Raw genomic sequence first — 137,923 nt, 5'->3', positions numbered from 1 at the left:
GCTTGATCGAGGGGCTCTTGTCTCTGGGACTCATGAGCTGCAAGTCCTGGTCATTGAGTGGCCTGAGAGGGAGGCCCTAGTCACTATGGGGCTTGAGTGAGGGATTCTGGGCATTGAATCTCAAGTGAAGGTTTCTGGTCATTATGGGGCCTGAGAAAGAGGCCCTGGTCTCTGGGGGAGGGGATTGGGGGCTGAGTGAGGGGCCTGATCCCTGAGGACCTGTCCTGGGGACCATGGCCACTAAAGGGCTTGAGCAGGGGGCCTTTGAACACTGAAGTCTGAGTGAGGGGCCCTGGTCACTGGGAGCTTAAGGGGGAGGACACTCTATTAATCCTGGGCTGAGGTGTATGGGGGAGGCTTCCCAGGGCCCCCAGTCTGTTCAGCATGTTCCCGGACTGACCAGCATGGCCCATGAGAACCAGCAGATGGCACTGTGGCCTCACACATTGCCTGAACTCAGACTGGGGGTCCGTCCTTGGGGTGGAGAAGCTCAGCTGAGATGGGCTCAGGCGCAGCCTCCTCCACCAGATTCAGGAGCTGCAGGGGTGGGTCAGAGGGGAGGTGGGGAGTTAGGTGGACTCTGGCCAAACTCCTTGGGATGATGGCCCAAGGTAGATCCCCTGGAAGCAGAGAATTCCGTGCTGTGGGTTAGGAGTCCTGAGTATGTTTCATACAGCAGGAGCCAGGACAGGCTTGATCAATAGCTCCGGAGCCTAGAACAAACTCTACTCCAAATCTGGCCACACATACCCAGATGTATTATCCCCTCTGGATTGGTTCAGATGCCCCCGTCCATAAATCCCAGACAAACTAGGATCCATCCTGAACATTAGAGAGGTTGTTTCCCAGAGCATGTGGTGTCCTGTAAAACCCAGACAGAATTAGAGACTGTACCTTGTCATGGTCAGAACTTGTCAGAGCCCAGAACTTGTTGATACCACACATCCCAGGGCCTGGTCATGTTCCAGAACTGTGTCACGTTCCAGGGCCTTGTCATACCCCAGATACAGTTACAGAGCAGTGCTGTGTCATCCCGTGGATAAAAGCACCCTGCAGGGCCCTGTCACCCTTCATACACAGAACAACCCGGGGCCTGAACTGTCAGTCTTTATATACAGACACTTCCCAGGGTGCTGTCACAGCCCATGCTTGGCCCTGAGCTGTGATAGTATCTGCGATGTGATAGCTGAGCTGTGACATATTGAGTACATGACCAAACACTGAAATGTGCCTGGATTTGAGTGATGACAGGGGCCTGGGCTGTGACTTTATTCAGAGAGTGCAATAGGTCTCAGAACCTGTACTTGTGAGTCTGGCCGTCATCAACAAGAATTCATGATTAACATCTATAATGATCATGGTGACAAGTGCTGAGGAGGGTACAGTATATAAAGCAGTGCTTTGCCAACTATTTGTGGTGGAAGACCAGTTTCATTTTTTTAAATTTCCATTTTGGATCTACTACAGACTGACACTTTTGTAAAGTGCAATTAAATTGCTAGAAAAATGAAATTGAAAAGAGCCATACAAGGTGAGTTACATCATGCCTTCCCACTGTATTTCTAACATCACAATATTTGTATGATACTGGAACCTGTACTCATATGTTATGTAAATAATATGAAACTGTATATTTTTCATAGGATTTTTTAAACTTTGGGGAATCTTGTTAAGGTGTTAAAGGAATAAAAGAGCTGAAAAAAAAAGAAAAATGCCATATAAAGTATAAGCCCATATTTTAAAAAATAGAGGTTTTATTTTGGAATTACTGTAAATTTATAGAAAAGTTGCAAAGAGAGTAGAACGAGTTGCTGTATAGTCCTCACCCAACTTCCCCAATGCTAACATCTTGGATAACTGAAGTATATTTGTGAAAACTAGCAAATTAACATCGTACCATTAACTAAACTATGGACTCTCTTTGGAGTTCGGCAGTTTTCCTGCTAATGTCCTCTTTCTGTTTCAGGACCCAATCTGGGATACCACACTGCATTTAGTGCACTTTTTATTATTAGGTTCCAATGACATATAATTATTCTGTCAAATTGATATAAAAGTTTCTAAGCACTTAATCTCTGAACTGTCTCTTCATGGACTGGTAACAATCTGTGGCCTGGCCCTGGGGTGTTGGCCACACCTTGAGTAGCACTGGAATAAGGAATAGTTGCCATATTTATTGTGACACATCAGGGGCATGAGAAGGGTGGACGTGGCCGGCATGAACAACTAAGGCACAGGGTACAGAGGAAGGAAAGATGGTAGCCAGATGGGTGGGCCTTGGGCATGGCCTGTGTGGAACAAATAGGAATGGGAAACTTTAGGGAAAGAAGTCCCAAAGGATACCCAGCGAGGCTGTAAGCCTGCATTTGTGTGCACTGTTTTGAACTTCGGTGTGATGTCAGCAACAACCCTCAGGTCCTGATGAGTATTTATGAGCTCACTGAGCTATGCAGGTGTCTGGGTGGTGAACTTAGGACTTGAAAAGACAACGTTGTGTATGGGCTCGGAGATTCCAAAGTCTGACCCGGGTCCCTGCCAGTCTGAGGACTCTGGTGAGTCAGCATAGTCTTAGGATGACCTAGGTCTAGGATTGCACCACAGGACACCAGGAAGCACAAAGGTTCAGGGACAGCGAAGTTCCCCTGGGGAAGGAGAAGGAGACCAGGAGAAGGACACGTGCACTCCAGGGCCTCCCTTCATCCTGACCATGTTGTGACCCGGGCCCCCAGCAAGTGGGTAGCATAAAAATTCCAGGCCTTAGTCTCCCATGTATGCAGTGGGGTAAATAATTCATAACCTCAAGGAGGAGTCTGAGAATGAAGGAAGAATCATATGGAAGTATCACCATGACACCCGGCACAGAGCAGGAGCTCTCCTTTCCTGCTCACTGCAGCCCAGCTAGAATCTTCAGTTTCTTCACCTTCATCTCTTTCTTTTCCTCTAGGAAGCTGGAATCAAGGTTCTAGTAGGGGTTGTCTGGCCCATGTCCCATCACACCCCAGATTCTCCAGCCTCCTCCTCTTTACACTCATCCCTCTGGTGTCAAAAGGAAGCCTCTGGGCCCTTCCCTCCATCACCTCCAAGATGCACAGCTTGCTGCTCAACACTTTCCATTCTTGATCATCATTACTTATTTGATCACAAGTAAGTAATGGTGGAAACTGAGCCTGTCTTATTGCCAACACCAACAAGTGCCTGGCCCATAGTTGATATTTCATAAGTATTTGTTGAATGAATTATTGGGAGGAAAATATGTGATTTTTTTCCTTTAAACAATTTTGAGTATAGTTAACACAGGGTAATACAGAATGTACAGTCAAGTGTCAAAATAATCGTTGCTTGGAACTGAAGAGGTTGCCTGGAAAAAAAGATGGCCCTGATGGACATGAATTCGATATACCATAAAGTTGGAATCAGAAATTTATTGATAAAGGAAGAAATTTATTCCATACATGGGCTGGGAAAACTGGCTAGCATAAAAGAAAAATAATCTGTCTTTTCCTCACATTGTATACCAAGAACATTCCAGATGGGCTAAAGAGCTTTAAAAACCTCAGAAACACTTACCTATTTATCAAATATCTGGAAGGAAGGAATTTTCCATCTTAGAAGCAACAGAAGCAGTCACAAAGGAAAAGGTTAACTGATGACTATGTAAGTATTTTAAATGTTTGCATGTTAAAAAAAAAAAAAGAAAGGTAACCCAAATAAAAAAGCAAACAAACTGGGGAAATATTGCAGTCAGCTGCAGCAAGAACTTTCATAAACTGATTTTAAAAGAATACACGGAGGCCCCAGTGAATAAATAGAATATGTGACCAGATGTTTTCCCAAAAAGGAAAGACGTGGAATGGTGTTTAATCATGATAATGAAAGATAACTCCAGGAGGGAGAGGTCCATTGTGGCCTGAAGAGTCAGGGGAGATTTCACAGGTGAGGTGGAGTGTCAGCTTATGTGAAGATAGGCACTTTATGGAGATGGAGGGAGGAGATGTCACACACTTGGGTGGCATTTCCTGCTCACTAGCCTCTCCTGGCTCCCCTCTGACTTTGCAGGGCTTTTGAGGCCGAGAGCTGGACACTGGCCTTAGTGTCTCTTTGGCCACCGTTATCCATCAGTAAGGGAAAGGACTGTATCCACGGAAACAAACCACCACAGAACTTCAAGCAGGCCTTACAGAGGGATGTTCTGAAGTGAGAATTCTGTGGCTGTAGGTTTTGGGAGCTGGCTGAAGACCCTGACTTTCCCTATCTCACCTATCCCAGCAATCTTGGAGTTTTCTGACTTAAAATCCAGCTGCCAGCCCACCTTTGCCCCCAACGCCTAATCTGAGTTAAACTGTTCCTTTTTCACAACGCTCTTGGGAATGCGAACAAAACTGTCATTCATTTCTCTGAAACACAGCTCAAACTGGCATTTTCACTTTAAAGTCTTTTCTTTTTATGACTTAATAGCAACATTCCATAAAAAAATTAAGCAAGCAATACATATTCATCAGAGGAAATACACACATAGCTGGCAATTCTGAAAGTTTTTCTGAAGAACTGAGAGGAAGAAAAAAATAGAAAATATAAATAGTTCACCAACAGTCACATTTCCAAGCAGAGCATGAAGATACCACGATAAGGAGACCCTGCCCTACCGCTAGACTTTCTGAGCCTGTGGGCTGGCTTCCTCTCCAAGTTCCCGACCTGACTAGGTCTGGGCACCTGGATTCCTTCCCCACTGCAGAGGTCTCCTGACAGCCTTGTTGCCTCCAGGCTGCAAAAGCCAGACTCGTACTTGCAGCTCCCTCCCGCTCGGCCTCCCACTCAGCTCTCTTTCTGGTCTAGGAATGTGACTCACACTCAGCCACATGCAACAGCCATCCTCAGTCGTTTCTCCGCCCACCGTGTGGGATGGATGACATCCATATTCAGACAAAGGTTAAACCCAATTTTATCTAAACCCGGGAAGGATTTGGGCAGGAAGTGAAAGCCAATGGTAAAAATAACCATTACGTCTCAGTGCAGTATGATGATTTGAAATTGGCACGGCCGTTGGTGTGTTAGCAGTCTGCCCACTCTAGTCTGCTGCACACATACGTAGCACAGGCTTTGGAGATGTGATTCCTGGGTACTGGCTGTGATGCTTACCTTTTCCTCTCCCAAATTAGTGAGGGTGACATCATTATAGGGATAACCTCAATACTGGGTCACCACTAAGTCTCACGCATATATTTTTAGAGCAATTATTGCATTTAGTTGTATGTCTATTTTCCCAACTAAACTTATGTGTTAGTGGCTGTATCCCTAGTGCCCAGCACAGTGCCTGATGTTAACCAGTGGACAAGGATTGAATGAATGACTGAATGAACCAATTTTACTGTAAAGCCTGTCTGCATCTTGCTCTGATTCTAAGAAATCCCACTCTCCTTCTAGTCCTGTCTCCCAGGTCGGTGCCACCTGCAGCCCTTTGCTGCTACATTTTCTAAACTGTTTGCTTTCTCGGTGGTCTGTTTATGTTTGTCTAGCCTCCCAGTCCTGACATCTTGGCCTGTTTCCTGGGCTCCTTTTTTTTTTTCTTATAGATTTATTTATTTTTATTTATTTATTTTTGGCTGCGTTGAGTCTTTGTTTCTGCCTGCAGGCTTTCCCTAGTTGTGGCAAGCGGGGGCTACTCTTCATTGTGATGGTTTCTCTTGTTGCGGAGCATGGGCTCTAGGTGTGCAGGCTTCAGTAGTTGTGGCTTGCGGGCTCCAGAGCGCAGGCTCAGTAGCTGTGGTGCACGGGCTTAGTTGCTCCATGGCATGTGGGATCTTCCCAGACCACGAATTGAACCCGTGTCCCCTGCATTGGCAGGCGGATTCTTAACCACTGCACCACCAGGGAAGTCCCTCCTGGGCTCCTTTATCTGAGTCTCACCTTTTCCAGTCATTAAGAGTCTTAGAGATACTCTTGAGAGCTTTATTTATTTATTTTTATAAATTTATTTGTTTATTTTTGGCTGTGTTGGGTCTTTGTTGCTGCACGTGGCTTTCTCTAGTTGAGGCGAGTGGGAGCTACTCTTTGTTGCAGTGCGCGGGCTTCTCATTGCTGTGGCTTCTCCTGTTGCAGAGGACTGGCTCCAGGCGTGCGGGCTTCAGTAGTTGTGGCTCGTGGGCTCAGTAGTTGTGGCTCACGGGCTCTAGAGTGCAGGCTCAGTAGTTGTGGCGCACGGGCTTAGTTGCTCCGCGGCATGTGGGATCTTCCAAGACCAGGGCTCGAACCCATGTCCCCTACATTGGCAGGCAGATTCTTAACCACTGGGCCACCAGGGAAGTCCCTTGAGAGCTTTATTTAGAGTGAGAGATTTCTCCATCTTTCTCCTCCCCTCAGCAGGAGTTCTAAGTTGGCTCTTTATCTAGATTTTGACTCTTTGACAGTATATTTTTGTCTTATCCACTTTTATGTCATTCAGAACATGAAGTACAGGCCTAGGTACATGTTAGGCCCACCTCCTTTGCAGCATGTACTACGATTTTTATTAAATAAGTAACCATGCAGTTTGTCTAACATCTGTATCTCCCATTTGGAGGTACATTCCACAAGGTCAGGGACTCTATTTAATTCACTTCTGAATCCCCAGCATGTAGCATAGGACCCAATACATAGTACATCTCAATAAAGATAAAAATGGTAAGAATGAATGAATGAATGAATGAATGAATGAATACAGGAGTTAGTAGACTGAATGAATGACCAATTATGAGTTTGATAAATAGAAGATGGTTTTGTTTCTCTGGAAGGAAGCCTTAGACGCTGAAGGCTCTATTTGTGAAAGGGAAAAACAGGCCTTGGGGCAACTGGAGGCCAAAAGCAGTGTTTAATGCTTAAAGCGACCTATGGGCAACCTGTTTAAGTGCAGGGTAGCCCAGCTTGGGCCAAAATAGAGGGAACAAATGGCTCGGGGAGGGCTGAAAATGGGAGTGGGAATTTGGGTCACAATTTCCTACACCCTACCCACCAATTTCTCCCATAATTGTATTTACTTTGGACCTTGAACCACGTTCTCAGAGGATTTGGGGTAAAGGTGGAAGTCGGTTTGTTTGTCTGTTATACCATTCATGTGGGTTAGTGTGTGGCAGCAACATTTCAAAGATGATTATTGCTAATCACTCCCAGTGCAGGTGGGCTGGGGCGGAGGTGGCCAAAGCTGACCTTTTGGGGGACAATCCCTGGGACTGCACCAATTAGCCCAGCAGGCTCACACTTCCTCCTGAGATCTGGGCTCAGCTGTGGCCGCTGTCTGGACAAGGGGCCCAGGGACAAGGCAGGAGGCAGACGTCCTGGAGGCAAGAGGCTTTGGTAGCTTCTCTGGGGACCAGAGGAAGTAGAAGGTGGACGGGTGACCTGAAGGGGCCCACTGAGCTCTTGTTATGTCACTAGACCTCAATTAAAGCCCTTTGGTCACGAAGCCCTGAGCAGTGGGCACTGGGCCCCCAGGGGAGTGGGGCTGGATCCAGAATGTTAAAGGTGTAAACATATTAAAGATTATGATTGGTCTCCATATGTCATTCAAAGTAAAAACAGTTAAACCACAAAATAAGTGCAAAGAAAGTCAATACAGTTCAGGTTTATCTCATGAAGGTCACATTGATGCTTTTCTGCAAATGTTGAATTCTTTAAAAGAAACTTTTTTCCCATTTTGTTTTGGTGTTTCCACTTTAGTAATGCTGTAAGGTCTTTCTTGTCGGCCTCTTGAGGAATCTGTCCCTGACAATGTGTCTGAGGGAGGGGCCCTGGCTCACTGAGGGGCTGAGTGAGGGGCCCTGGCTGCTAAGGGAATGGAGGCAAGATCTCTGTTAACTGAGGTATCTCTATGAGGATCCTGGTCACTGAGGACCTGAGGAAAGGTCCCCATCACTGAAGTGTCTGAGTCAGTGGCCCTGTTTACTGAGGGGTTTGGGGGAGGCATCTGGTCACCAAAGCCTGAAGAAGAGGCTCTGGTCGCAAATTCTTGAGTGTGGTCAATCGTTCCCAAGTGGAAAGCTCTACTTGAGGAGACCAAGGAGGGTGTTTGGATTCCAGAGTTAGGGTCACTGAGTGTGGAGTTCCTAGCTTTGAGGTTTGAAGAGAGGGCTAACCACCAAGACATGCCTGAGGGTTTTTGGTCAATGGAAAATATAAATAAGAGGCTCCCTCCATCAAGTCTGGGCTCACAAACTTCCCTAGTGGCGCAGTGGTTAAGAATCCGCCTTCCGGGCTTCCCTGGTGGCGCAGTGGTTGAGAGTCCGCCTGCCGATGCAGGGGGCACGGGTTTGTGCCCTGGTCCGGGAAGATCCCAAACGCCGCGGAGTAACTAAGCCCGTGCACCACAACTAGTGAGCCTGTGAGCCACAACTACTGGAGCCTGCACGCCTAGAGCCCATGCTCCGCAACAAGAGAAGCCACCGCAGTGAGACGCCCACGCACCTCAACGAAGAGTAGTTCCCACTCGCAGCAACTAGAGAAAAGCCTGCGTGCAGCAACGAAGACCCAACGCAGCCAAAGATAAATAAATAAAATTTAAAAAAAAAGAAAAAAAAAAGAAAATAAATAGTCTGGGCTCACATAGGTGGGAAAAACTGCCCAGTGTGGGGTGCAATAGCTGAGATTCCACAGCCAGATTAAACCGCAGTGGCCTTTAATTCCTTCTCCTTCCTCTTTCAGCATGACCTGCAGATCTTCCAGTCACCAGTAGATGGCACTGCAGCTTCACACGAAGAGGGGGCTGCTGGCTTGGATCCCGAGGTGGGGTCCAGGTGCAAGCAGGTGACACATGGGAGATAGAAGAAATTAGTTGCCCCTCCCCACCCAGACTCCCTGGAGGAAGGGAGGAACTAGGCTTTGATGGACAAGGGAGAGCCCCTAAACACAGGCCACCTAGAGGCTGAGTCCTGTTAGCACCAGACCAACTAGTTCCAAATGCGGAGTGACTTCTTCTTCTTTTTTTTTTTTTTTTTTTTTTTTTGCGGTATGTGGGCCTCTCACTGTTGTGGCCTCTCCCCTTGCGGAGCACAGGCTCCGGACGCGCAGGCTCAGCGGCCATGGCTCATGGGCCCAGACACTCCGCGGCATGTGGGATCTTCCCAGACCGGGGCATGAACCCGTGTCCCCTGCATCGGCAGGCGGACTCTCAACCACTGCGCCACCAGGGAAGCCCCCGGAGTGACTTCTTAATGTTCATTTGCTAAGCAAGTGCAGGTCCAATACATAAAGAATTTGTGCTAGGCACTGAGGGTACAAGGGTGATTAAACAAGGGCACTGTTGTTGAGAAGTCCATAGTCTTGGAGGTGAAAAATTAATATAAACATATTAAATTAATTTAAATGTGATAAGGACTGTAACATAGGGATGTAGACAATGCTGTGGGAGTCCAGGGGAGGAATGAATATAGAACTTGGGGAAGAAAGAGGTGGCATTGAGCAGAGTCTCAAAATAGGGACTGGGATTTTGTTTGTGTCACAAATGAGGGAAGGTGTCTGGGGTGGAAACAAAAGTATGAGTAAAGGGCTTCCCTGGTGGCGCAGTCGTTGAGAGTCTGCCTGCCGATGCAGGGGACATGGGTTCGTGCCCCGGTCCGGGAAGATCCCACATGCTGCGGAGCGGCTGGGCCCGTGAGCCATGGCCGCTGAGCCTGCACGTCCAGAGCCTGTGCTCCGCAACGGGAGAGGCCACAACAGTGAGAGGCCCGCGTACCGCACAAAAAAAAAAAAAAAAAAAAAAAAAAAAAAGTATGAGTAAAGATATGGGGTAAGTGAAAGAGGCCGGGTGTTGAGGGACCTTCGTGCAGCCCCAGATGTCTAGGGCATAGGGAAGAGGGTGGGAGTGGGCTGGCAGGACGGTGAGGAGTAGGAATGGCAGGTACCTGTGGGGAAGATCACTAGGAACCTTGTACCCCATATCTAGGGATTTGTTCATGGTCCTTTAATGGATGAAGAATCAGGAGGGTTTTCAAGTAGGCAGGTGACATATTCAGGTTTCTGTTTAATTACTCTGGTAACCAAGGTATGGGGTGGATTAGGGGAGGAACAGACTGTATGCAGGAACCCAGTTTGGCAACCAAATTAGAATTTATGAGAGTTCAATTAAGAAGGGATATAGGGAGAAGAAAACAGATTTGAGGGGTATTTTAGGAGGGAAGGTAAATAGGATTTTGTGCCAAAGTAGATGTGAAACATAAAGAGAATAAAGAATTTAGGGAAATAATAAATGTTGACATTTACTAAGAATTTAACATTTATGGTAGTGTATCTCGCTAATCATAACAGAATTCTATAAGGTCAGAATTATTACCCCCATTTTCAGATGAAGAAACTGGAGCTCAGGGAGGCTATGTGACATGACAAAGGCCACACAGCTAGTTCTGTTCCCCAACTGGTTTTCCTATCTTCACTCTTATCCCCCCCAGGTCACCCTCCACACAGCCACCAGATTGAGCTTCAGAAAATCCTTCCTTAAAAACTTCCAATGGCTCTCTAATATGTATAAGATAAAACAGGGCTTCCCTGGTGGTGCAGTGGTTGGGAGTCTGCCTGCTGATGCAGGGGACACGGGTTCATGCCCCGGTCCGGGAGGATCCCACGTGCTGCAGAGCGGCTGGGCCCGTGGGCCCTGGCCGCTGAGCCTGCGCGTCTGGAGCCTGTGCTCCGCAGCGGGAGAGGCTGCGGCAGTGAGAGGCCTGAGTACTGCAAAAAAAAAAAAAAAAAAAAAAAAAAGAAAAAGATAAAACAAAGCCCAAGCATTTCACAGCTGTGCCCAAAGTTCTCGGCCATCCAGTCCCTGCTGCCATCAGCCTTTCTCTCCAGCGCTTTCTAAAGATGAGAGAGACAGGGCTGCTGGCAGCTCCCTAAAGGGCATCCCTTTCTTGCCCATATGCACTTGTGTATGTGGTGCGCTGCTGCTGTACACCCCACCCGGAGACCTTCACACGCACTGCACCTATCACATGGACTATCTGACCAACTCTACTCATCCTTCAAGTCTCAGCCTAAATGTCACTTCCTTAGGGCGACACTTTGTGACTCACCCTCAACCCCAGGAGCTAAGGTCTTCATATCATGTATTGTCACAGCATCTAGTACTTTTGTTTCACAGCATTTATCACAATTATAATTAATTATTTTCATAATTAGTGACAATATCAGTCTCTTCCACTGGACTACAAGCTCCTTGACAGGAGGGCCCTACCTAAGGATATTCATCACAGCTTTTTTGTAATAACAAAAATACCAGGAATGGAGGATTGGTTCAAGAAAATGTGATGGAATAGTCCTTATAATGGAATATTATGCAGTCATTAAAATGAAGAAAATTCATGCCACCCTCCCTCAAGTCCCACCCAGGACCTGTTGACAGAGGATGAGAAGACTCAAGGCTGATTTGCAGAAAACTCTGCACAGGACGCAGCCACCAGGCGGCAGTGGGCAGGAGGAAGGAAAAGCATCCTTCCCACTGCCTGGAAGATGGGAATGTCATTACTCATCATTATGCTTTAATAATCATTCCCCAAATGTTGGCTTCCTGACACCAAGATTCTTTTTTTTTTTTTTTTTTTTTTTTGCGGTATGCGGGCCTCTCACTGTTGTGGCCTCCCCCGTTGCGGAGCACAGGCTCCGGACGCGCAGGCTCCGGACGCGCAGGCTCAGCGGCCATGGCTCACGGGCCCAGCCGCTCTGCGGCATATGGGATCCTCCCAGACCGGGGCACGAACCCGCATCCCCTGCATCGGCAGGCGGACTCTCAACCACTTGCGCCACCAGGGAGGCCCCAAGATTCTTTTACTACCCAGGTCAAGGCCATTTTCACTAGATTGGAAAACGGTCATTTCACATTTCTCATAACACACAGCAGAAAGGAGACAAAAATGTGTCCTGGTGTCATCTAGGATGATTAATCATGACTGCTATTGAAGAAAAGTGCTTTCCCACCACTCTCTACAGTTTATTTATATGGCAGGAGCTTCTCCAGAGTAATACCCTTGGCCTCTCTCCCCAGAAGAGGAGTTAATAACTTAGTGGGATGACAAATTTGAGAAGAAAAAAACTGAGCATATTAGTTCAGCACCTCCATTTCTCTTTTTGGGAGTCAGGCCGACCACAGAAGCATGCATACTGTAGGATGTTTTAAACGGACTTGCCCCAACAGGGAGACCTCCATTTTCTAGAATGATCTATGACCGGGTAAGACTCTATTTCTGGGGTTCACTATTGGAAAGCTCATTTATCCAATGATACGAGCCACCTTCTCCAATATTAACTTTATCAAAGTAATAAAAGTAATATATTGACTTCAACTTTTTAATTGGTTTTGAACTCAGGAGAGGGAAAGAGGGACCTATTTATTGAGGATCCACAGAACGTCAACATCTGATTCACTGGACCAGGAGCCTTAAGAAATAAACAGGGAGTAGAATTTGGGGGCCCAACTAATATGTGAAGAGGCTTTTGGTGAGGCCGGGGTCTGTAGCTTTAGGTCTGGACTTTAGTAAGCATGTGCTTGTGGCTGCAATGGTCTGTGGAAGTTTACACTGAGCCATGTGGAGAGATTTTTTTTTGGATGGAGTTGTTTTTTTTTTGTTTTTTTGTTTTTTTTTTAGTTTTATTATTTGGCTGCGTTGGGTCTTAGTTGCGGAATGTGGGATCTTCACTGTGGCATGCAGGGTCTTTCATTGCGGTGCATGGGCTTCTCTAGTTGTGGTGCACAGGTTTTTCTCTCGTTGCGGTGCACAGGCTCCAGAGTGCCCAGGCTCAGTAGTTGTGACACGCGGGCTTAGTTGCCCTGCGGCATGTGGGAATCTTAGTTCCCCGACCAGGGATCGAACCCACGTGCCCTGCATTGGAAGGTGGATTCTTAACCACTGGACCACCAGGGAAGTCCCTGGATGGGATTGGTTTTTATCCACTGTAACTGGGCAGGCAAATCCAGGTTTTCAGTGCCAGATATGTGGGATCTTATCCTTATCACAACTCTCAGGGCTTTATCCACAGGTGAGGATCTTTTTTTATAGGGGCAGGACCGTGGATTGGCCTTAGGGGTACAGGGGGTGGGTCTTTCCTGCCTTCAGCCAAAATTCCTCTGTCAAAGGACATGTAGGTGACCTCAACATTCACAAGGACAGGGCTTAGCCAGACACGACTCTGGATGGTAGGGAGGTTAGGGGGAGTGGCTCAGTTGACACTGGCCTCAGCATATGCCTGCTACACAGGATCTAGCCAGCACGTGCTGGTCGCACTTCTCTCAGAAGAGACACAACCATAGCAAAAGTGGGAGTCTTGGGTGTACTGTGCTACAGTTCATCCTTGAACTACTCAGGTATTAGACTTAACATATGTGCATGGGCCATGTGGGGTCCACAGTGATGCTGGTGGGCTGCGGTGACTTAATAAATAGGAGCAGCTGCAGCAAGCCTTTAATCATGGAAAAAAGAGAGTCTCTGTGTATATGAGCCTTTTAGACATGGGTGGGGGGTTGCAGAACAATTAGTTATCAGATGTATTATTCATCAGTGCAGTCAGGCTGCTCCATATATGATCCAAAATATGTTGTTTTGAAATGACTTCATCTAAGAAAGGGAGCCATGGAGGGACTAACCTCCTCTTACCACATGTTGAGAAGATTGAAATGGGTTAATAAAAAAGGTAAAAGGAGATGCATCTAGCTCTAATTGCTCTTTTTTTTTTTTCCTTGGCCGCACCATGGGGCATGCAGGATCTTATTTGCCTGACCAGGGATCGAAACCATGCTCCCTGCAGTGGAAGAGCAGAGCCCTAACCACTGGACCACGCTAATTGTTCTTAAAGAGGGTACCAGAACATGGTGAGATGTCTGAGTTATTATTAGCTCAGAAACAATAATTAGATCTTAAATAAATTTAACAAGGTAAAAAAGTCTAGATTTCAGAGCTGACTGGAATGACTTCTTCTAAAGGAGTCTAAACTTAGGAAACTATTAAGAGGCAGCTTCTCAAAACTAGAGAGAAAGAGAAATCATAGTATGAGCAAATTAAAGATAAAGTTGTAATTTACCTTTTTTGTGTGCCAGAAATATTTTTTTGACTTTATCAGTTTATCTGCTGAGATCAGTAGCCAAGAACATTCTGATTCACCTCTACCAGGTTTTGACTACAGTACCTTCAGCTGTATGAGAATTAAAGACACTTGGAAAAACACAATCACATAATACCATTGTGACACTCAAAACTTATTTCCTTAATATTTTTAATATTCAATTAGTATTCAAATTTCCTAAGTTATTGTATAATTTTTTCAGCTTGTTTTTGGAATCAGAATCCAAATAAGACCCAATCATTAATATTAGTTTATAGGTTTCTTAGATGTTTTTTAATCTATATATTTCCCTTCCATCATTTTTTTCTTTGAAACTTATTGGTTGAGGAACGTAGGTTATTTGTCCTGTAGAATGTCCCACAGTACACATGAATTGCTATGTTATCATTGAAGATGTTTCTCTGTCTCTGTCTCATATTGCTGGTGAATTGGTAGTTATATCTAGAGACTTGATCAGATTCAGATTTGATTTCTGATTTGGCCCCTCTGGGCCAAAGGGGTCACTTCTCTGGTAAATTTGGGACAAATGAGTCGGGCATGCTCAACACTCTGACTCTCTTTAGCCAGGTACCCCAGGATACACACACTCTGCTTTCCTCTTCCATGAAGTAAAATTGAAAATCCTGTTCCCTGGCTTTTAGATGCACAAAATTCCCTTCTCCATGGGCCTCCTTTTAACATTTTCTCCATTTGAAATCATCAACTTCCACACCTATCACAGGAAGGGATCTCGCTTCTTGTGTTACCAACTCGGGTCCTTGGATTCTTTAATCAATAGAAATTGATAAGAGGCCAGACAAGGAACACAAGCAAGGCATTATCGGGCTTGTGCTGCAGCACGAAGGAGTGAAAACAAATAACACGTGCCCTTGCTCACTCGCTGAGTGGGGGCTGGTTCCTTACATGGGGTGAGGGTAGGGTGGATCGGTAGGTTTGGCCTCAGGGTTGGCTTAGGTGGTCTGCTCACCCTTGGTGGTGCTGTGTGCAGGGATCATGGACAGTACCCTGCTTCTGCTCCCAGCACTTCAGAAGTGGCAGTTGGGTTTTGGCCTTTTTGTATTTCCTTATTCATAATTTGCTCCTACTGCACATGCATGCAGTTATTTTTAGTCCCTTATGATTCGTTGTATTTTGTTGTTGGAGGAGACATTTGTCCAGGTGCAAGCACTGCAGCAAAGGGTCCCAGGTCCCAGGTCCCAGGCTGTCTCACTTGGATCTCTCTGTCTCCAAATTCACCACTCTTATCCTACCCCAAAGTCCCAAATCTGAGTATGCCATTTGGAGGCAGGTCCCCAGAACTTTAGCCCGTTCAAAATGACACCTATTGTCACCCAAGTCTTGCAGAATTGTGTGTATAGGGTGGAGTTGGGAGTCGGAGAGGAAGATGAAGAGCCTCCGGGTCTGTGTTAGTTGTGGATTTAGCTCTTCCTGGCCAGATTTCCTTTTCAATATTCTTACACATGTGAGTGGGAATCACATCAGTTCATTTGATTAGTAGAATTGTTATACAAGCTCATCCACTGCTCCCAGGAACACATTAATTTTTATAGAGTACAATCTAAACCCATATTGAAAAAGGATATATTTCCTCAATTAGAAGGGCATCTCGCCTTTTTCCCAGAGATAGTGGGCCCCATTATTGTGCACAAAAGAGGTCTGGTTTCTTTCCTGCTTCGCCTGAGAAGCTATTGAAATAATAAATAAGCTATATTATCCTTTAATGGCTCCTCCCTTTTGTTAATCCAGGAAGGGCTCCAGACAATAAATTATTTCAACAGTCTGCTTTGGGGGCTGGGGTAGCTGCCAATTCTTTTACAACAAACCCACCTTCACTTAAGTTAACCGAGATACTTTCTGTTCCGTGTAACCAACTGATCCTTGTCTAGAAGAGAAATGGATGCTGGCGGGTAGGTTTGCAAGCAATAGAGCCTTAGACGAATGTGGATGCTGTTTCTAGTATTGCTGCATGATGCTGAGTGGTAAAGATTTTCTCATCCTGGGAAAGCAGCTTGGTGAGGCCTAGCCAGCTTGAGAGGGCTTCTGTTTGTTGCAAAAAAGTGATGCCTGAGTAGGATCCACTATAACCGAGGCCTGGAGAAATATGGGTAGAATGTGAGGAACCCCTGGCAAGACTCCTTATTCTGTCATGTCTGGTGGTAAAGTTAATGAACATATTGGCACAATTCTAGGCTAATTCACCATGGGTTCAGACTCTTCTGGTATGAAAGTTTGGGTCAGCTCACCAGGTAAATCCTGACCAGGGTAGGTATTGGTTAAAAGCATGGGCAACATGACATGCATTACAGAGGACAGAAAAAATAAAGAGCAGCTTTACTTCTTAGACTCAACTGTCAGTTTCTTATCCATTTGGCATCGGATTTTTATTTGAATTTAAACTTAGCTTAATTTTATTTTATTTTGCATATGTTTAATGCAATCTGTTTTCTGTGATTTCACCTCTAGTCTTAATTTACTTCTCTCTCCCTGTCTCCCTCCCTGCCTCTCTCTCTCTCTCTCTCTCTCTCTCTCCTTTTCCTCTTTCTCATAATATTTGCCATTTAAAATCTTCTCCATTTATTTTCCCCTCTCATTCTAATGGTCCAAGATTGACAAAAAGAATGGGAGGAGTCCCTGACTTGGAGAACACAAGGACTAGGTAGCAGGGGCTACTTTCTGAGAGACAGCCCACGTGAGATAGTCAAGAGGTCCTTCTGCACGTCTCTTCCCCAAGATCCAGGTCCAGCAAGGTTTGTGCACTATGTAGGTAAGCCGCCGCAGACTTTCCCTATAGCAATTGCTTTCAGTTTCAACCAAGACACTATGGCTTCAGACTCACTCTTGGGGCATCTTATAGAGGCGTAAGTCCTAGATCTAGCCTAAGATTACAGGCAGGCTTAAATAGTTAAGCAATAGAAAAAGCTTATTTTTGCCTCCCCTTACTCACTTGTATAGATAAAACAAATCAAGGCCTGTGAGGAAACTTAACATTGGGTTATCTACAGAAGATGAAATAGACACAAAGCAAAGCTGCCCATTCATTCCTGTCATTTCTCAACCTTTGTTGCCGGGATATCCCCATGGTCTAAAGACTCCTTAAGGGTGGGTACGTCTGGCAGTGAATGTGATGGTGACTTCTGTTGGACCCGTTGTGCTGGCTTCACGGAAAGCCAAGGAGCATCAATTAAACAAGCCCAGCAGGGTTCAGCACTCCAAGCACTGTAGCCCTGGCCTGTGACCAGGCTCAGTACACTTAGCATGTTTCCCCCACTCCTGCCCTTGATTCTCACTGGTCTCTCTCTCCCCAGGTTGCTACCTCAGAAGCAGAGTCTTAACCCTTACTAACGTGTTTACTCCTAAGGCTATCATTGCAAACGTGATCCACTTCTTACTGGTGTTCTACTTTGCTTAGCAAAGTAAACTTTATTTTTTTTCAATCAACAAATTTGTATTGGGCCCTTTCATGTTTCTAGGCTCTTCTGTATGGGACACCTGTTATTAAAACTAAGAACTGGTCTTCCCTGGTGGCGCAGTGGTTGGGAGTCTGCCTGCCGATGCAGGGGACACGGGTTCGTGCCCCAGTCCGGGAAGATCCCACATGCCGTGGAGTGGCTGGGCCTGTGAGCCATGGCCGCTGAGCCTGAGCGTCCAGAGCCTGTGCTCCGCAGCGAGAGAGGCCACAGCAAACAAACAAAAAAACAACAAAAAAACTAAGAACTAAGATATTTATTGAAGGTAGGTGCAAGGTTATGTTTACTTTTTTATTCAAGATTGCATGTTACAAAGTAAACACCCTCATCTTTCTCACAGCCTATACATCCTCTTTCCAGGATGAGGCAGGCTTACAGTGAAAATCCTGATCATTTTCACCACACAGACAGAAGGAAATCTTGTTACTTTGGCAGACACAATTGTTGCAATACTTCCCCGCAAAGGATAAAATCAATAACCATAATTACCATAATCAAGGTAAACCATGTTGGAAGGTATATATTTTTGAGAGTGCTGGTCCACGACCTGAAGCATGGGCCCATTTCAGAAGTTACCTCCTGTATCCTTATCTACCAATTTTAATGGTCCCAGTGCTATTGGAAGAAATCACTTCTCCATGAATTGCTCTGTAATTTCATTCGTACTGATAATTTCTTGTTCAAGATGTGCCTTTAAGGTGAAATGGGAGATTTCTTTGTCTCATCTCTCAGATAAACCTGTGGGATTGTTAGTGGTAACATTTGGGGCGGCATGCTCACCCCATGGGCTAATATTAACTTAGAGGCATGGAGTCCAATGTGGTAGCCACTTGCTAATAGTGGCTGTTAAGCTCTTGAAATGTGGGTTGTGTGACTGAGGGCTGAATTTTTAATTTTATTTAATTTTAATTAATTAAACTTAACATTTAAACAGTCATATATGGCTAGTGGCTATCATGCTGTACAGTGCAGGGCTAGAGACATCCTTAGACAAATTTAGGAAATTGGGTTTTCGGTCACACTGCTTGTGCCAGGCTTTCTCAGGTGATGCTCTAATCTGATTTCCTGAGGATGCTTCACTTCCTAACTTCAGTGTGAAGAACAGTTTCCATTCTTCCTTTGAGGATTCACCTTGTAATTTTACAACCTTCATAAGTACAGCAGCCATCTGCAAATTACATTTTCTGTCCTCATAAATGTTCCCATTCTACTTGGAACCATGTAAGATATGGTCTCTTTAATATCTTGTACATATTTTCCAGCGGTGGAAGTATAAATATATAAATATCTACCTTTATTCTCTTTCTTCTTTTTTTTTTTGACATAAATCTTTGGCCTGCATCAATAGAATGGCTCTGGCCCCCTCTTATATTCCCCTCTCCTTAGCTTCCTAAGCAAACTGACTTTGACAGAATCTACTTTGTAGGGGACATGATTCCAAGATCAACTCCTCTTCCTCCTTCCTGGTCTCTTTCCCCTGGTGCAGACCCTGAAGCAATCCTCTCATTTTTATGGGGCAGCAGTGCCTTGCTCATTGCTCTCTGGCCCAGTGCATGGCTTAGACACAACTTGGTGATAGAAAAAAATATCTAAACCGTATACTCTGCCTATGTGAATTAATATTTCCTCCATCCAGCTCCCCACAAGAAGGAGGAGTCATGGTTAAGCTGCAGCTCTGTCAAACCAGCAAGTTGAATAGCTGGTAGTAGATTGATTTTGCATCGTATATTACCTCCAGAGGACTCAGTGGGTTACTGTGATACCATCACACTTAACTTGATGGGATTTGATACCAAAAAGCTGGGGTACCAGCATCAAGGACCATTCTACCAGTCTCAGGGATCGTACTACCTCTCGGATTAAATGGGTAAGCTTGCAGACCTATTAAACATTTTTTTTTCCTTTTCAAAGCCTCTCAATTGTCATACCAGCCTGGCTTAGTGAATGGATTATTTATACATATGGTCTGGTTCTGAGAGCCTTCTCTTCTGCTTCTAAGATCCAATGAATCCAAATAAGATAAAAAACATTCAGTAGGGTACTTTGTGTTGTGCAACATTCCAAAACCATGCCATTTGCCTTCAAGTGGAACGAGATGGTTGAACCAATGCTCTTCTTTGCCCAGGGTAGGCTCGCTTCTTCCACTTCCGTAGTTGAATTGATTAGCAACTGTCTCTCTTTTTTTTTGTTTTTTGTGGTTTGTGGGATCTTAATTCCCCGACCAGAGATTGAACCCCAGGCCCCTGGACTGCCAGGGAATTCCTAACTATCTCTCCTTTCGACACCATACAAATGATAGTTATTCTTCAAACAAAATCTCATAAGTGGGCTTCCCTGGTGGCGCAGTGGTTGAGAGTCCGCCTGCTGATGCAGGGGACATGGGTTTGTGCCCCGGTCCGGGAGGATCCCACGTGCCGCGGAGCGGCTGGGCCTGTGAGCCATGGCTGCTGGGCCTGCGCATCCGGAGCCTGTGCTCTGCAACGGGAGAGGCCACAACAGTGAGAGGCCCGTGTACAGCAAAAAAAAAAAAATCTCATAAGTAAAACACCATTCAACTAATGCAATGTTAAATTTTATGAGTCAAATTATTTCCTAGTTGTGGTAGATACTGAGTGGCTCCTAATTACTTCTCCTTCCTTGGACCCAGCCTCAGAGACACAGGGGAATGCTGGTATGAAGATGAAAATAGTTGCAGGACTCCAGCTGTATACAATTTTCTGTAAGTCACCACCAGTCCGGATTTGCTGCCCATGGCATCTCGGTCAAACCCGTCTTCAATGTCTCATTCTACCTCTCACTCCACGAGCCTGCCTATAAGAGGTAGGGCACACCAGTCCCTAATGATCTGCCCTGTCCTTTATTATGTGGGTGGTAAAATAAGTTCCAGGGTCAGAGGAATGCCATATTAGCTCAAGATAGAGGCCTTCGGGGGCTTTGATGGTGGCTTCTGAGTGATTTGCCAAGGAATGCAAGCTCAAATCCAGGCCAGGCCTCCCCGTGTCAGGGCCCACTGAATTCCTCAGATTACAGAAAGGGGTTCAATAGAGTCTATTCAGTCACTTCCAGGCTTTTTTCCTTTTGAATATTCCAGGACATTTTTGCAGGAGGAGCTCAACTCCCACACCCTGACAACTGGCTCCAGCAGCAATGACATATTCCACAGTTCTGGGCTTCTCGGCCTCATCTCAGGTGCAGGATGCTCTGATTCCATTCATGGAATATTGACTGATTTACTTGGTTGTTAAAAATGCTTTTTGTGGGCTTCCCTGGTGGCGCAGTGGTTGAGAGTCCGCCTGCCGATGCAGGGGACATGGGTTCGTGCCCCGGTCCGGGAAGATCCCACATGCTGCGAAGCGGCTGGGCCCGTGAGCCATGGCCGCTGATCCTGCACGTCCAGAGCTTGTGCTCCGCAAGGGAGAGGCCACAACAGTGAGAGGCCCGTGTACTGCAAAAAACAAAACAAAAAACTGCTTTTTGTGTCCCTAATCCTTCTGGTGGGTGTTCATATGTGTAATAATTTCCTAGGGCTGCTGTAACAAATTACCACAAATTTAGTGGCTTAAAACAACAGAAATATACTCCCTCACAGTTCTGGCGGGCAAAAGTACAAAATCAGTGTTGCTAGGGTCACGCACCCTCAGGAGATTCTGAGGGAGAATCTATTCCATGCCTCTCTCCTACCTTCTGGCGGCTGCTAGGTTTGGGGTTGCCCTCCAATTTCTGTCTCGATCTTCCCATGGCCTTCTTTTCTGTGTCTCTGTTTTCTCCTCTTCTTATAAGGGCTCTAGTCACTGGATTTAGGGCCCACCCCAAACCTAGGATGATCTCATTTCAATATCCTTAATTACATCTGCAAAGACCCTATTTCTAAATAATACATTCATAGGTACTGGGGTTAGGACTTGGACATACCTTTTTAGGGACACTACTCAACCTTCTAAAATATGAGATACAAAAAATAGTGGTTTGAGGGAATAATACGCCTGATTCTTGTCACAAAAGCCATCCCCAAACCTCTTGGCCATAATGTACAATTCCAGGATCTTCCGTCTATTTGGTTATTTTGATTTCTGGAGTTCGAACCGATTCTCACTTCCTGTTGCTCCAAACTTATAGCTCTTTTCACTGCCAGAGGCACAGAGCTCCCTCACTGTGTGGAATGGCCTTCCGCCTTCCGTAGGCAGGATGTCTGTGACAAAGGGTGGAAGGTAGTGCCTGTCCACGGAGGCTCGTAACCTGTTGAATGGGTGGTTCTGCTTGTGCTGCACGTTGTTACTTTTTTTTTTTTTTTTTTTTTTTTGCGGTACGCGGGCCTCTTACTGTTGTGGCGTCTCCCCTTGCAGAGCACAGGCTCCAGATGCGCAGGCTCAGCGGCCATGGCTCAGGGGCCCAGCCGCTCCGCGGCATGTGGGATCTTCCCAGACTGGGGCACAAACCTGCGTCCCCTGCATCAGAAGGCAGACTCTCAACCACTGCGCCACCAGGGAAGCCCAATTACTTTATATTTTAATTGAAGTATAGTTGATTTACAACATTGTGTTAGTTTCAGGTATACAGCAAAGCAATTCAGTTATATATATATATATTCAGATTATTTTCCATTATAGGTTATTATAAGATATTGAGTATAATTCCCTGTGCTATACAGTAATTACTTGTTGCTTATCAGATACAAACTACTATGCATGCTGCTACTTTTAATTCAAAGCTTAAGTCCTTGGAAGATGTCCCTGTTTGTCTGGCAGCTGAAAGTGAGGCTCAGGGTCAAGGGTGTTTCTTGTACAATTAATTCACACAGCCATTTCTCATCCTTTTTTAGATTTTTTTCCATTGCATAATCAAAGACTGTCAGGCTGCATTACTATGTGAGACAATGAACAAAACAATCCAGCAAGCTCTGGTGAATCTCTCCATTAGCATCTACTAGTAAGCCAGCAATTATCTTTCAAAAGCAGTATAATTCTCAGATGCTGGAAGCATTGCCTAAATGTTTCTGTTACATTTTTCCTTTTAGGTCCTACCATCTCTCCCCATCTCCCCAAATCGTCTTGGTGGGAGAGGCAGAAATCACACACAGACTTCAAGTCTCATCTTTCTTATGGGGCCCAAGGAGTAGGAGCTGACTTGTAACTTGGCCAGGGTCAATCACTGAGGTGCCTCTGAACCCTATTCAAAGTATGTGGCCTTTTGGATAACCCAAGATGTGGAGTGTATAAGAATTCCAAGGTGGAGCAAATTTGGACACTAAAGCCCAAACACTCCCATTAGTTGATGTTCTTTGTTGCAGTGGGAGATATCACACACGTTTCACTACCTGTCATGGGCTTAAGTACTACTACTCCAGGAGGCCCCCATCTGCTGCATCCCTCATGGCTGGTCCCCGGACCTGACTGAACATCCTCTTCCCCTCAGGTATGATGTTAAGAACTGCAGTGCCTCTGTCACTTTCGTTTCAGGGCATCTTTGCAAAATCATACAGTGGGGCACCTGACCACTGAGGAAAAGAAAGAAAACAAGGATGCTGAATGATATCATCTAACCTGATCTGTCTCTTTCAGAGGTTTCCTTGAGCTTCCTCTCACTTAAAGTAACCAGAGCAGATACAGGCAGAGGCAGGGGGCCACCGCTGAGTCCATCTTTGTTAGGCAGATATATTCCAGGCAGGTCCAGCCCTCAGGAAAGCTGTAGTGATTTCTTTTAAAATAAAGACAACTCTTCCTCATAGTATGTATGTTCTGGGAAGGGGACAGGCCAATGTATGAAAAGAAGCCTTGAGAAGCAGGGCGGGCAATACCTTTGTTTCAATTTTTTTAAAGAATTTTGTAGGGCCACGCTCCCTCCAAAGCTTCTAGGGGAGGATCCTTCCTTACCTCTTTCAGCTCCTGTACACTTCAGGCTTTCCTGGGCTTGTGGCAGCATGATTCCACTCTCTGTCTCCATTGTCACATGGTGTTCTCCCTGTGTGATTCTTTTCTTCTTGTAAGGTCACCGGTCATATAGGATTAAGGGCCCACCCTACTCCAGCATGATCTCATCTAACTTGTTTACATCTATGAAGATCCTATTTCCAAATAAGAACGTATTCACAGGTATCAAAGGTTAGGATTTTAACATATATTTTTGGGGTGACATGATAAACCCACACCAGTTGGTTTCCATTTTTCAAACCCATACCAAGGAGTTTGAGGGGGTGGGTCCCAGTCACATCCCTGATGGAGAAAATAAAATCTTTAAACAAGATCAGGTTGCACTGCCTTAGAGGGTATCATTCTGCATCTTTGCTCTCTTTTCTTTTTTCCATCCTTATTGGAAACTGTAATATGGCTTTTTCTTGGATACTTTGTGATCAAGGTCATACTACTATAATTTCCACCAATCTGGGCTTTTTTGACTCAGGGCATTCTTCTGGGTTGCCCCAAGTTATTTTTATGCAGCTCATGGGCTTCTATTTTCCAATATCTGCTCGTTTCTATGGCTTTTATAGTTCAAGTTTTGGGAAGATCAGTGGAATCATCTGTGGCTTTGTTGCTAAGTTTTAAGGTCATCCTTGTTCTGCATATTGAGAGAGGAATTCAGCAGGTCTTTGAAAAATATCTATCCATATAGTTCTTGTTTCCAAATGCTTTGGGCTTCTTTAGTACCAATTCTCAAGGCTAGTGATTCTTTCATAGGCTTCCTGTAGCAGATATTTTTGATTGACTATCTATCCTTAGCAGTACTCAGATTTTATGCATAGATAACCACTGTTCCGCCCAAACCACCCATGTGTACCTAGGCAAGCTGACCCCACCCTGCTCAAGAAGTGGGCCTACTTTGTCAAAAGGTAATTATCAGCTCTCTTGTCAGTGATGGGTTAAGGAGCTCACGCTTAAGCCCACCAATACAGAGCCATAGAATTTGATTCTGGCATGGCCATTGAATTCAGTGGAAGGCAACTGGAAAAATTCTTGGGGGCCTCTGGGAAATAAATGTTCTAAAATTTAAGATGGTCCCCTCTTTTCTCTTGATCTTGTGCAGAGATGTGAGGCCTGGAACTGCTGTAACCACCCTGTTCCCCATCTGGAAATGAAGCTGACAACTGTAGAGGGCATAGTTGAGAGAGCTGTGACTGACCCACACTTAAGCATCACTCTACCATGGTCTTTTTCAATTATGTTTGAATTGGATTTCCTGTGTTTAAGAACTGTTTAAATTGGGTTCTCTGTTCCTTTAGTTTGAAAGCATTTTACTGGCACATCCTGATGGGTCTCTCTGAGCAAATATAGACCCACTGGAGGAGATGGTGATTCCCATTAGGCTCCCAAGGGGCACAGGGGGTCAGGCTACATGAACTTGTATTTGTAGAATTTGGTCATTAACTTAGCATCACCAGATTTCTGGCAATAACTGCTTATCCTCTGCTGTACTTCTGTGTAAATCGGACCTCAGGTCTTTTCAGGCCCACGTAACTATCCCCTGGATGACAGTTTCTTCCATAGTCATCAAGTGGCCCTCAGAGATTGGGTGAGGAGAAGCAGAAGGAGAGACATCATCATGATCAATAGAGTGCTTGGATTTCTGTGCCTACCATCAGTTTACCAAGTACTGCTAGAAACAAGGAGTGGGGTTTTCCAAACTGATGACATAATGAATCCATGACCCACATCATTAACTGGATCCTCTATGTTCACTCTCTCCCCCTCCAGGCAGCAATTTTAAATCTTCTTCACTCTCAGTAGATATTCTCACCTATTTCCAAAGAAAATTTAAAAAACATCAGGTGGGAGCCACAACTAGCCTCCAGGAGAAAAAAGACATACCAGAACCTACTCTAACACTTTTAAAGGTTTCACAGGAAGAGGTGTCCTGCCTGCCCTCCAAGCTTGGGGTGCAGGACCTAGGTTCTGGCGGGCTTAAAGAAAGAGAGGGAAAGAACTAGAAGAAAGAAAACAGGGTAATGCTACGCAACAGTAGGAACTAGAGAAGCAGGAAATGAGGCCTGTGGCCAAACCCTGGTGATGACTATTAGGAAAATACCAGAGGATGCCTCCTTACTCCCTCCGCCCCTCCTCTGTCCACACTGCGGGGCCTGCTGGGTCCCAAAGCGAGGCCTCAGGCTTAAACAGTCTTTGGTTGCTGGCGGAACACCCAAGAACCTCTCAGTCTACAGCGCCCAGTGTGGGGCGTAAATGCAACCCTTTGAAGCATGGGAAGCCAGGGCAGAAGGCTGCGGAGGCCCTTTGGTTACCCCTTTGCTTTGCTAACATAGTTTGTCTGCCCACTCGATGCAAACAGCAAAATTTTCCATGGCTCGCCCTCTGCAGTGGGGAGAGTACTTTCCAGACAGAGGCACACCAGGGAATTGGAGTGGGGGAGGGAACTCACACTCAGAGCGAGAGAGTTTGCCGGGCGGGGTGGGGCGGATCCCGGGCCAACCTGCTTCCCCGCGGGTCTCCGGGGCGGGCGGCGGAAAGGGGGAGCGCTTCCGAAGGACCCCACCACCAACATCCCGCCCTCCGCCTTCCCTCCCGCCGCCCGGGAAGGCCAACTCCGCCTGCCTGAGTCACGGCCGGAGCTGGGGAGGAGCCGGGGAAGGCGGCTCCAGCCCAGGGCGCAGCCGGCGGCTTCAGGGAGAGCCAGGCAGGGCAGTCGGGGAGCATGGGGGAGAGCGCGCTGGAGCCGGGGCCTGTTCCCGGAGCGCCGGCTGGGGGCCCGGTGCACGCCGTCACGGTGGTGACCCTGCTGGAGAAGCTGGCCACCATGCTGGAGGCGCTGCGCGAGCGGCAGGGGGGCCTGGCTCAGAGGCAGGGCGGCCTGGCGGGCTCCGTGCGTCGCATCCAGAGCCGCCTGAGCGCGCTGAGTCGCAGCCACGACACCACGAGCAACGCGCTGGCGCAGTTGCTGGCCAAGGCGGAGCGCGTGGGCTCGCACGCCGATGCCGCCCAGGAGCGCGCCGTGCGCCGAGCCGCCCAGGTGCAGCGGCTGGAGGCCAACCACGGGCTGCTGGTGGCGCGCGGGAAGCTCCACGTTCTGCTCTTCAAGGTCAGTGACCTCAGGCGTCCCCTGATCGAGGCCTTTCCCGCGGGCCACCCCCTGGGGGCTCCCCCTCCCATCCGCCTACCACACCCACATTCCTGACCCTACCCTCCTCCCGTCTCGTGGAACCCACTTCCAGGCCCTCGCGCGCTTCCCACCACCGAGCCCCAGCCTTCCCTCACACCCCTGAACCCAGCCAATCAAAGCCCGCCCAGGCCACGCCCAGGCCACGTCCACAGCAGTTGCTCCAAGTCCCAGCCCATCCCCAGATGAAAAGAACGGTGGCGGAAGTGCATTCCGAGACAGTTCGCCCCCTCCTCCTGTTCTTGCCCCTGCGGCTACCATCCTGTCTCATGTCCCTCACCGGGTTCCACAAACTTCTGCAGTTCCCTGCCCTAGCTCTCCCCACCTCCCTCCAACCCACGCCCTCCTTTCCCACGCCTGCCTTTTCTTTCCCATCCGGGCTGCGGAGGCTAAGGGTGGGGTGGGTTCCCCTGGTGTCATTGAGGAGGGAGGCTCAGGCTGGTGCGGGGTACGGGGCTGCCAGGGCCAGTGCTGTGTCCATCACTTGCAGGAGGAGGCTGAAATCCCGGCCAAGGCCTTCCAGAAGGCGCCGGAGCCCTTAGGCCCGGCGGACCAGGCCGAACCTGGCGCACAGCAGCCAGAGGGCGAAGGTGGGGAGAGCTCAGATGAGGAGGAGCCCGCGCGGCGCGCCGGGTTGGTGTATAGCTTGCGAAGGGCCTTTTCGGGCCGGAAAGGGCCTGCAGCGCCAACCCCCACGCCTGTTAAGCCTCCTCGCCTTGGGCCTGGCCGGAGCACTGAGGGCCAGCCGGAAGCTCAGCCTGAGTCGGAGTCTAAGCAGGAGCCAGAACCTCCGCAGGATACCGAGGAAGATCCCGGGAGACCTGGGGCTGCCGAAGCAGCAGCGGCTGTGCTCCAAGTAGAGAGTGCGGCCTGATGGCTGGTGCTGCCTGCCTCTCCCGCGCCAATGCCTAGCCCCGAAATAAATCTTCCTCTCAGAATGCAGCGTTCCCGCCCAAATAAGGAGTGAATCCTGCATCCACAGCCCAGCGCTGGCCCTCCCTTCCTGGCTTCTTAAGCCCAGCACCCTGTGTCCTTTAAAAGAGCAGCCACCCACACCTGCTTACACTCACCGTCAATAAAAGTCATGGCACCTAATCCGGACTCCGTGTGAAGGGGTGGGGGGAAAGGCGATGTAAGGAATAAGACAGACGTTGGAACCTGGAGTGTGGCTTCCATTTCAAACAGATCATTGTGTGATTTCTCCAGTTTCCACTGAATCCTGGGCTCTCCCCCAGTGGCACATACACATATCTATCCCCCAGTGGCACATAGACATATCCTTCTGGCTACTTGCTCCTTTGGCACTTTCCTCCTCGAGACATACAATCATAATTTTTTCCCAGCATCTAGTACAGTCCCTTGCTGTAGGTGCTCAATAAATGTCAACTTGTGGTTTTTCCCTTAGTCTCTTCTTCCTCTACCACCTCTTAAAAGTTGGGTTTTCCGAGATTCTGTTCTTAGCCCTCTTCTCATTCTGAGTATTCTTCCATTAACTCCCACTGCTGAGGCTCTCCTATGGGCCACATACCCCCTAGACCACTGTCTTGAGGTGTATTTGAAAAGGAATCCAAACCCCAAATGCATCCAAAAGAAGCAGTGTGTCTTCTACCTTTTAATTAAGTTCAATTCAACAGCTATTTATTGAGCACTTACTATGTATCATTCAAAACTGCTCCTCCTCCTGTGTTTTCTTTACCGGTGAATGGCACCATCATCCATCCAGAAACCTGGGAGTCTTCACTGGCTCCTCCTCTCTCTCCTTCCCCTACCGCATGGAAACAGTTATCCTGCTGATAACTGATCTGTTCTCTTTTCTTAATACCCATTGCTGCTGCTCTATTTCAGCCTTCATCTTTCATCTGACCGTTATTTGAACTGCCAATCTGATCACATCACCTTCCTGATCCAGACCCTTCAGTAGTTCCCCATCACCTTCAGAATAAAGTCCAAGTTCTTGAATGTTACCTTCAAGGCCCTTCATGAGCTGGTACCTGCCCATTTTTGTAGCCTCACCTCTTGCCACTTCCCCTCATTCAACTACTGAATCACGATGAGCTGTGTGCTCCCACTCTCATCTCTACTGTCCTGCAAAAGTCAACAAGGTACCCCTGTTTTAGGGCCAGATGCTTCTCTTCCTTGCTCCCAAAGCACCACTTGCATGCTTCAGCGCTAACTGCACTAATGGTGATTGTTTGCCATTACTCTCCCGCCACCACCCCAGCTCCACTAGACTGTGGCTCCTTTGCAGTAGAGACTGTTTTATTCATTTCTGTATTTCCCATACCTAATACTATGCCTGGGGCACGGTAGGCCCTCGCGAGCATCACAGAAAAAAGGAGAAGTGGGAGGGGGTTGGCTCGGGATAGGAGTGTGGTCATCCACCCATTCCTTCAGTCATTGTTGTATAAAAATAGTTTGAGGGCTTCCCTGGTGGCGCAGTGGTTGGGAGTCCGCCTGCCGATGCAGCGGACGCGGGTTCGTGCCCCCGGTCCGGGAGGGTCCCGCGTGCCGTGGAGTGGCTGGGCCCGTGAGCCATGGCCGCTGAGCCTGCGCGTCCGGAGCCTGTGCTCCGCAGCGGGAGAGGCCGCGGCGGTGAGAGGCCTGCGTACCGCAAAAAACAAAACAAAACAAAACAAAAAACACAAAACTTTTGAGTACCTATCGTGTTCCATCCAGGCCCTATAGTAGCTCTCGTGAACACCAAGATGACAATCCCTTCTGAGGCACTCAAGGACCTCAGAGTGTAGGGAGATACAAATATATAATGACTGATATAAGTGCAGTGATAGTTATACATAGGTTATTTTGAGAGGAAAGGGGAAAGGGACACAACCTAACATGAAGGAGGAAAGGGAGGGGATGTTCTTGGAAAAGGTAAATAGAAGGATGGGAAACAGGAATGGTGAGGGGCAGTAGAGCTCAGTGGTTAATGATTTGGGTTCTTAGTTCCCTCAGCTATTCAAAGGGATGGTGATAGCCCCTACTGGGCTGATACGAGGATTAAGTGATGTTAAGTGCCTAGCACAGTACGTGGAACATAGTTTGTTTCAGGTATATCATCCATTTGTCCACTCATTTGACAAATATTTCCTGAATTCTGACGGTCTGCCAGGCACTATTTTAAGAGCTGGGGATACAGTGACACACAAGTATGACAAGATCCCTGCCTCCGTGGACTTAAATTCTAGTAAAGGGAAGACGGGCAATAAAGAGGTAAACTTATAAGCCAGATAAAAACAAGTAAATGTATGAACTAGAAGGGCCTTCTGGTTATGGGCTCTGAAGAAAAGAAAACACTAGGGATACAGATAATTACTGGGGAGGATGAGTGCTTTAAATGAGGATGTTGGAGACTTAAAGTGGGACCAGAGTTCAACAGTGACGTTTTAAATAAATTTCTATGGAGTCAATTAGAAGAGTCCAAGCCCCTACCTGCGACAATTGGTAGGAAGTCTGTTTCCAGTCACTTTAGGGCTCTTCCACTTCCTTAGATTGTGCAGTTATACCAGGGGGTTCACACCATCTCAGTGTCTCTCAGACTGTATTTCTCTGCTGCTATTGCTCCTTATGACCACACGATGCCGCTGTTGGGGTACCAGTGTCCTGGTTGGTGCCTCATCCTACAACCCAGAGGTTGGCCTGTCAAGCTCTGTGCCCTGAACCAGAGGTCTTTCCATGGAGCGTGGCTCTGCAGTAGCTCCATTTCCTCTGGAGAAAATCAGGGCTCCTCCTCCAGGCTTCCAAACCTTAGTGCACAGACCATTCAGCTTCCCAGCAGCCACTCATTTCAAGGTTTTGCCATCACTGAGGGGCTGGTCTGAACAGGCTCAGTTCTCTATCTCCAAAGAATAAATCCTTGTTCCATTTCAAATCCTTGGAAATCCAATTTCCCCCTTTCAACCCCCACACAAAATTGAGAGCTCAAATGCATGTTTCTCACATAAAATAGCTTGATAGCTCATTGGGAAGCACACGAAGGCTCAGAGATCCTGGACCCTGACTCCTAGGAATCCAAAGACTTGGCTAACTTTGGTGGGGGATGTTACTTTTTATTCCTTCCTGATGCTTCTACTGCAGCAAATAATAAAAATCAAGTTAAAACAAAAGTGACTTAATTTTTTAATAGTTCTCTTCGTGACATTGCATTCTTCATTGTCGCTGCTATCGTTATTATTACTATTACTATAAACTAAAGGGAATGGAGACAGTGACACAGAGATCCAACTTGTCATCCAGCATATGTGGCATTTAGGTGGCTGCTTTAACCAGGGGGGAGGCACATAATTTTGGATTACCAAAATTCAGAGACTCGTTCTCAGTTTTTAAGATCAGAAATGCAAATTTATTATGTGTTCCAGCATGATTAGGCTGAAAGGGATTAATCAGCAATAATCAAATTCAGAAAACACTGATTAACTTGAGTGCTGAATTCATTAATTTCCCTGAGAAGTCTAACTGGTAAGTGAACTAGAATAATCTAGCTAGCTAGTCAGAACATTTTCCATTCTGTAAGAAAGTCTACATGGGAAACTGAAGTAAGATCTTAAAGTATAAAGAAACAGAATAGGGCTTCCCTGGTGGCTCAGTGGTTAAGAGTCTGCCTGCTAATGCAGGGGACATGGGTTTGAGCCCTGGCCTGGGAAGATCCCACATGCCGCGGAGCAACTAAGCCTGTGCGCCACAACTACTAAGCCTGTGCGCCACAACTACTAAGCCTGTGCACCACAACTACTGAGTCTGCGCTCTAGAGCCCACGAGCCACAACTACTGAGCCCGCGTGCCACAGCTACTGAAGCACGTGGGCCTAGAGCCTGTGCTCTGCAACAAGAGAAGCCACCGCAGTGAGAAGCCCGTGCACCACAATGAAGAGTAATCCCCGCTCACCACAACTAGAGAAAGCCGCGCACAGCAATGAAGAACCAAAGCAGCAAAAAAAAAAAGGAATAGTGAAAACAGATGAAGGTAATGGGCAGGATTATCCAACCTGCCTGCTTTTTTTCTGCTGTGATATTCCTCCTGCATGGGTAAGACTACATTCCTGGTAGGAAGTGTCTTCCTCTGTTAAGTACTGGAGATCCTTTTGACTTCCCTTTACTGAGAGTTGAATCATATAACTTCAGCTTTGAAGAGAACTAGAAAGCCATTGAATCCACCTACATTTCCAACACTTAAACATCCTTTACCATTTTACAGCCTATCCTTAGCTGGCTTGTATTTGAAAAAGTCCAGTGACAAGGAACTCACTGCCTCTTAGGCAACTCTATTTTTAGACAAACTTAACTGATAGGAAACTTTATAAGATCACAATATGTCTTTATGGTTTCCCATATGTGGCAGTTGGCCTCACTTCTGCAACATCTGTACACCAAAATTCCTTTATTTTTATGATGTGCGTGTCCTTGGAGTCCAGCTCCAGCAGGGCACACAGGACTGACTTATATAGGATTTCTCCCACCATCTCTTCTTTAGGCTAAACACTGCTGCTTTTATTCAGTCATTCCTTGTGATATGTTCCTTCCAATCTTGGCCTTTCTTTGGTGAATTGTTTTAGTTCATTTGTATCCATGTTAAATAGAGAGGTGGCAAAGTACATGGAAAAAACATCGTCTTCACAGCTGAACTTTATTGCTGGTGAATGGGAATTCTCTTTTTTCAGGTCTGTCTGTTAGGAGGATTAAATAAGGTTTTTCATGTATTCATTCATTCACTTGATATTTGTTGTGCTAGGTGATGGGGATGGATGGTGTATTACACAGACAGGAGTGCTGCCCTCATGGAACTTATATTAAACTGGAACTTATATTAAGCTGGGAATTGTAATAAAGTTTGAAATAGGTGCTATAATGAGAGAAATATAAGGTCCTATAAGAGCCCCAGAAATGGGACCTTTTATCCAGTAGGGTGGCAGTAATTACAGAGGCGTCATTCCCTCTAACCTGATTTCCTCTTTTATTTTTTTTCTATCCTGTTGTATTATTTCTTATTATGTAAGTTTCTTAAGTGACTTTTTGGAATGACCTGATATATAATAAAAAATAGTCATCTGAGTATCTGATTGACACACTAAATTGAACACATCTAAAACTGTGCTCCTCTTTTCTCAAAAGTCATGATTCTCCTCCGTTAATCACCTTAGAAAGTGTTACAATCAAAGACCTGAATTTCACCACCCGCCGAAATCCCTGCGTCCAATGAGTCACCAAGTCCTGCATATTCTTTCTTAGTAATTCTTGTGAATTTTTCTCTCATAAATAACTAATAAATTTGGGTCCACTAGGAGGATTTGAGAAGAAACCCGTCTGGAAGGCAGAACAGAGAACCAGAGAGAAGTTGAATATTGCACTTTTCTCCTGGGCAAAATGGAGCTAATCATACTACCTACCATGGAGGTTTGTTGTGAGTTAAATGGGTGGATACATGTAAAAGGCTCAGAATTTTGCCAGACATATGGGAGCTTGACTTTCACTCTTGTTTTGTTATGGTCACTTGATCCCTAAATTCAGTCAATCCTGAAACCAGGTTTACCATGGACGTTTTCATTTATGTGAACTAATAAATATGCTTTTTGTTTAACCCTAGTTTTAGTTTTTTTGATGTATTTGATTTTCCCCTGCAGCTGAAAGATTCCTAATAGATACAGTCTCATTGGCGGTGAAACCAACATGAAGGGAGAGGGCGGCATCTTATCCTTGTATCCTCAGCACTTAGTGCAGGACCTGTCACAGAGTAGGTACTGAATATTTGGAGAATAAGCAAATTTATTCCATTGAGGTGCTAGGGACACAAGAACGAACAAGAACCTGCCCTCGAGGAGCTGGCTCACAGCTGACCCTTATTTGTTGTCCTTCATTAGAGCTCTGTTGCATCCTCCCAGGCAGACTAAGGCTTAGTAGAGACAGTACCTGGGGCCCACAATCCTTTCTGGGCCCATGACAATGCTTCAGTTTTTTTTAAATCAGAAGAAAAAAAAGAACTTTTAGGTAAAAGAAACATTTTAATATATGATGTTAATATATTCATTACACAACACAGTTGTAAAATGTAATTTAAAATGTGGTTACCAGAGGCAGGGGGGTGCGGGGCATGGAAATTGGATGAAGGTGGTCAAAAGGCACAAACTTCCAGTTATAAGTTAAATAAGTACTAGGGATGTAGTGTACAACATGATCAATATAATTGACACTGCTGTGTGTTATAGAAGAAAGTTCTTAAGAGAGTAAATCTTAAGAGGTCTCATCACAAAGAAAAAACTTTTTTTTCTATTTCTTTAACGTTGCATCTCTATGAGACGATGGATGTTCACTAAACTTATTGTGATAATCATCTCAGGATGTGTGCAAGTCAAATCATTATGCTAAACGTATACAGTGCTATGTGTTAATTATGTCTCAATAAAACTGGAAGAAAAAAATTTTTTAATGGAGGAAGGAGCTTGCCATCTGTCATTTAATTTTCTAGTTTCTTTCCTCCTTTTTTTTAGGGTAACTTTATTTAAGTTCTGTTCAATTTTTTTTTACATCTTTATTGGAGTATAATTGCTTTACAATGTTGTGTTAGTTTCTGCTGTACAACAAAGTGAGTCAGCTATACATATACATATATCCCCTCCCTCTTGAGCCTCCCTCCCACCTTCCCCATCACAGGAGCACAGAGTCGATCTCCTTGTGCTATACAGCAGTTCCCCACTAGCTATCTATTTTACACATGGTAGTGTATATCTGTCAATGCTACTCTCTCAATTCGTCCCGGCCTCCCCTTCCCCCCACAACCCATGTCCACAAGTCGGTTCTCTACGTCTGCATCTCTATTCCTACCCTGCCACTAGATTCATCAGTACCATTTTTCTAGATTCCATATATATGTGTTAATATATGGTATTTGTTTTTCTCTTTCTGACTTCACTCTGTATGACAGTCTCTAGGTCCATCCATGTCTCTACAAATGACTCAATTTTGTTCCTTTTTATGGCTGAGTAATATTCTACCGTATATATGTACAACATCTTCTTTATCCATTCACTAAGTTCAGTACCATCTTTAAAACTATTGCTTATCATTGAAAGAGGTGATTTCTTCTGGACTGTATTTGGAGGAGATTCACTGTATGGTAAATGAGCCAGGGCAATGATCCAGGCTAGCAGGAATTCTCCTTATGACAGAGTTTTCAGTGTGACTTTTTCTCTTTTCTTTAACAATTAAAAACGCAGAGTTTTCTCCTCCTCCCTGAAATTACTTGCTGCAGGATGGTGGTCTGTTTGATTTCTTGGTCAGCTCTGCAAGTTCTACTTGTGTAAGCATCAAACTCATTTCAAGGAAGCTCAGGCCTGCAGCCCATGGACTCTGTTCTCATTACTACAAACTAAATTATGTTTCTTCTGCACTTCTGGATGTGCCCATTCACTGTGTGTTGTGCCAGCTCTGTGCGTGTGTCTTTGTGATTTGCAGGTGTGATCATCCTTGCTTTGATCCTCATGGCTATTGGCAGCACTTCCTCTTTGTGGTTTGGGCTTTCAGATGTTTCCTAGTTTCATCAAAGATGCACAGAGTTTGCATTTATGTTTCTCTTTCCTACTTTAGCATTTTTTCCAAAATGATAAGATGAGGAGAAAAATACACAGTGCAAATATGGGGCATCATGTAACAAATATGCACCATTTCCCTCTCGCATGATAGTTTAAGAAACTTAAAATTTATTTTATAGAGTATAGATCCAAACAGGGTGTTCAAATCATCTGAATGTAATACAAATATCTCTGAAAATTAAAGAAAAATATAACCTCATCCAGGGAAACATTAAGGATCGTGAAGCCAGAGCATTTAGCTCCTCAGATGGCATTCTCATGCAACTAACAGAGAAGAGTAACTCATAGATAAAACGGGCAAATCCTTATTAATGGAGTTTTACCTTAAATTCTCCAGCTTTTACAATTTTGGGGGATTAAAGTATAAACAACTTTTCCTTAGAGTCATAACTTGATCCTGCTTACTTTTTCACACACACACACACACACACCCACACAAACATTTTAAAACATTTTAATATTTACCTTAGTTGAATTCCAGTTTCTAGGGAGACCTTTGGAGAACTCTCTATTGATGTCTATACACACATATATATCCATCTACATATGGATGAACACACACACACACACACATATATATATATATATACACACACACATATATTATATATATGTATACCTATATATACGTACACAAACATATACATATATTTCTACCTCAATGTTATATTTCATAAATTTCCAAAAAACAGTTAGGAATGTCAAGTTAGAACTAAATTAATATAACATTAAAATACAATCAAATCATACTAAAGTTATTAGAGGAAGAAATAAAATTACATTTCTGAAAACTTTAATGTGCAAGTTTGTGTAGAACAATATGTACAAATCCAGCTAATCTTCACAAAATCGCTCCTCAAAAGATATTTCCGTTATTATCTCATGCTATCATTTACATTTAGTTCTCCAAATATCAAGCCAGACATTATAGCTTTTTTGTTTAAAAGCAAATAGAGAACATTTAGAAAACATTATTCATAAGAAATTTAAGTCGTTTCAGCTTAAGTATAATAACTGACTCTTAGGGATTCCCTGGCGGTCCAGTGGTTAAGACTCAGCGCTTCCACTGCAGGGGACACAGGTTCGATCCCTGCTTGGGGAACTAAGATCCCACATGCCGCGCAGCGCGGCCAAGAAAAAAAAAAAAAAGAAATAACTGACTCTTTGCGTGGATTAAAACATGCCCTTTCCATACCCCCAAATGCATCTTCTGTAATAATTTTCTTGATTTTGGCAGAGATAAAACATATGGCCATCTTTAAGAATTAAGGCTCATAAATGACTTATTTTACCAATAAACATTTTTCTATTTTAATTAGCAACGTCAAATAAGGAAATACCCAAATTGAGAGCTAATACATCTTGCAGTTCTATTATATTATATACTTTTTCCACTATACTTTTGGATTTAAAACAAAACATTTAGAATAAAAGTTGCCAAACTTGGAATTGTACAAATTAATTCAAGAAAACTCATATAGGAATTTGACTGAAATGGGAGTTGTGATAGTTTCCCTCTCCTTTTTGATTCTGAAGCATCAGTTTCTAGGTAGAATTTTTGACTGGCTGAAAAGACCCCATCCATCCTTGTCTCTCCCTCTAGAATTTATATGTAGGAGAAATTTCTTTTTATTTTTTTAGGCCATGTTGTGCAGCATGTGGGATCTTAGTTTCCTGACCAGGGATCGAACCTGTGCCCCTTGCACTGGGAGCATGGAGTCTTAACCACTGGACCACCAGGGAAGTCCCATGTGGGAGAAACTTCTTGATAATTATTTGGGTATATTTTGTTTTAAGTATCATTATTTTTCTCCCTGATATGTTGCTTGATTCAGTTTATCAAGATCATACTTATCCCTGAAAGAGAAAATTCATGAAAAAACTATTCTGAAAAAAAGTCACAACTTTAGACATGACTTAACTTAGGATGGCATTTTACTTTCCTTGAATGGTGTCTATATTACTTCAGTGTACTTGAGAACTATAGTTCATTTTGGGATACACAAAGCCGATAGTAAAAAAATGTTTTCACAGGCAAATCACACATTTAACCAGAACTGATAATATTTACAATTTCTCAGCTTTTCACACATATAACTCACACATTCGTTCTGGTCAAAATGCACTCTTCAAGAAATAAGTTTCAAAAAGGAGTGTCTCATATTTATGAATGGAAATTTCATGTTCGCAACTATTTTCTTTAAAAAAATTTTTTTTAAGTCTTTAATTTGTTACGATGTTGCTTCTGTTTTTTTATGTTTTGGTTTTTTGGCTGCAAGGCATGTGGGATCTTAGCTCCCCGACCGGGGATCAAACCCGCACCCCCAGGCTTCCCTGGTGGCGCAGTGGTTGAGAGTCCGCCTGCCGATGCAGGGGACATGGGTTCGTGCCCCGGTCCGGGAAGATCCCACATGCCGCGGAGCGCCTGGGCCCATGAGCCATGGCCGCTGAGCCTGCGCGTCTAGAGCCTGTGCTCCGCAATGGGAGAGGCCACAACAGTGAGAGGCCCACATACCGCAAAAACAAAAAACAAAAAACAAAAAAAAAAAACCCGCACCCCCTGCATTGGAAGGCGAAGTCTTAACCACTGGACCGCCAGGGAAGTCCCTATTTTCAAACATTTCCTTAGAAGGCATCTTTTAGAGCAAACACATTTTGGAAATGTTGTCACATTTTTGCAAGATCAGAATACCCTTTCCTGCCCCCAACTCCTGGAAGACATTTCTTTCCTCCATGGACAGAAAGAATAAAAATATGCATTTCAAACAGAATAATTCAAAGCTAAAAGCATCAGTTTATAATTGGGCAGGTATAAGTGCTTACAACTTCAATATTTTAGTTTGTTTCCAGTTTCCACTGTCACCACTCCCACATCTATTGACTTCTGTTCAATTTCCTTTTGCTAAGTTAAGATTCTTCATTATTTTAGATCCTCTCTATTTTAAGTTGACACATTTTACATAGAGTAGGAATTATTATTTCTTTGAATTGATAGACTTTGCCTTTAAAATTTGCAGAACATTGTGTGGATCTCAGGTTGTTGATGTACCCAGGGATATGATAAGGGATCAGAGAATAGAGACAACATTAGCAAAAGGAAAAAAATCACAAATGGTATCCATTAGGGAAGTCCTTAACAGATCATGTCACCACCTGCAATATCATGGGAGAACAGGTTTTGGCACTGAGAACTTGCTGATCCCTAGATGATGGTATAGACTGAGCAGAGGCTATGGTGAAAACTGTGGCAGGCATGAGATACATTTGTGGAAGAGTGAAAAATGGTTCTCCTCTACCGAAGCATCCTCCTTTCTGCTCAGTAAGCAGGTGATAATATATTGAGCATACTAATTCAAAGGGCCCTTTATGTGTCTAGACAAAGAAGTCCACTATAATTGTTATTATTCAGTATTATTCTGGGAGTTCTACTTAATATAATAAAATGAGAAAAAATATAAAAATATCTGAAATATTGAATATGTAAATATATGAAAGGTGTCATTAATATTAACAGCAAATGTAGAACACTACGAATTGTGTAATTCCCTTAAAAGATATAAGTACTTGAAGTGTATAACATATATGCCATAGAAAACTATTGACTTTTTGGTAGCGGGATGGAAAAAGATACACTTATATTTTTTATATTCTATATTTCTCCAATTACTTGCACTTATAAATATGTATTAATTTTGTTAATAAAAAGGGAAAACTCTACCTAACTCAGAAGCCCTTAAGTGATAAGTAAAATAGCTCTCTCTTTCTTTCCTTTAAACATACATAAATATTTCACATAATCATTGTCAAAATAAAATTTTATATTTCTTAATCAAACTATATATATGTTTCATAGCAGAAGTATAAGCAGAAATCTTGAATTAAGAATTATGTAATTTTTTTCTTTGTATAAATTTTAGCCTTTTTTCTTTCCTTTTTTTCTTGTGACTATAGGCATATATATACATAGCCCAGGAAATTTTTGTTATAAAGAGTAGAACAATCAATGTAGGAGATATACACAAAGAAAAATATAACATCTACAATTATGAAATTTCATGCAGCTATCAAAAGTAAGATAATTTTAATTATATAAGAAAAATTTCAAATTATAATAGTTAAAAATATCAGAAAACTATACCATTTACACAGTAGGATCCCAGCTATGTTTTAAAATTAAAATGTGCATAAGAGGAAAAAGACTAGGCTAAAATGTTAACATTGATGAGAGGACAGGTCACACATTTTGTTCTTTAACCTTTTTTCTTAGCTTCCACATCAAGTAATTTTTGCAATGAGTACATATTACTTTTGTGAATAGAAAAAAGTAAATTAAAAAAATGTTAAACAGCAATACAATATAGTTTCAAGTAAATAAAACCTGTCAGAAATGAGACTGAAGCTTATGAGTGCAAAGTCGAGGTAGGAAGATTGAGGCAATTCTATGCTGACATGTGGAGACTTCAGAGAAGAGCTGAAGAGACTCAATTTAGTAAGAGTGCCTCATTTGATTTATAGGGAATGGTGCCTTGAGCCTGTAAATTTATTTTTCCAGCATCTAAATCAGGTACTTTCAGATTGTGCTGAGAAGCCAAAAAAAAAAAAAAAAAAAAGATAGACAATCTTTGGTAGGAGCTCAAGTGTCTGCAGGCGGCCCTTCCTCCCTCGACAGAGCTTTAATAATGGAGTACTCCTACATTCCAGCTGGGCAGGCTCAACTCCATCTCGTCAGCACATAGAGGAAAATGAAACTGCAGGTGTCCGAGTTACTCATAGGGACCTAAGCTAAATAAAGAGGTGACATGGTGGAGGTGGGTGGTGGGCGGTGATGGCATGAATCCTAAGAACTGGCTTTCAAAGCATAAGTTCTTATGTTGCATAGTGTCTACAAACCAGGGATATGACTGAACAGACAGAACGAAAAGACAGGAGTCTTCACTGGGGAAAAATAAGACAAGATGGCCTCATCCTACATAATCACCAACCTCTTGTATACTGTGTTTATTTTGGCCGTGCCACGCAGCTTGCGGGATCTTAGTTCCCCTGACCAGGGATTGAACCTGTGCTCCCTGCGGTGGAAGCTCGGAGTCCTAACCACTGGACAGCCAGGGAATTCCCTTGTATGCTGTATTTAAAGCAGCATCTCAGAAAGTAAGCTTGTCATCTTCCACCTCATTTCGTTTTGCCCCCTTACTTCTGTGAACTATATTTCCATTCTTAATGCTCAAATATTTTGTTTCCCCCCTTTCAATCATCTCCCATATGTACATTAGTTAACAAATCTTGAAGAAGCTAGCTATGCAACATTTCATAAATCTAGTCCCTCATTTCTGTTTTATTGCTATTATCCTCATTCAGAGTCTCATTGCCTCTGATTTGAACTCCTGAAATCATCTCTGAAATATCCCTATTCCAATCTACCTGATATACTCAGTCGGTTAAAACACTATTCTTGATTTTCTCAAAACCTCGTGACCTCCTCTTCCTCTTAGCCAAGGTAGCATTCTTGTATATTTGCTATAGTCTATTTGTGTAATTGTTCCATTCTCCACTACACTGTAAGCTCCTTGAGAGCAGGGATATATTGAATTTATCTTTCGGTCCTTCACAATACTACATGTTTATTTAGAATTCATAAAAATGCTTGGGGCCTTGGTATATAATTATTAACTTAGCTTCCCTCTCTTCCTACCCCGGTGCCAAGAAGCTCTTTCCAAAAACATGCTTTAGGTAAGAGAAATGGAACTGATATGTCCTCTCTGAACCATAAAACCTGCCTCCTGAGCACCTGTTCCGCCCCATATCACCAGTCAGTGACGGAAATACATTAATGCAAGTCCATTCAAAACAGATGGGGGTTATCATCCCCTTTTCATAACTGCCGGTTTGCTGGTAGGTGTCTGTGCCTCCACCTTTGTTGGGGATTGATGCCCATGATGTGTTTTCTACTAGGCACAAGTAGATGCAGCTTCTGCATTTTGAGAGACACCAGTTCTCAACTGCACACAACTCTGGGATGACTGCTGTTATATTGTCACCACCACACAGTTTCCTCTGCTTACTTTCCTGGGAGCTCTTTGTTCTGTCACTGGGAATCTCTTCTCCTCAAGCCCTCTTCTACCTTACCATTGCCAGTGCTCCAATATTCTGTTATACCTCCCTGCCCTTGCTCCAACCAGGGTAAGTTTTCCCAAAGAGGGAATCTTACTGCTCTCACTATGCTCCTGGAAGTGCAGATCTTTCAACTATTATTGTTTCAGAAGGAAGATACTGTGTTATAGGATTTCTCTTCTGTCCTACCAATAACTCAGTGCAACCTATCTCTCAAAGGAAGGGGTGGGATCTTGATCTTTTCTCCAGGTCAGTGGGTTGGGGGACTTAATAGAATGCTTCAAACAGACTCATGGTCTTTTGACTTTCAAGTATATTACCTAGACAGACTGTTAAATATACTAAACCTTATGATAGTGAAGGGGGAGGGTTGCTCCTCTAAGTGTTTGTTATTTAGCCACTAATACGGCCCTAGACTTCCAGGATATATAAGCAAGTGAGCATAAGGTATTTGGTTATGATCATGGCCTTCCCCACTTTTTTCCCTAAAGGACAGACACAATAAGACCCACTCGTTTGCCTAGGAGTTTTCAGGTTATACTAATAAGAGGGAATTGAATAGGAAAAGTGGAGCTCTGATCTAGATTTAAAAAAATGAACTTAAGGCTTATCTGAAGATGGCAGAAAACTGTAAGGCTAACAGAAACACCTGAAAACAGAAGACATGCTTCCAAAATAAGACAAGAAATCTCAATACCAACAGACAAAACTAAAAAAAGATAAAAAAATATTAAACAGTTTAACATCAGCAGCAAAGAGCAAAGCTATAGAAGCCAAACTGTAGAGAGAATTTCTGCAATGCTTTAGACTCTTAGCGGATGGGTTTCCCAGAACCCCTTAAAGGAGCAGCAATATAGATTTAGCTAGAGTTATGTCCTAATTTCCTGATTCCTGTCCCCTGGTCACAGTTGACTGGACAGGACAAAGCATTCCATCCAAACTAGTCAATCACAATCTTTTCTCTACACCAGTGGTTCTCAGCTGGAGATACTTCTGCCCCCAGGGGACATTTGGCAAAGTCTGGAGACATTTTTGAGTATCACGAGTGGCATCTAGTATGTAGAGCTCAGTGATCTTGCTAAACAGCTTACAAAGCACAGGACAGTGCCCCCAACAAGAATTAACTTGTCCAAAATGTTGATAGTGCTGAGGTTGCTGAACCCTCACAGGTGATGGATCCCTGCTGTGAACCTTACGCCCGCTGTTCCTTATTTGGATATCTACAATTAAGAAGTGGATGAAAAATATTCTCCTGGCATACGATGAAGGAAAAAGATGCAACATTAATTTAGGGTAACCCCTTTGCCTCACAAAAGACATTACATTAAAACAAAACAAAACAAAACCAGGAAAAAAACCCCCCAAAAAACCAAAAAATGCAGGTGTGTGTGGAAGTATTCTCATAGGGACTTGGGGGGAAATTTTGTTCTTTTTCTTTTCAGAAATACTAGCACCCATTACCAGGACACCTATTTGTGCCTTTGTTATAATGCAACAGGGTTTTTGGATGCGTCAACAGAAAGGCACCACAATCAAATAATAACAGTGCCACCAGCAGAGTGAAATAAAAACAAGCAAAACTATGTAAGATTATTTGCCAGAAGTGATTTTTAGGGCGAGATACAAAAGGGCGTCTTTATTTCTGTCCTGCCCCTAGGTTCTTCAGAACCTTTTTTTGTTTTTTTTTTTTAGATTCCATATATATGTGTTAGCATACGGTATTTGTTTTTCTCTTTCTGACGCACAGGGAGATCAGCTAGGAGCTTTGTGACCACCTAGAAGGGTGGGATAGGGAGGGTGGGAGGGAAACACAAGAGGGAGGGGATATGGGGATATATGTATATGTATAGCTGATTCACTTTGTTATACAGCAGAAACTAACACCCCATTGTAAAGCAATTATACTCCAATAAAGATGTTAAAAAAAAAGATACAAAAGGGCAAGTGTATGTCTATCTGTGTGCATTTTTCAGAGGTATTTAACAGTTATTTTTAAGTACTATTTTCTGATTGTGATTTAGATGTGATTACACAGAAAGTGAAAAGAGATACTGTGTGAATCCAGTGAAGATAAATGTCATCATCACAGCAGGAAGTTAAAATGGGACTTGATGATGTAGAAAAGGGCGTTCAAGTCAGTGGATGCTGACCAGGCCTGTCAGAAGTCTGCCTGAAAATACCAAGGAGGATTTTTTAAAAAATAAATAAATTAATTTAATTTATTTATTTGGCTGCGTTGGGTCTTCATTGCTGTGCGCAGGCTTTCTCTAGTTTCGACGAGCGAGGGCTACTCTTCGTTGCGGTGCACAGGCTTCTCATTGCGGTGGCTTCTCTTGTTGCAGAGCACGGGCTCTAGGTGCGCAGGCTCAGTAGTTGTGGCGCACGGGCTTAGTTGCTCCGTGGCATGTGGGATCTTCCCAGACCAGGGCTCAAACCCCTGTCCCCTGCATTTACAGGCAGATTCTTAACCACTGCACCACCAGGGAAGCCCAACAAGGAAGATTTTAAGACAGAGCTGCGAGCCCACTTGAGAGCTATGCCTCCCACAACCATAGTTGCTGTGCCAAGGTCACCTGTACAGCCTGTCATGGCAGCCAAGTCACTGTCCATTGCGCTGGGTTGTCCAGCTCAGCCAGGACCCAGCGGACGAGTGCAGAGGGTTTCTGAGATAGGAAAATAGGGAAATGTTTAGGGGAAGCTCAGAGGTAACTGGGACCCCAAAGAATGATGTCTGGGGGTAGATAAATTTCTGGAAAGCGATATGCACTGGAAAAGGCTTATGGATCATATTGGGGCTACTGAATATTTCCATGGATTTTGTTTTTGTTTAACATCCCAGAAGATGGCCAAAGGGATATCCAGAGATTCTAAATAAAACCTGAAGTAAATGTATCCTGAATATTACATTCAGCTCTGGCAGCTTGGAGAGGGGTCAAACAAATCATTGTTTTGTGGTGGAGACGGCAGCTGAACTTACCCAGAACATCAAACATGTTAGAGTAATTCAAAGCTTGTTGCAGATGTGTTGTCAACGTTAATAGGGACTGTTAGAAAAAGTGGAGTGAACAGAGGATAAATAAAACATTCTTCTGGTCAGGTAATGAACCCAAACACATACTGTGGACTTCAGTTGTCCAGGGTTGGGGGTGAGAGGTGGCTAACATGTGACCTAGGGTGGAAAGCTGTTGAACATATAGGACAAAAGCTTAATCAGCCACTTTCTGGATTCTTTAACCTTCCCAGAAGCTGCCAGAAGCCAGGGCCTTTCTGATGAATAGTGGGTCCTGCTCACAGTTTTTAACATGGTTCTGAGTCAGTTTATGTGAGTCCTGGGCCAGCTCTCAACAAGACAGCCCCGAGCAGATGAGGAGAATAAAATAAGACACTGACACCTTTCAGTGGTTATGCTGATGTCCATAAGTTTTGGCTCTGTATAAGCTTTACTTCTCACCAGAAAAAGAGCTGTTTCTATCACCCCCTTCATTGCTGCTCCTTTTCATCCAAAGATTGTGCTATTTGGCTCACAGATGAGGGGTTATCTAACATGCCATATCTTCCTGGGGGGCAAGGGTCTTGTCAGGCACCACTTCCTGGATGGTTTCTCCCTGATCAAGAAACTAAGGTGGTCTTTGTGTTCAATGGTTGTTCTCCCCCACCCTGCTATGGCTGTGAGGGACCACAACCCTGTGAAACATCACCTTTGGGCAACATCACAATGGAACTTTTGTCAAATCTCACCATGTGGACAGCCTCAGGTTTCCAGTATGTGGTTCATTAGGGTGGTCCAGTTACAAAAGAGAAGGACAAGAAATAACCAAGAAGGCACATCTCCAGCTTTGGGTCTTTTTTTGGGTATGCTCTTATGTTGGAGGGTGGTTATAAATATGCAGCTAACCTACAGTTTGTTTCACAGTCTGGGGAGAGGGTACAATACCATCATATCTTCACAAGTCTGTATCCTTTTGTGAACAAGACCAAGCACTACTGGGTTGGGCACTGAAAACTGATCAGCAAGGGTGGTGATTTTAAGCAATGTTATTCGGGACTGAGAAAAGTATATGTGTACCCCCACTCTGGGGCTGTTTCATCTTGTCCTGCTTTCTAGGGTCCACAGAAAGCTGATGTTCACGTGCTACTGTTCGTTGACAGTATCGTAGAGAAAAAGGAACAGTTCTTTACAGGTGCCCAGTGGAACTGAGGTGACCAACCCATCTTGGTCTGCTCAGGACTGTCCCTGTTTTAATACCAAAAGTCTTCTGTCCCAAGAAAACCTTCAGCCTCAGGCAAACTGGGATGGTTGGTCAACCTAAGTAGAACTGAATATGGCTCTGGTCAAAGTGTATGGGACTAACAAGATTTATGAGGTCTGGCATTTTAAGGAAACTTCCACATGACTCTTGGTGAATATATTCATCCACATCTGTGTTATAAAAATAAGGTTCCCAATTTCTAAGCCATGAAGGCCAATATAGTGGAGGAATGATTGTTAAACATAGGATATTGAGTTAAACCATTGTAAAATTCATTAAACAAATATTGAGTATTTACTATGTTCCAATCGCCTTTCTAAGTATTAGAAATAGAGAAACGAGCAAAATAAAGTCCTTAATTTCAGAGGACAAATTCTCAGGAATATAATCAGCAAGGTTGGCATGCTTTTTCTGAATGAATTGTGGGATAAATGTGCACAATGGTCAAACCTGCCCAATACTAATTTGGTGAGTCTACTTGGGAAACGCAGTAGCAAGATGTTTTCATGATATATCCAATTTTCTAATCTTGATTGCACATCCTATGAGAAAAAAGTTGGACATGCAACCTCAATATATGTGTATTTACAAATTATATGCATGTACTACTAATATATTAAACACATATACAAACATGAAAATTAAGAAAGGCTGTCCTGAGTAACTGTTCCTGAGATGTGTGCATCCAACTTTAGAGATGGCTAATACATCCCAGGTCAGTTCATAGATGATAACATGATAATCGCTTGCTAGAAGTATGCAAAGTGTATCTGTGCAGCAGCTCAGACCGCCTGCATCTTCACACACTGATTTTACCACAGGCTGTGCCCTCCTGGGTCATGACTTGCTTGACCGTGTGGTGTCCTCCTTGAGGAAAATATGAGCCCCCCGCCCCCAGTCTACCTGCCATCTAGACACAAGCATGAAGCTTCACATGGTTTTAAACAAGCTTCTGAAACCCCATGTGGCAGTGCTTCAACACTATCTCACTCTTGTCTGTGAGAGTTAGATTATGAGGGTCTTAAATGTGTATTTTTCTCCTGAAGTGTACTTTTGGGGTGTACACAGCCTTTAAGAGGAGCCAGGACAATGTTAGCCAAGAAGTCTCAGGCCACCTCAAAGTGTAGGGCTGCCACCATAAAGCTTCTAGGAAGTTCCTGTGCTAGGTTGTTTGGAAGGTCACCAAACTGGGCTCCCTCAAAAGTCTCTTTGATGCTGTTGTCTGAAAGTCTCTAAGGCCCTCTGGGGCTGAGGTGAAGACTCAGGGCACACGTGATCAGCCATTAAAGGGTGGTTTAGTTCCAAGCAGGCATTAAAAGATAATTTTCGAAAGCAGGTAAAATCATGACTCTCATACAGATATAAGAATAAACACAAGTTGAAGATGTTATTTAACTCATTCATAGAAAACAAGTGAAGTGATACATCCAGATCAAAGGATATTATCAATAACAGACACAGTTATAGGTCAGGAATATGGAAAAGAATGTACAAATAGAGCCCAAATTGGTTTTTTGACTATTTCTCCCCATATAGAATTTGTTTGCATGTCTATAGACAAGAATTATTTGGCATTCCTGTCAGTTATTTACAGTTTACAGAATCAGAATCAGACAACCCAGGTTTGCTTTAAAATAAACACTTATTTTTCCATTTAAGCACAAATTTTCCCCTACAGTTTCCCTACTTTTGATCAAAAAGAATCTCAAAGATTCCTGATCACAAAATGAATGTGGCCTCATTAGATTTGGCCTGATTATTTACATAGGTGCAGCAAGAATGTTAGTTTACCATAAAGGCCTTCTTTAAGTTTACTCTGCTGGAGGTTTCCATAAGGAATCTCAGGTTGGACTTCTAAAATCCTCTATTACTTGCTGTCCTGAGGCTAGGTAGCCACGCCCAAGAAACTTGATCCACCAGATTTCATCTGCAGTACTTATACGCTTTGGGTGACTTCCTCTCTTCTCAAAGTCCTCAAAACATCTCTAGCCTCCTGGCTGGTCATGGAAGTGAGCTTCTTTACCATCTGGACCCTGTAAGCCAGGTAACAGGAGGGCTTTGTCAGCACTGTTTCAATAAAGTCAACCTTAGTTCCCTAAAAGTGACTGGTCAGGCACCAGCCACAGCTTCCCCAGGTGGGCAGGGAGCCTCTTCCCTTGTTCCTGTGGTCATGTCCACCTGGAGGGGCCTGGTGATGAGGTCACTGCTGGTATGGGCAGCCTGTCCTCCGCAAAGCAGCTGCCTGGTGGCTGCAGATACCAAAGACCATGAACTTGAAGCAGCTGGGAATCAGAGGACGTTATTCTCTCCCTCCTCTTCCAGAGAGCACCTCTACTTGCCCCTAGTTGTCTGAAAGCTTTTCCAAAAAGGACAAAAGGAGCTCAGATCAGTTGTCCACAGTGTTCCTTGTTGGAAATTATTTGATGAAGTCCCTCCCAGAGAGAATCTTCAGAAAATCCAAAAGCCATTCAGCAGGAAAATAGCATGAACAGGGAGGACCTATAAATCACTGTTTCAGTCTTCAAGATGAAAGAATTTTGAATTTGAGCCACCTTCTACCATCTTTCTGATTCTTGAGTATGGGTCATCATATGATTGACGATTGCTTTTGTGTCCTGTTGAAATCTTTGCCTACTCCAAGAAAATCTTCCTGCCAAATCAGTGACAAGAACACGAGACCTTTGAGCTGAGTCTTAAAATTGAGAAATTAAAGCAGTACATTAAAAAAAATTAAGAAGAAAATATTGCAAGTGCAATGGTAATTTGGACCAGGGAAGAAATTCATAGTAGGAAAAAGGTTAGAGAATTGAGGTGCAGGGATTGCCCCCTAGTGATCATGGTAAAGCTTGGAGTCTAGCTGTAGTAAGTGAACTAAATAAACATCACTCCTGAACTTTATACAGTATTCCTCCCCAGAGGAAAGAAATGGTGGGAAAGCTTCAGTAAAGCAACTTCTATCTAAACATATCATTCTCTATAATGCTGGTCCAGAATGATGATTCTCCAGATGTTGGTCTGGAATTAAGCTGTACATATCCTATGTCTTTCCATTTCTTTACATTTTTCAGAAAGATGGTCCATATCAGGATGTTTTATACAGTATCTCAGGAGCGTATTCATGTTACAGACCTGATGTTGGTTATGTCCAAGGGATGTCTTTCATTGTGGCATTGTTCATTCTCAGTTTGGAAGAGGCAGTCGCCTTCATTGCATTTGGAAATCTCACGAATAAGCCATCCCAGTTGGCTTTTTTCTGTGTGGATTGCAGCAAGATGTTGAAATATTTTGGAACATCTGAAGTATTCTTTGAGGGCAGTCTCTTTACACATTTTCTTCATATCAAGTAGTCTTACGTTTTCACACTAGCATATACTTGATAGACTGGATATTCACATAGCATCACAAGTCACTATTCTACTTGATCCAGCCAGTCCAGGCTGGGATGTATTTTGCAGAGATGAGGAGGAATTTTTATTTAGAACTGGGACAGGAATCCTCCAGTTATATAAAGACATTTTCCTTCAGGTATACTTTATTCACATAGCACAGTTTCTAAATAAATTGGCAGAGGATCTCACATCAGAAAAGCTGTTCGGCTGTGTTGCAGCCATTTGGATACAGAAAAGCACCAGTTAAGGGACTTAGGTCTTTGTGTCAGTAATGAAGGATACAAGAAGGAGGCAAGAATACCAGTTCTGCTTTTTTTTTTTTTTTTTTGAGGTACGCGGGCCTCTCACTGTTGTGGCCTCTCCCGTTGCGGAGCACAGGCTCCGGATGTGGAGGCTCAGCGGCCATGGCTCATGGGCCCAGCCGCTCCGCGGCATGTGGGATCTTCCCAGACCAGGGCACGAACCTGTGTCCCCTGCATCGGCGGGTGGACTCTCAACCACTGCGCCACCAGGGAAGCCCAACAGTACTGCTTTGAACAGCTAATCTTCATAATTAACAAACTAATTGAAACATAAAAGAAGCATTTTTTTATAACAGTATTTTGTTTCCTATGTAAGCACATGGAAGAAAGTTGGAGCAATCCAAAAGAATCAAGAGGTGGAAAACAGCTGATTTTGAATTTTGTGTCTGAAGTAACAGAAATGAGCAACCTATTGACAATATTATTTTTAAAAAGCATTGCCATTTTACAAAAGAAAAAGTGTAAATGGCTAGTTCATACTCTATAATCTGGGGGTGAATGTTTGAATGCAAAAACATTTAAAATAGTTTTAGGGAAAAAAAGACAGTGACTGGTCGTACCCAATTAAATAAACATCATTTTCAAATATGACATTCCAGACAAGGCCTTGGTTACATAACCATTTTCCCAATTATATTTAGTAAAAAGGAGGGTGGATTCTTATTGAACCTATGCAAATAACTAAGTTACCATTTAAAAGTAAGAATATTTAATAAAAATTTCTGAATTTGGAAAGGGAATCAAGTAGGGAGAATAAAACATCATCTAAAGATGTTTCATTTCAGTTTACAAAATCAGAATCTACTAAATTGTTATGGCTTATAAATAAGTTAACAAGAAAGAAAAAGGGCTTCCTTATGTATCCAGAAAATAGAACATTAAAACAATATCAACAATATTCCAAACAAGTAGCTACAATCCTCTTTCATTAGTTCATCCATTCTATGTAATCAATCCTTGTTCTGCTGGATATTGGGTTAGCAGCATCATGAACCCATCTGCTTCTTACTAAAAAGAGTTCTGGAAATCCTGATCTAGCCCAACAGTACAGTCTTTTTTTTTTTTTTTTCCCTTCAGTACAGTCTTAAAATTGTTTAAGTGATGACATCAGAAGCCTGTACCCAAGATCTATTCGTTGAAGTGTCAGTAGTTTGAAGTACCTGGTACAGTTCTTTTCCTTGGGCTCTGGGGACCATGTATCTTTGTCAAGGACGTGATCTGGCCTCTGCAGCTGATTGCAGAGCCTTCAGGGAAGATTCCAAGCAATACAAAAAACTATCTGTAGATGCCAGAGACTTAAAATAACTATAGTAATTACTGGAGAGGGTTCATAAAAAGCATGATGCAACTGACGAGGAAATTTAGTTGTTTCTGTCATGCAAAACAATGCTAATCCAAATAAATAAATAAACACATAAAGCTATGACAAAACGTCTATGCACATAATAATTAAGTCTATTTTCAAAGAAGATACTGAATTTTACATCTGGTTTATAAAAATAGATGAACATACTTGTTACAGAGGAAAAATTCTTGAGATATGCAAAATTCTTGAGTCTTAATATATATATGTAATACACTAAAAATATACCAAGAATGTATCAAGAATATCAAGTAACGAGATTTGGAGTAGGTCCTAAACATCTGTATTTTAATTAAAACTCTACAGATAAGTCTGATATTTATCCCCAAATGAAAACCACTGGCCTAGAAGACGCTAGATTCAAATTAAAGAAGAAAGATTCCAACCAAATAAACGTTTTAAATAATAACTAAAAGTATGACTAACAACACTATTTTGTTGTTGCCTAACATCAGGCAAAGCATCATCAGGATACAGATAAACAGAAACACCGATAAATCTCCAGGGCCTTCCCATGAATCATTCAAGTTCTAAAATAGTTACAGCAATAATATTTTACCTATACAAATTTAACCTAGGAAACGCTAAGCATCTTTTCTGATTTGACAAATCTTTCCATGAAACTCATCAATAACAACATAAATAAAACCTAATTATTTAGAAATAACACCCCTCTTTCATAAGGTAAAAGAACAGATCTTTTGCGGTTTGAGAGACCCACTGGGAAATCTCAAAGATAGGTTTAGGGAGGCAAAAATCAAGAGTTGTCAGGAGATTTGAACTCTTAAGATAGGATCATGGGTGCCTCAGAAACAACAGCTGTTGTTTTTCAAATGTTGTCATTTGAAAATGACAATAAAACATCTAAAAATAAGTACAGAATGTAACATGATTGTAAAGAATCTTAGTTCTTTTCTAAGTGAGGAACATTTGTTTGCTTTTTAAAAATAATCAAGAACATAATACAATTAACATATTATAAGACACAGAATCTTTTGCTATATAGGCAAAGTACACACACAAAAAGAACTTTCCATTTTGGAGGTGAAGACAATAAGCAGTAAACCAGGGAAACATGGCCATCAAAATCAAGCAAACTTTGGTGAAATTTTAACACATTTCATAGCTTTTCAGACTCAGGTATTATAAACCAAGGCAAATAAAATTTATTTCCAGAAAGAAAGTAGAATGGTTGTTGCCAGGGGTTGGAGGGAGGGTAGGATGGGGAGTTAATATTTTAACAGGTGTGAAGTTTCGGTTTGGGAAGTTGAAAAATTTCTGGGGATGGATGGTGGTGACAGTGGCACAACAATGTAGACATACTAAAGTACACTTAAAAACAGTTAAAATGGTAGATTATTTCCAAATTTTGCCCTTCATCATGTTCTTTTATATTCTGGAACAAACTGACACTTTAGTTTAGGACCCATCTCATGGCGTCTACAATGTCAGAATGAGTTTCATAACATGAAGAGGTTATTAATATGCAATGCAGTCATTGTTGCTATGTTCAAATAACTCAATAAATAAGAATTATAAACATTTCTCAATTCAGTTTCCATTATGTTGTGTTGATAATTAAATGTACCATCCCTAGCCCCCTTCTCCCTTTAAGGTCCTCAATATATTTGAAGAATGCAAAGGGGGCTTTGGAGACAAAACAAAACTTACAGACAAAACCTTGAGAACCATTGCTTTAGGACAAAACTACGCTTTTTTTCTCGAGAAACAGGAGCACACACAGTTGTATTTCTCTGTTGCTCCTCAATACAGTCTCAACCACTAACATAAATTCTAAGTTTCAACCAAAGTAACTTCCGTTTCAGAGAAAATTAGGGTGGGGGGGAGGGAGGAGGTGGATAGTTGTGAACTATGTCACATACCCGCTTTTTATTTTATTTTATTTTATTTTGGCCATGCCTCATGAGGAAACTATGTCACATACCAGCCTTTTATTTTATTTTTTATTTTTTGGCAGCGCAGAATGTAGGATCTTAGTTCCCTGATCAGGGATCGAACCTGTGCCCCCTGCAGTGGAAGCTTGGAGTCTTAACCACTGGACCACCAGAGAAGTCCCAGATACCAGCTTTTTAGCTTTTTAACAGACCAGCAGGGTTCATAGCTACACATAACAAAACTTTCCATAGACACTTATATCCCTTACCGTACAATTTATCAAAGTGGCAAAAATGAACATATTCATGAACAGACCCAAAGATACAGTCTCTTACAGCATATAAGACGCAAAAGTATATAAACTTAAAATTATGCTTAGTAATCAATGTCCAGTAGTCCGTCTTACTTAGGAGTGATCTTGGTATCCGATGATTATCCATTAATTAACTTAATTTTAATATCAGTCCAAGGTTTTAAGTTACCAAAAACTCTTGAAAATTATCTTCAAGCTGACATATTGAAAAACAAAATTTCTGTTGAAATAAAAGTTTTTTTGAATAATGATTGATTAGTGAAAAACAAATTTTCATTTTTCATAATCTTTAACATTATGAATAATGTTAACTTATTTGATCAATAAACTTGTATAAATTTAGAAAAAACATATCTAAGTAGAATACTATTGGGAATTCCACTTAACATTAATAAATTAGAGAAAATATAGCTGTTTTTCCTAAACCCCAAATACTAAACTACTCATTTTCCAAAGATTTACTTAAATTTATAAGCTGGAATTTTTAACATGTTAATGAATGGTTTCTGTAAGAACATTTTATTAGTGTAACACATTTAAAGATTTAGGAGTTCATTTTCACTACTTTCTGGGAATTTTAGGAATATTTGCTTTACTTAAGCACTTATTTATCTCTATCAGTCAATCAGAAAAGAACTCAATTAACATGAGACTTTATAATCAAATTCATTCGAACCCTCTGGAAATAAGAAAATATTACACACTTACACAATGAGGGATAAAGGCCTTTCTGAACTACAGACACACAGACATACAGAGATGGATAAAGAGGGCTTATAGCTTGGATTCTAAAATTTCAGTCACAGGTCAAGAGTAAATGCAGAAGCCCCAAATCTCACCAGTCCTGGTATTAAAGAGTTGTTTTCCCTCCCAATGGGCAAAGGACTCAATTGATTTGGGCTCAAAATTGACAAACTAACAAAAATGACTAACAATCCAAATTCTCCATCATCTCTCACTCAACAGAGAATGGATCTCTATAATCCATTAGTCCATTTACAGAGATCACTAAATGGTCAGACCATAAAACAAAATTCTCAGTCATTGCTGACACTAATGAGTATTGGCTATACATGAATCAAAAACCAAAACCAAAACCAAAAATAAAAAATTAGTAGAGAGGAAAATTAAATTAGAAAAACAGCAAAGATGTCTTGTCACTTTGGATTCACCTCTGGGAGCCAAGAAAAGATGGGCCTGTGCATATAAGCACATCTCTGGTGATGAAGTTTACCTGGCTCATCAGATGAATGCATCTTGGTGGCAGACCTCCAAAACTGTTTTTTTAAAAATAGTTAATTAGTTAATTTATTTTTGGCTGCATTGGGTCTTCGTTGCTCTGCCTGGGCTTTCTTTAGTTGCGGCAAGCAGGGGCTACTCTTCGTTGCGGTTTGCGGGCTTCTCATTGCGGTGGTTTCTCTTGTTGTGGAGCACGGGCTCTATGTGCGTGGGCTTCAGTAGTTGTGGCTTGCAGGCTCTAGAGTGCAGGCTCAGTAGTTGTGGCTCACAGGCTTAGCTGCTCCGCGGCATGTGGGATCTTCCCGGACCAGGGCTCGAACCCGTGTTGCCTGCATTGGCAGGAGGATTCTTAACCACTGTGCCACCAGGGAAACCCCCTCCAAAACTGTTCAAAGGCCATTTTCAAAATTTAAGAAGTATGATTCTAATACACGTATAAACATGTATTAAAAGATTTTATTTAACTCATTAATGAGAATCCAAAGAACAGACACATTTACAGATTAGGAATATTAAAATGCATGTGCAAATGGAACACAAACTGAGTGTTTTTTGGGGTGGGGTTTGGGGTGAGGGAGGTGTTTTGCATTGCTATTTTCTGCAACTTGAGTAGTAAGACAGCTCCAACAAGATCAGAATCAGATAATGGGAAGGGTGTACATAGACAATACATAGTTCTATTGAAGCTTACATGACCTGGCTATTGTAAATAGTGCTGCAATGAACATTGGGGTGCATGTGTCTTTTTGAATTATGGTTTTCTCTGGGTATATACCCAGTAGTGGGATTGCTGGGTCAAATGGTAGTTCTATTTTTAGTTTTTAAAGGAACCTCTATACTGTTCTTCATAGTGGCTTTATCAATTTACATTCCCACCAACAGTGCAAGAGGGTTCCCTTTTCTCTACACCCTCTCCAGCATTTGTTGTTTGTAGATTTTCTGATGAAGCCCATTCTAACTGGTGTGAGGTGATACCTCATTGTAGTTTTGATTTGCATTTCTCTAATAATTAGTGATGTTGAGCAGCTTTTCATGTGCTTCTTGGCCATCTGTATGTCTTCTTTGGAGAAATGTCTATTTAGGTCTTCTGCCCATTTTTTGACTGGGTTGTTTGTTTTTTTTAATATTGAGCTGTATGAGTTGTTTATATATTTTGGAGATTAATCCTTTGTCCGTTGCTTCATTTGCAAATATTTTCTCCCATGCTGAGGGTTGTCTTTTCTTCTTGTTTGTGGTCTCCCTTGCTTTGCAAAAGGTTTTAAGTTTCATTAGGCCCCATTTGTTTATTTTTGTTTTTATTTCCATTTCTCTAGGAGGTGGATCAAAAAATATCTTACTGTGATTTATGTCAAAGAGTGTTCTTCCTATGTTTTCCACTAAGAGTTTTATAGTGTCCGGGCTTACATTTAGGTCTCTAATCCATTTTGAGTTTATTTTTGTGTATGGTGTTAGGAAGTGTTCTAATTTCATTCTTTTACTTGTAGCTGTCCAGTTTTCCCAGCACCACTTATTAACTGTCTTTTCTCCATTGTATATCTTTGCCTCCTTTGTCATAGATTAGTTGACCATAGGTGCATGGGTTTATCTCTGGGCTTTCTGTCCTGTTGCCTGCGCACCGCAACGAAGAGTAGCCCCCCCTTGCCGCAACTAGAGAAAGCCCGCAGGCGGCAATGAAGACCCAACGCAGCCATAAATAAATAATAAATAAATAATTTTAAAAAAATAAAAGAAAATACCATGGAGTATAATTTAGGTCAGGGAATTAGCAGGTGCACCCTAAGCTAGATGTTTGCTCATTCACCTATTTTTCCCCCCTGTGGCTGAATAGGTGTTACTGCAGGAGGACTTGCTTTTCTCCAGCACTTTAAAAGGGAAGGAAGGAAATGTGTTTTACATATAGAATTATTTCAAGATAGATGTTTGGAACTGCGAAGAAAACCTGAACTGGAGATCTGGATTAAAGAGTAAATTTTCATAGAACAGATCTGAAACCCAAATTTGAGAGAGAATCAGCCTAGAACAGGAATATACTAGGAACTCCTAGTATACTCTAGGAGTCATTAGGTGTTCTATGTATAACTCAATGTGAACTTAATCCTGACGATTTTCCCTATAAAGTAGGTTTTGTTATCTACATTTTGAGGGTTAGCAGACTGAGTTTCAAAGAGGTTAAGTGACATAGGTCATAGAGCTAGTAAGCAGAAAAGCTCCCAAATATAGCGTGATTGTTTACTCATTTAACAAACGTTTATTATGTCTCCCATGTACCTTTCTAAAACATAATTTATCCTTTTCTCTAGCAGATTTTCAGCTTTTCTCCTTTCCTTGGGTTTTTAAATAATTTCATTATGATGACTCTAGGTGTTGATTCTTTCTGTGTTTATTGCAATTCATAGGGTTTCTTGAATCTGTGGCTTTAATTTCTTGCTAGAAGCTGCCCTAAGCTCCTGGCCATGTGTCTACTCACAAGACCAAGACTTTTATAACATAACAATCATGAGAGTAACATCCTATCACTTTGCCGTATTCTCTTGGTTAGACTAAAGTCAGATAGGTCCCTTCTCCTTCACTTAGGGGGCTGGGGGATCACTTAGTGCCTGTTTACCAGAGTCTCCTATTAGACTCCCTACTTTGCAAACCCCTGGCTTTGATTTCTGTGCACTGGGACCCTTGACTCTAACATTCTAATTTTGGCAATATGCAAGTGCCTTCAGGGTGAAAGCGGCTCCCATGACATCTTACCCTTCTTAAGTCCACTTCACATTTTAGCTTGATTATTCCTTACTGTTTTATCATTTCTTCACTGACCTTAAGAAAATGTTTCTTACGTTTTGCTCAGTTTTCCTCTTTCAAGTTATTTTCAGCCAGAGGCTTGATCCAAATAACCTAGCCCACCATTACTGGGAAAAAGAAATCCTGATTTAGTGTTTAGAAGATTCACTCTGATTACTGTTTGAGGAACAGCCTGTAAGGATACAAGCATGGAAGCAGAAAGATAAACTAGTTCGTTATTGCAATAATCCAGGTGAGAGATGACAGTGGCTTTGTGAAGGGTGGCAACAATACAGAAACTCCAGACAGAAGGGGCAAATAATTTAAAAATAAGCCCTTTAAAAATAGACATTTAAGGGTTATATATCATCATTTTCTCCCAAGTAAAATAGTTAAGGCTAGGGTTGAATAGAAGCTCATTAGGACTCTGAAATCTACTGGGTGGTGTTACATTCCAGTATTTTTTACACTTTAGTGGAAACTTATGGTTCCATTGCCACCACACCCACCATCAGACACTGGTTAAAACTGTATATATATATATATATATATATATATATATATATATATATATATACAGTCTAGCTATACAGTTTTAGCAGACAAGCCCTGAGCTAGTGAGTAATAAACTTCCATGTACTGCCATCGACTGTATAAAAGATTTCCCATTTTTCTGCAGACAAGGGAATGGGAAGGTGCATCCCCATCCTCAAAGGAAGTCACTTAAGAGACTCTGCAGCTTTGAATTGCGCTTGTGGTCTAAATATCCTCTCATATACTCCTGATTTTCTGTGTTTGAGTGGTTGGTGTGGCTCTTGGTGAGGGTCTTTAGGTCACTGGCATTCTGTGTTGCAAACTATTGGTCTTTGTGTTTCCTCCTGTTAATGCCATGCCATCTTCACGTAGGAGGCTCAGCCAGGTTGGCCTGGGTTGTCTTGTTGCACCTCCTCTGCTGTTCTGCAGTATTAAATCGGGGCCTCTAAGGGAACATTTCTATCTCTTCGAGCAGCCCAGCCCTGCCCAGATTTTATTCCTAGCCTGCAAGTCCCTCCAACCACTCCTATGATTGTGGTTGGACTCCTGCCTTTCTCTTTAACTTCACTTCATGCCACTTTCCCTAGCCTCGTGGGACCTCTGTTTCCTGAACTCACCAAGGTTATTCCTGCCCTAGAGTCTTTCCTTCCCCATTCCCTCTGCCTGGAAAGCTCTTCCTCTAGACCTTCTGGTAGCTGGCTCCTACTCACCATTCCAAAGTCCCTGAATCTTCCCTTGGGTTCAGCATCAATAGGCTAAATGAACACCTAAGTTATATGGGTCCTGCACACCAATCAGAAGAAAGGTTAAACACCTTCTAAAACAATAAGGGAGGGCAGGCAAGCCAGTCTAAAAGACAAGAGAGAAGTCTGTAGCACCGTCTCACTCCTGAAGAACAAAGGAGCAATAGTTTCACCTGAGTATATTTGATACCTCCTAAGCTGTGAGTCCTCTATGGCTCTGTTATGGTCTGAATGTTTGTTTTCCCCCAAAATTCATATGCTGAAACCTAACCCCCAAGGTGATGGTATTAGGTGATGAGGCCTTTGGGGGTGATTAGATCATCTGAGCAGAGCCCTCATAAATGGGATTAGTGCCCTTATAAAAGAAGCCCAAGGAAGCTCCCTTGTCTCTTATACCATGTGAGGTTACAGCAAAAAAATGGCCATCTAGGAAGCAGGCTCTCACCAGACACCAAACCTGACAGCACCTTGGTCTTGGACTTCCCAGCCTCCAGAAAAATAAATTTCTGTTCATAAGCCACCCAGTCTATGACATTCTCTTATAGCAGCCCAAACAGACTAAGAAAGGCTCCCAATTTCTAAACTATTACTCTGAGTAAAGGCATGCCTGATAGAGAGAGGGCTCCACACTGAGGGCTCTCAGAGATGCTGTAGTGGGACCAGGAGACCTGAGGTCCAGGGCGAGGAGCATCTGCCTTTCTGGAGAGGATGATTTTTGAGTCTGGAGCCATTTTTTTTGTGGTCTCAGCAAGTCATCAGTTCTGTGTTACCTCTTGTCACTGAGTCACATCCTACTAGAGTTATCTTTATTCCAAACTGGCCAATATTGGCTTCAATAATATCTCAACCAATCTGTTGTTTCTACTGAGTCATTTACCTGATCTGTGACTCTGAGCAAGTCATTTCTGTTTTAACTTCTTTGCCTGTAAAGATGAGGATAATGTAACCATCTCAAGACATTACTGGTGTTGCTGCAGTGACCAGGTTCGAACAAGAGGAAGTACTTTGAAAGGGTTAATTAAGCATTACATGACTAGGAGGTAGGATTATTAATTACTTGCATTTTGTCAGATCACAACAATTACAACCCAACCCAACAGTTAACAGCAGTGTCTTCCAAGTCCCGCTGAGTGGGAGGCCTGCCAGTCATCAAAACATATTAGAATCAAGGCTTACCCAGGCAGCTACTTCTGGGCTCCATAACAGCACGTGTTTTTCCTGTACTTGGTGAGGGCCCGTCCTTGCTGGAGTAAGTGAGTACGCTGGCTCTCCTCCTAAGTCCTGCCTTTCCCCAAATAACTTTCCATCCTCTATTTCACTTTCCTTTCTTCTTCTTGCCCATCTGTTTCCCTTCCCTATTGATCACTCAACTCAAGCAGCCCCGCCCGTGATCCTGGTCCCTTCCGTTCATTATCTCCTCCTCTCATTAGTCTCCCCAGCCGCTCACCCTCCTCCCGACCCAGCCACTTTTCTTTGCACGTCTTTTCTGTCGCGTCCCTGTCCAGAAAGCCCATTTCACCCAGCGGCACCCTCTGTGCACCAGCCTCCCTCCCTCCTCTCATCCCAGCCGTTCCTGACAGCAGTTTCCGGTGCATTGCTCAGGTTCCCAAGAGCAGACATTGCAAGTTCAAAGCTGGCAGGAGTGCACGGGCTTCATGTGCGCCCACGGGTGGGGGCCCAAGGGGCGGGGCGTCGGGAGGGCGGCGCCGCAGCCCCTGAGAAACAGACAGATCCGATTTCCCTGGGGCTCACCCAAGCAAGGTGACCTATCAGTCGGTACCAGCTGGAGCCCGAAGTTTTGCGTGTTGGTGTGGCAGGGCCTGGCGCTGAGCCACCCCTCCCTTGGGCACACCTCACATGTCTACATCTCCTCCAGAACTGACCTGGGTCAGTCTCTCCTTCAGAACCTGCCCGTGAGAGGATTTACTGGAAGGCAATGTGACAAGGCAAAGACCACGCAAGCCGGACCTAGTACCCATTCATGGGAGCGTCCTCCTTGTTCATGCTCTCTCTATAAAATAACTAATTTTATCATTGTTTTTATAATTGTTAAATTATACTTCTTACAATTAAAGTGATTATTTAAGGAATGCACTGAATATGCTGATAGTGGAATTGTAGTTCCACAAGCACCAGCAGAATTTGCTCTCTTAAAGACCAAAATTTATCTCCTAAAGCAGCCCATCAGGTGCTGGATAATTCAAGAGAAAACTCAGCAGAGGCCTCGGGCACTTCCCAGGAAAGATTATACTTTGAACACAGTCATAAAATTTTGCTCTCTTTTAAAACCCCACTGAAAGGGATTTTCCCCCCTAATGTACTATTTGCAATATGGGTGAAGGTGAGAGAAAGTTAGGGAATAGGATTTCCTCATCTATCCTAGGCCAAAATGTATAATGTGCCCCCATCTCTTATGCTCTGTTGCCCCTCTGGCACCATGCTGAGGATTTCCTGATCCCTTAACTGAGTTTCAAGAGATTTTTTTTTAAGGTATAAATCCTCAGAGATGGTGAGAAAAAAGAGGTGATGACAAAATTTTGGAAACTGAAAAATAGATGGACAGGTGTTTTATGACTTAGGACACCTAAGTAAGCAGAAACCTAACCCTTCAGGGTAAACAAAGAACTGCCATGACTAAATGGCAGAACCCTCAAAAGACCTAGGAATTGGTGGTTCAAGATATCTCTGGAAGTGGGAGGGGGAGGGAAAATAAAAGAAGATTCGTTGACAGCTGTTGAGAAAAAGATTTCTAAATCCCTCCCCTAACTCTCTACTGCTCTTCTCACTGGGCAGAAGACAAGAGATTTGTCTAGTGAAGGAAAATTGAGGGTTCTTCAGGCACACTTGAAAGCAGGCATACCATAAAACAACCGGAAGCTTAAGTGCCCATATGTACAGAAAATGCCTGGTCAGCCTACCCCCACCCCAAGGTCTGCTCTCACTGGCTCCCCAAATGCTGCAACCCAGGCCTTTATTCTCTCCAGGGAATTGGAGAAGTTCTCTAGGACATCTCACCAGCCAATAAGGAAAGAACTGAAGGTCTTGACATCTGGAGTTCCCAACAAACAGCCTGACCAGATCAACCTACAATGAAGCTCCCAGCTGCCAAGCTCTAACCACTGCTCAGAACTTCTGATCAGCTGTTAGTCCTCCACTGTTAAACTAAGTCCTGTCCTACTGTGAATAGGACTGACCTGTACAACCAACCAAATTCCAAAATCAACAGCCACTACATAAAGTAAAGGATCAGAAGTCAAATGACTTTGGTCTTCAAAAGAACATCTTCAAAATATTGGTTAAAAAATTCCCAACCTAGAATTCTATATCTGGCCAAACTAGGAATCCAGTGTGAGGGTAGAATTACACATATACAGACATAAAGATATCAAAAGCTTACTTTCCATGCATCCTTTCTCAAGAAGCTATTGGGATATGTTAGGGCCAAGACTAAGGTAAAGTTAGGTACTTTCTTGCTTTGTTTGCAAAATTTAAAAGAGCATCAAAAATTCAGTCATCAAGATAAAAAATATTTTAGTGCAATATTAAAAAAAGTTAAAATTAATGCAAAAAAATCCATGATGAACAAAAACATCAAAATGTTGAATAAAGACAAAATCCAGCAGGGCTGGGATTAAGGTGAGGTGAGTGAGGCCAAGTCATGCAAGTGCAGGATGGGATCCCATCTTCATTAAACATTTTGATATTTTGTTGGTTATATACATCAACCCTACTTAAAGTAAGACAGGACTACATAGGGTCATGAATACAGGAGGTGAATATCATTGGGGATCACCTTGGAGCCTGGATATCACAATAACAATAATTATGCTATTATTTTATTAGGTGAAAAGGGGGTATAAGATTGTGTGTTTCTGGTTGGTGGAAATGAGAGTTAAACCCTCATCTTCCTTGGAGGGGTAGTCAACAGGTAATACTGCCAAACAGAAGAACGCAGAAGTAATATTAGCATGTTATTGAAAGACATGGTGTTAAATACTGGAGAAAATGGATAAAAGATTTGAAAATCATTCCCCCTGGGGAAGGGGAAATGAGCAAGGCAGGGGTCTGGGGACTGCTATTTGTCTTAATGTTGTAGAATAGTTGACTCTTTAAACTGTGTGCATATATGACTAATAAAAATATTAAAATAAGTAAATCAGTGTTCAAGATTTCAAAAAAAAAAAGACTCTAAAGTACTCATAATGCGGGACTTCCCTGGTGGCACAGTGGTTAAGAATCTGCCTGCCAATGCAGGGGACATGAGCTCAAGCCCTGGTCCAGGAAGATCCCACATGCCGTGGAGCAACTAAGCCCAGGCGCCACAACTACAGAGCCTGCACTCTAGAGCCCGTGAGCCACAACTGCTGAGCCTGTGCACCGCAACTACTGAAGCCCATGTGCCTAGAGCCCATGTTCCACAGCAAGAGAAGCCACCGCAATGAGAAGCCCACGCACCACAAGGAAGAGTAGCCCCCGCTCACTGCAACTAGAGAAAGCCCATGAGCATCAATGAAGACCCAATGCAGCCAAAAATAAATAAATAAAAAAAAATAGGGCTTCCCTGGTGGCGCAGTGGTTGAGAGTCCACCTGCTGATGCAGGGGACACGGGTTCGTGCCCCGGTCTGGGAGGATCCCACATGCCGCGGAGCGGCTAGGCCCGTGAGCCATGGCCGCTGAGCCTGCGCGTCCGGAGCCTGTGCTCCGCAACGGGAGAGGCCACAGCAGTGAGAGGCCTGCGTACCGCAAAAAAAAAAAAAAAAATGAAGTGCTCATCATGGGAAAGGCAGAAGTTTACTGGACTTCATTACATGATGTTATGATTCAGTATTATTTTTACTTTGAATTAAATACAGAGGTGGCTGCCAGCGTTGTCTCAATGCTAGGGCGTCTAATAATTTTCCTTAGCTTGTATTTCACAGGGGAGATAGCTGCTCTATCTCATGTAGCCCTCACGACTACATAGCAAGGCATAAAATATCCCCAGGTGAGGGATACTGACAGATGAGGGGAACTGAGGCTCAGAAAGAGAAAGTAACCAGTCAGAGCTAATCACCCCATCGTTAATGGTATTTGGGTAGACTGGGTACCAGATCTTTTCTGTGAGACCAGTTTTTTTTTTTTTTTTTCCTTTGGCCATTGGGAGCACAGGGTCTTAACCACTGGACCGGCAGGGGAGGTCCCTGACCAGGAAACTGGTGTTAGCTCTTTACCCTGTAGCTGCATATTGGTCTCCTCTAGCCAGATCCCCACTTTTGCTGCCTAGTTCTGGTTTGATTTGCATCACCGTTCCAAGTTCGTGGATGCAGATGCTCCCTGACAATGTGAGGGTCCTCCATCTCTCTGGCTGCACTTAAAGCCAGTCTTCCTGCCTCAACTACACTATGCTCTTGCTCTTGCCTTTTCTGGGCTGAACTACAGATCCCCAGATCTAGGCAGCCTGTGGGCTGCCCTTTAAGGTCCCTGAACTGCTGCCCATTACTTCATGGAGGGCTAATACAGCTAAATTTAGAAGGATCAAGGGATTATCTGATTTGAGGCAAAAAAGGGATTTCTTTTCCCCTGCCCACAAACTGAGTTCTACCTGGAAGGCTCTGGCCCTGTCCAGGTGGGGCCTTTGCACCTGCCTTTCCTTGTCCACATGCAGTGTGGTAGCTCTGTTTCCTGACACATAGATGGGATCTTGTATCTTTGCTGGGAGTGTCTTGTGTTCTGCCTTTCCCTTGTTGTTCAAAGCCCGTTTGTTTCACCCTGGGAAATTCACTCAAACCAGCCTTATCGTTCAAATAAATGTACATTCCTCAAGAGCCCTTGCATGTCTTATCTCTCACTACTTACATGCCAGGTTAGTATTCTGGAGCCCCAGACTGTTTGATTAAGGCAAAGTGCCTAATTTGATTAAGACAATGTGCCTGTTTGATTAAGACAAAGTGCCTAAGACAATGAGGCTAATTGGTTAACTATTTCCTTTCTCAAGATGTGGATACATGGCTGGGTTAGAATTCTATTTTGAAAAGACTGGGCCCTACCAAAAGGGAGGGGCTAATCTTTGTGATGGACTAAGCATCTGGCTGACCAAGTGCCCCCCTGAGGTTGGGGGACAGTTAATGAGGCTCAGAGAATAGGAAGCAACCAGTGAACCATGGTTAGAATCTGTGACAAGGACTGTCACTTCCAGGATGGCCCCACCTCCAGGCATTATATCCCAGCAACAAAGCTTTGACTTCCGATGGGGCCTGCTTTCTTTTTTTTTTTTTTTTTAAAGAAGATGTTGGGGGTAGGAGTTTTTATTAATTAATTTATTTATTTTTGCTGTGTTGCGTCTTCATTTCTGTGTGAGGGCTTTCTCTAGTTGTGGCAAGCGGGGGCCACTCTTCATCGCAGTGCGCGGGCCTCTCACTATCGCGGCCTCTTGTTGCGGAGCACAGGCTCCAGACGCGCAGGCTCAGTAGTCGTGGCTCACGGGCCTAGTTGCTCCGCGGCATGTGGGATCCTCCCAGACCAGGGCTCGAACCCGTGTCCCCTGCATTAGCAGGCAGATTCTCAACCACTGCGCCACCAGGGAAGCCCGGGGCCTGCTTTCTTCCCCACCCTTTCCATTTGCTTTTCTTCCCAGAGATAACCTGAAGGAACAAAGTCTGTCCATAAAACATCCCTTGCACCCCACTAGTCATACCTGTGTAATCAGAGTGTATAGTCCTCCAAAGGTCTGGCTTGAGTTGTCTATGAGAGGGGTCAGCTTCTGGCAGAAGGGCCCCCATACTCCCATGCATGTTCACTGTGATACCTCCCCTTCTCTGGTTTGTCCCCATATCTGAGACTTAACTGGAAACCTGCTTTCCTGGAAGGTTTGAGGGGGGTTAGATTTCCAGGACAATTGCCATCCTCATTTTTTGCGGACCTGGCTTCCCTTTCTCCAGGGGCTTCCCTCCAGGCATGGAGATACTAGAACTGGGGCTTGCTGAAGGATCCGGGTCTGTAGAGATAGACTTACCTGTGCTTCTACTTTGAGCCCTCAGAAGAGTCCTGAGTGGTTCCAGTTGCTCCCAACTTCCCAGCCCTGAATGTCCCCTCTTGGAGGTCAAAGTCCAGATGTATAGTGAAAAGAGCATGGGCTTTGGAGTCAGGTAGACCTGGGTTCAAATTCTGACTCCACCACTTTCAAACATCATCTCCTAGCAGACTCTGAGCCTCCCCTTGGACTCAGGGTTCTGTCCCCCTCAGTTAGGGGTGGCCTTCTCTCTGCAAAGGGCTTTGTTTCCTGGTGCTGTTCCTTCGTCCTGGTCTTAAAGCAATCTCAAATCTAACCCTTCTTATGATATGTTCTTGTACAATGGTACAACGATAAGCACTTTTTTTTTTTGGCCGTGCAGCACGGCTTGCAGGATCTTAGTTCCCCGAACAGGGATTGAACCTGGGCCCTTGGCAGTGAAAGCGCGGAGTCCTAAACACTGGACCAGCAAGGAATTCCCAAATAAGCACTTTCGAGAATTGTTTTACCTAATTCTCAAAATGGCAGTGTGAATTATGATTCTGATGCCAATTACAATGTTTTTTCCTACAGCACCAAGCAGTGCTCTGACACCAGCTGGGGTGTCTTATAATTCAACCCAGTTCAGACATTATCTACCTGGAGATAGTGTCAGATCCCACAGATTAAGAGCTCAGTCCTACAAGACTGGCCCCCCCTCCCCACCCCTACTGCCCCAGATGCTGTTGCGAGTCCAGGTTGTCACTTGTGCGTCTGACCAGACAGTTATAAATTGAAGGTTCCCACGACCCCTGCCTTTGGTTTAATTCATTTGCTAGAGCAGTTCCCAGAACTCAGAGAAACAGTTTACTTACTAGTTGCTGGTTTATTATAAAAAGATATAACTTAGGAACAGCCAGATGGGAGAGATGCATAAGGCAAGATATGTGGGTAGGGGTGCAGAGCTTCCATGTCCTCTCCAAGTGAGACACTCTCCCCAAATCCTCATGCGTTAACCAACCTGTCAGCCCCTGTCCTTCTGTGGTTTTATGGAGGCTTCATTACATAGGCACAATTGATTAAATCATTGGCCATTAGTGATTGATCTCAATCTCCAGGCCCTCTCCCCTCCTCCCCTCCTTGGAGGTCAGGGAGTGGGGCTGAAATTGACAACCCTCTAATCACTTGGTTGGTTCCTCTGACAAACAAGCTCCCATCCTTAGATGAACCTAGGGGCGGTCCAAAAGTCACCTCATTAACATAACAAAAGATACCTTTATGGCTCTCATCACTTAGGAAATTCCAAAGAGCTCTGTGCCAGGAAAAAGACAAAGACTGAATGTATATTTCTTTCTTTTTTGTTTTTAAATCTTTATTGGAATAGAGTTGCTTTACAATGCTGTGTTACTTTCTACTGTATGGCAAAGTGAATTAGCTATACATATACATGTATCTCCTCTTTTTTGGATTTCCTTCCCATTTAGTCACCAGCATTGAGGGGAGTTCCCTGTGCTATACAGTAGGTTCTCATAAATTATCTATTTTATACCTAGTATCAATAGTGTATATATGTCAGTCTCAATCTCCCAATTCATCCCACTACCCATTCCACTTCCCCTTTGGTATCCAAACGTTTGTTCTCTATGTCTGTGTCTCTATTTCTGCTTTGTAAAATAAGATTGTCTATACCAGTTTTTTTCAGATTCCGCATATATGAGTTGATATATGATACTTGTTTTTCTCTTTCTGACTTACTTCACTCTGTATGACAGTCTCTCAGTCCATCCACATCTCTACAAATGACACTATTCCATTCCTTTTTATGGCTGAGTAATATTCCATTGTATATATGTGCTACATCTTCTTTATCCATTCCTCTGTTGATAGACATTTAGGTTGCTTCCATGTCCTGGCTATTGTAAATAATGCTGCAATGAATAATGGGGTGTATGTGTATTTTTGAATTATGGTTTTCTCTGGGTATATACCCAGTAGTGGGATTGCTGGGTCATAAGGTAGTTTTATTTTTAGATTTTTAAGGAACCTCCTTCCTGTTCTCCATAGTGGCTGTATCAATTTACATTCCCACCAACAGTGCAAGAGGATTCCATTTTCTCCACACCCTCTCCAGTATTTATTGTTTGTAGATTTTTGTGGTGATGGCCATTCTGACTGGTGTGAGGTGATATCTCACTGTAGTTTTGATTTGCTTTTCTCTAATAATTAATGATGTTGAGCATCTTTTCATGTGTTTGTTGGCCATCTGTATGTCCTCTTTGGAGAAATGTCTGTTTAGGTCTTCCACCCATTTTTGGATTGGGTTGTTTGCTTTTTTTGATATTAAGCTGCATGAGCTATTTGTATATTTTGGAGATTAATCCTTTGTCAGTTGCTTTGTTTGCAAATATTTTCTCCCCTTCTGAGTGTTGTGTTTTCATCTTATTTATGGTTTCCTTTGCTGTGAAAATGCTTTTAAGTTTAACTAGGTCCCATTTGGTTATTTTTGTTTTTATTCTCATTACTCTAGGAGGTGGATCAAAAAAGATCTTCCTGCGATTTATGTCAAAGAGTGTTCTGCCTATGTTTTCCTCTAAAAGTTTTATAGTGTCTAGCCTTATATTTAGGTCTTTAATCCATTTTGAGTTTATTTTTGTGCATGGTGTTAGGGAGCGTTCTAATTTCATTCTTTTTCATGTAGCTGTCCAGTTTTCCCAGTACCACTTATAGAAGAGGCTGTCTTTTCTCCATTTGTATATTCTGGCCTCCTTTGTCATAGATTAGGTGACCATAGGTGCATGAGTTTATCTCTGGGCTTTCAATCCTGTTCCATAGATCTATATCTCTGTCTTTGTGCCAGTACCATATTGTCTTGATTACTGTAGCCCTGTAGTATAGTCTGAAGTCAGGGAGTCTGATTCATCCAGCTCCATTATTTTCCCTCAAGATTGCTTTTGCTTATTATGAATCACAATATTACAGAAGTTAATGTAATTATTCCCATTTTACAGGTGAGACTGAGAACTCACTAAGATAACTTGCGCAGAATCACACAACTTTTAAAAGGCAGGACCACTGGTACCCAGATCTTCAAGGCTTGAAAGAAGGCGAAACAGCATAATGGAAAGAAACAAAGCTTTGGAGGCAGATACGTGAGCTCACTTCCTGCCTCCGTTCTAGCTGTAGGGCTTGTGTAACTTCCCTAAGCTTTCTCAGCTTCACTTTCCTCTTCTGTCAAATGAAATTGTTCTGGAGAAGAGTTTTGAGAATGAAATGAATTGGTATATACAAACTCCTGTCACACAGCACCAAGAAGCATCAGATTTCACCCCCACCCCCTCCATCACCCCACCTTCTAGGCCCAGGCTCAGTCATCTTCCCATGACATCATGATGTTCCCTGCCCAGGATGGGAAATCAGGCAGGAATACAAATAAGTATGACAGAAGAGAGAAAGCAGTAAGTACTCTACAAGCAGACAAGCTTTGCGAGGATGACCAAGCAGGACTTCATGGAGACAGTGGTATTACATCTGGACCTGAAATGTTTTGTCAGATTTCAAGAGATGGAAAAAAGATGGGAGGATCCCAAGATTCCACATCTGGTAACTAGATAGGGCACAGGGTGGAGTGATGGATGTGTAAGTATTCTGTAGATAAAAGGGCTGCACAGTGTGTGAAATGGCATTATTTAGGCCGTGCCTATGCACTAGGTTCTAGGCTAGCCCTGGGCCACTGTACTTGAGCTCATACTCCAGGCTGAGAGGCTGGACTGATCCCTCCCCCACTGAGCTGCCCACCTCCATCTGATGGTCAGCAGGAGTCCAGGCCCCAGCTGGAGGGGCTGACAGTGGGACAGCCTCAACAAGGTGGTCTCTCCTTCAGAAGGGATAGCGGGGCTGGGGGATGGGGAATGCTGCAAGGGCAATGGGCAACCTTATTTCCACCCCCTGGAAAGCTGGCATGAGAGAAAAAGGTCCAATATCTTGCTTTCCACAACTCTGACCAGCTGGGATTCTATTTTTAACCAGTGCTGTCTTAGTTGACAGCTTGGAACAACTTCTCCACCCTTTTCTTCCTTCCTCCTGCCTCTTGCAGCCCAGAGCCCTGTAGAAAGGATGGATGGGAGCATAGTGGGTGGATTTTAGAGATATTATTGGCTGAGAAGCTAATGAGGCTTAAATTTCAGGGCTCCTCATTGCACAGGTCTCTTCCAAAGGCCCTGGTCAGTGTCCTAGCAATTTTGTATCTTTAATTTCACTTTTTTTTTTTCTTAAAAAAGGGCACCCAGTTTTATAAGCTCCAGGCCCCACAGAACTTGGGTCTGTCCCTTGATGGGCACGGTGTCTCTCCCACCTCCAGCTCAGTGCCTACTTCAATAGGATTATTTCTGTCTTGGTCCAATTTATTGTATTACCTTGAGCAGCTTTCTTTCTTGTTCTGGGTCTCAGTTTCCCCAACTGTTACAAGATGAAGTGCCAAGGAGCCCTCTCCCAGCATACCATGCCTCTGTTTATTTATGTATGTCCCCTTGGTGAGGTCATCTGTTCTTCCTGTTTGTCATTATGTGTGTGGAGGGGTGGTATTGCTCTCTCTGTCCCTCTCTGGGGCTGGATAAGTCTTATAGTCAAGAGGGAGGCTGGGCTCTGGGACGCCTATCAAGGTCCAGGCCCCTGTCTCCCCACGCTACCTCTCCTCCTTGCTGCTGGCCAGTAAGGGTGTTTCCATGGGGAAGAGTGCATTAAAAAGTCCCTACTCTTTAATTAATTCTGCATACCTGTCATGTTCTGACCCATGGTGTTTCAAATACACATTGAATAAACTGAGTCTTATCATACACTGCTTCTTCTTTTCATTAAAATTTTAATAAGCATCTATTAATACAGTACCTTAACAATGGTACCAATGTGCACAGGAATCATTATGTGTCATGGATGTCCCACCTCCCAGCCCCACCTCCATTCCAAGCTACTGCATACGACTGTGGTGTGAGGTGGGTCCAGGTTGACCACTCGGAGAGAATTCACACAGCCTCATCTAGACTCAGACCATGGGCTTTTTGGCAGGGGGTCATGCACAGGAGTGAACAGCAGGGGTAGGGACCTGACGGAGAGGACTCTACAAAATCCTGTGCCTCCACGCGTGCCCCGAAAAAGTCCAAAAAGGAAATTAAGGGGGAAGCCAAGTCATTTATTATTTCTTGAAAAAGTTGGGTAAGAGAGGAGGGGAAGGCTTATAGTATTTAACTGGAAAGGAATGAAAGGACTTTTCAGTGCAAAACAGCTTGATGGTCTGGGAAGTGTGAGATTAGGCAGGTTGGTGTTTTCAGTGCTGATTGGGGAAGGGCACGGTGAGGTCAAACTGGGGGCAGCCTGGAGCATCTCAGGAGTCATTCCTGTGCCAGGCTCCAGAGCCCTAAAAGATTCAATGCCATTACTATATGTGTGAGAGGCAAGTCAGCCCCTGTCAGTTTCCACAGTGTAGAGATAGTCCACAGCTAGGGATGCTGTGTCTGTATGTCCAAGGTCAGTGCCATGTCTCTGTGTGCCAGGCTCAGTCCCATATCAAGTGCCTTCTTTCCTGTGTGGGGTAAGCCACCTTTTCCTGTGCATTGGGGTTAGTCAGTCTCTTGTGTCCGTTGGTCTGTGTCTCTTGTGTGTCTGGATGGGGCCAGTCCGTCTGTCCTGCCTCAGCTCCCACTCCCGCTCCACCCCTCAGCCAGGTCCCAGCGTGCTGATGGTGGTGTAGCTCAGCCTGGACAGTGAGGCGATGGAGGGGGTGGGAGGATCCTCGTCCGGTAGAGGTCTGGGGCGAGCTCGCGGAGGCCGAGGACAGCAGCGGGCGCAGGTGTCGAGGCAGGCCTGGCGAAAGCGACGGTGCATGAAGCAGTAGACCAGGGGGTTGACACAGGCAGAGGCGTAGCTTAGCAAGTGGATGAAGGAGATGGGCGCACCCGAAAGGGCGCGATGTGCACCGGGGCCGTCGAAGGCGCGCCACGTGTTGGCGCTGTACACTGGCAACCAACACAGGAAAAAAAGCACAACGATCACCAGTAACATCCGCACCACGCGTTTCTTAGCTAACAGCTTGGCTTGGGCCGGCCGGGTGCAGGATCCTGGCCCAGGCGTGGGTCCGGTCAGAGCGGACATCTCCAGTACAGGCCGGGAGCGCGGAAGCTGCACGTAACAGCCATCGCCGTCCTCACCAGCCAGCCTGGTCTCCGACCCGCAACGCCCGTTCGGGTGGGCAGGACCTGAGCACAGACGGTGGGCGGTCAGAACAGAAGGCTGAGTTCTCCAAACCCCAGCAGTCTCCCCCCACCCCCCCTTCCATTTCCAGTCTCTCTTCCTACTCACACACCTTTCCGCCCCACCCACTTTATGTCCCGCCTCTTCCCAAAGTCCCGCCCCTCCTGGATTTCACCCACCTCTTCCGGTCCCACCGGGCAGTCCTCCTTGACTTCCGACTCGGCTCTGGCTCTCGCTGTCACTGTCACCGTCAAAGCGAAGCCCTAAGTAGAGCTCGCGGGAGATAAGCCCGTAGGCCACCGCCATAACCACCCCGGGCACGAAAAACAAGAGCAGGAGCAGCAGTACCGACCTAGAGACAGAGCACAGACCAATCGCGCGGGTCTCTGTCCAGCTATAATCACAGATGGAGGAAGACGCAAGGGTTGACGTTTCTAGGGCTGGTGACCAGGCCCCAGAGGTAGAAGTAGGATTGGGGTATGTGGCCGGGAAGGGTTAGAGAACTGGGGAGAAGCCCCGAATGGGAATCCCAGGGTGGTGGGAAAGGCAATTGTAGTGGTAATTGTTAGAGCAGCTGGAGGGAGATTCTGGGTAATGCTCGTGAGTATCTGATGGAGATGGAGAAGGGAATTCCCAGGAATGGGTTATAGGGACCCTCACCAGGTTTGGCGAACTCGCGCACTGGGCCACCGATGCATGCATTGCAGCACACGAGGTCCCGCTGGCTGCACGGCAGTGTACACCGGGTAGGGCACCATGAGCAGTCCGGACAGCATCCACGTGGCTACGATCACTCGAGCCGCGTGTGAGCGCGTCTGCCACACACGCGCCTGCAGTGGTCGGCAGATGGCGCTGTACCGCTCCAGGGCGATGGCCACGAGGCTTAGCGTGGATACGCTCACAGACACGCCTAGCAAGGGAAGAGGAAGGGGTCACCTAGGAAACTTGTACTACACACTCACCAGTGTGACTTCCATACCCGCTGACGGAGAAAGACCCTCTACATACGGCAAGGACTTTAGAAGAGGAGAGGGGCAAGGGAGGCAGGTCAGTTGTTCACATACCCATGAAATAGGAAACCGCCTTGCAGACGACAGTGCCAAAGATAAATGTGCCCATGAGATTGGGCAGGAGGGTGAAGGGCATGCAAGCCACGGCCAGCAGGAGGTCGCTGACTGCCAGGGAGAGCAGGAAGGCGTTGGTGACGGTCCTCAGACGGCGGCTGAGTCCCAGGACCACGATGATGAGCACATTTCCTCCGACACTCATCAGAAAGATCACAGCGTAGAGGGTGACCCTAATGGCCAGCTCCAATTCTGGGTAGGAAAAAGGGGAGGTGGCAGTAGGAGTCCTGGCCCCCACTCAGCCCGGCTCTCCAATTTCACTTATCCCCAGTCCTCCAACCCCCACTACCCAGCCAGATCCCCTGCTTTCCAAATCCCCGCCCCTGCCCCCCAACCCCAACGACCCACTCAGTAAATGGTGAACTTGAATCCTTTACCCTTCTAACCCCTGGAGGCCTAGTTAAAGTGGCCTAACTCAACTCTTCCTTAAGAAAGCCTGTCCCTTCTCAAGCTTTGTTCCCAATCCTTCCTTCTCTTTGCAGCCAAACTTCTTGAAAAGATTATTTCCATCTTTTCATTCACCTCCCAATCTGTTACAATCCAGTGACCTGTTCCCCCATTACTGTTTGCACACTTCTCAAGGTTACTGAGCTTTAACTGCTAAATCCAAAGGTCTCTTCTCAGCTTATTCTACTTGACCTCCCGGCAGCATTCGACCCAGTTGACCACCCACTATCTTTTGAAAGCAGGTCCGAGCATGTCTTCATTGTCTTAAAAAACAACAATGACAACAAAACAAACAAACAAAAAGACCCTTCACCTACTCTCACCTGTCTGCAACCCTTTAGCTTGTCATCCAGATTCTCCCAGAACTGCCCTCTTCCTCCTCCCACTTCCTCCCTACAATGCACCCAACTTAAGTCACCGCATGACTCAGTTTCTGGAAGACATCGTGTGCACTCATGATTCTCTCCTTTGCTCATGTCAGTTTCTCAGCCTAGAATGCTCTTTCACTGCCTGCCCCATCCTCCCGACTATTAATACCTCCCCCCCATTAATGACTTTCAATAACGAACTTGTTCTCTGTTATCTGGTAAATTCCTATTCACCATTGTCTTTCAAGACTCAGACAGACTGCCGCCTCCTCTGTTAGGCCTTTCTGGACACCTTATTTGGAGCTAATCTCCCCTTCCTCTGACCATGCATGTTCCCTACACATCTGTTAGAATGGTTTTTACTTTCTGTCTTATATTTTAATTATCTATAAACATTCATTCTCACTCCACAAGCATTTACAGAGGACTCCCTTTATACCAGACCCTGGAGACAAACAGGACATGGCAAATGCCCTGTGAGCTCTCATCTGAGAGCTCCCAGTCTAGAGGGAAACTCAGATGTGTAAACAGATAATTGTCACATGGTGTGATAAGGAGTGAGGTTGAGGAATACACAGAGTGCTCTGGGAGCTCACAGGAGGGACATGTGGTGTTGCTGGGCTAGACAAAGGGCTGACCCCATTCATCTTTGTCATTGCCTGTTGGGAGAAGGATTCATCATTGGGCTTCCATATCACAGCCAAGCAAACCCAGACAAAATTGAATAGAATTAAATTAAACTGGACCCAGTCACCCATGGCCTCAGCATGAGGGAGACTGGAGCTTGGAGGGAGAGAGGGCAGGGACAGAGCCTGACAAGTTGGGGGAAGGGAAGGGCCCAGAGCTGCAGGGCCCTTTTTCATAGCCCCATACTTTGGCTGACTTTGGCCAGAGCTCCCAAATTACACTGTTTTCTCATAACAATAGTTTGTACTTATTCAGAAGTTGTTGTAGACTTCGAGTAAGTGCTACTTACAAGAGATCCCCTAACTGAACTCAGCAGTGATATTACTTGTTCAGAGCACCCAGTAAGCTAGGAGCCGATTCAGAATAGAAGCCAGTCTCTAGATCTCTAAAATGCTTTGCCTTCTACCGCATCCTCCCTTCTCTGTCATTCATGATGCTGTCCCCCCCATACTCTACCATGGCATTTCTCACTGTATTATTCTGTTCATTTTCTATCTCCACCGCTAGACTATGAGCTCTTGAGCACAAGGGCAATGCCCAATCATGTTCTCCAGCATGTCCCTAGCATTTGGCATAATGTCCCCTGCACAGGAGCTGTGAACACCTGCTTGCTGATGAATCTTAAATGGATCTCTGTCACTCTCCACATAAATGAACCTGCTCTGTCCCTCCTCATCCACCTTTCACCTCTGTGCTTCTAAAGCTCCAGCATGCGCTCTCCTTGCTGCCTCTGTCTCTTTAGAGACCCATGTTGGAGGATTTTGTTGGTGGAGGGGAGGGGGCAAATGACAGGCTGTGATTTTGGATGTGTTACTTTTACTATTATATACAAACCACCTGTGTCTCATTTAGAAGCTGGGCCCCTCTCTGCAGGGAAGGCTTATGGACGGTTTATGTGTGACAATTTGAGGTGTACATGTGTGTGTGTAGGGGGGCCACGCCGTGGGGCTTGAAGGATCTTAGTTCCCGTCCAGGGATCGAACCCGGGCCCTGGCAGTGATGGAGCTGAGTCCTAACCACTGGACCACCAGGGAAGTCCCTCTCTTCAAATAGTTCTTGATTCAATAACCACACCTCAAGTTTGTACGGCACTCTAAACTGTGAAAAGCACATTTCTCATTCATTCATCTGGCTAATGGATCTCGCATGTATCCTTGAACTTGGCTAACTGTGGTGTAGCTGAAAGATGGGGCTAGGCCCTCTATTATGAAGTTCCCAATCTGTGTGGGGACCTCTGAAAACTAGAGGACAAAGTCCCAGTAAAAATGACCAGCAACTGTGCAATGCTTTGCTGTTTAACTGGGCACTTCCAGCTGTTACTTTATTTCCAGCCATCACCATCTCTCTAAGTCTTTGCTGTTGAACAGTTAGGAGATGTGAAAAGGCTAAGTAAAAGCAATCTTAGAGCTAGGGATCTTGGGAAAGGCAGGGAAGGATAAATAGGTGGAGCACAGGGGACTTTTAGGGCAGTGAAACTATTCTATATGGTACTGTAATGGTGCATAAATGTCATTATACATTTCTGAAAACCCATAGAACATACAACACAAAGAGTGAACCGTAATGTAAACTATGGAATTCAGTTAATAATGTATCAATATTGGCTCATCAATTGTAACAAATATACTACACTAATGCAGGATGTTAAGAACAGGGGAAACTCTGTGTGTGTGTGTGTATATATGCATCCATGTATGTTTGTGTGGTGGCATATGAATGACCACAGTGGCTTCAGGGGTGGCAGAATGGGAGATGCACCTCCTAGGGTACCTAGTGCCTTGACAGTCTATCTGTGGGCATCCTTCTGCTGGGGATGAGAGGAGAGCAGAAATCAGACCAGGGGACTCAGAAGACTGGGACAGTTCAGTTCTGCTTCTGGGGTCTAGAGGATCTACATGTGTTCTGTCCAGATGATGGCAGAGAAGTGTGGGTACAAAAATCCAGATGACGTGACATGAAACAAAAACAGGCTTTTCTAAGAAAGGATTCCACAGAACACTGAAGCTGCTGATGCCTCAAATCCTGCCATTCACTGGTGTGTTGGATCTGGTCACCCATCACTCAGGCATCAAAGTAGTACCCATGCCTCTGTGGTGAGCATGGATAGCATCTAGCTGATTGTGGGTAACAGCTGGGTGATGGGGACATCCACATGTTAATGGATTCTAACTGAGGGGGCAGAAATAATATGCAGGGTGTGTATGTAGGTAAGATCAGAGTGAGCATTGGGTAATACTTTAGTCTTGGAGCTGATATCTGGGTGGGTGAGAGTAACACATATTTCTGTAGGCAATATCTGGAGAAGGGTAACAGCTACATGTCTCTAGGTGATATCTGATTGAGTGTGGGTTGCCTGTAAGTTTAGGCAATATCTGAATAAGTGTTATAACATTTGAATGAGCCACGGTCTGCAGATAACATCTCATTCTGTAAGTAACATCTTCAGGAAGCATGGGTTACATTCAGAGGTCTGTATGTGAATAGGGGAATATCCAACTGATGGTGATCATAGCTGACTGAGCAGAAGTAATATGCAACTATATGTGGGCAATATTTAAGTGAGTGTGAATATGAAATATTAACAGATTAAGATGTTAATCTTATTGAGTAAAATAGCTGAGCACCTGAGCGAACATAGGTAGTATTTGAGTCTTTGCGGGTAATATCCGAATATGTAAGAGTAATATCTATGACTTTATGGGTAATATCTGGAGAAGGGTTACTTAAGTGAGCATGGGTAATATTTGATTGTATGTGGATAATAATAAAAGCAAGTGTGTTTGATGGATGAGTAACATCTGAGTGACAGTCGGCAATATTAAAGTGAGTGTGGGTGACATCTGCTTTTCTGTGGGTAGCATCTGAGTGAACATGGGTAACGTTCAAGTCTATGTGGATTATATCAGAATAATGTGAGTAACATCCATATTTCTATTGGTAACACTGGAATGAGCCTGGGTAAGATGCGTCTGTCGGGGTAACAGCTGAGTGAGTGTGGCTAACAGAGTCTCTGTGGGTAGCTTCTGACTGCCAGGTGTTACATCCAAATGTATGTGGGCAGCAACGTCTAGATGACTTGTGCTCTGAATCACTTCACATTCTGCTTTCTCAAGGTCCCTTACTCTATTAGCTAGCCCTGCTATCTTTTGCACTTCAACCTTCCTCTCTCGGCCCATTCCCCATCAACATTTTTAAAATGGCCTTCTCTCTACAACACATACACACTCAAAAGACAAACTATGCATGAGCGCGTGCATGCTCACACACGCACACGCACACACACCCTTCCTCAGCCCCATGTTATCCTCCTCAGCCCCATGTTATTTCTAGCACTATCCTGTTTTCTCTTTGTCTCTCTCTCTCTCCCTACCAAACTTCTGGAAACTTTTATCTGCACACCTTGGTTCACTTCTTATAACCCCTCCCCCATGGCCCAAACTTTTACCAACTGTAGCCACCCCCTAACACCCACAGCTCCTCCTAAGACTTCCTTGTTATTGAATCGGAAGGATGCTGTTATGACCTTATCTGACTTATATGGGCAGCATTTGACATCACTTCTCCCACTCTGCTTGAAACTTCCTTTTTTCCTTGCCTTCTTGTCTCTCTGATGGTCTCATCTAGATCTACTTCATGGACTCTCCTTCCTCTGCTTGGCTTTTAAAAATTGGTCTTCCCATGCAGATGGCCAAGAGACACATGAAAAGATGCTCAACATCACTAATTATTAGAGAAATGCAAATCAAAACTACAATGAGGTATCACCTCACACCGGTTAGAATGGGCATCATCAGAGAATCTACAAACAAGAAATGCTGGAGAGGGTGTGGAGAAAAGGGAACCCTCTTGCACTGTTGGTGGGAATGTAAATTGATACAGCCACTATGGAGAACAGTATAGAGGTTCCTTAAAAAACTAAAAATAGAACTAACCATATGACCCAGCAATCCCACTCCTGGGCATATACCCAGAGAAAACCACAATTCAAAAAGACACGTGCACCCCAATGTTCATAGCAGCACTATTTACAATAGCCAGGACATGGAAGCAACCTAGATGCCCATCGACAGATGAATGGGTAAAGAAGATGTGGTACATATATACAATGGAATATTACTCAGCCATAAAAAAGAACAAAATTGGGTCATTTGTAGAGACATGGATGGACCTAGAGACTGTCATACAGAGTGAAGTAAGTCAGAAAGAGAAAAACAAGTATCATATATCAACGTGGAATCTAGAAAAATGGTACAGATGAACCAGTTTGCAAGGCAGAAATAGAGACACAGATGTAGAGAACAAATGTATGGACACGGAAGGGGGAAAGCGGGGCTGGGTGGTGGTGGGATGAACTGGGAGATTGGCATTGACATATATATGCTAATATGTTTAAAATAGATAACTAATAAGAACCTGCTGTATAAAAATAAATAGATAAATAACAATTTTTAAAAAATTGGTCTTCTTCAGGGTCCTGTCCCAGGACCTCTTTTTTTTTTCCCCATCTGACACAATCTCTGTATGATTTAATCTGTTCTCATGGCTTCCGTTACCACCTCTAGACAAACACCTTTCAAGTTTGTATTTCTAGCTCATACCTCTCCCCTATGTTCCAGACCCTTGGATTCAACAGTTTACTGGGTAACTCCACTTGGATATTTTACCAGCATTTAAACTCAGTGGGTTCCAAATTGAATGTATAATCTCCTTCAAACCTGTTTCTGTTCCTTTCTTATCCTTCTCATTATACAGCACCAACATCCATCCAATTGTCTAAGCCAGAAACCTAGATGTCATCCCTTGACCTCTTCCTCCCTCTCCATTTTTAATAAATCATCAAGTTCTGTTGATTTCACTTCCAGAAGTGCCTGTCAAATCCAATTCTCTCCATCCCCATTGCCAGTAGCTTAGTCTACGCCAGCATCATCTTTCATCAGGACCAATGTAATATAATAGCCTTCTAAAGGATGCTCCTCTCTCCATTGGATTGTCCTCCAATCCATCCTCTTTAATACAGAACTAATCCTGGCAGTACTACTGAACCTTTCAGTAGTTCCCATTGCCCTCAGGATAAAATCCATACTCCTTAGACAAGGTCCATTAGGCTCTGTAAACCCTTTAGGCTGGTCTTCATCTTGAGTGTTCATTATTCCTCTCTTATGGTACATGTCTCAGGCACACAGAAGCTATGACACACTGAATGAAAGGGCCATGGCCTTAAACTCTGGCTGTTTACACATACTGGTCCTCTGCTTGAGATGCTTTTTGCTTTTTCTGCCCCTTCACTTGGCTGGCTTTCCCTCAGCTTTTTAATTTTTATTTCAATTTAGCCTTCACCTCCTCAGGAGGCCAACTCTGATTCCTAAGCCTAGGCTAGGCTAGATAGAGGTGCTCGTCTTCTGTGTTCCCACATCCCTCTCAAGGCACTTCCCACTCTGTACGGCAATTCTCTGCTTACTTGTCCTTCTCCCCCACTGAACTGTGAGCTCCATGAAGTAGGAGCTGTGTCAGTTTTGTTCTACTCCTGTCCTTAGTGCTTAGCACAATCTCTGGCTCCATAAATATTTGTTGAGTGAAAGAATCTGGGTGTAACAATGAGAGAGTGTGTGACAACTGGTCTGAGAATGCATGCAATATTTTATGGGGGTAAATAAATACTTGAATTGCAATTTATTCCCATTTTCTCTTCTAGAGCTTGGAATAATTTCCTTGTGCTTAACACTGTTCCCTCTCCTGGAATCCCACTTCTTCCTTTTCTGCCTACTGAACTCCGACTTCAAGGTTCCCTCTGTGAAGTTTTCAGACCCCATCTCCTTTGGGTGCCCAGAGTTTGGTCCCTCTTGTGGGAATCCCAATTCTGACTGTGATTTTCCCATTGGTTTTTGTCTCCCGCTTGCACTGGAGATGACAGTCCAGACCGGGTTTAGTTCAGCCCTGTGTACCCGGAACCTAGCCCAGAGACTATAATAGCAGGTGGCCAGTAACCATCTAAGGAAAGGGAAGAATAAGACTTGAGCTGGGTCGTTGAGAAAATGTGGACGTTGGCTGATGGGAGGAATGAAAGTCACTTTGGGGACTGGGTGAGTGGAAGCAGTCTGGTGGTGAGGGGGAGAAGGTGGCACAAAGGGGTGGGATGATGAATGGGGCAGCCAGGCTCTAGGAGGCTGAAACCTAAGGAGAGGCACGTTGGAGAGGGGGCTTGGAAGGGACCTGGAGGCATTACTTGGAGACAGCGAAAGAGGGAGGGTATAGACCCTTGAGAAAAACTTCAACTTGGGAGGCAAAGGGATCTGAGGAAATGGAGGCAGGCAGCTCTAGAGAGCAGCCCCTCAGCCCAATGTCCAGCCTGATTCAGGTTAGAGGATCTCTTTTGGGAAGGCAGGGGGTTGGGTGGGGGACACAGGAGATTATAACGCTAACTTCCCATTCGGGTCTTCCAGAGTGCCCCTTCCCCAACCAGGCCCCTTCCTTCCCCCAATTTTGCCTTCCTTCCTTTCTTTCCTTCCCCACTGTGGCTCCGTGAACTGGCTGCAAAAGGAAAGGAGAGACCTGGGAGGATTGGCCAGAGGAGGTCCTTGTCTTCCCACCGTCTCTGTCTAGGAGGCGGCTGTGTGTTGGGGGTGACCGGGAGCTCTGGGGGTGGTCAGGGGACCAGGGTGTGAAGGGGCTCTGACCAGGTAGTGTGAAGCTGCAATGGAGTTTTATGAGCTGTGGGGGACACATGCGTCAGGGGAGCTGTTTGGGGACAGACGGAGTACTATGAAGGGATAGCGTGGGCGTTTGGGGAAGCAGTGGGGGCCTCTGTGAGTGTTGCGGGGTGCAGTGAGAAGGAGCTCGTGGACGGGGCTCAGGGAGGCACCCACCTCGTGTCCCGGCTCCGCGGATGCGCGGGGGCTCACAGCTGAGGTTGCCGGTGCCGCTGCCGTTGAGGAGGGGGCCCCCCGGGCGGCACAGGGAAGCCGCCGGCCCGGGTCCGTATCCCGGCACGCTCCGGTTCGGCTTCAGCAGCTCCATGGCCCCGGCCCATCCGCTGCCCCCTGCGCTCGGCCGGGCCGGCTCCCCGCAGCGGATCCACCTGCTCCCGCGGAGATTCCGGCTGAGACTCCCGCCCCGCCTGGTTCCCGCCCCCAACCCCGGCCCCCGCCCCTCCGCTCCTCCTCTCCTAGCCCCGCCTCGGCTCGCCTCCCTCCCAGGCTCGGGTCCGCCTCGGTCCTGCCAGGTGACTCTCCGCCCCCCTCTCCTGCTCCGGACCTACTGGTCCTCCCACCCCCGACCCCCACGACTGTCCTCGCCCCCTCCCTAGATCTCTGCGGTCTTCTCTTAGAGATTTCCTTCCCGCCCACTCCCCTTCGCCAGCGTCCCGGTTCCGGAGAATTCTCGGGAGCCTCCGTGTGTGTGTGTGTGTGTGTGTGTGTGTGTGTGTGTGTGTGTGTGTGTGTGTGTGTGTGTGTGTGTGTGTGTGTGTGTGTTGGTGAGGGTTGGGGACAGGTTAGGAGTGGATGGAGAGGTTGTGAGGAGGGAGGTTGGGCAAGGAGCGAGCGTAAGAGGGACGGGGTAGATAGAGCCCGGCTGCCGCGGGGTCTAGCATCTTTCCCTGGTGGGTCGGGGAACGTGGAGACGGGGCCGCATGCTGGGATCCCTGGCTGCAGCGCAGATGCCTTAGCCCGCGCGGAGCGCCACGGGTTCCCTACTTTGCCGCAGGGGCCGCAGTGACCGCGACACCATCTCTGGTAGCTCCCTGCAGCTCCTCGCCTCGGGGCTGGGGTAGCTTCCGCATCCTCACCTCTTACCTCAGGCGCAGCACCCACGCTTCCACCCGAAGCGCTCAAGGAACCCTCCTCAGCGGGCAAGGATGGGGAAGGGACAGCATTTCCCCCTGGGGAACCCTGGCAGGGGAAAAGGGCTGCCTGGACGAAGAGTGACTTGGGGGTTGAGGGGCGGCCGGGGTAGTGGTGAGAACTGCCTGGGATAAACAGGAGTGGGTATGCTTCTGTTCCCAGACCAGCACAGGCATAACCCGGGAGGAGGCAGCTGGCTTTCTCTGTGGTCTCCAGGCAGCGCCCACCCTCAGCACCCGACACACTGACGCTCCCTGTTTGTTCTCAGCGCAGGTGGAGCAGCCTGTGCAGGGCGTCAGGTTCCCACGGGAGGGGGCTGGAAGGGGCTGGAGCACCCGAATGCAGCGGGGACAAAACTGAAGGGGGCATGCGCAGGGCCTGTGCTAGGTTCCTTGGGCCGGACTTGCCTCCTCTAATGGTTCAGCCCTGCTTGATGTCATTCTTCTCTATTCCAAAGAAACTCTGATATGACCTGGAATTCCATTCTCTGGCCTCCAGCAGTAGCTGTCAGAGGTGGGAGTTATCGGTCAAAGAGAACATTAGACTGGGGATGAGGTCTGAGTTTATGGGGAATTCAGAGACGCTTAGCCAATCAGTCTTCTGGAGAGAACCTGGTCCAGCTAGCACTGAGTTTATAAGGGATGAGACACTGAAGGAGGATTTAAGCCTGAGGTCAGTGGGAATGTTGTCAACCGCCCCCCTCCCCCTTCTCCTGGCACTACCTGCCTTCCCCACCATAGCAGCCTGATTTGCTGTTTGTTCAGCTCCAGCACAGGTGAGGCCTCAGATAACCTGCTGGACTTTTCCCACACTGGATGAGGGTAAGGTGTGGGAGCAGGGAAGCAAAGGAAATGTAGGGGAAAGGGGAGTGGAAATAGGAGAAGTAGATGGGCATTTACTTATTCAGCAAAGTATGTGCCAGATATAGGGCTGTACACTAGCTGTCCGATACGGTCTGTGCCTGAGTAGCTCCCAAGCGAGTGGGGGAAAATTACAGGTAAGCCAATGATGACAACATACGGTCATAAGTGCATCCATCAAGATGCACAAATCGGAAATTTACAAATCATCCTGAATGCCTTACTCCCTTATGCTCCTGCACCCCTGTGGTGGAGGCTGTGACGAAAAGCCCAGACTCCTGCCGAAAAATGAAGGATTTACTCTCCTTCTTCACTGAGAATGCTGCTGGAAGATAGCCCTCAACTGTCAGCCCCTTTGGGAGTTGCCTAAGCTGAAGAAAGCTGGCTCATTTAAGGTCATGTTCCTTTTCTGGGGCATTCTGCATACAATGACTGATCGACAGAGAGGTATAAAGGTTCAGCTCCCTCACCCCGACAGAGGACAACTCTGAAAGATGTTCACAGCTGCTCGTGGGGTTGACTGAGGTCATTGTTGGGCTTCTCAGCTTCTCCCTTTGCCCGATCCCACTTTCATCCTCTCTCTTACACGGTGTTGACTCTGAGAGCACTCCTTAGTAAACATCCTCCACAGTAACCTCTGTCTTAGAGTCTGCTTCCTGGGGAACATAATAGCCTCCCTCCCATGTTCAATCCATCATGAAGTGCTGTTGATTTTAGCTACTGACTCCACTGATGTTGCCCCACTGTTTCTTTTACTACTCTCCCAGCCTCCTAAGTGGTCCACGTTTTACTGATGCTCCGGACACGCAGGCTCAGCGGCCATGGCTCACGGGCCCAGCTGCTCCGCGGCATGTGGGATCTTTCCGGACCAGGGCACGAACCCGTGTCCCTTGCATCGGCAGGCGGACTCTCAACCACTGCGCCACCAGGGAAGCCCGAGAAAGCTTTTTAACAGTGTCTATGAAGCCTGCATGTCTTGACTCCTTCTGATCTCTCTAACCACCTTGTTTTGAGTCACTGTTGTTCTTGTTCTCTCCACTGAAGACACTGGCCTTCCTTTAGTCCAGTTTTTGGGTGTATATCCTCTAGTTACATGGTTTCTGTGCATTCTCTCTGGAAGTTTTCCTTCCTTATTTAATTAACTCCTACTCATCCTTCTGATCTCAGCTCAAGGTCTCAGCATTTCTCAGGGGTGTTTCTCCTGGCTTTCCCTCCTGGGTAGGCAGAATCACAAGATGATCCCTAATGACTCTCACTCTTGTATGATCTCCTTCCCTCAGGTGTGGGTGGAACCTGTGAATGTGATGAGACTCTACTCCTAAGATTATGGTACATGGCAAAAGGGATTTTGTGGATGTAATTAATGATGCTAATCAGTTGACCTCAAGATAGAGAGATTATCCAACTAGTCCTAACTAAATCATATGAATCCTTTAAAAGCCACGAATTTTCTCTGGTTGGCAGCAGAAGGGGAAGTCAAAGAGATTTGAGGAACAAGATTTGATACACTGTAGCTGGCTTGAAGATGGAGGGGGCCATGAGGCAAGGAATGGGGGTGGCTGTGGTTGGCTTGAGGATGGAGGAGGGCATAGAGCAAGTACCTGAGAGTGGCCTCTAGCTGAGAGCCATCTCTGGCTGACAGCCAGCAAGAAACTAGGGACCACAGTCCTACAACCACAGGAATTGGATCCTCCTAATGACAAGAATGAGCCTGAAAGCAGATTTTCCCCCAGAGCTTCCAGAAGAGAACTTAGTCTGGCTGGCATCCTGACTTCTGCTTGGTGATATCCTCCCTGAGCAAAGAACCCAGCCATACTGCCTGTGAGCTAATAAATGGATGTTTTTAAGCTACCAAATTCATGATAATTTGTTACCATAGAAATAGAAAATAACACACCTCTCATCTCAGGAGGTAGCAAATGCAGACCCTTGCAAGCCATGCAAGGAAGAAGTGAGGGCATTGGAAATTTGTTAAAATTTAGAAAGACTTGGAAATATTGTAGTGGCAGCTGGTGTGGAGAGCAACTTAAGGAATGGGACCAACTGGGAACTGCATAGGAACTGTTTGATAATCACCTACTATGTTCCAAGCATATAATCTTTAATCCTCACAAAGAACTACAAATTTGGGTGCAAGATTATTGATCACTATTTTAAATGAAAAAACTGGCTCAGAGAGAGTTTTAGTAACTTGCCCAAAGCCACAAAGCTACTAGGTGAAAAAAGCCACAATTCAAAGCCAGGGATTTGGGAAGTCAGAATTCAGGTGCTCCTAGTACGCTGCTTCCCAGTATAAGTTTTATTGTTTCACTGGTCACCTTCTTTTTCTCATTTTACAAAATATTTTTTTCAAATTTTCTTGACTTATAAAATCTCTTATTTCATCTCTTACCCTGGTGACAGCCCATATGTACAAACACACACACACACACACACACACACATACTATCCTTCAGTCACAACAAGTAACATGGCCTCCCACTTCATAGAGAAAATAGTAGCTATCAGACAGCAGCTCCCACCAGGGAATCTGGTCCATTTTGGATAAGTAAAGTTTCAGATGTCTATTAGACATCTAAGCAGGAATTCCAGTAGGAAGCTGAATAACCAGCTTGTAAAGGAAGTAACGTAAACCATAGAATTAATGAGAGTATGTTGAATAAGGAGAAATGAGGAACCAGGTCAGAAGTCTGGAAAAGACCATTATTTAAAGGCTGGATAGAGAAAGACCAGTCTGCAAAAGAGACCAAGAAGGAGCATATAGAGGGGTGAAAGGAGAACAAGGGGAGCAAGGCATCATGAAAGCAAAAGGAGACATGCTGAATGGAATCAAACACTGCACCTGGACCAAGAAAACAGGATGAGAAATGTTCTCTGAATTCAGGGACCTGGAGGTCCTTGGCCACAGAAAGAGCCATTTTGGTGAGGTCCTAGAGACGGAAGACAGATCAGATGTACTGAACACTGAATGTCATGGGAGAAAGTGGAGCAAGTGACTTTAGACAAGGTTTTTTTTAAAAATTTAATTTTATTTATTTTTTTATACATCAGGTTCTTATTAGTTATCCATTTTATACATATTAGTGTATATATGTCAATCCCAATCTCCCAATTCATCACAGCAACCCCCCTTCCCCACTTTCCCCCCTTGGTTAGACAAGTCTTTTTGAAGAATAGTTATTAAGGAAAGGAAAGAGGGTAGTAACTAGAGGGGGATGTGGAATGAAAGATTTTTAAGATGGAAGAACTAGAATGTTTTTAGGGGCAGATGGAACTACTGCAATGTGTAGAAAAGACTGAAGAAATGAGAGAGAGACAGAGACAGAGACACTAATGCAAGGTTCCTGAGAAAAGGTAGGGAAGTATGGAACCCAGTGCATGCGTGGAGGGTTCTAGCTTTTGATGGGAGTACAGACTCAATTGTAAGAAGTTAGTAGAAGAGAATAATTATAGATGAAAATGTCATGGCAACCAGATAACAAGTATGTAGATGAAAATGTCATGGCAACCAGATAACAAGTATATTTCCTAGACTATTCTTTTGCAGCTAAGTGTGGCTTAATGACTACATTCTAGACAGTGGTTGTGGATGGAAGTCATAAGTGCAGCTTCCAGATCAAGTTCTTAAAGAGTGAACTCTCTCTTCCTCATTGACTTTTCTTGCAGGTTGACTGTGGATGTGGATAAGCCACTTTCAGTCATGCAGTGAAGTGTGCATCCCTCACACACTAGGGATGGCAGAGTAACAAGATGAAAGGGGCCTGGGTCTCCTACAAGCTCAAGTCATTTTGCCACCTCTGGTTCTCTTGTATGAAAAAGAAAGAAACTACAATCTTAAGGCTCTACAATTTTTTCTCTTTTTTATCATAGCAACTTGATCTGTAGCTTAAGACAGTGGGTGTTAGATTTGGTGGAGAGTTGTTTTCTGATAGTTTCTGGTTTCTCTATGAAATTGGAGATCTGTTTACAGTGAGTGGTGTGTATATGTATGCGTGTGTGTGTATAGGACTGAAATTTTAGGAGTCAAGATGGTTTAATAAAACTGTATATAATGGGAAAGGGAAAGTGGACATCTGAGGAATGTAGTAAGATAATTAGGAGAGTGTTGAGGACCCACTTAAGAATTGGTGACCGTGAATTTCTAGTGGTATCAGTTTCTCCAGCAGAGCCCAGACAGTTGGATGCAAGTATGGAGAATGTTGATGGTTCAGTTCCTCCTAAGTTGAGATTTTACCAGGTGGGTGGGATGGAAAACAAAGGGACAAGCGTGAAATGACGGGCCACAAAATCTCAGCTGGACATGGAGAAGACAGAACTATGAGGTAGGTGACAAAGTTTAAATGAGTAATAAGTAGGCTTTAGAAGGTTGGGAGTCATCAGCAATAAGGAAGGGAAGAGGGTAGCACAATGAACATACGAGTGTCAAAGAGCAGAGGTCTATTGAGAGTAAAGAAGCAGCATTGGTGAGGGCAGAGGATCCCAAAATCTGTGTACATGGATTATGAGAGGATGAGAAACCACCCCTTTCTGTGAAGGATATACTATCTTTAGGGGATGGCTGGTTTTAGTTAACATGGGAGTTGAGAGGGTGTTCAAAGTTGAGGATATAGCAGTTTGCTGATGTTGGGAAAGGAGTTACAGAGGACGAAAACTCCTCTGAGAAGCTTTCCTTAGCCCCACATATCTGGGTTAGGTGCCTCTTAACCCATGTACTTCTGTAACACCTGTATCTCTCATTACAGTAATTCTTACAATTACGTGTCTTGTAATTGCCGTTTTGCTTGTCTATATTTCAAGGCTCTGGTGTCTGTCCTTTTCTCCAACATTTTCTCAAACCACTCCCCACATTACTCTCATTTCTATCTTTTCTTTATGCTCAAGGAACCTTGAGTTGCTTATTGTTTCATGGTGCTTTCCATATTGTTCATCATCTGCGTACCTTGCTCATATTCTCCCCTCTAACTAAGTGCAGTTGGGTGATGGGAGGTGAGGACCAGGAGACAGTGGGTATAAACTGTTTCAAGAAGATGGTTTGTAAAGAGGAAAAAAAACCAAGTCATAGATACAGTGGGGAAAGAGGACATACCATGAGCAGAGGAGGGAGGAGGAGGGATGAAAATGCACTGCTAAGAGGGTCAAAGCTCATTTCTCAAAATCAGGAAATTCTATCCATGCCAGAGTTAAGCCAACATTTGGAGAGAATGGGATTGCTTAGGGCCAGGAAACAGGGGAGTTTTAGATGAGAGCAAGGAGGGAAACGCAAAATCAATGCCAGAGGACAGAGACTTGGACCCTTGTTCCAGAACAAGTCAGAAACCTAAGAGGTCAAGGAAGCAAGTGCATGAGGTCCTGAAGTAGGGCCAAGTTCAGTCCTCAGGGAAGCTGCCTTTTTGACTCAGGCCTTGACCTGTCAATATCGTCAGTTTTTTGGTTTTTGGTGCCTCTGTGTGGTGTGTGTGTGTGTGTGTGTGTGTGTGTATGTGTGTGTGTGTGTCTTGCAGGGGGTGCTGGCCCACCTCCTTGACTCTTGTGGCTTAGAACAATCTACTTTTGCCTTGGGGAAGTCTCAGTCACCCACGTTACTGCCCAAGGTGGGCACATGATCCTTCTTTCAATATTCCATATCACAGTTGAGATAAGAGGGGAATGTTTAAACAACATGTCAGTAAATGTACAAGGGAAAGAACAAAAGAGAGGAGCACATAGTGTCAAATGCACAGCCACATAACCTGCTTTATAAGGTAGGACCTATTTCCAGCTAGCTTGCAGGTCCACAAAACATCAGCACTTTCCTTGGGAAACCCAGTGCTCACACACGGTGGTGTGAGGGTCATGAACACGCTCTGCCTCCACACCTTTGGCCCTGACACACATGCAGCTGGGATCCAGTGCTAGGAGGGGAACCAGTCATTTAGTCCTTGGGGTGCCAGCTTGCCCACTGGCTCAGCCCCTGCCCCCTGTGGCTGATCAGGTTGCCTCTTCCCCTCCCCATTCGAGGCCTTCTTTTCTCAGCATTTCTGTGATGTGCAGATATTCTTCTGTGCTGAGCTCCTGCCCACGCACTCCCTGCCCACGCAGAAGCCCCTTCTCTTGGCATAATTCAACAAAGAGGGAATGGGCTGAGAAGACACACCGCCTGGAGCCAGATCAGGCAGGGATGTTGGCTAGAGGAAAGAAACCAGGGGCGGGAGCAGCCCTCCAGAGGCTGGCCTTATGCTGGGGCGAGCAGAGCATACACTGGGGGCTGGCTCCTGCTGGAGGGTTACATTTGGCTTCAGATGTGGCTCTCACAGGTAGGCCAAGACAGGCCTGGATCCCCCAGGTCAGGGCCTCACTTGAGGGCTAAGATGGCCATAGGAAGGCTCACCCAGGAAGTCAAATGGATAGAGGGCTTCCAGGAATACATTTGAGCCTCTGTGGCCCTGTGAAACCTATTGGTGAAAGGCAAGGCTGAGGGCAACAGGCCAAGGTACCGAAACCGGAAAGGCAATGCCAGACACACAGAGGGCCCATGCATTCTGCGTAAAAAGCACAGGAGTTTTCAAGCTCTCGGGTAGGGGAGTCTTGAATGATCCCAGCCATTCCATAGTGTAGACCCCACCAGGTGCCTTGGGCTCTGATTTGGCATAGCTAATGTCTCTCAGCATCACCACTGCTGCATTTTAGTTTTTTTTTAACATCTGAATAAGTTTTTTCATAACCCAGTCGAGACCCAGATTCTGTCTCTAAGATTCCATCTCTCCCTGGGGAATTCTCCCAGCTTTGCAAGGCAATGCAATCCTAAGGCCTGGGAGGGAGCTGGTAGGAAGGGAGGAAAGGAGAGCCCTGCGCCCTCTGCTGGCCAGACCTGGCATTGCCAGCACAGCCCCAAGGCCCAGGGCCGGGCAGGGCTGCACAACCTGTGCTCCTCAGGGTCCTCAAAGGCATAATAAGCTGCTAGAGGGATAGGAGTAATGGTCATAGCTATTATTCATTATTAAGCATTCGCTATCTGTCAGGCACTGGTAGACAGTTTACATTTCTTATCTCATTTACATTTTAATTCCCCAAGCACTGCTTTCAACAACCTTGAACGATTTTGTAGGAGGTGAAGAGTCCCCCAGCCAGTAAGCAATGTTTCAGAACTAAAATCTGACTCTGACTGGCCTACAAGCACATGATTGGCTCCAAACTCTTTCTTATCTGTTGTGCTTTTAGGCCAGCCTAATACCTGCCCTGACTTGGGCCATGCCCTGACCCCAGCTCCAGTCCAGCTTGACCATCCATTTCTAATCCAAGCGTCAAGCCAAACCCTAGCTTCAGCCCCAAGCTGGAATCCACCGACCTTGCCTCCTGGTCCTGGCTCCTAGTGTCTGCACCAGATCTTCCCTGGGCTGGATGGCCTGTTTGGCTAGGAATGGGATTTCCTCCCAAACTTGATACTTTATTTCCACCTCTCTTTGGGGCCAGCAGCCAAACTGTCAAAAAGGAAAAGGTGAAGTACGTGGGCCAAAGAAGCTAATGTGGGGGGAATAGCTAACTGGGAACACTGAGGAGGAGTGTACATCTCAAATCTTAGCCAGGCCAAGGTGTCCTGAGGTTAGTGACCCAAGGAGGGAAGTGGGTGAGGCCCTAGATCCTGCGGGAGGGAGACGAGGTAAGCCAGAGGCAGCTGGGCTCTCAGCAGGAGGGCCCTTGAGCAGTTCTGACGCCCCTGTAGGAATCTGGCGGTGACTCCCCAACACCTGCCCTCCTCCCACAGCTGCATGTGTGTGGGCAGAGAGCTGGAATTGGCAGCTCTTCTCCAGAGCAGTGGGTGGTCCCTTGTCTTTGGCAGTAGCCCTGAGGTCACACTTCAGCACGCTGGGCAGGCTTGCTGGTGATTCACAGGTTCTGCTCTGCACCTCTGGCTCCTTCTCTGGTTACTACTTGTTGCCACCATTCCAGCTTGCAACATTCTCAAGAAAAGAAGGAGCTTGCCTGGCCTTGACCTCAAGCTGAGGTAGTCCCTTTTCTTATCTCCCTAAAAGAAACAGTAACACAGACCTCGGTTTCTTTCCATGTGACTTAGGGGCCCTGTGATACTGGGCAAGTTATCTAAATCTCCCAGAGCCTTGGTTTCCTCATTTCAAACTGGGGAAAGACGAACATCTTTCTCATAGTTGTAAAGATTAATTGAGACAATGCACTTAGCCCAGGACCTGGCATAAAATAGCTTTACAATAAATCATATGTAATGTTTTTAGTTGCCCCATGGGCTTGTTTCCTGATTTGGAAAAATGAGCATAAAATCATCTAAATTTCCTAATATTGCTAATTTAAATTTCCAAATGAGATAATTTATATAGAGCAGTTATAAGTGATTCCATAACAGTATGTTAAAAAATTGGACGTTTACTTGATTCTCTAAATCAGACAATTCTCATCTAAGTGTTTAACCACCTACCTTACAGAAGATTTAATCTCACTTGTGTTTTGTGACTTTCTTTCCATTCTCTCTTCCTCCAAATTTAGGGTCTTATAAAAGTCTCTGGGGGTTTTATGTTGGACAGAATAGCTGCAGAGGGGGAGGGCCTCTGGCAGTCAGACCATGTTGGTTATGAAGGTATGCACCTCGCTCAAGCCTGTGCTCCCCCTAAGGGTGCTGCTCTGAGGCTCCAGTGTGAGCTGGGGCAAGGTGATCTTTCTCCAGTTTCCAAAGACTCAATTCTTAGTGTTCCCTATTCTGGGTCTGGGGTGAAAGTGGGGTCCAGGCTGCTTTCCTTCCCAGAAACCCTATGATAGGTAGAATTTTTACTCCATTGTCTTTGCCCTCTGGTGTTACTTCTCCAGAACTGTGAGATAATAAATCAGTGCTGTTTAAAGCTGTTAAATTTGGGGCAATATGTTACAGCAGCATAAGAAAACGAATAAAATGCTGAAGAATCCCATTCCTTTTCTTAGTCTTGGGGAATCTCCTTCCTCAGAAGTCCATAAGCTTCTGCTTCCTCAATTCTCAGTCCTCCCAGACAATCGGGCACAATTCACCCCTAGGTGAATTTTTTGTGAAAACCTCAGAGCTCTGATTTTCACAAACAAAAGCTAGGGCAGAGAGTTTCTGAAAATTTATATACGCTTTTAACTTTTTATTTTATATTGGAGTATAGTAGATTAACAATGCTGTATTAGTTTCAGGTGTACAGGAAAGTGATTCAGTTATACATATTCATGTATCTATTCTTTTTCAAATTCGTTTCCCATTTTGGAAATTTCTATTTTTGATGCTGCAATTCAAAAAGCTTTAAGTCAAGGGGATACAAAGATTTAGGTACTTTCTTATGATGAGAGGAGGGATAAAATGAACAAAACCCAAGTGAATATCTCAGTGAAGTTTCTTGCCACATATATAAGTACTTAGCCTAGCAACTGACACACAGTAAGTAATATTCTTTGGGCTAAAGATTATTTTTGTTGTTGTTTTGTTGTTGTGATTCCAGGAACTTAAAAATGTGTTCCCTTCTGCCCATCCTGACTCAACTCTATGCAGCTTGATCCCAAGTTGTCAAAACACTGTCTTCCACACAGAAGTCACTCCACAACTAGAGGACCCCAGCATGGTATTGCTGATATTCAAGATGTCTTGTGGTGTGGTGGCTCTACCAGGAGGAATTTGATCTCCTCATCCTGGAAAAGCAGAGGCACAGCAAGATGCACAGCTGACTCCAGAAGAATTTTGTTTCTGCATCCAAGATAGGCAAGATGGCCAGTTATTACCCTCCTTGTTCTATAGACCAGGATTCTATGGGGTGGCAGGGCCACCTGTTCTAAGAGAGCCTTCTCTTGGGACAGGTGTGCACCTTATCAATGAAAAGCTTATTCTCAGCACCCCAAATCCATTAGGAACCACTAAAAAGGCCTTCATTGCATACCCACCCATTCTATCTCAACATGATTTGAAGGTAGAGATGGTAGGAAAACCTCTTGAGAAATTGACACACGTCTTCCTCCAATGTTGGGCCTTTACCTGTTTTGACTCCCATCTGTTTGGTTGCCAAATATATATTAGGTACCTACCACATGCCAGGCACTGTTTTGGCTCTGAGGATACAGTGATAATCCAGACAGACAGTGACAATCCGATGGATCTCATAATTTGTGAGGAGGCTATCAAAAAATAACCACACATTTTAAAATGACTTAATGTGGGGCTTCCCTGGTGGCACAGTGGTTGAGAGTCCACCTGCCGATGCAGGGGACAGGGGTTTGTGCCCCGGTCCGGGAGGATCCCACGTGCCGCAGAGTGGCTGGGCCCATGAGCCATGGCCACTGGGCCTGCACGTCCAGAGCCTGTGCTCCGCAGCGGGAGGGGCCACAGCAGTGAGAGGCCTGTGTACTGCAAAAAAAAAAAAAAAAAAAAAAAAAGACTTAATGTGCAATGACCCTCATAATCTCTCTTGACACCCTGGCTCCAGCCACAGCCTCAGTTTCTATGGCTATTTGAAAAAGTTTTGTTTCAGGTCCTTCATGTCTGAGTCCTGCATCATATCTAAAAGGTTGATCAGCTTAGAGGACCCCAACAGCTCTGGGGAATGTCTCCATGACAACACATTAGCAGATGCTCCCCACACATCCTGCCCTCACAGCACTGGGGGCCCTACCCTACATTCTTTTGTACTACCTGTAATAATCATTCTTGATATTCTGTAACTGATGATTCAACATCTTGAAATCATGAGAAAATTAATGACCAAAGTTGTTTACATCTCCCCTGTGATCTTTCATGGATGCTTGAAAATCATATTACAAACACTTCAACCACAAGACCCCAAACTGTGTTTTGCTTCCTACCGAATAGGGGATGGCCCCACCTAAAAACTTGCTACCACTATAGAAATAAAGGCTCTTTTACCCATGTTTTCTTCTTGTTCCTTCTGCCTCCTGACCAACGCTGGTGCTTCCCCATGTGGCCCTGCATGGCACAGTGTGCCCCCTCCTGTTGAGGACTGTAAGTAATAAATTCTTCTTTCAATAGCATTGATCTCTGAGTGTGTCATCACTCAATCAGTGTAATACTAATTTATCAGTTTGATATTGATAAATTAAATTCCAGGCACATTTTAAAATACCACCTGGCACAGCCCACACCCAAAGACTTGCCAGGCCCTGGAGGAGCTAGAGTTGTGGCAAGGGTGAATCTGACTCAGAGATGACACCTGACTCTGCTCCACAGACCCTATAACACCTCTTCAGCCCCAAACCTGCAGACCTTCTTCTAAGTATGTACAAGTTTCTCCAAAACTCCCCAAACACTCATCTCCTGTTGTTCCCAGTCATGATATTCCACTCCACCTAGTCTCTATTCTCCACCCTATATCTTGGAATGTATAGAGGAGGAGGGCTGGGTTCCTGACAGGACAAAGGCCAGCTCTGAGAACCAGCATGGTAGGACAGGGCCAGCTGAGTAGTCCTGGGAACTATTCTCCCCTTGGAATCAGTCCCGAGAGCAAGGTAGCCCTGGCCTCAGGTTCCAGGGCTGAACCAAAGGAAGGAAAAAGGATCAGAGGTATTTCCTTTGGCTTACTAAGCTAGATCAAACCCTTCAGAGCTCATGAGGTTGAGGACACAAACTCTGCTGTGAGATGCAATGGTCAGTGTGTATATGTGAATGTGTCTATGAAAACATGTGCACACTTACAGCAGTGTGATGCATAAGCCTGCTTTGCCTTGGCTCAGTGCTTCTTCTTTTTTTTTTTTTTTGCGGCACACGGACCCCTCACTGTTGCGGCCTCTCCCATTGTGGATCACAGGCTCCAGACGCGTAGGCTCAGCGTCCATGGGTCACAGGCCCAGCCGCTCCGTGGCACTTGGGATCCTCGCGGACCGGGGCATGAACCTGTGTCCCCTGCATCGGCAGGCAGACTCTCAACCACTGCGCCACCAGGGAAGCCCGGCTCAGTGCTTCTTGATTCATCAGGTACTCCCGCCTCTTTGAATCAAACCCACCAACTCTACACAGCTTGTGCCCCTTGCCCCTGTAACCGAGAATTCAGACAGAATTCATCCTGGACCACGTTGGCTTTGCGTTTTCCCATCAGCCCCATAAATGCTTAGTGAGGAAGCAAATATTTATTGAAGTGCTACTTGCAGGGTACACTTGTGAACCTCCCATACGGAGGGGCATTTAAAAGATATCTTGGAACAAGAGGGTTATGGGAGTACTTTTGTGCGCTCACAAGTGTGCGCAAACCTGTGGAAGGCATCTGTGTGTACTGATGTGTGATTCTCAGTATATGTGTGTTTATGAGGTGTGTGACTGAATGTGCATATATGATGTGGGTATAAGACGTATCTATGTGAGAAAGCATGTGTGCTCTGAGAAGGGGAACTCCAGAGCATTTTATATGGATTTCAGTCTCACGGCCAGTGTGGATATATGCAAATAGGTGTGTGTGCGTGCGTGTGTGTGTATGTGTGCTGGGTGAGCAGGGGATAAATGTGTGCTATACTCCTGCATCTCTAGGTGGTGCATCTACATACCTAATTCACTCCCATCTCTGTAACCTAGCAGACAGGATGGCAGAGTTTCTGCAGGCAGGCTTTCCTACAACTCTGGATTCACTTGGTGGTGGGGGTCTGGGGAATAGCCATGGGGTCACTCTGGGCTTGGGGGTCCCTCCTGGCCAGCTCTGCCCTCTCCATCCTTGGACGTTCCCTCCCCAGGTTCGCCCTCATCGTCGGCCTCGGCCAGTTCCTCAGGCATTGGCCACTCCTGAGTCTGCCACTCCAGCCGCTCGATGCGATAGGCCATCTTGAGTGCACTGGACTCCAGCTCAGCCAGGAGTCGCGCGAACTTGGTCTGCAGATCATCGAGTTGCTGGTCGAGGCCTCGCAGCCGGGCCTCCGTGGCCTCCTGTAGGGCGATCTCAGCTGCCTCGGCATTTACGTCCAACTTGTTCATTTTGAGCAGGATCTCACGGCCCTTTTCCTCCATGATGGCCTGGGCCTGTGGATACTCGCTCAGCACTTCCTGCAGGTCCTCCTTGCTCAGGCAGAACAGATCCGAATAACCTAGACTCTTGATGTTGGCTGTACGGCGGTTCCCAGACATGTTCCCTGTGGCCACAGGCAGACATGTGGGCGGTTAGTCAGGGTGGGCATGAGGGGGCATTTCCCTCCAGAACCAGGACCCCCACTTCCACATTTGTGCTTTGGAGCCTCTCTTCCTGCCTCATTAATTCTTTCATCCAGTAGAGTACTGGGTAGGGACTGGGCCCTGTGCTGGGTGGGTATCAGTGACCTGCCTCCAAGAGTTCACAGTCTAGAGGACTTAGACATTTAAGGGGATAGTTATGTAACAGTGTAGCCAATGCAGCGTAGATGTGCATCTGGTACTGTGGGAAGACAGGCAAAGAGCCCCTGACAAGCTGTAAGGCAGAGAATTTAGGGAAGCCTGGAGGAACTGATGCCTGGACTGGTAGGAGGTAACTAGGGGAGGGGGTGGGGAGGGCAGCTAGGCAGAGGGATGGACTTAGGAAAGAGTCAGGTGGTTACAAAATACAGTAAGTCGTCCAGGGAGGCTGAAGTTCAGGGTATGAGGAGAGATGGAGAGAGCCAGGTCATGCTGGTCTCGTAGCCCTGGCAAGGAGTCCAGACCTTGTGTTGAGGACAGTGAGAAATTATTGAAATATTTTAAGCAGGAGAACTGTATGGTGTCATTTGCATTTTAGAAAGATATTGGTGGGTGGTGGGTGGGAAGATAGGTTCGTCTGAATGCTGCAACGTCTCAGAGGTAGAAGGACCTTAGAAGGGGCAAGGGAACTACCGTTTGTTGAACTCTTGCTATGTGCCAGGCACTGCACTGGGTGCCTCACTCATGGCTCATTTAATCCTCCCAAATAACTCTTTGCGTTTTTAATATCATCCCTCTTGGGTAGGTGAGGAAACTGAGGCTTAAAAGAGGGAAGTGACTTGTCCAAAGTCAGGTAAACAGTGGCCAACTACATACAAGACGTGGGTCTTGAGGGGGTCCTTGGAGGAAGATGTGAGGCATTTAGGACAACTGGAGAGTGAGATCCCCAGACTGAGAGCACATCCAGTGTTCTCACCCCCTTTTCAGTCTTTCCCATCTCCTGTGGCCTCAGTGTCTTTACCTGTGATTAGGTATAACAACTCTTACTGCACAGGCTGATAAAAGGAACAAATGAGCCAGTGTGCAGTACCTGGCCTGGACTGGAGTTGATGCAGTAAATAGGAATTCCTTCCTTCTACCTTCCTTTCCACTTGGCTATGAGAAATTTGTTTAGCCACTTGTCCAAGGTTACACAGGTAATAAGTATACACAGCCCCAGGAGTGTATACTTATTACCTGTGTAACCTTGGACAAGTTCCCCAAACTCTCTGTGCTCTAATTTCCTTACCTTTAAAATGGGGATAATAGTACCTACTTTATAGAGCTGCTGTGAGAATTTGATGAGTTGGTACATGTGGAGAACTTTGAACAAGGCATGTAGTAAGCATGCAATGAATATTAGCCATTATTATTATTATTGATTGTTATTATCTCTGCACTTTCCACTGATGTGTTGGTGCCTTGGGTGGCTATCTGCAGAGCAGGTCAACTCTCTCTTCCAAGGACCCACCCTGCTCATTGACCTTGGCTCAGCCTCTTCTCAGGGAACAGACCCTCCTTGTCCTGCTCTTCTCTTGAGCCCTCTAGTGGCTCAGGCAAGGGCCAGATGTCCTTAATCTGTAGGCTCTGAAATACCACCTGGTCTCAGCATGGGGTTCTGCTGTCCCCATTGCCCTCCCCTAGCCCTGTCTCCAGAACGAATGATGGCATGCCCACCTTTGATGTTGATGATGCTGATCTCCCCAAAGTAGAGCCCTGCACCAAGCACAGCATACTGAGTGACACCATCATCGGCTACCACAGCCAGCTGACCCTCTCAGATGATGTACATCTCTCGGCCAATGTCCCCCTTGCGGCAGACATAGTTGCCTGGTGAGTAGGTCTGGGGCTGCAGCTTCAGCACCAGCTCCTCCAGCAGGCTGGCCTCACAGGTCTGGAAGATCTGCACCTGGCTCAGAGTAGGCAGGTGTACAGACACGGCCACTTCTGCCCGCAACTGCTCAGGCAAGTGCTGTAAGATGGCTACCTCATTGGTCATCTTCTTGTTGATATGCAGGTGCTGGTACCTGAGGGCAAGGTACATCATCAGTCCTCACCAGCCCACTACGTGCCTCCCTCTGTGTCTTCCATCAGGGCTCTCAGCTCAGCCTCAGCCAAGAACCCAACCACACTGAGTTCTCACAGGGGTCATGGGAATACTTGACAGTTGGTTGATAAACATCTTTAATGCACTACCTGCTGGTCAGAGATATGTTCTGACAGCTTCTGCCTCACCCAGGGCCTGGAAGCCTCCACCAGTGAACAGTGACTAGGATACCCTTTAGCTCTTGTCAGGCTCTACTCACCCACCATTCAGTGATGTCTTGTACCATATCACCGATATCTACTTCAGTCACCAAGCCCCATCTTCTTTAGCAATCCTCTGCTCTAGGTCCCCAACTTGGTGACACTTCCCTTTGTTTAGCCTACAGTATGGACTCCATGACATAGTCAACCATCTTGTTGTTGGCTATCCCCTGAGGAGTATTGCTTTTCCCTCTTACCTCTTCCAGGACCTTCTGAGTCCTACCAGGTGGTGGCAGTTCCCATTCCCTGGGTTCTGGGTTTTCCTTCCTTATGTATGAATTCCTCTCCCTGTCAATCTTTTATCCAACCCCTCACCCTAAGTCCAAATCCAATTAGTGGAGGAAATCCTTTTCCAAGTCCCACCCAGTGAACCCTCCAATGAGTCACATCCTGAATGCCCTGCCTGACCCACCAGGCAATAAGAACCCAGCCACCTTCCTCAGATTCTAGCCAGTACACCTCTCCCTGTCCTGGTCTGGAACCCCAGCATCCTCACCAGTCAATGACTCGCCGCTCCAGCCTGCGGTTGACGTGATGCAGCTTCATGTATTTCTTCACCAGGGCGTGGTCTGGGTAGAAGGCTGCATCTGCAGTGTTCATGTTGTAGATGACAGAGCTCATGCTACCCATGATGGTGGCGAAACCCATCACGGCCAGGAGGAAGTCTCCCACCATGAAGAGGTACTCTTCCTCCCGGTCTGGCAGCGGCGTATCGCCCACGGTGGTCAGGATCAGCGTGGAGAAGTAAAAGCTATAGAGGTACTGGCGCCGCGGCTGCTCAAAGCCGGGCTGCGCGGGGTCGGGGTACACCCAGGCGTCACGCCCGAAGCCCAGGTACCGGGACAGGGCAAAGTATAGGCAGCTGTTCCAATGGATGACAACAAAAACGTAAAGCATCAGCTTGGTGATGCGGAAGGCATTCGGGTAAACTGTGAGGGTCTCCATGTGGTCAAAGGCCTCAAAGAGGCGGGGCGCCCGCAGAAAGCGGTTCAGCCTCAGCATGGGTGTGTGCGGACCCAGACTCACGTAGGCCACTTCCGTGGGTAACAGGGAAACCAGGTCCAAGAAGAAGCTCCAGGTGCAAACGTAGCGACTCGAGATCCTACCCTTGTCCACCACCAATATGCCCTGTTCCAAGAATCCTGGTGGGGGAAGTGGGGGCCGCCGTGGGTGGTGTCAGATATAGGGTGGAGTCAGGGCATCTGCCTGCTCCAGAAACGAGGTTGAGGGTGGGCAGGCCAGGGCAGGCCGGGGAGACAGTTACCGGGGACAGGGTGGGGGCCGGCTTAACCCTGCTCCAGGGTTTCTGGGGTGAGCACAGGGATACCGTAAACATAGAGGCATGTGAAAGTGCTGTCAGGGAGGGAGTCACTTTCTTGTTACTAAGAGGCTCTCTTTAGGAAGGGAACATGGAGAAAAAGTCAGTCCTGAGACTCACTGACCAGTGTGGAAGCGCACCACGATGTCCAGTAGGTAGATCAGGTCACTCGTGCAGTCCAGTACTAACCAGGCCACCAGATAATAGCGCTGCAAGTCGGGGAAGCAGGCTCTGCGTGGCAGGGACAGAAAGGACTGGCTTCAGGGCGCCCTCTGTATGTTAGGTGTTCTCCCGCAGCCGCTGAGCATTAAGCGCTGGGCTCTCGTATAGACACCGCCCCTACACCAGCCCCGTGCAAGGGACCCGCCCCTCTCCTGGGCCGCACTCTTTTTTTTTTTTTTTTTTTGCGGTACGTGGGCCTCTCACTGTTGTGGCCTCTCCCATTGCGGAGCACAGGCTCCGGACGCGCAGGCTCAGTGGCCATGGCTCAAGGGCCCACCCGCTCCGCGGCACGTGGGATCCTCCCGGACGGGGGCACGAACCCGCGTCCCCTGCATCGGCAGGCGGACTCCCAACCACTGCGCCACCAGGGAATCCCTGGGCCTCACTCTTTAGCCCTGGTCTCTGCTTAGGGCCCTTCCCATAGCGCCGAACCTGCACACGACGATGATGAGGTTATACATTACTGGGAAGACCATAGTGTTTAGCCACCAGTAGTAGTAATCCCCAGATGGGTCCAGGACAGGCAGCAACTTCCTGTGGGCAAGAGGGGAAGTTGTGCTTCATTTATTCACCGTTCAGTGCTGCGCTTGTGACTGGGAGCAGCAAAGAAGGGTCAGGCTCCATCTGGTGAGGCAGACAGATCTTACACAGGGGACCGGGGTCTCTCACCTGGCCTTGGCTGGGGCAGAACTGCTGGACTCTGTCGTCTTCTCGTTGCTGTCCTGGTGCATGGTTCTGTGGCCTGGTCCCTGGGTGTAAGATATCCAGGGCCTCTGCCTGCAGGTGGCTTCAGGAGGTGGGGGTAGTGCCAAGCTGCCCTTGGTCTCCAGCTGCGATTCCTCCGTCTTTGGCTTCTGAAGCTCTTAGCAACACAACCAGGGCGAGCTGCTACTGAAGGGGTGGAGGCAGTGTGGCTCCAGAGCTCCGCCCCCTCTTCTAGGGCCTGGGCTTACACCTGCCCAACTAAACATCTCTAATGGGGTCCCTGGAGATGGTGGAGGTGCATGGCTCAGACGTTAAGGCTATGCCTCGTCTCCCTCCGCCTTCCTCAAAGTTGAACTACACAGGGGCCCTCTAGTCAGGAGACCTGTGTGCCAGTGTAGGCTCAGAAATTCATTCTGTTTTAACCCTGTGCAAGTTCCCTGCTCGCACCTCATTTTTTATTCACTGAACAACTATTCACTGAATGGCTCATTTGTGTCAGGTGCTAAACTAGTCTCCAGGGACAAAGAATGCCTGTCACATCAGATATGAGCTCTGTTTCCACTACCTGCACCCTATTTACTTCCGTCCTGCTGGATGAGTGTGATGGGGGCCATCCTGTGGCATTTTTGCCCTCATTCCCTTCTTGTTACCTCTCATGCCTGATCTCACCCGTTATGTCATGTGTTTTCTAGATCCTCAACCTCTTTCAGTTTTCCCTTTCTGTGAACATGCTTAAACCTCCCATACCAGAACACACAAAAAGATCCTAAAAATTCTCCCTCAGCTTGATGTCCCTTTCACTACTATCATCTTTCTCAGTCAACAAGTCATAATCAGAACACCTGCTATGTGCCAGGCCAATATTGTGCTAAGTATCGGGGATAAAAGAGGAATGAAACACATTCCTTGCCCTCCAGAAACTCACAGTCTGGTAGGGGGGAAGAGTCAGGTAGATAGGCAATTACACATTAGTCTGATGGGTACTCTGTTAGGTGGGTACACAGAGGGTTATTACAGTACATAGAAAGGGTCCTAATTGAGACTGGGTTCTGTAGGATGAATAGGAGTTAGTCAAGTGTAAGATGGAAGAGTGAAGAGCACTTAGGCAAAGTGTATAGAGTATGCAAAGGCTTAGAGATTTCAAAAAGCGTGGGTGACTGCGCGAACATCACTTGGTTTTTGTAGTGAACCTGAGAGGCTAGTGGTAAAAGATGAGGCTGAATGGTGGACAGAGGACAGCTCAGGGAGAGCTTTGTCAGTCGTGTTATACAGCTAGGATTTTATCTAAAGGCAATGAAGAACTCATGAAATGTTTTGCACGGTTAAGTGATATATGGCTAGATTTGTGTTTTCAGAGAGTTTCTTGGAAGGAACATCTATAGTTTCCAACATTTTATTTTATTTTTTTGAAATCCTCTTTTCCCATGGCTTCTATTGATACCATAATGTCTTGGTTTTCTGCTTATTTCTTCTTAGTCTCTTTCATAAGCCCCTGTGTCCACCCCCCCTGTTTTGGGGTTTTTTTGGACTCTGTCCTAGGTCTTCCTCTCTTTCCATCCTCCCAACTCTCTCTGATCAATCTTGGTCACCCACAGGATCTCCTTTTTCATCTAATGTCTCCCAAGGACTCTCTTTGAGCTCCAGACCTACCTATACCACTAATTGCTGTCTGGATGTCCCCACTCAGACATTCCACAGTCACCTTCAGCCCATTGGCTCCATAATTGAGCTCATTATCTTCCCCCATCTGCTCTTTCTCTTATAATCCCTATCTCTGGCTTATCAGCCAAAATACCTAGCACCAGGATTTATTATTATTACTATTGTATAACATTGTGGCAATTTAAAAAAATAGTCACAAATTCTTTGATGCTCCTTCCTTGTGGCTGTTCAGTCAATAGAGTATAGCAGGAATGATGTTGTGTGACTTCTGAGACCAGATCATAAAAGTCCATGCAGCTTCCTTCTGGTTTTCTTTGAACACTCACTGTCTGGAAGCTCCCTCTCAGGATGCTCCCTCTTGGAACCTAGCTGCAACGTTGTGAGAAGCCCAAGCCACAGGAGCAGTCAGGTGTCTGTACTTTGTTTGACAGTCCCAGCTCAAGCATCAGACATGTGAGTGAAGAAGCCTCCAGATGATTCCAGCCACCAGCCTCAAGTCACCCGCCACACGTTTGAACTTTCTAGATGAGGTCCCAGACATCAGGGAACAGAGACAAGCCATTCCTGCCATGTCTTGTTCAAATTCCCAGAATCTGTGAGCATAAAAAAATGGCCATTTTTTTACACTATTAAGTTTGGGATGATTTGTTACACAGCATAGTAACCAGAACATACATAGAGAAAAGTACATATTTCCTAAGTACACAGCTTGATGAATTTCACAAGGTGAACACAGTCATGAACCAGCACTCACATCAAGAGCCCTACTCTGTCCTCTTCCAGTCAACGCTTTTCCAAGGGTGATCACTATCCTGGCTCTCAATCCTGTAGTTTAGTTTTGCCTGTGTTTGACTTCTATAAACTAAGCATCAGTTTTTAATCCTTCCTCTTATTTTCCTTTCATATTCATCCAGTCATCAAGCCCTGGTGACCTAATAAGCACATATCCATTTCTCTACATCCTTACTATTCTAATTTGGGCCTTATCAATCTGATCATAAAATTTTTATAGTTCTCTATTATCCCAAGGATAAAAATCTAAACTCCTTAACACAGACTGCAAAGCTCTCTGGTACCTGACCTCTGTTTGTGCCTTCAGCCTCATCTCACAGTGTTTCCTCTGCATGTTCCCTAGGCTCCAGACAAGCTGTACTGATTATAGTTTCCAGAGTACCTCCCACATGTTGTCCATTCTTTCTCACCTTGTTATGTGCTGATCCTTTGGGCTGAAACTTCCATTTCTTTTTCTTTTTAAATACTTTTCCTTTTGAACTAATTTTAGGCTTACAGAAAAGTTGCAAAAATAGTATAAAAGTCCTTGTAAACTCCTTACCCATGTTCCCTTGTTATCATCTTATATAACTAGAGCACAGTGATCAAAACCGGGAAATTAACATCGATACAATACTTGCAACTAAACTGCAGACCTTATCTGAAACTTCCATTTCTCAATCTTACTCTTGCTTGATTCTCAAGACTGCTCAGACATCATCTCCTCCTGGACGGCTTCCCTAGGCCCCTTCGCTCTTCTTTCCCCTCATCTTCTAAACACACATAACACGCTAAGTGCTGCTCCTCGATGGCAATTACACTACGTTGCAATTGTCTACCAATAAGGGCTGAGGTCCTGGAGGGCTGAGACTGGTTTTAATTGATCTGGAATCCTGCCTGACAAAGAGGACCTCACTCCATGTTCCTTGGGTTGACTGAAAACGATAGTGCCCAAGGGATCACGAGACAGCAGGTGCTGGCGAGCCAACGAGGGGCGGTCATCGCCCAGGTACTAGCCAAGCCATTCGTGCAGACGGTGCAAAATAGGAACTACTCCTCTCGCTGTCAGCCCTCTCCAGGGCTCTGCTTTTCCACAGGCCCCGCCCACCTACCGACTCCTCCCCTCAGGCTTACCCTCTTGTTATCTCCTCCCCTTCCACGCCCCCTCTTCCACTGTCAGCACCGCCAAGATCCGTGACCCCGCCCCTATCACGTTAGTCTCTTTCAGCCGGATCTCTGTCCTAAGCCCCGCCCTCCAGTCTTCCCTGCCTCTTTAAGTCGCGTCGCTCTTTAGGTCCCTCCTTCTGCCCTATGGTTCGACCTTTCTCCCTCAGGCTCCGCCCCCGCCCCGCGGGCCTCCGCCTCCCCAGAGGCCTTCCCCTATGACACGCCAGAGTCCTTCAGAAGGGCGGGGTTTGCAGTGCGAGGGGGCGGAACCTGGGGGAAGAGGCGGTACTCCTAGCTTGGAATGCGGTCGGCGACCCCGCCCCTGCGCTCTGCCGTTGCCAGGAAACAAGCATCGACGCTCTGGCTTTGGCCGGGCCCAGCCAATGAGCTGGCACGCCGCTGCCCAGCGGTGCGTCGCTGGGCGGTTACGTGTGGTGCGCGGGGGCGCGGGTTGCGTGTGGCGCGGGGCGGGGCGCGGCTGGTACGCCTGAGGAGCGATGGCGGCCTCAACTCACCTAGCACCGCGGTGGCGATCGGGCCTGCTCAGGGTCGGAGTTCTGTGACTGAACAGTAAGTGAGGGCCGGAGGGCGTGTGAGAGGGGAAGAGGGGCTGGGGAATGACGGCACTGGGTTTGGTGACTGTCCTGGTTGTGAGGGGACAGGGTGAGGGGCTGGCATGTGTTGAGGGGCCAGGTGTGAGTGTCTAAGGTAGGGGAGCAGGCGAGAGCCTCGGGGTGAGTGGGCAAGTAAAGAGCTGGGTTGTATGAGGGGCCGGGATGCCTTCTGAGGGACCAAGTGGAAGGGACTTGTGAACACGATTTACTGAGGAGCTGGGGCTCCTGTGGGCAGGCGTGAGGGACAACCCTGGGACCAGAGTGAGGGGCTGAGGCCTGTGCGGGGAGGGGGAAATGGACAGGGCGAAGGCGGGAGCATGCGGGCTGGTGGTGAATCGGGAGGGAGTTGAGAGCAGGGCATGGGGGAAGGAATGAGGATTGTGAGACTTGGATAAAGGTGAGAGGTCGGTTCTGAGTGGAGTGTTCTGCCCAGTGAGAGCAGTAGTTTTAGACTGAGTAGGACAGCTTGGGTGGAAGTGTTGTGCTCTTGGCTCTTCTGCTGCATGGGCTCTACATATTTTGGAGGATCAAAAAATGAAAGCTTCGTGGGCAGTAGTAACAATGATAATGGAAATCATTTTTTAGGCTTACTCTTCAACAGAGTCATCATTGGAATCCCTCGTTCCCTCAAGTTCCTCCTTGGGACTGCAGACTTGAAGATGGTCCCTCTCATGGAGATTTTTTGGCTATGACCGCCTATGTTTGTTGTCTTTCCACCTGCTTCTGGGCAACCTTACTCCACTGCTGCTCCTTACCTGTGCTGAGCTGTGGGGCTTTGACCGTTGCCATCTGTATTGGACTAACCACTCACAGCTGCTAATTCTACTTTCATGGAAATCATATGGTTCGTTACATACAACGCTGTATTTCGACTCCCAAACAGGATGGCTTTGCTTTCATTTTCTTACAGTTAAATTAAAAATAAAAAAAGCGAATTTATGTACAATAAACTACTCATATTTAAAATGTACATGTTTGATGAGTTCTGACATACGTTTACATCTGTGAAACCATCACCACTTTCAAGATACTGAACATTTCTCCCACCCCCAAAAGTTTTCTCCTGTCCCTTTGCAGTTCATTCCTCGCTCCACGACATGTTATTGGGTTCACTTTATTAGCATTTTACAGGTCCCCTTTTCCCTGCCAACCCATATGCACATGGAAATTTTGAATGTTCTAGAAAGCTGGGTTGGCACTCAGATAATGGCTCCTTTCACACCACTAAAATTTCCTCTCTCTTGACAGTCTGCCACAGAGCAGATACCTCCCACAACCTCAGGAAGAGGTAGACCTTCCCTATCCAGACCATTCTTTGGGAATTAGGGGCAGCCCAAGTCCCCATTCTGTTCTAGAGTCTGAGCCTCAGAACCAACTGTTCCGTCCTGTGGTATGTTTTCATTGCTTCTCTCTGGAGGCTGAACAGGTTTTCATGCTGGTGGAACCCTTGCCAATCTGCCCAGATGGTCAGAACCCTATAGAACTTACATGTATAATGAAAGAGTTTAGAACAATGATTCCTGAACACTGGGTCAAGGACAGTGCCAGTCCATGATAAAGTTTTTATCTATTCAAGGTGGAAGGAGAGAAAGGCAACATATGGAACATGAGTTTTCCATAAAGATAAATTTATTCTTAAATTATCTTTCCTATTTTAGTATTAAAGTGCTCTCTCACTGGTAAAGTAATGGTGGCAGCAGATGATGAGTTTTAAAAAACTGATCTATTTGCCAAAATAAAAAGTAACAATCCTATTTAAAAATTTTTAAAATCGATTTCTACTGGTTCATGAAATCCAGGAATTTAGGGTGATGATAGTGTGGCTGCTGAATTATGTTGAGGAAGCCTGCATTTATACAGTAGAATTACTGTCTGACATCTAAATTGCATTCATGCATTACATAGCGATGTGAGATTTTACTGGAATTACATAGATTCCTTGTGAAGTATGCAAGGGCAGGAATTCTTATTTTATAGATGGAGAATCAAATCGAAGAGCCAGAGACCACATAGTGATAAAGTGGCAAAGCTGGACCCAAAATTTGGTCTCAAGAGAGTGACAGTGACTTGGGAAAAAGAAGTTTGTAACAGAGAGTGAAGGTGATGTGGAGTAAAAAGCATGTGATGTACAGGAAGGGTTGTGATGACATGTAGGACATTATCCTGGCAAAAAAGTCTTCTCTATGATTTGTAATTGTTCTGTTTCCAAAAGAGGTTAAAGAGACTTTGAAGGTGACATGGGTTTGAAGTTTTTGTTTAATAATGTGGCAAAAACATAGGAACAGGTTTACATAATACCTGGATCACATTGTGATAGTGACAGGTGAGACAAGTCACATGTCTGAGGGTTCTTAGGGACTGTCCAAATTCTTGGCTGTTCTGGAGAAAGCACTGGGTTTTGTAAGCTTCCTGTTTGCTATACTGAACTCTTTGTTGAATAGTAGTGCGTTAAGTATAATGGATTTTGCTTTATGATATATATAGCTGAGTGGTAGATATGAGGAGATGAAACATAAATGAGGATGATGATGTAGAGGTAGAAACATGCTTGGGGTGCTGTGTGTAACCATCTATTCCACACCTGCTATGTGCCAGGCACTCTTATAAGTGCTGGGAGAAAAAATTCATTCATTCATATAGTAATTCATTTATTCATTCAGCAAATACTTCAGCATATAGTCTGCCCTTGTGATGCTCACATTTTATGATATAACAAGATAGATAAGATGTGGTCCTGTGAAGTCTCAAGGAATTTTCAATCTGGTTGGGAGAGATGGACACATAAAAAGATAATTTCAGTTGAGAGAGAGAATGTGAAATATGAAAGTATATCATAATGAGGTGATTACTTGTCTGTATCTAGTCTCAGTCTCTCTGTATGTTCCAGTCGTATTTACTCAGTGATCTATGGTATATCTCCACAGGTATTGCAGTTAACGTGTCCAAAACAGAACTCATTGTCTTTGCTTTGAAAGTCTGCTTTTGTACCATGTGTCATATCGCAATCCAGGCAAGGACTTCAGTGTCATCTTCCATCTCTCTGCTCCTTCACCCCCTGTATGTAGTCAGTCACGAAGATCTTAATACATTTCCCTTTATATTATCTGTTTTCTTCATCCCCACAGCTACATCTTCACAGTTAAGGCTTTAGTTTACTACCTCCTCATCTCTCTTCTGGATTTTTTTCCCCAGACAGTCTCCTGCCTTCAGACTTGCTCTTTTCTAATCCGTCCCTGGAATGGTCTTTCTAAAAATGCTAATTTGATCATGGAGCTCCTCTGCTAAAAACTTCTGGCTCTTTGTGTTCTGTAGGATAACATCCAAATTCCTTAATATGGCATCATGTGGCCTCAACTCACCTCTCCAGCCTCATCTCGGGCCACTCTCTCTCTACTCTGTGTTCTAGCTTGAATAAATTGTTCACAGTTCCCTGACAAACATGTTACTTTTTTGAGCCTTGAAATCTTTGTAATAGCTGCTTCCTCTACTAGGAATGCCTTTTCTTCTCTGCCCAGTGAACTTTCCTCATCCATTAGGATCTAGTTCACTTTCACCTCCTCTTTGACTTCTTTGTCACCCTTCTGCAAAAGGGGTGGAGAAAGCCGTGTGTGACATGGGGATTTACTGTTGTAAAGGGGAGTCACTGTGCAGTAGAGTTCACGCTGTGAGTTATGAGGGCTCTGCTGGAGTGAGGTGGGGAGATCCCTGCACGAAGCAGAGGTGGTACTGGGGAGAGGGGAGGGAGTGAGTTAGGACCATACACTGATATCCCATTTGTCTCATACATATAGGCTGAGGGATGGACAGGCAGAGAGGATATGTGTGAGCTGAGCTCTAGATCGTAGGCTCCTATGAGGTGGGGTTTGTTTATTTGTTTTTCCCTTTTGTATTACTATGAAGTTTTAATCAGATCTTTCTACTTTCAGAATCTAGGGTAAGAACCCATCGCTGCCTCTTATGTCAGTAAGAGGAAGAGCCATTGTAGGGGGAGAGAAGCCTCAGAACTTGACTGACCTGTTCTTAGAAGGTTGTTTTGGTCTCTCTCTCTCTGCTGTAGATGTTGCAGGTGTATCCCTGCCCCCACCTTCCTCCCTCTTTGCCTCTCCCAGGGCAAAGGTTCATAAATGAGACTGAGCCATTTCCTGCCTCGTGTCTGCTATTCCGAGGTTGGTGGACACCCTTGCTAAGTGTTCCTATAAGGCTGTATTTCGGGCCCTACGGTGAGTGCTTGACCTTGGCCATTTTGGGGGGTCTGAAAGATCATCTCCTTTTTTCCCTGTGGCTGAGCCTGTAGGTAAATTTGGGAAGAGGGATCTACTTTTCTCTAGACTTTGCTGTGGGAGGAAAGGGCACAGTAATAGGGTGGTGATCCCATTCTCTTCTGTCTTGTTCTGAACTTTTCAGCGTTAACAGGGAGTGAGGGAGCCTTAGGTAGGTGACAGGAACACCAAGCTGTGGCTTTCTTTTAGATTTCTGAAGTGTGTGAAGAGGGTCCAGGTTAAGTGTTAGCTTTTGGGTTCTGAGACAGTGATTTCAGTGTGACTTTTCTCTTTGAGGTCTTTGAAAAGAAATGGGGGTGGGATGGGGAGGGAAAGTCCTGGAGGCCAGTTCCCCTTGGGTCTGTGAGCAGTGCTATATGTTAGTCAAGGAGTGGAGCAGAAGTGGGCGCCCCAGGTACATCCCAAGGTAGATGCTGTTTGTTAGTCTTTGGAATTGAGTTCTAGAAGCTGGAAGCAGTTTAGTTGTGGACATGTTAAGGCCTTTGCTGAGACTGGATGCTTGGCCCTTCTTCAGCTCCCCTGGGGTATGAGTGTGAGGTTAGATCTCCCTTTGCTCCACCTTATGTTGCTATCTGACATATTTTTAAAGGCAAATTTGATCTTGTCATTTCCTTGTTTAAAAACCTCCTTTATTCCAGGGTGTTGATAGATAAAACCCAAACTTCTTAGCATGATATTCAGTGATATTTATAACCTTCACCCATGTTTACCCTTCAACTTAATATTGTAGCTCTCTTCTCTAAATAGTCTGAGATTAAGCCACACCAAACTTGCAACTGTTCTTCAGATTTGCTGTGTTCTTTCACAGTGCCATATTTTTGAACATACTGTTTTTAATATGAAGAAGGCCTTTCCGTCTGCTTTCTTTGTGGCCAGTATCTCGTTGTTAAAGATTTAAATCAGATATCACCTCTTTTCTGGAATCCTCTCATAGTTTCCCAGGAAGATTTAGTTGCTTTCCTTAGCACCCCCATGACATTTTTGTAAGTACCTCTGTTTATAATATCTATTGGAGTTTTTGTTTATGCTCCCCCAATGGTTTTTATCCATTTTTGTATTTCCAGTGCTTACCTATTATTAGCACAGTGTCCCAGTACTTATCAGTATGATGTACACCGACTTAATGAGTGAGCCCTGCCTGCTGTTTAGGACTGCTCCCACCCTTTATAAGACTGTCTTTTGAAAAAAAAAAGACTGTCTTTTGTTCTCCAGAAGGTTTTCTTAAGCATAGTTGCTATCTTCCTTTAGTGTGAGCTGATAGTGGTGAGAGGGAGTGTATCTGGGTCGAAGGGGTGGTGGTTAATATAACTGGAGGCCGAGTGTGGGCCTGTTGCCAGGTCTCTGGGTTCCTTTAGCCTTATTGAGTATAAAGAGGAAGGACAACTGAACCACACCTTTCCTCTGAAGTTTTTTTTTTTTTTTTTTTCCTCTGAAGTTTTTATACTTGTGAGATATTGTTGAGAGACAGTATTGCTGAGGGGGTGGTAGATGTGATGAGAAGGAACTGTGAGCCATGGCCGAGGCCAACAGCTGTTTTGGTACTTTTCCCCAGTCTCTAGTGAGGGTGTCACATCATGTCCCCAGGAGTGAGTGTTGGATGCATCTGACAGGAGTGCGTATATGTGTGTTTATGGGAGTATATCCTTGTGTTCTTTGCTAGAATGAAAATCCTTTTGCTCTTTTGGTTGGCTCTGAATTTTTACCTCTTAAGATTATTCAGCCAGCTAAAGGTCTGTTAGTGTATTTCCTCCCTGGGTGGGCTTCTAGGGAGGGACCTGTAATAGTTAGAAAAAAAATTTCTTCCTCAACAGTCCCAGAGGGCCGGAGTCAGATCAAGACTGGATTTCCTGATTGTTCTTTGTTTGTTCATTCACTCATTCACTTAAACATCCATACATTCAGCAAATATTTATTGAGTCCCTAGGCACTGCTCTAGGTACTGGGGACACAACAGAGAAACCTTGCCCTCAATGAGCTTCATTGTAGTGGGGAAGATAGACAAATAAATAAGCAAATAAATATTTTTAGAAAGTAAAAAAACCGCTAAGAAGAAAGTAGGATTAGGAAGCTAGAGAGTGAAGGTGGGAAGATGTGCTATTTAGATAGAATTGTTAAGTAAGTCCTCTCTGAGGAGATGGCATTTGGAAAGAACTGAGTGATGTAAGCAATGTGAAGATCAGGAAAAGTACACTCCAGACAGAGGGAAAAGCAAGTATTCAAGAAGCCTCGTATGAGTAAAGTATGAGTGAGGAGGGGTATGGCAGGAGGTTATACAGGTTAGATTATGTAGTGCCCTAGAGACCAAGATAGAGAATTTGGATTATTACCAGTGTGATAGGGAGTCATTGGAGGATATTCAGCAGAGGAGAGATGTAGTATAATTTATGTTTTAAAACTCTGGTTGCCGTGTGGGGAATAGATTCTCAGAGGGGCAAGACTGGAAGTATGAAGGCCAGATTGGAAGCTATTGCAATAGTGAGACATGTTTGGAGGGTATATATGATAGGCTGATGAACTGGATATTAGAAGTAAGGACAAGAAGAAAGAAGGATGATGCCTAGGTTTTTGGCCTGAACAAGTAGGTGAATATTGGTATCATTTATTAAGGTGGAGAAGGCTGGGGGAGTAACACAGTTTTAGTGTTGGAATGAGTTCTGTTTTAGACATGTTGAATTTAAGGTGCTGACTGTGTGTGTGGAATTTTCAGTGGAATGGTGGTTCTGAGTTCTTCCTGCTGGGCGGTAGAGAGAGGCAAACTTCTATTAACCTCTTCCATCCTTTCTCTTTGAATCAGATTTGTAGGTCTGGATCGGGCAGTGACCTCTGAGCTCACTACTCCAGCCTGGTATATCTTCTGGCTCCATGGACAGTTACTGGCTCCTACAGACCGGATGAAGCAGACTAGAGACACAAGTAGAGAAAGCCTCCAGCTGGCAAATTCTCAGAGTGTGGCCCTCTGGCCACTGGCCCTGCCCGGCCTACCTCATGGAGAGGATGAACTGGCTGAGCAGACTGGCCTCCCGGGGCCCTGGGCATCGTGTACCACAAGGGGCCAGTCTGCAGACTCCTGTCATGGCTGACCCTGAGACCTGCCTCATGGTCTTTAAGAATCACTGGTCCCAGGTAGGAGACTATATGCTAAAGGTCCCAGTCTACTGGCTGCCCAAGTCCTAACATTCTTTGTTCTCTCACCTTGCCATCTAGTCACCTGATCATCTTAAATTTTTTCTCTTATCTGTCCCGATTCCCCAGGTGGTGCGAATTCTGGAGCGGCAAGGCCCTAGGGCAGCTCCTGGGGGAGCCGACGATCTCAGTGCTGTGTGCAACCACACTTACCAGATGCTAACACTGCTGGCGGAGGATCGTGCGGTGCCCTCGGCTCCCACAGCTCCCGGGCCCCTGCTGGAGTTTGCTCTGCGCGAGGACCTGCTAACCCGTGTGTTGACGTGGCAGCTTCAGTGGGATGAGCTTGGGGATGGGGTTGAGGAACGGCGGGCTGAGCAACTGAAACTATTTGAGATGCTAGTGAGCGAAGCTCGCCAGCCACTGTTGCGGCATAGTCCAGTTCGTGAGGCTCTGCTGATCTTGCTGGATGCCTGTGGCCGCCCTGTGCCCAGTAGCCCAGCACTGGATGAAGGCCTGGTGCTACTTCTCAGCCAGCTGTGCGTGTGTCTGGCCCGGGAGCCTTCATTGCTTGAGTTCTTCCTGCAGCCACCTCCTGAGCCCGGAGCTGCTCCCCGTCTTCTCCTCTTTTCTCGCCTTGTACCTTTTGTCCATCGAGAGGGCACTCTGGGCCAGCAGGCCCGTGATGCCCTACTCCTGCTCATGGCTCTGTCAGCTGGAAGTCCCACTGTGGGCCGCTACATCGCAGATCACTCTTACTTCTGCCCGGTCAGCACCTCCTGGGATGGGGGGTAGGGTATGGTGTAGGCACTGGAGAGCACCTTCCTGTCCAGGAGATGTGGAGGGACTGTACCAGGGCCCTCTCCTTCAGGAAGTGCCCCCCCCCCCGGGTTTGAAAGCAGCACCTGGAGTTGGGGTGGGGATGAGACGTGGGCTTAGGTGGATAAGGCAGTTGTGAAGGCTCTTCATGGGCCAGTGTTCCCAGGTGATGTGTTGGCACCTTGGGTGACTAAATATCTGCTCTGGTAATAGCTCTTACCCCTACTCGCATAAAAACTCTGAGTTAATAGTTCCCTGTTCCCCTTTTTTATATCGTCTGAGTCTTTGGTAACCTGTCCTTGGGGATGGCCCCCAGGTGCTGGCCACAGGGCTGAGTGCCCTGTACTCTTCACTGCCCCGAAAGATTGAAGTTCCAGGAGACGATTGGCACTGCCTACGACGGGAGGACTGGCTGGGGGTGCCAGCGCTTGCTCTCTTCATGAGTTCCCTAGAGTTCTGCAACGCAGTCATTCAGGTGGGACTGGGGTTTCCAGGAGGTCTGGCCTTTGGTCATTCTGGGGAGATGGGGTGGGAGGGGGTGCATTCCCTGGAGTTCTGGTTTTCTTTCAGCTTGGGGGTAGGGTGCCTATTTGTATTCTACCATTCTGCTCCCTTCCTGACAATGGTCCCCTTCAAAATCCTCCGTCCTCTGTCTTGCACCCTTACAGGTGGCTCACCCTCTAGTGCAAAAGCAGCTGGTAGATTATATCCATAATGGGTTCCTGGTGCCTGTCATGGGCCCTGCCCTGCACAAGGTGAGAGTCATGAGTGGCAAGGCAGATTAAGGGATTAGGTTGAGGGGTGGTAACCTCAATGTCAGGACCAGTGTGGGCGGCAGTGGGCTGGGTACTCCTCCCTTTTTCCCTGTCTGCTCCTGGTACCTCCTTAGAACTTAGGGAAAATGGCTTAGCATATGTGCGGGGAAGCCCTAAATTTCCAAACTTTCTCTTTCTTTGTCCAGACCTCTGTGGAGGAGATGATTGCCAGTACCGCTTATCTGGAACTTTTCCTACGGAGTATTTCAGAGCCTGCCTTGCTCCGTACCTTCCTCCGATTCCTGCTATTACACCGGCATGACACCCACACCATCCTTGACACCCTTGTTGCCCGTATTGGCAGCAACTCCCGGGTATGGCCCCTACCTCTGTCCTGGCTTACCTGGGTGAGCCATTTTCTCTCTCCGACCTTTGTTCTGGGAGGGTGTTCCTGCCCTTCTTTGGCCTTTGTCTCCAGCAATCACTTCAAAGTTAGGTGGCATTTTCTTTCTAGTATTAAACTTTTAACTGTTTTGGGTACAATTTTAATGTGGCCTCCTGCTTTTGTAATATACAAATCTAAGACACAGTTACCTTTTCTGGATGACTTCGGCTGCTCGTCTTGGCTGTAGGTTTTGCCATTGTGCAACACTTGTTATGTAGTGTTGGCCTGAGGTTCTCTTCAGCTGTGTAGCACTTTGTGACTTGCTGTGGGTGACTTGAAGATGACTTCTTCAGGCTTTGTGTCTGCTTTGATAGGTGATCTAGCTGCTACTAGTATGTTTACCTTTTCTTCCCTCTGGATTTGCTGTATTTGAACAGCTATAACTTGGGGCAGCCATTTGCCCGCCTACCTACTTACGTTCCTTCTTCCTGAACATTTTGACTGAATGTTCACTATATGTCTATGTGTCATACTGTTCTCTGGTACTGAGGCTATAATGGTAAGCAGTGGTTGCTGAGTTCATGGAGCTTCCTTTATAGAGGAGGTAGACAAGTAAACACATAACCAAAATAATTGAAAATTGAGGTCATTGTTACAAAAAGCCCGACAGGGTGCTTCGAAAACAGTAGAGTGGTCAGAAAAACCTTTCTGAGGAGGTGACATTGAGTTGAGACCTAAAGGTCATGAGGGAGTTAGCCTGTTGAAGAGCAAGTGGAAGAACAGTCTAGGCAGAGGGAGCAATGCATGCAAAGTACATAAGTGGGGAAGAGGAAATGAAATGTATTTGAGGAAATGAAAGACCAGTGTGACTGGAGGTATAGTGAGCAAAGGGGAGAAGGGAAGGAGAGGTGGGTGAGTTCAGATCATGTGTGGCCTTGTAGACCATGGTAAGAAGTTTAGATTTTAACCAATAGAAATGTATATAAAATAGGAGTAAATTGTTTCTAAGTCATAAAGACCTGAAGTCTTTCTGGGGGAGTAAAGCATTAGTTTAGCCATGGACTTTATGGCATTTATTTTGGCTCCGTCATCCATTTTTGTTTCCTTCTTTTATTATAAGTAATTGAAGTTCTCTGGGTCCTTGTGTTTAAAATAGAAGTTCTTAGATCACTAAAGGTTCTAAAAAACTGTTCTAGATAACTGAGGTACCTGGTAGTAGGGTTCCAGGTAAGTAAGGTTCCTGGATAGCTATGTTTTGTATAGTTGAGGTTTCTGAAGCTACGTTAGGGTGTATGTGAGATATTCTAGACTGACTCTGATTTGACCAGTGTTTCTGAACCAAGTGTACACTTTAAAATTTGAAAATGACAATAACCATAACAACAGATTCTAGGCTCTGCCTTAGATTTCTTGAGTTATAATCTTTGGGAGTAGGCCCAAGGCATGTGTGCTTTTATAATATTCCAAAATGTAATTATGATACATGCCTTGGGTTAAGAATTATTGTCATAAACCGATAGGGAAGAGATGTCAAAGCTTTAATTTTACAAAGGTATTGAAAGCGTTTTATTTCTCATTATGCTGAAGCTAGACCAAGGTCTTAAATCTGTTTGGCCTCATGGAATGTCCTGTTCATGTTTTGGGAATGTTGATTTCCTTCCTAGGGTTGATTTTTCTTCCTGTATTGGGCTCTGTCCGTCTTGCTTTTGTCTTAACCTTATCCTAACTTCTTTGATTCTCCTTCAGTGTCTTTAGTCTTCAGCATATATTTCTGTTAGTCTTGCATTTGGTCCCCTGGTCTCAGGAGCCTTTCATTGTTTGGGGGTATTTATTCTTGGCTCTCAGTTCTTGGAGGAACCAAATCTCTTCTGATTTCAGGATGCCCATGTTAAACATGCAGGTGCTTTCCTTTCCCCTGTTTGGCCCTTTTAAGCTTGATTCTGTTGGCCTGACTTTGTAACTGCTATAGTCTGACTTGTGTGGCTTAAGGTGAATCATGCTGGCTAGCTAGCCTGAGTATCTGTATTAGTTTCCTATTGCTGTCTTAACAAATTACCACAAACATAGTGGCTTAAAGCAACACAAATTTATTATCTTACTATTCTGTAGGTCATGTATCTGACACGGACCTCACCCCACTAAAATCAAAGCGTCAGCGGGGCTGCATCCTTTCTGGAGGCCCTAGGAGAAAATTCGTTTCCTTGCTCATTGGGATCATTGGTCAAATTTACTTAATTGTAGTTATAGGACGGAGACTCCTGTTTTCTTGCTGGCTGTCAGCTGAGGACCATTCCCATCTTCTAGAGACCAACTAAATCCTTGGCTTGTGATCCCTTCTTCCATCTTCAGAGTCATCAGTGGTGGATCGAGGCCCTTTCATGCTTCAAATCTCTCTTCTTTTTGACCCAGCTAGGAAGGGTTCTTGGCTTTTAAAGACTCGTGTGATTTGATTGGGCCTATCTGGATAATCTGGGCTGCTCTCCCCATCTTAAATTTTTTAATAACCTTAATCATACCTGCAAAGTCCCTTCTGCCATGTAAGGTAACTTACAGGTTCTGGAGATTAGGACCTGGACATCTTTGAGGGGCCATTTTTTCTACCTACCGCACAATCTTTCAGCGAGTCTGAATGTTTTCACTGCTAGTTAAAATGGTCATTTAGGATAAACATCCATGCTGTCTAAAACGTGAACTGCTATCTTATCTCTTTCCCACCATGATTGGCTTTTGTTTGGTTTTGTTTTGTTTTTTCCTTAAATGTATTTATTTATGGCTGTGTTGGGTCTTCATTGCTGTGCGTGGGCTTTCTCTAGGGTTGAGCGAGGGCTACCCTACGTTGCGGTGCACGGGCTTCTCACTGCGGTGGCTTCTTTTGTTGTGGAGCACGGGTTCTAGGCACGCAGGTTTCAGTAGTAGTGGCACGTGGGCTCAGTAGTTGTGGCTTGTGGGCTCTAGAGTGCAGGCTCAGTAGTTGTGGTGCATGGGCTTAGTTGCTCCGCGGCATGTGGGATCTTCCCGGACCAGGGATCGAACCCGTGTCCCCTGCACAGGCAGGCAGATTCTTAACCACTGCGCCACCAGGGAAGTCCCATGATTGGCTTTTAATTCCCCCACAGTCGTTTAGTTAATGATGAGCACCTAGACTGTGCAGGTAGTGCCCTGGACTAAGACCCAGTAGGTGTCTTCAGGGTGCTCAAGGTATACTTGCCGTAAGGGAAGTATAGAGAAAGTGCTTCGGGGATTCATAGGAGTGAGGGAGTGCTTACATGTGTCTCTTCTCTTCATCTAGCCAGAGGTGAACCACCCTTTTTACTTTTCTAAAACAAAAGGTTTCCCTTGTTCTGGACCCACCTATTTTTTCCTTTTCCTGTCAGCTGCCCTTGAACTTTTCTTTATCCTACCTTCTGAGAGAGACACTGGTGTTGGAGAGGTGACTCAGACTCCATGTTCACAGCCCCACCCACTTCCCAGCTGGGATTCTTCCAGGTTCCCTCTGGTTTTTTGTTGGTAGGCGTTCAGTTACTATGCTGCTATAGTCTGTTGACAGGCATTCCCTTAGTTATCACGTTGCTGTTGTCTCCTGTTAGTCATTCACTTAGTCCCAGTATTTCCTGGGGTCTCTTCATGGGTATTCATTCCATTTAAGTATTGCTGGTATCTCTGCTGCCAGGTATATATAGCCAGAGAGTTTGCCGACATGTGTATGGTCTATAGAAATACATTAAATCTGACATGTGGTTCGTTCCTATCTGTGAATAATGAAGTCTTGACCACAAAGATCATGTGATCATTTATTTAATATTTGAATGATTGTTTTGTGCCAGGCCCTGTGCCATCATTGCTCCAGGAGAGGTTGGTTGGGCCTGGGGTTGGGGAGGTTTCCATTTGGTAAGCATCTTGGAGGGTAGAGAGCTCTTATGGTGACTCCCCGCCCCCCCCTCCCCCCAGCTCTGCATGGTCTCTCTGAGTCTCTTCAGGACCCTACTGAACCTCAGCTGTGAGGATGTCCTGCTGCAGCTGGTTCTCAGGTACCTGTGGGGGCAGGGCTGAGGGATGGCTGATCCTGAACGCTCCGGGCCCTCAGGACCTTGTGCATTGCTGGGGTGTTGGGTTGCATTGGGGTTGCTTGTGTGTGTCCTCTCGAAGCCTGGCTTAGCCATATAGTTCCACTGATGTTCTCCCAAGCCCTGTCCTTCCTTCCTGATCTATCCTGTGTCCCTTTTCTGCTGTCTTTCCCAGGTATCTTGTCCCGTGTAACCATGTGATGCTGAGCCAGAAGCCAGCTGTGCGCGATGTGGACCTATATGGACGAGCAGCAGACAAATTTCTCTCCTTAATCCCACGCTGTTGTCGGCACCGTGCCTCCAGCCCACCTCGTCCAGAGCATGCCTCGTGGGCTCGAGGTGGGCCTAGCAGAGAGGCAGGGAGAAGGGAGGACACGACGGGTATGGCCTGGGTTCTTGGGGAGCCTAGCAAGAAGGTGGGAGGAGGGAGGTGGCCGTGAGTGGCATTCCATCTTTGGGGAGGTTGATGAGGGGTGTTGTAGGGTGGATCCTTAACTCCACCAAAGAAATTTAGCTTCTGAGCAAAGCTGTTCCTTTTCTTCACTCCAGTTGTACTCTTCTATTTCCATTGTTTTGTGGTGTTGGTGGTAATGAGGAGGAGGTGGTAGATGAGGAAGAGCTTAATTTGAGGGGTGGAGAGTCAGCTGTCTGAATCGGTCCCATGTTTCTTCTGCTTCATTGCCTTTTCTCTTAGTTACCCAAGGTGTCTCATCCCTCCTCCTGCACCTCTGGCTCTTTGATCTCTCTTATGTGTTTTCCCCTCTGCAGGCCCTGGAAGCCCAAGTGTTGACTCCTCTTCTGTGGTGACGGTACCCCGGGCCTCCACGCCATCTCGTCTGGCCCTCTTCCTGCGACAGCAGAGCCTGGGTGGCTCTGAGTCCCCAGCCCCAGCCCCTCGCTCACCAGGGCTTGCTGCATCCCCAGCCTCCAGCCCTGGCCGACGGCCCAGCCCTGTGGAGGAGCCCGGTGAGCTGGAAGACAATTACCTGGAGTATCTGCGTGAGGCGCGCCTTGGTGTGGACCGCTGTGTCCAAGCCTGCCGTACCTGGTCTGCCCCCTATGATGGCGAGCGGCCCCCTCCTGAGCCCAGTCCTGTTGGCTCCCGGACTAAGAAACGCAGCCTACTGCCTGAGGAGGACAGGGACAATGCAGGGGAAGGGGAGGTGGAAGAGCTGGGGAGGGGGGCGCTGGCTCTGGGTGCAAGGGAGGGCCCTGGCCACCTGCTCCCTCCCCAGCTCAATGGGGTGCCAGGACCATGGCCTGAGGGGGCCAAGAAGGTTCGTCGGGTGCCACAGGAGGGAGCTGGGGAACTACTAGAGGGCACCTCCGAGGGCGTGGCAGGACTAGAGAGCTTTGGGCAGGAGCTCCAGGAGCTGGAGGTGGCGTTGAGCAATGGGGGCACTGGCTCAGAGCCCCCTCTAGAGCCTTCACTACCTCTTGAGGAGGAGGAGGCCTACGAAAGCTTCACCTGTCCCCCTGAGCCCCCTGGCCCCTTCCTCAGCAGCCCTTTGCGGACTCTCAACCAGCTGCCAAGCCAGCCCTTCACTGGTAAGCTACTTAGCCTAGGTCTTCTCCTTTGTGTACTCTTTGCATGTTCTCGACATGTTTGTGCTGGTTTCTGAGACTTCTTGCCCATGTCATTCCTGTGTACTTGCCTAGCTCCTCATCCATTTTGCTTGGGTCCCCTCCAGATACATATCATGTCATACTTGTGTCTCAGTGTCTGTCTGTAGTCTTCCATGCTTGTGCTGGTTTGAGTATTGACTTATGTCTAAGTCTTGTATGTCTGTCCTTTATGCATGTTCCTCCTCTTCCTCAGTCTGGCCATTTTCTGGGATGTGTGATCAGGATATTCTGTGTTTGGTGTTTCCTGGTGAATGAAAGTAATACATCTGAACCACGTGGAAGACATACGTGCTGTCCTGTATGGGAGGCACCTATAAATCGTGCCGTTCCATGTTGTTCCCACCAGTATATCTGTCTGGGTGTTGGGTCTCTTGTCAGCTCTTCTGTGGCCCAGGGTCAGCTCTCTGGTATACTTCTCTTCTTCAGCCCTGGCCTCCTTTCTCCCAGCCTCTTTCGAGAAGGACTCAGTTTCAAGTTTCTCCTGTTCCCTATCCTTGCACCTTATTGGTTGCCCTGACTGCTCAGTAAGACTTTCTAAGGGTTTATGGTTAGTGGTAAGAACTGAAGCAGATAGAGTGAAATACCTCTATCTGGGTAAATTAGATCAGTGAAATACCTCTATCAGGGCAAATGACAAAGCATGGCCCTGAGCACCCCCCCCGCGCTAAGTTCTTTTGGTCTCTCCAAAAGACCTTGGAGCTAGATCTGGCCTGAGTGGCTGGGCTAACTCCTCTTTGTTTTTGTTTGAGAGCCAGCTTTACCCAGCCCAACCCTCATCTGGCTCTTGTCCCTACTCTACACCCCATGCTGGAGATTGGTGGGGAGGCACTTCTGGGTAGCTGTATAGTGCTTTGGACTAGACATACCTTGAGTTAGCATTCCATCTATGTCTTTGATGCATGTAAATCACTCACTATGATGCTGGTACATTGTGAGAACTCAGCATGTGGTAGTTTAGGATTATCATCTCTTGGGTGCATGGCAGATACAAGTTGACCAAGGTACCCGCATATCTTCCTGTTGTTTGTAGTCAAGTTGTTATGCATTGATCAGTACATGTCCTGACTGGGCCTTGCACAGCATCAGGCCTTTTGCTCTGGAGTAATGACAACTCTCTTGCAGACTACAGAAAATATATCTTTTCATTTATTTAGCCTTTGCTCTGCTCTTTCCTTCTCTACACCTCTAGAAGGTAGTGTGCAGGTTTTACCACTTTCTTGAAGCGTTAATTGAAGTTCTGTCCTTTTTTTTCTTCTAAACTCATCTGAGCTTTTTCTCTTGCAAAAAAGTCCCCGGAGATGAGAAGGACAAAGTTATGGGATATCTTAGGACCCTGCTAAGCTAGAGTTGTTTTAGAGCTAAGGCTAGTCATGTGTGTGTGGAGTAAGAATGTTCTAGGATCTTTTTCAGGATTCAGTGTCTCTTGCCCTTCATTGTTCTCCTGCCTCAAGTCTTAGTGCAGTTCCTAGGCACACTCCCTCTCCCTGACAAATCCCTGACCAGACAGACTGTGATGGTTCTACAGTCCTAGTGTTGGTGATCTGGCTCAGTTGAGGCCAGTTCTCCCAGAAGATCATTCTAATCCCTTCTGCCATCCTCTTTTCCACCAAAGAGTCTGTCCTGAATCAGTTTTCTCTGGCCCTGAACTAAGCTCTTTTTCCCCTACAGATTCTATTTCACCACCTTGGTTCCCCACTCCTGAACAGACCTGATTTCTTTTTTGGTTCTCCAAAGATTCCTCCCCTAACTTTAAGCTGACCAATCTAGTCACTGTCTTTGCCTTCACTGTGCTTTCTTCTTGCTTTATTTCTGACTCAGGTCTAGTGTTATCCTCTGTCTTGTATGTAACCTGATTTCTTCTTTTGGTCTAATCACTTTCTCACTTGTTCTTTCTTCACTTGTCCTCTTGGGTGAAGCTTTTTAAAAAACTGAGAAATATTATATAGCTTATGGTTATTATTGAATACTTATAATTTGCTAGACTTTGGCCTAAATGCTGTGTATCAGTATCTCTTTGATCCTCTTAATAACCTTATGAGGTGGGTGTATTTCCTTACTTTACCAAGTAGGAAACTATGCTTGGAGAGTTTTGATTCATCCAGTAACTTAACTAGTAAATGGTAAAGGTAAAATTTGAACCAGGTGTGTCTGATTCCAGAGCCTGTGGTCTGCCCCTTCAGCTAGAATGTGTATAAAGCTGGCATCTGGACCTCTTGTGGGTCCATGTGGTGTCTGCCATTTTATCTCCTCCAGAATCGGTGGTCACAGGATACTTAAACATGCACATCATTTTCTGACACAAATAATTTTCATCTAGTGGTGGGGGGAGGTCTCATTTTGGGGAGGAATGCATGTGATGTGCATTGTGTTCAGGCCTTGTATCCCTGTGCCCACCCCCCCCAGGCCCCTTCATGGCTGTGCTCTTTGCCAAACTCGAGAACATGCTGCAGAACTCCGTCTATGTCAACTTCCTGCTGACGGGGCTGGTGGCCCAGCTGGCCTGTCACCCCCAGCCCCTGCTCCGCTCTTTCCTGCTCAACACCAACATGGTCTTCCAGCCCAGTGTCAAGTCCCTGCTGCAGGTGTGCGATGCATGCATGCATGGGTGCGTCCAGGCTCCATGGTGGGCCAGGCCCACAGCTGGAGTGGCCCTGGGGGGGCTGGGAATAGGCCCAGCGGGGCTAGAAAGGACTATGTCAGTCTAGAGCCACCCAGAAGTGTCATGAAGTTGTGCTTCATAGGTGCTGGGCTCTGTGAAGAATAAGATTGAGAGCTTTGCAGCCTCCCAGGAGGACTTCCCAGCACTGCTATCCAAAGCCAAGAAGTACCTCATTGCCCGTGGCAAGTTGGACTGGACTGAGGGCCCTGCGGCAGGATCTGCCCCCCGCCGATCTGATTCCCTAGGTGAGGCCTACCCTGCCACCACCTCCCTGTCCTCCCTAGGCAACTAATTAGCTCAGGTTAACTGAGTTTCTTATTAAGGTTGAAGCCTTGTGCCGGGTACTAGGGAGTTACAGAGAGTAGAGTCTTGATTTTGTCCTCAGGTTTCTGGGCAGAGGAAGAACATAGTTCTGTCCACTGAGAGCCAAACCAGCAGTACCAGCAAAAGCTACTCTAGAAGCTGGGGATGGGCAAGGGGACAGAATAGTCTCTAGGTTGAGATACTGTTAAAGCTTGGTAAAGGACATGGCATTGGACATGGGCCTTGAGAGGTGGGTAGGACTTGGGTAGGCAAAGGAGTGGGATGGCTTTATTCTTTTGTTCAGGGGACAGCATGAACTGTTTAGTTGGAGCAGGGGATTTGGAAGGTGGTGGAACAGTTGGTAGTAAGGTTGGAAAGATTTGGTCAGAGCAGAAGGTCCTCAGCATAGAAGTTGGGCTAGGCAGAGGTTGTAAATTTTTAGGCAGTGAGAAACCATTGGAGGTTCTTAGGTCTGGGAATGGAGAGATAAGTGTGTTAGTTCATGTGCTGGTTGCACTGGAGCTAGGAGAAGATGAAGTCAGAAGAGCAATTGGGAGGCTTCTGCTATAATGCAGATGTGACCTGTGAGGCTTGAATTAGAATAGTGGAAATAGAAAGGAAGAATTTGAAAAGGTGGAAATGGGAAGGACGTACTGGCAGAGTTTGGTGAGTGGTTGTGGGGTATAAGGAAGAAGGAAGAGTTGAATACGACCATGATATTCTAAATTTAGGTCTTTCATCAACCAGTGTCTGAGTGCTTGCCGTATGCGCTAGGTGTTGTCTTTGATACAGGGGACTCAGGGAGGTGCAAGATGTGATCTTTGCTTTCAAAAAGCTGATAGTCTAGGTAGTGACTAGAGGATTGTCATAACTGAGGGAGCAAGGTCCCAAAGGTGGTGGAAGTAAGTGGGATCCAGAGCACAGGAAAGTTTTTTCCCCCTTTGAGGCAAATGAGGAGAGATCAAAGGAGGAAATGTTATGTACAAGTGGAGTTTTGAGGTGTGGAGGGAAATTTTAGGGAGTTGAAGTCATCCTTTATTTGCTAATTGAAGTAGGAGGCAAAATAATATGCTGAGCAAGAGAGCAGAGGTGAGATGGGGGCTTAAGGAGGAAAGTGTATAGGTTGGGAAGAGAGTACCAGAAGGGTTATTAGATAGCTGTGAAGGCCCAGCTGAAGTTCCTTAGCATGATTTCCTCATGGTCCAGTACCAGGAATTATTTCTTGCTTCCACAGTCCTGGTACTATGTTCACTGTGGAGGGCCCAGGGATATAGAGGTAAATAAGACAGAGTCCAAGCCCTTAAACTCACAGATTAATGTATGAGGTAGAAGACATGAGAACAAGTTATTAAAATGCAATGTGATAGGGCAGTAAAATGGGAAGTTAGTGGAGGGCAAATGAGAGGAGAGGTAGGGATGGGGAAATTAGGCCAAGGATGAAAACATTGAGGAAAGCAAAATTAAGGCAGAAGGGGCTACAGGGGCATGAAAGGAGCCTGGAGGGTTCCAGGAGGAGCCCATAGGTGTGGATGCCAAAGCAGGGAGAGTTTCTAGAAGAGGTGGGAGGAAGTGTGTGAACCTGGTTGCAAAGGGCTCTGAACGCCAAATCTAATATATCTGTTTAGCATATCTCTGTAGCCATTATTAGAGGGAGGTCGAGAATGGGAATGGTATCATGATCTAGAGACTAGATCCCTAGAGTCTAGGCCCTAGGTCCTGGACAGGGCCAAGAACAGATCCAGAGCCAGCAATCTAGGAGGAAGGAAATTAGAGAAGAGAAGGCAGTATTTTAAATGGTTCATTTGAGTCTAAGCTGACATGCAGTTGTCCGGCCACAGCCAGTGGGAGGGTGGCTTTGGTGGATGTAGGAGAGGGATTGGTGGAAGGCCACGTGGTGGCACGGGAGAGCAGATCTTGGAGGGACAGTGGTGTGTGACAGATCTGATAAAGTCACTGAACTATGACTGCATTTGTAGCACCTGTGGGTATTGAAGGAGCAGGGGTGTGGGTGAGGTGTTATAGATAGGTAGGCAGGGGAAGGAGGAAATGTTTGACTCTAGTACAGGAGGGTGCCGGGCAGCAAGAATAAGGGCATGTTACAGACTTGGTGATGGTAGAAGAGTGATTGGAAAGGGAGGCGCAGTAAGAGAACCCCTCAAGGTGAAGGGGCCTGGAGAAGGGAGGGGTCTTGTCTGGGAACGAAGTGTCTGAAGGGTTGACTGCCTAAAGACTGAGCATGATGGTTGGCTGGTGGAGAGGCTGGGTAGAGGGAAGGAGGCTGGGCAGGCAGCACTTTGGTGTTAAGAGTTCTAGTGGAGAGGTCCATGCCCCTGGGGGAGTGGGGGTGCGTGGGGAGGGGAACCTCCTCTCCCAGGCCAGGGAACTTTGCCTGACGCCAGCAGCTTCACGACACTCCTGTTTGTTCCCAGTGAAGAGCCGGAGGCCGTCCTTGGGGGAGTTGCTCCTGCGGCATGCACACAGTCCAACCAGGGCTCGGCAGGCGGCACAGATGGTTCTTCAGCCTGGGAGAGACGGCACAGGACTTGGCCTAGGCGGGGGCTCCCCTGGGGCATCAACACCGGTCCTACCCCCCCGGGGTGGGGCCCCTGACCGCCAAGGTGAGGCTCTGCGAGTCAAGAATGCTGTCTACTGTGCAGTCATTTTCCCTGAGTTTCTCAAGGAGTTGGCTGCCATCTCCCAGGCCCATGCTGTCACCTCGCCTTTCTTGTTGGATACTTCAGAGGAGGGATCTGGCCCTCCCATCTCAGGCTTTGGGCCCCTCAATCCTTAACTTTCTTCCATGGACAATCAGGGCCTTGAGTGGCCTGTGCTGGGGCCAGGGTGTAGGCTCCTTTTTATGTTTGGAGGCAGTGGCAAGAGGACTTTTTAATTTATTTCCGATGAATGTTTTCTGGAGAACTTGTTGCAATATGTATAAAAGGGAAATCTCTATTCTGTGCTCATTCTTCTTTCCCACCCTTTTTCTGTAGGGCTGGGTCCCCAAGAAAGTTGTACATGGATGGGGAAGTGGTCAGGGTGTTTTCTCTCTGGCGAGGACACGATGCCAAGGTTTCGAGGTACTTATGCCTTTAGAGGGTGAGGGGACATGAAGCCTGGGGAAAAACATTGGGACTTTCCTCCTCCAGACTCCTACAGGAAGAAGCACCATGGGCCCAGGATGGTTTGGGGGAGCAGCAGCTGATGTTTATTGGGGACCAGTACCCCTATGTCAGATCTTGGGGGCCTGGCCCCCCGCATTTCTCGCCTCAGCTTCATTCGTCGCTGTCGAACTCCGAAGACAGACCCTGCAGCAGGGGCAGGGACATGGAGTGCCGCTCGGGGTCCCCGGGGCCCCCTCTCTGGGCTCCTGGTGTGGGGCTTCGGGGGCTGAAGAGCCAGTTCTCTGCCAGGGTTGGGGATAGCCACAGCTTGACTGACGCCCTTGTCTCTCTGCCGCCCTGGTCCCTCCCTCTGGTCTTCTGTGCTGTACCCACCCCCTCACCAGGACCACGCTTCCATCTCGCCCTCCCCTGGCTCCCTCACTCCACCCCCCTCCCCAGGGTCCAGTGTGGAGTTATGGGTGCCCCACACACTCCTGGGCTCTACACCCCACGCGCTTTTCCTCCACCTTACCCCATCTCTCTCATCTTCATTTCCCCTAGCAGTACCTGACAGCATCTGGGGCCCCCTTCGGAAGGGGTTTCGGCCCTTGTAGGAGAATCTGGGTGGTCTGTCCTCTGGCCCTTCCTGGGGAGGTGGTGAAGGTGGGGCTGGGCCAGGTGAGGGTACGTCAGCAGCTTTGGGGACATCAGCAGGGGCTGACGTGGGGGCCGGAGGTGGCATGATGCTGAGGTTGGGTCTGACCCAACTGGCCCTATGGGGCAGTGGGTCTTTGATCAGAGGCTTCTGTGGTCCCAGCACTCCCTTGGGTTGCAGTGAAAACTTGAGGCAGGAGAAGGCAATAGGCAGTGACCGCTGTAACCAGAGCAGTTGGGGCTCACGGGCTGTAGGCAGCAGCCCCAGCTGTAGCCAGGAACAGGAGAAGACCTGGTAGATGACGTAGATGCTGTGGGTGCTTTGGAGCCAGGGAAGAGTCTGCTGTAAGCTCACCTGCCCTGGTGGCAGCAGCAGGAAGGCCACCTTCTCGCGCAGGCCACCCATATGTAAGCGGATCCGGCAGGGCTGCCCATCCAACAGTCGCATTTCTTCATAGGCTATCTCTGCCCGGCCATTTGGTGAGTATTCTCTAGTGCAGTGGGCAAAGGCACCTTCAGAGCCTGCCTGCTCCAGGAGGTTCGGTAGTGGCCCCACTGGTTGTAGTGCCCGCCGGCCCTGCCGACCTGGCAGAGCCAGGCGGGTGTGGGCTGGGCGGGACTGTTTCACTAGCACACCCAGTAGGTCAAAGCAGGCTGCATCTGACAGGAAAGGTACTGCCACTACATTGGGCCCAAAGCGCTCCTCTGTAACCTGCAGGTGGCCAGTTTATAGGTCAGGGACTGAGTTAGGGTCAGAGTTAGGAGTTACCTGGTAGCCTACTCTAGCTTGACCCTCCCACTGTCACTCCACACTGTGCTCAAACTGTTGTGCTTCCTGCTTGTCTCCCAGTTCTCCCCTCTAGCAAAACCCGAATGTCTACTATGTGCCAGACTCTGCTAGATACTGGGAATGCATTAAAAAATGAGACTTTGTTCTTGTCCTGATATAGCTCAGAGAGCAAGCTGTGGAACAGATGAGATGTGATTTAACAGCCTTTGTCTTTGATAGAAGAGGATCAAGGATAGTTTCTAGGTGGTAATGCTTTAACTTTGAAGGAATTAGCCAGGTAGGAGAATGGTCAATCCAGGCAGAGGGAACAGCCAGTGAAAAAACTTGAACTTACAAACTAAGAGGGGCATAGTCAGGAAAGTATAATTTCCTATTACTTAAGTGTAGGGTATGGAGAGGGACAAGCACACAGGAGCTTGATTATTCAAGGCCTTGTGTGTGTGCTAAGTGATGGGACTTTTATTCTGATGGGACTTTTTTTTTTTTTTTTTTTTTTTTTTGCGGTATGCGGGCCTCTCACTGTTGTGGCCTCCCCCGTTGCGGAGCCTCCGGACGCGCAGGCTCCGGACGCGCAGGCTCAGCGGCCATGGCTCACGGGCCCAGCCGCTCCGCGGCATATGGGATCCTCCCAGACCGGGGCACGAACCCGTATCCCCTGCATCGGCAGGCGGACTCTCAAGCACTTGCGCCACCAGGGAGGCCCTGATGGGACTTTTATCCTGAGGACAATGGGAAGCCACTTGAAGGGCTCTGGTTAGGAGGGGCGTAATTCAGATAGGCATTTTAGAAAGTTAATTTTGAATAGGAAGGCATAAAATAAAGAGATAGAAAAAGTCAGTTAAGAGTATTGTAAAATTCCAGGCAAGATGGGGTGAGGCCCTGAACTAAAATAATGGGGGAAGGTATTTAGGTTATAGAATTAGTAGAACTTGGTCACTTAAGGGGTGTGGGAAAAGGCATCCTCAAGGATTAGGGTTAGATGGGTGAGGTCATTAACTGAGAGTGGTTACACAGAAATAGGTTTGGAAGTCCACACCGTGTCTACAACATCTTATATACACCTTCTGCCCGAGATGCAGAGGATAGTTCTTTTAGGGATTTGAGGCCTCCTCTTTGTAATGCTAGTTCCAGTAGGCTTTCACAGATTACAGTTCCTCTTGGTTTTGTCCTTCTGGCCTTTTTGTGCTTGGTAACCCAGTTCTGGAAAATTTAATTTCATGACCAGCTGGGAAGCCCTGTAAGATCCTCTCCAGTAATTGTACTTAGATATGATCTTGACTCATCCAAGATACTGTTGGCTGAGACTTCTGGCTCTGGGTTCTGCTAAGGAGCATACACAGTTTGCTCTTTGGGCCCCTTTCATGTTAGAGTCCTATTCTTAAAATGCTGTGTGTTCTACTTCCCTGCGCCAGACCCCCAATCCCATATGTCTGTGCCCCTGCTGAGGGCATTGCCCACTTTACTGGCTTTCTTGGAGAATTCACCAATGGTCCCTTAAGGTTGATCTGCTTTTTGCTATGTAAAGCTGTTTTGGAAGTGCTGCCCCCCAGCGTAAGAGTTGGGGGGCATAGCTCGTTGTGTCTGGACTTTACACAAGCTGAGATAGCTTGTCACTACTGTCTTGTCACCTAGCCAAGGAAATAACTGGTGCTGTTTGTTGATCTGCATGGAAGAATTTCCTATCATTCCTTCTCCTTTGTTTCACTAAGATATGGGATATTTAACTTTTGGGTGGGGGCATAGGTCTGAAGAACAGTTGGGTTTCCAGGGGTGAGAGCCGAGCAATGGTGGGTTAGGTTAGCATTTTTGTATAGAATGATCTGCCTCATGACCGGGAAAGCATAACCATCAAATATAATCTCAGAATCCCAGCCTAGCTGCTCCTTTGGTGCCTAGGATTCTGTAAAAATGAGACGAATTGGAGTGTCTCCAGGAGAGGTCCCTCTAACAGGAGTGTGATGTTTATTACCGTCTAAATTTCTGCTAAAAGGTGCTTAAGCTGGCAACTCTGTTTCAGAATATAGACATGAATTTGCTGTGGAAGTTTATTAGGCCCTTATTCTTACCCTGAGGGCCCTAGTGGTTATCCTAAAGCAGGAAAAAGAAAGCACTCGACTCTATGCTAAGGTGAATGTGTTCTTGGCAGTCACCATCTGAGACCACTACCTGCTTCCACTGCACTTCTGGGTAGAAGTTCTGAGGACTTAGAGGCCTGCAAATTCAGCTCTCCCCGGGGCAGCCCAGGAAAGTGATGGTGGAAGATGATCTTCCTGGAGGTACCTTGGCTGGTTTGAATTCTGAATAGGGAGCCCTTGAACCACATTCTGTTTTTCTACAAAGTGCCCAGTAAATCAGCTGTTCTGGAGGAGGAAACCAGGTTACTCAAAGGTGTCCTACTTCTTGAACTTGTCACATACTACCAGTGATTTATCCTGAATGTCCCTACCCTGACTTTCCTGGCAATTTTCCATTTAAATAGGACAGGGAGTTTTTCTGATACTCAGAGATGGTGTAGCTTTGTAATAGTTAAAGACCCCATTTACTTCACCCTAATTCTGATTGATCTAGTCCAGGACCAACCTCTAACGCTGCTGAAACTAGTTGCTCTCATTCTTGGGAGGGCCTTGGCTCTTCTCTTTCTGCTTCCTTGGGAAGCTGAACTTTGTGGTGAGCTGCTACTCCATGGCAAATGGGAGCTACGTGCCATTAAGGCTGCTTTGAGTTTGGTAGGCACTGCTTTGAGATGATTGTTTTAAACTTGGTGGGCTGCTTTCTGCAAATGCTTTAAATTCACTCTCCTTCAGATAGCCTGACTGGAACCTGATCCCTAAATTCTCTAATATCAGAAATTAGTGTCCATCTAGATTTTGTGGGGTTTTCTGGACACCAGCAACTCAGAGCTGAGACCTGCCTGCTCCTGGAAATCTGTATATTTGGCTCAAAACCCAAATTTCTCATTCTGTGGAAGTTAAGCTGGAGGGAATATCTGTGAAGAGGTCAAAGGTAAAGTTCAGGTTCTTTAGAAAACGTAAAAGGCCTTTCACCATCAGCCCCTATACCTCTTCTTCCTCATTTTCACCACTAATTCTTTGAACCCTGTTCTAGAGGACTATTTGTAGTTCACTCATTTACATTTTTCTTTCTTTCTCTCTTGGCTTTTGCATATATTCTGCCTTTATCTAGTACACTGTTCACTCACACCCCGCCCCCCCCCCCCGGCCCCTTGCTCATTAGGTGTTTATTAAGCACCCTTTATGTGCCAGGTATTCCTCTTCCCTCTATGTGAATAACTCCTATATGCCAAGCTAGAATGTACTCACTCCAGGAAGCCTTCCTGACCTCCTAAGTCTACCCCTGCCTTAGCACTTCTCTTTTCTGCGCTCATAGCTCCCTATCCATTGTCTTTTAAGGAACCTTTCTTACTGTTTTTGCAATTGTAATTAAATTGGACACTCTGTGCAAAGCACTTAATGCAGTGCCTCACACATAAGCCAGCACTGAGTAAATGTTAGTTATTATTGTCTTTAGGCTTCCAACTCCTTCCAACTTAGAAACTGCTCAGACCCATGTAGGTCACACTTTGTTACTTCCTCTTTAGCCCTCTTTACCTACCTTATCTTTGATGAGGGTCCAGGTAGCATCAGCTTCATCCAGTGTCAGCAAGTGAGGGGTACCGACCAACATGATGGAGTGTGGGAGGGGTTAGGCAGGGCAGTAGCTGCTGCAGAAACCCCAAGCTGCCCATGGAGGTGAGGCCCCACGCCCTGAACTCTGACCTACTACAGCATGAGGTCATAGAGGCCCTGCTGGGTGTTGGGGCCTTGGGTGGGGAGAGGGCAGTCACTTTCATAGCCTCACTGTACCCACCACCTGAGTCCATACTCTTTAGTCACCTATTCATTCTCCTGCTTTAGGAGAGGTAGATGGAGGTATCCGTTAGGGTGTGTTTGTATATGTCTTTATGTGTGTGTATGTTTGTGTGTGTGTGTGTGTGTGTGTGTGTGTGTGTGTGTAGTTCTTGGTCTGAGTTCTTTAAGGAAACAGTATCAAACCTTTCCTCCTTAAAGCAATTTGCTATGCTATCTTGTCAGTTGCAGATGACTTATTTGTGAGGTTGAACTGGGGTCCCGAAGGACATGGGAGAAGCATAGATCAGGACTTAAACTGAGACCAAAGCAGTGGCGCTCAACCTCGGCCATACTTTGGAATTACCTGGAAGCTTTAAAAATTACTGGTACTTGGATCCTACTCCCAGAAATTCTGGTTTAATTGGTCTGGAGTATGCCTGGGCATCAGGATTTCTAAAAGCTCTGCAGGCAATTCTCATGTGCAGCCTAGGTTGAAACTCATTATTAATGAGTGGGCTACAATTGCAGTGAGAACCAGGTGTGTGTAGGAGGATGCCATGCTGAGTGGTGACAATGTGGAGGATAAGAATCGAGTTGGGATAATGTTGCCTTAGTAACTGGAGAGAACTTTCAGGAAGCCAAAATTACGCAGCTAAATATAAGGAAATTTTTCTTCATCCTCTACTTCCTTTCCAAGGCTGCTTTGTATCTAGTGGGTACTCTTCCTTTATGGCCCTAATCTGTGTGTGGTTTTCACTTGTGTCTCCATCCAGAGATCTCAACCAGGTGTTTTGCTGGAGAAGAAGAGTGGTTTTTCCTTGGAGAAGAACCACTCTAGAGAGTCCTTCTAGTAGCTGCTTTCCCACTACACTCCTGTGTGCCCACAAAGACTCCTTGTGTGTGGGGAGCATCCTCCCCTATCCTTGCCCAGCATGTAGAGTTATCCCACAAAGTGGGCCATTGTCTGAGGTGACTTGAGTATGGAGCACTGGGAAGGGTCCTACCGTAGTGGGAGAGAGTGTTACCAAGAAAAGTTTCTTAAAGGAGAGGTGACTGGCCCCAGGAGAGGGAGGGCCGGTCTTCCTAGAGAGCTGACAGTTTGGGTATCAGGTCTTTGAGCAAAGGTTTGGCAGGTGAGCATGGGCCTGTGCTCCAGGAGAGGAATTAATATTCAAATATTTGTTGAAATTGAATGTGTTAGGGGCTATTCCAAACGCTTTGAATGCATTAGCTTAGTTAATCCTTTTAGTAACTTCTTGAAGTAGGAACTATCATTTCCCCATTTTACAAGTGAATTAACAGGCTCAGAGAGGTTAAATAAATTAGTGCAAGGCATACAGTGAGTTAATGGAGGATCTGGGATTCAGATCTGCGTCTGCCTGATTCCAGCTTTAACCATTAACCAGTAGTTCCTTTTGGTGAAGGGAGAGATCAACACGTTCCTTCTGCTCGCCTGAGTGTGGTGGGAGGGGTGTGTGCCAGGTGGAAGTACAATGTGATGTGGTGACAAGGAAATGGGCAGGATGAAAGAAGAGCCGCAACAGACCAAACTGGAAACCCCAAGCTTCCTGTTAGGTGAAACCAAGTCTCTTCCTCCTACTGCCCCTTTGACACATTTTTTGTTATTGTTGACAAGGAGAGGTCACCTGGTAGAGTACAACTGGCACCTCTGTTTCCTCAGAAAGGAATTCTGAGTGAGGTAGACAGAGACAAGGACAAGAGACAGAGACGTGGGGCAAAACTGACCAACAGTGCAAGGAGACAGATGCAGAGGGACAGAGATGTTGAGAGCTGTTGAGAGACAGAGGCAGAGAGTGATGCACATCTGTATCCTGAAGGGGGTCCACAATGAGAAGGGGGTGGTTGAAATAGGGGTGCAAGGATGATGAGCTGTTGGTGAAATCAGATGAGGCTCTCTTTCAGATTTTTGTTCATAGAGGGAGCTCGGAGGGGAAATTGGGTACTGTTGAACTCCTCGACCAGAAGCCCATACCTCTGTTTTCTGTCTTTTGTGGTCTGAATACCATGATTCTCTAGGTTCCCTATAAGTAAGTCTGTCTTTCCTTTCAGCTCACAGAGTCTGAGACTGAAAGTTGATGAAGGAAAGCACATGACAGCTGAGTTCTAGGTGGAGCTGATGAGCCCAAGGCCTGGGCTCTTTGGGCCATATCCTCTTCATGGGTTTTGCCACCATGGTAGCACGTTCTGGGGTCTCCCTGGGAAAAAAGGCACAGCTTACCAGCATATCTGAAGAGCGACCAGAGTGGAGAGCACGAGGGAAACAAACAGGTAGGGGCTGTTATCCAGAGAACATGCTGCTGTCTGCAAGAGCCTCCAGGGCAGTATAGAATAGTTTGGATAGCAAAGCCCTCAGAGTGATCAAGAGCCCTAACAAGTCTCTTCACTTCTCTCAGGCTACAGGGATAATCCTGCAGGTCCCTAATCGCTTATTCGAAACCTTTTGGGATGGATGTGTTTTGGAATTCAGAATTTTTCAGATTTTAGAAAGGGAATATTGTGCCTTTATGATATATAAAGGAATACCCCAGTGAGATTGAGGGCTGTGCCCTGTCATCAAACCCATCAATATTTCTGTAGCTAAATGTATGAATATTCACACTAAGTGAGAAAAATAGTATAAATATGATCATAACGGGTCAGGCCAGATTTTGGGTCAAAGTTATGAAAAAACTATTGTTTCTTCAGAGATGTTTTATTTTGTGATTATAGGTAAGGGATTATGGGCTTATAATTGTTCTCAGGTGGTAGTGAGGAGTAAGAGTACCGGAAAAGCCTTCTGAACACACTGCATGCTAAGGTATGTATGCGATCTCAATCCAAAACAAAAGATAAATGTCTGCAGGGGTGGACTTTTGGCTTAGCAGTGAACAATGTACAGCTTTGGACTCAGCTGCCTTGGGAGTTGTGCACAACCATGGAGTGAAGGTGCCTTAGCAGAGAGGCTTCCTGTGGTGGGAGGGAGACAGAACTCACTGCTTTTGAACATCGGCTGCACATGATTTCCCTTTTCACGTACCAGAGGTGAAAGACAAAAAATGGTGTGTGTGTGTATGTGTGACACATGACTGTCACGCATTTCTTTATATTTCTTTATAATAATGTTGTAATAAATATCTTACTGCATACATCTTTGTTCACATCTATTTTGTCAGGATAGATTTAATGAGGAGGAATCTCTTAAGAGAATGATGTGTACATCTTAAAGACTCATCACCCATTAGGATTAGAATTTTGTCACAATTATCTGTAAAATCATTGCCTGGAGGGCTTTTTAACTTAGAACTTCATGAAAAAGATTAGCCTTGAGAATGACTGAGCCCACACTTGGGTTGAGGAGGACTGTAGATTTCCTCCTCATCCACTTGGCTTCAGCATTAACACCTCTGAAAATCACACTGAGCTCCTGGGCTATCTCTTTAGTTCCTTGTTAATGAGGACCTGGTGAGACCCCATGTGGCTCTGGAGATGGCATCACTTGCTTTTTCGGATCTGCAGCCCTCCTGTGTGATATCCCATGGTGCTTGGTCTAGCCGTCTGAGTGGTCCAGATTGTACTGGGCTTCAGGTCTTACTGGCTAACTCTAATACGCACGGTTATGATCATTTTCCCAGAGAGCCTGGGTCTGCCTGTGCAGCCCATAGCTTTCTCTGACCTCATAACAATGACTCCCTGCCTTTTGTCTGAGAATATTCTCATTCTGGATTTTATGCTGGCATGAAAGATTATTTTGTGCAATGTCCTTGCAGTGTGGAGTCTTTGAGCAGAAAGTGAATCCCATGTTGGGCAATACCACGACACTTCCTGTTTAATATCTCTGTTCTCTGGAAGCCACAGCAGTGTGAAATACTCCTATTTCATCATATTGCACCAGCATCGTGTGCTACTCGTGATGTTGGCCAGAACAAATGAGGGTTCTATTTGATGAGGATTTTATTTGAGAATTCTACATTCTGGCTCAGGATGCACAAAAGGGCAGCCTGGTAAGAGACCGTAAAGACTTGACCTCAGGCAAACAGGTGAAATATTAAATACAACGATTTTCTGGGATATCAAAATTTCTTTCAGTTGGACCCCTGGCCCCTGAAGCTGCAGGCCCAGGGAGAGACGTTGTAGCCATTAACTCCCGAGACTTTGGCAGCACAGTGAGGGTAGGGGGAATAGTGATTATGCGTGAGACCAAGAAGATTCTCTGAACTGAATATGTCTTAAGGATCAGGGTCTTAGACAAATTTGGGACTCAGGGGCACATTATCCAGATTCTCAGAAGGTGGGGAATAAGCCTGTTTAGCTTCTTCCCTAAGGACCGACTGAAAACAGCATCTGGCTCCAGGCATAGAAGGCTGTGATCCCAGACAGGTACCCAAGCACTTGCCTCCAGAGGCAGTGTCAGTCTTCCCAGGCTCCTGGGTCCAGGATCTGTAGAGGAGCTTTTGTGTGGGAACAGGGACAGACTTAGGTTAAAATGATGGGGCAGAGTAGGGGGAGGAGACGGAGGGTAGTTTTCTTTAGGTTAAATCGTGTGTACTGTGATACCATGATAATTCCCTGGTCCCTTTTTTTATTTTCTCTGCATGGTAACATGTGGTAGCCTGTCTCCTGCCTCCTCCCAAGCAGAATGCATGACTAGGCCAGTCTACATATGCCAGTGGTACCCACAGTAGAGCCTTCACAGCAAGTACCTGTTGAGTGATTATCACAGTCATAGGCAGACCATGGGACAAAGATGACATAATCCATACCTCCAGACCCCAGGCTCCTCTGAATGTCCCCCCACTTCCACCCCCAGCCTCCGTTGTTTTCACTCCCTATTAGAACTGGCTTTTTCTGAATGAGAAGGTTTCTAGGAGCTGGTCACTGATCTGCTTGGTGCGGGCCCCGTAGATGAGCGGGTTGAGGGCAGATGGTAGCAGCAAATAGTTGTTAGAAAGAAGGATGTGCATGGGCTTTGGGATGGTGTGACGACCAAAGAGGCGCGTGAGGTATGAGAAGAGACCAGGCACGTAGAAGGCCAGAATGACACAGATGTGGGAACTCCATGTACCAAAGGCCTTGGCATGGGCTTCCCGGGTAGGCAGCCGCAGCACAGCGTGGGCAATGAGCCCATAAGAGCCTGTGATGCCTAGAATATCTATACACCTGACACGGCCAATGAAAGCACCAGCCCATACAAGTTGCTGGCCCGAGTGTTACCCCTGACTAACTCCACCACCACCAAGTGTGCACAGTAGGCGTGGTCTGTGGTCTTGGCTCAGAAGTGCCCAAATCGTGCAACCAGCAGAGGGAAAGGCACAACAACTGCCACAGCTTTCAGTGCCAGTGCCAGGGCTGCATAGCCCACGCGGGCTTTGGTGACTAGGATGGGGTAGTGCAGTGGACGCTCTACTGCCACAGCACGATCACAGGCCATGGCCAACAGTACACCAGATTCCACGGCCATCAGTGCATGAACAAAGAACATCTGGACCAGGCAGGCAATGTATGGCACAGGCTGGGGCCCAAGCCACAGCACAGCCAACAGCCCTGGAGCTATAGATGTGGTTAAACCCAGGTCTGTGGCTGCCAGCGTGGCCAGGAGCAGAAACATGGGCTTGTGCAGTGTGGAGTCTTATCTCCACCACTGCCAGCAGTGCTCTATTGCCCAGCAGGGAAAGCAGATACATGGGCCCAAAGACCAGTGTCAGCCAGGCCTCGGCAACCCCTAACTCTGGAATTCCAGTCAGTATGAAGAAGGTTGGTCATAAGAAGGTGGAGTTGGACTGTGGAGCTTCTGCCATCCTGTGGAGTCAAAGCTTTAGGGCTCATGGGGGCATCACTCCTGATAGGGGAAGGACAAAGGGAGAGATGTGGGGGGTGTGGCAGTGGCATAGATCCATCCAGGTATGTGTAGGAGTGGTGCAGGGCTGGGAGGATTGCAGTGTTATAACCTTTGATTGGGGTTTTGGATGGATAATCCAGGTCACAACCCTAGCTAGGATGGGAGAATCCTTGTTCCTGAAAGTCCATGAGTATTGCAGGGAGAGTAATGAGAGACAGCGGTAGTGAAGTGTGGTGTCACTGCTGCAGTGGCTAGTATAGCTGGAGCCCTCCATTTGGAGCTCAGCTGAGAGTGGAGCGGAGATGAGTGTTTTTCTTCCTAAGGGTCCAAGTAGAGTCAATTTCAGTCTTGTAGATGGGGAGAAGGCCAGTGCTGGGTGGGGATCAGGCCTCAGGCTGGTTTTGTCCCTGACTGTGTATCCTTAAGCAGAACTCCTGGGCCTCAGCTTCCTCAGCTCTACAGTGGGGGTGAGCACAATGATCTTAAGTGTTGCCAGCTTTAACATTCTGGGCACCAACCCCACAAGAAGAAAGAAGGAGAGTAGCGAGAAAGGGAGAAACAGGAGGAGGAGGCAGATGGGACCTGGAGTGAAGGCTGATGTGACAGGAGAAAACCTGGTGGGTTTTTGGGGTGTGGGATGCATATTTTATTCTTAACTTGATGCTGAAGTAGTGAACTTGAACGTGGGCTGGAGAATTGATGCTGGGCCTGGGAAGCAATGGAGAAAGAGATGGCAGCAAAAAAAAAGGAACTTCTCTGTCTTCTTTCCTTCTTCACGAACCAGAAGGGGGTTACCCTCGAGTTTCATTCCTGGGGTGCCAGAGGCAGAACAGGTGACAGAAGGGGAGGAGATGGCACTCAACCCAGAGTAGCAGCCAGAAGAGGAAGAATCATCTCTGGTGTTGGAGGAGGCAGGATGAGTAGAACCAATTCCTCCCAGAATCTAGCCCATGGCAGAAACTTAATGAAGGTTGGATGGATAAATGAAAGAGGAAGAAAGCACCAGCAGAAGTCTTGACTGGGGAAAGAGCCTAAGCACCGTGTGTTTGCAGCTTCTCTTCACCTTGACAAATGCCTGTGGGGCCCTTTCACCCACTTCCCTCAGGACCCTTACCCCTCCCACCTGG

At 45.8% G+C, this 137,923-nt stretch overlaps 6 protein-coding genes and 1 pseudogene across 9 annotated transcripts; 3 read left to right on the top strand and 4 right to left on the bottom strand.

Annotated features, from left to right (window-relative positions):
* The first annotated feature begins 25,944 nt into the window (after positions 1–25,944).
* CAVIN3 (caveolae associated protein 3) lies at positions 25,945–27,731 on the top strand. The gene is made up of 2 exons (XM_060104801.1): positions 25,945–26,558; positions 27,127–27,731. Exons 1-2 carry the CDS (start codon positions 26,175–26,177, stop codon positions 27,508–27,510), a joined length of 768 nt encoding a protein of 255 aa, XP_059960784.1. The 5' UTR covers positions 25,945–26,174; the 3' UTR covers positions 27,511–27,731.
* A 20,014-nt stretch (positions 27,732–47,745) lies between these two features.
* On the top strand, positions 47,746–49,211 carry LOC132494184 (TBC1 domain family member 12-like; annotated as a pseudogene).
* A 21,592-nt stretch (positions 49,212–70,803) lies between these two features.
* Positions 70,804–80,977, bottom strand: CCKBR (cholecystokinin B receptor). 2 transcript variants are annotated; one of them, XM_060104702.1, is made up of 5 exons: positions 80,827–80,977; positions 72,402–72,653; positions 71,998–72,247; positions 71,532–71,689; positions 70,804–71,342 (listed from the first exon to the last, which is right to left on the bottom strand). In XM_060104702.1, the coding sequence occupies exons 1-5, from the start codon at positions 80,975–80,977 to the stop codon at positions 70,804–70,806; spliced, it is 1,350 nt and encodes a 449-aa protein (XP_059960685.1). The 2 variants fall into 2 exon arrangements, with proteins under 2 accessions (XP_059960685.1, XP_059960686.1); XM_060104703.1 differs by lacking the exon at positions 72,402–72,653.
* A 14,294-nt stretch (positions 80,978–95,271) lies between these two features.
* Positions 95,272–100,365, bottom strand: CNGA4 (cyclic nucleotide gated channel subunit alpha 4). The gene is given in 6 exon segments (XM_060105363.1): positions 95,272–95,732; positions 97,465–97,814; positions 98,591–99,236; positions 99,537–99,643; positions 100,067–100,168; positions 100,304–100,365. Coding segments are annotated over 6 exon segments (1,728 nt in total).
* A 4,043-nt stretch (positions 100,366–104,408) lies between these two features.
* Positions 104,409–126,230, top strand: FHIP1B (FHF complex subunit HOOK interacting protein 1B). 3 transcript variants are annotated; one of them, XM_060103646.1, is made up of 12 exons: positions 104,409–104,509; positions 111,628–111,956; positions 112,086–112,724; positions 113,092–113,250; positions 113,444–113,530; positions 113,737–113,904; positions 117,864–117,943; positions 118,155–118,318; positions 118,748–119,527; positions 122,009–122,187; positions 122,347–122,509; positions 124,997–126,230. In XM_060103646.1, the coding sequence occupies exons 2-12, from the start codon at positions 111,819–111,821 to the stop codon at positions 125,356–125,358; spliced, it is 2,919 nt and encodes a 972-aa protein (XP_059959629.1). In that variant the 5' UTR covers positions 104,409–104,509; positions 111,628–111,818; the 3' UTR covers positions 125,359–126,230. The 3 variants fall into 3 exon arrangements, with proteins under 3 accessions (XP_059959629.1, XP_059959630.1, XP_059959628.1); XM_060103647.1 differs by having other exon boundaries at positions 118,155–118,360; positions 118,748–118,945; XM_060103645.1 differs by having other exon boundaries at positions 118,155–118,360.
* Positions 125,840–130,796, bottom strand: C7H11orf42 (chromosome 7 C11orf42 homolog). Its single transcript, XM_060103649.1, has 3 exons — positions 130,725–130,796; positions 126,236–127,034; positions 125,840–125,970 (listed from the first exon to the last, which is right to left on the bottom strand). The coding sequence occupies exons 1-3, from the start codon at positions 130,794–130,796 to the stop codon at positions 125,840–125,842; spliced, it is 1,002 nt and encodes a 333-aa protein (XP_059959632.1).
* A 4,993-nt stretch (positions 130,797–135,789) lies between these two features.
* LOC132494334 (olfactory receptor 52W1) lies at positions 135,790–136,755 on the bottom strand. The gene is given in 3 exon segments (XM_060105366.1): positions 135,790–136,113; positions 136,116–136,586; positions 136,588–136,755. Coding segments are annotated over 3 exon segments (963 nt in total).
* Between the last annotated feature and the right edge of the window lie 1,168 nt (positions 136,756–137,923).

The sequence above is a fragment of the Mesoplodon densirostris genome, chromosome 7 (genome assembly GCF_025265405.1).
Source record: "Mesoplodon densirostris isolate mMesDen1 chromosome 7, mMesDen1 primary haplotype, whole genome shotgun sequence".
NCBI classification, from domain to species: domain Eukaryota; kingdom Metazoa; phylum Chordata; class Mammalia; order Artiodactyla; family Ziphiidae; genus Mesoplodon; species Mesoplodon densirostris.
This window is presented reverse-complemented; position numbering and strand designations above follow the sequence as displayed.

What these genes read in the sequence shown, in the direction of transcription:
- CAVIN3 (XM_060104801.1), top strand. Translation starts at nt 26,175, where the DNA reads ATGGGGGAGAGCGCGCTGGAGCCGGGGCCTGTTCCCGGAGCGCCGGCT. An exon ending in TCCACGTTCTGCTCTTCAAG is followed by an intron (nt 26,559 to 27,126) that starts GTCAGTGACCTC and finishes CATCACTTGCAG; the next exon opens with GAGGAGGCTGAAATCCCGGC.
- C7H11orf42 (XM_060103649.1), bottom strand. Translation starts at nt 130,796, where the DNA reads ATGTTGGTCGGTACCCCTCACTTGCTGACACTGGATGAAGCTGATGCT. An exon ending in GGACCCTCATCAAAGATAAG is followed by an intron (nt 127,035 to 130,724) that starts GTAGGTAAAGAG and finishes GGCCACCTGCAG; the next exon opens with GTTACAGAGGAGCGCTTTGG. An exon ending in GGGGCCCCAGATGCTGTCAG is followed by an intron (nt 125,971 to 126,235) that starts GTACTGCTAGGG and finishes CAACCCTGGCAG; the next exon opens with AGAACTGGCTCTTCAGCCCC.
- CCKBR (XM_060104702.1), bottom strand. Translation starts at nt 80,977, where the DNA reads ATGGAGCTGCTGAAGCCGAACCGGAGCGTGCCGGGATACGGACCCGGG. An exon ending in CCGCGGAGCCGGGACACGAG is followed by an intron (nt 72,654 to 80,826) that starts GTGGGTGCCTCC and finishes TTTCCTACCCAG; the next exon opens with AATTGGAGCTGGCCATTAGG. An exon ending in AAGTCAAGGAGGACTGCCCG is followed by an intron (nt 71,343 to 71,531) that starts GTGGGACCGGAA and finishes GTCTGTGCTCAG; the next exon opens with GTCCTGCCCACCCGAACGGG.
- FHIP1B (XM_060103645.1), top strand. Translation starts at nt 111,819, where the DNA reads ATGGAGAGGATGAACTGGCTGAGCAGACTGGCCTCCCGGGGCCCTGGG. An exon ending in CTGCTGCAGCTGGTTCTCAG is followed by an intron (nt 117,944 to 118,154) that starts GTACCTGTGGGG and finishes TGTCTTTCCCAG; the next exon opens with GTATCTTGTCCCGTGTAACC. An exon ending in CCGCCGATCTGATTCCCTAG is followed by an intron (nt 122,510 to 124,996) that starts GTGAGGCCTACC and finishes GTTTGTTCCCAG; the next exon opens with TGAAGAGCCGGAGGCCGTCC.